Genomic DNA, 141,672 nt, shown 5'->3' on the forward strand with positions numbered 1-141,672 from the left:
ACACAAAACCTGAAATTACAAAATCTCCGGTTCCAGCAGCTGTTGAGAGGGTGTATAAGTCTACAGTCCCTTTTCCAAAGCCACGAATGTCCAAGCAGGAGCTTGAGGAAGCTAAATGTAAGGCTATGATTGACAAGGTGATAATTGAGATGCCTTTGATTGATGCAGTCAAGTTTTCTCCTGGGATTAAGCGGTATGTGAAGAAGATGTTCACTAATGGTTTCAGTCCTGAGGAAGGAGCTTTGCTAACCAAGGATGTCAGCTCAATTCTGTTGAATCAGCCTCCACAAAGAAGGAAAGAGAGGAAAGAGAAAGTGGTTGTCTTTGATCCAGAGTAGGATTGCAAAGAAGTTACCAGATCCTGGAAGTTTTGTGTTAGATTGTTCTATCTCCAGAGGAAGGTTTGCTCACTCACTTTGTGATCTTGGATCTAGCATCAAATTGATGCCACATTCTGTTGCTCTAAGACTTGGGATGAGAGATTTTAAGCCAACTCAGATATCTATTATATTAGCTGATCGATCCCAAAGAATTCCTGAAGGTGTTTTAGAGGATATTCTAATTAAGGTTGGAAACTTCATGATTCTCACTGACTTTGTGGTGTTAAAGTATGAAAAAGAGCCTAGTGATCCTCTCATCTTAGGACGATCTTTCTTGGCAACAGCTGGTGCCATCAAAGATGTGAAGAAGGGACACATAACACGGAATGTGGAAGGTTTAAGTATGAAATTTGAGATGGATAAGCTGAGGAGAGCTCCTACTATTGATGGACAAACTTTTTCTGTTGAGGAAGTTCCTACGACACGGTTATCACTATTCGATTTCCCCATCAAGTTTATCAAGAAAATTTTCATGTGTCTACACAACAGAAAGCTGAAGAAGAAAGGATGCTGAACCTGATAAGTCAGTTAGAAGATCTTCAAGATGAGACTATGAGGATGCTACATGAGAAGCTAGACAAAGCCCAATTTGACATTTCGGGAAAAATGGATGACATTGCTGTTAAAGTTAGAAGCATAGAGGAGAAAAGATCTAAAGATGCTGAAGCCATGTAGAAGAAGCTCCACTGTCTTGGAGAAGAAGAAAATCAGCATTCAAAGGAGATAAGAGAAAACGCTAAGGAGATTAGCGATTGCAACATGAAGATTAACACTTTGGAGAGCCATTGCTATGATAATTCCAAAGCCATTCTTAACAAGACCCTAGACCTATGCAACCATACGGAGAAGTATGAATAAAGAGTCAAGAAAACCGAAATCAAAGTGGAAAAAATTGGTAACCGATTTGATACCTTGGGAGACACTCTACCCAAAGAGTTCACTAGTCTTCTTGTCCCATAAACTTTAGTCTAATATTGGAGCTAAGCAAGTTATTATTGGAAAGAGAATCAAGTCTCTTAAAGAGAATCTAGAGAGCTCAGTCTCATGTGTTGCCGGACACACCAAAAAAGAAAATCCGATCGATGGAGAAGAAGAAGAAAGAAAACAAGAAATCCTTGTCGAAAAAGGAAAACATTTGTGTCTCTTTTTTTGAAAAAGGAAACTTGGGCCTTATAAAAATACGAGAGAAATCTACTCCTCCTCCAAAACATCTTGACGTGAAGGAAGCTCCCCTAGAAGCTGAAGAACCTAAAAAATATTTTTTGAGAGAAAAGCTACGAGTTTCGATGGAGACCAATGCAAGAGATCTCTAGAGAAGAAGAAGTTCCGATCCTTAACATGGATTATTTTGCTGTAACAACCCTTGAAGCCTCACCACCACGGGACCTAGAGTGTCTAAAAGAAGGAGAAATTACTGAGGAATAAGAGGAGTATGAAATCGATTATGAAGAGGAGCCCGTTGGAGATGATGGAGCCGATTTTTCTAGCCCTCGACAAGAAGAACTAGAAGCAGAGCCGATCGTAGGAGAAGGAGGGGAGCACCAAACCGCCGAGTTTGTAGAGATTCAAACAGTCTCGAGATATGAGCCCCCAAGACTATTGTTTGGGTGTCATTAAATATTACAGGGTATATAATTATTATTAAAAAATTGGGTCGGGTTGTTTCAGTTTGGTAGCAGAGCCCTTATTGTTCTAGGGCGGGTTAATGGATGATTTAGAGCGGTTTATGGAATTTAATTGGTTGAATGATTTTTCCTGGTGCTTGGTGCATGATGTTATGAGACTGTTGGTTGTGTGTTGAAAACTGATTATGAGTAGTGAGTCATTTCCTAGTATCATCCACTTCGAACTTTAAATGAGATTCAACAATAAGTTCTTTATTGCGTTGTGTTGTTGTTAAGAGTTCTTAGTTTCTGTTCGGGGAAGTGCAGGTGACTAATGGAAAGTTGTTAGAAAGTAGTGAATCACGCTGGTATCAGAAAATACTGTTAACGGTGATTTATGGAATTGGATGTTTTAGAGTGTGGCTTAGGAATGGCCAGACGGTGGTGATATTCCGGAAGATAATATGGTGGTTGGTATGACATTGCAATATTGTACATGGATCACAGGAGGTGATCTTATTTGAGCAAATGCTTATACACATTATGAACGTTTGTTGTAAAGGCAGGGAGTCCTGAACAAATCATGAGGAGATTGGGGTTATACTGAGGGGACGGGGGGTTCCATAGATACCGATAACTTGAGGGGTTGCGCCCCCGAGAGTGGCAGAGGACATGGGGGTTCTCCTTGTACCAAGATCTCGAGGGTAATGACCCAAGGATAAGACGGTATGGCTCAAAGACGAGAGTCTAAGAGTGAGATCAGTATGGCTCGAAGACAGCGGGTGTAAGAGAGATCGGTATGGCTTGAAGGTTGCAACCTAAGAGTAGATGAGTTGGGGACAAAAGTGTCAAGGACGTGGGGATAATCATAGTAATCAGATGCGGGTTTTGGAGATTGATGGGGGTTCAATCTTTGATTTCATCTTTGGTCTTGACCGGGTGGGTCAGGATTGTGATGGTTGGGAGCCAAAGGTGGGCTGACAAGTAGGGTCAGGTTGTGGTGCGTTCTGTTGTGACGGTGGTTTGAGGCGTTTGGCCGATATATTGCGGTGGTTTTAGATTCAAGGACAAATCTATTATTATAGGTAGAGAATTGTAACGCCCTCTCTCGAAAATATGAAATATTGGAGTTTATATCGGGAAATAGAGTGAATTCTTTCTAATTTCTGATTGGTTTACTAAGCTAATTGATATCCTCAAATTAAACCCTAGAGCTACTCTCTCAATTTAAGAGGTCACTGTAATACTTAGGGGTTGAATTCCACAAGGATTCAAGACTACACAATAAATTATAGAGTTTTATGATTACACTAAACAGAATATTTTGAATTAAAATAAATAATGCAAAATATTAAATAAAAACTGTGTAAATTCAGATGATCAAAAAGCTAGGTCCAGGGAATTTCTCAGGAAATTATGAAATATTAAATCAATAAATTAATTAGGATTCAAGCAAATAAGATCAGATCTAGAACTCTAAACACTTTTGTAAAATAAATCAGTGCTCACTGCAAATATTATCTAAATTTAAAACCAGAAAATCCAAATCTCTTTGTAAAATTCTAGGTTAAAATCAGCTTTAAAAACATGTTTAGATAAGTTCACAAAATTACTAAATCAAATCTCTTTGCAAGAAGTAATTTTGCTCATCAAAAAGTTTTATCAAGAAAATCAATTAATTTCTTATATCAATTTATTTGTCTAGAGTATTAATTCTAGATGACCAATCAAGGATTAATATGAAGAAAAACCTATGATGAAGATCTAAAAAGATAATAAATCCTAAATAAACAGATCTAATAATTCATAAAAACCCTGTGAATAATTCATAAAAACCCTGTGAAAAACCCTAAACCTAACAAGCAAACTACTCATACATGTTTGATGAAGAACAAATCATATTCTGAATAAATTGCATTAAGAGATTAAAAGAAGAAGAAAAGGAGTTCTGAATCTTCTCTGAAGAAGTCTTGATTCTTCTCTCCAAAAGCTCTCTAAAAATCTCTCAAAAAGCTGTTAGAAAATAACTTAAGGGTTTTCTAAAGCCCAAAAACTATACATATATGTTCTAAAACACGTTCAGGGACTAATGATGCAAATATGGAAAACTTCGGGCAACTTTGTAAAACTTCCAAATTTGAAGACTTGTCTTGACTTGCATGGGTGTCGACCGATGCTCATGTGGTGTCGATCGACGCTCTTCATATAATCAGACTCCAAATTGATTTCCTCCGGTAAAATTCTCCAAAACGATCCAAATTGCTCCATTTCGCCCCATCCGTGCCAAAATCATAGCAAACCTGTCAAGACTCAAAAACATCCTAGAAAACAAATCATAAGACTCAAAAATCACACTTATATCATGGTTAAAAACTGTAAAAACTCATTTTCTCTTTAAGGTAATGCCAACATCATTCAAACCATAAACCATATGCTTAGCAGACAAATCTAAATCAAACCACCATGTACTTCTCCGTTGACATTCGTAGCATCCCAAATTCAAACCAAATTCCACCACTTTCTCCATTAAGCCTTCATCGGTGGATCTCATCAATTAGATCAATGTCAAGAACCTTTAAGACTCATTCCCGTACTATACCATAACAAGCAAGATATAATTTTACATCATATGGTATTCTTCCCCTCCCCCAAACTTATTATATTCTAACCCTCCTTTGAGCTTTAATTTGCTGTTTTTTTTATTACTTCTCTTTTTTTTAAAAAAATCAAAGGTGTAGGCGAATAATGGGGTCATCAGTAATTTATCTACCCCTTGCTTCCAAGCTTTGTGTGATTATTTGACTCAAGAGTAGAATAATGAGGTCATCGGTAATTTACCTCTCTCTCTAAACTGATCAAAATCATCTCATCTTTTATTCTCTTTTTTTAAAATAAAGCTCTCAGGATTAATATTTTCAACTTAAATAAGGGAGAGGAGTACCATTTTCTTTTGAAAATCTTACTTGTCAAGTATGAACAAGGAGTCAAGCTCTGTGAACATCAATCTCCTTGATGAGGTAAAAAGAAAAGTGCAGAAGTTACCTCAGACTTTTATGAATTATGTTGGAAATTTGGATGTCTCTGGTTTACTGGTCAGCCATTGGATTTTTCATTAGTCGGATTAGTGGATTCAATGTGCAGCATTAATCAACCAAGGCAATACACCTAAAAATAAAAATCATAGTCCCCAACACAATTTTGAAAAATTTGACTCAATAAAAACAAAAATCGGTTTTGACACACTAAAAACAAAAACTATGTTAGTGATTAGTACTAACCTCCCCTAGACTTAAACGACACTGTCCCCAGTGTTTTCAAGTAAGAGGAAAGCAAAAATAAACAAAAACGTATTGAAAATTGTAATGAAAAGATGAACTGTTTGCGGGTTACCAACTGGTGTCGACCGATACCATTTCAGTGTCGATCGACACTCATCACAAATGGTGGTTTGTTGGCCCAAACTCCTTGTTAGTTGCAGTTAGTTGTGTTGATGGATCAATCCTTGGATGATGATTCTCTTAAGAAAAACTCAAACACAAGTTAAAAGCAACATGATAGATAGATAGTTCATAATTTCAACCAAATTTCAAACAAAAACTGACTCAATGCAAAAAAAAAATGACTCAAAAGGAGAAGAAAAACCTAGAAGTGGGTTGCCTCCCACTAAGCGCTTGTTTTCAGTCATTAGCTTGACTGTGTTGAAGCTCAAACATCGGGTGGAGCAGAGCATGGCGATGCATGCTTCCGAGAGAATGTCCTCTTCATCCAAGGTGGTGTATAAGCTTTAGGTGCATGAGGTCTGCCAAGGATGTGAGGAACAAGATCTGGGTGGGATTTTGGGATGGGTTTGCTTCTTTTTTGTCCTGCAAAATCATCAACAGAAGAAACAAGCGCTCTACGATAATCTCGTGGCTTGGTTAACTGCGAAACAGTTTTTGTATCTTTAAAAGTCTTGTTGATGATAGGACAGGGTTTGGGGGAAGAAGATGCATACCTTTGCCTTACCTGAGGAGTCTGGAGTGTGGAGTTGGGAGGTTTCAGTTTGGGAACAGCTTTCTGACTCGGAGCATATAGAACATTCTGCAAGCCATCAGTTTTGGACAAGGTTGGACTCAGTCGTGGAGGAGTGTCGATCGATGCTGCAGCGGTGTCGATCGACACTGAGCTTGATGCTCGAAAATCAGAAACTTCCTCAACAGAAAAAGTCTGTCCATCAATAGTAGGAGCTCTCCTCAGCTTATCCAACTTAAATTTCATACTTAAACCTTCCACATTCAGTGTTATGTGTCCCTTCTTCACATCTATGATGGCACCAGCTGTTGCCAAGAAAGATCGTCCTAAGATGAGAGGATCACTAGGCTCTTTGTCATACTTTAACACCACAAAGTCAGTGAGAATCATGAAGTTTCCAACCTTAATTGGAATATCCTCTAAAACACCTTCATGAATTCTTCGAGATCAATCAGCTAATATAAGAGATATCTGAGTTGGCTTAAAATCTCTCATCTCAAGTCTTAGAGCAACAGAATGTGGCATCAAGTTGATGCTAGATCCAAGATCACAAAGTGAGTGAGCAAACCTTCCTCTGGAGATAGAACAATCTAACACAAAACTTCCAGGATCTGGTAACTTCTTTGCAATCCTACTTTGGATCATTGCACTCACTTTCTCAGAGACAACTACCTCTTGCTTCTTCTCTTTCTTCCTATGTGGAGGCTGGTTCAAAAGAAGCGCACTGACATCCTTGGTAAGCAGTGCTCCTTCTTCAGGGCTCAAACCATTGGACACCATTCTCTTCACATACCGCTTAAGTGGTGGTGACAGCTTTACGACATCAATCAAAGGCATCTTAATCATTACCTTATCCATCATTGCCTTGCATCTAGCTTCCTCAAGCTCCTGCTTGGACCTTCTTGGCTTAGGAAAAGGAATCTTCGGTTAGTACACCCTTTCAGCAGCTGGAACCTGAGATTTTGCAGTTTCAGGTTCTGTCTGAGTTGAGTGTCGACCGACACCCAGGTTGTGTCAATCAACACCATCATCTGGAGTTGAAATCTCTGTTGATTTTTCTCCTTGTTCTGCAGAAACAATTTCTCTATCATCTTCATCTCTCACTGATATGGCATTACAAGAATGTTTGGGATTTGACTCAGTTCTCCCAGGGAGAAATCCCTCTTGCCTTTTGACGGATCCAGCTGTTTGTGCAACCTGACTTTCCAGCTTCTTGACATGAATGTTAAATGCTTCAAACTTCCCATTAAGCTCAACATAGACATTGACAAGCTTTTCATTGAAAGTTACTATCATTTGTTCCTAACCCTGCAAAAGCTGCTCAAGCATAGCTTCCATTCTACTCTCAGAAGAAGTCTTAGGAGGAGGAGATTGATAAGATGGGTTCCCATAAGTTCTTGTATAATGTTATGAACCAACTATTTACTTGAGAATTAAGAAACGATTGAAAGCTTAGCTCCCTCTTAACCCTGATTCTCTATTAGAGATTAAGGTTAATTCTTGGGGCTTCCCCTCTCATTAATCAATAAAGACCATTATATAGGCCTTGATACAACTTAGTTAAAACCCTAGTAGAATATAGTAAATACTTTAACGTAGAATGGAAATTATGAAAACCAAATTCATAAACTAAAGCACCAAAACTATTTAAATAAAATATCCTAAACGGTGGCTTAATCAACCTAACCATAGTCTTGTATCATTACTCCCCTCCTCCACTCGGAGCTTGTCCTCAAGCTCCAACTGCGAGTACACGATTCTAGAAGCTTTGTGACTGCTTCCTTGCCTATGAGCTGACTCAACATCAGCTATAATTAAGAACGTGTGCTTAAAAGAAATCCTCATGTAATTACCCGTAGCGTCCACTTGCTGCATTTTCTTCACAGGTAAAGACTCTTCATCCTCAATCTTCACTACAAGAGGTGAATCATACATTACCTCCTCCATCAAGAGGTTTTGTTCCTCTGGCTTCAGCACACACATCGGAGCTCCTAACGTCGCTGCGGCCGGTTTTGCCATCATAGTTGTTGTCACGGCAGGTGGTTTTGAAGCTACTGTTGGTTCTTTCAAAGTCACCGTCTCCAGCACACCTCCCCTCACGTGGTTTGGTTCCACCGAAACCACAACCAACACCGGATCTGGTTTTGATGTCACCGTCTCCAACACCGCCTGCTGTTTTTTCTTCATCTCCTCTTGTTTCAACCTCGCTTGGAGCTTTTTCAACATCTCACGCAGCTCAGCAAAATCTGTCCTCAAGGAATCGCATATAGACTTAGCTCTCTCCATAGGATCAGACGGTTCAGCTCCCTTCATAGGATCTTTCCTGATGTGACCCTGGACTACGGACGTGGTTCACGGACATACGGACGGAGGATACAGCGGAGCGGATCGGAGAAGCGGTTCGGTTAGGGACGAGAATGGACGCGAGTGGACGCAGAACAACGGACGTACGGACAGATGGTCGGACGCAGCGGACGCTGCCGATAGACGGACGTACGGTCGCGTCGGATGGACGAATGAGCGGGTTGAACGCGGATGGACTAGACAGTCACAAGGAGATACTCGACTCGTTCGGCTCTAGTTAGGAAGCGGATGGAAACGGACGCTGCGTACGGACGTACAGATCGAGTCGACGACACACGAGCTGCACCTTCTAGGGTTTCTCTAGAGCCAAGTCCCGGACTTGAGCGGCAGAGAGGAGTGAGACCAGAAACAAAGATCCAATCTTTGGGAAAATAATTTCTATATTCAAGTCTACCTGTACAATGAGGGTTTAGGCCTTTATATAGGCAAGGCTTACATAAGGGGACACTTAACCGTAGAAAACGTGGCCAGGATCTGATCCATACACTTGGCCATAACGTGAAAAGCAAAAGCAAAAGGGAACAAAGACCATCCAACGGTCATAAGAGAGTTCAAAGAAAATAAAGGAAAGGAAGGAAGGAGATAGGGTTGCCACGTCATTGGTGGGACGTGGCTGATAGGATCTTCACTTCCTTGGCCCATTATCTTGTCAATGAAAGTTTCCAAGTCATGAGCCAAGCGGGAACAAAGTGGAGATGCACTAGAGCTTGCTGCCTCGTTAAAACCCCTTCGGTAAACCCATTGGGACAAACCCGAAGTAGGAAAAAGAGTACAGCTCCTTCTAATGACTTAGGGGTGTCTTCACGCTAGCGTGATGGTGAAGACACACAAATCAAGCTTCCCAAAGCTGGTCGCACCCATGGCTCTTCATTGGTGATGCTAGCCATGAGCCATTGGTGTAAGGTTGGAGGTTGGCTTTTCGAATAGATGTCCTTGGTACGCGTACTATATGATCTTGCCTTGCTCCCCTTGATGGTCCTTGGGCCTCGTTGGTACCACATTGATGTTCCGGACCAAGTTCCATGCTCCTACGCGATCTGCTAGACGTTGGTACCAGTGTACCGGTTCTCACCGCGGTACGGCCAGGACCCGAGTCCATCATTCCCTCCCTCTTGAAAAGGTTTTGACCTCAAAACTCTGCCCAAAACCTTGTTCAAAGAGGAAACCAAATCAGCAGCATCAAAAGTTCAACCAAGGTCTAATTTTACCGGGATCAAAAGGAAAAAGTAAGGCCTTAAGAGAAAAGGATAAGACTTCCCCGGTAAGGCCAGCAGCATTGGTCGCTCCTATCCAATCATGAACCTTGGTCGCTTGTGGGGACTCTCCTGGATGCCACACAAAGGTTTAGTCCGCACCGTATTTGCAAAAATTCGTCGCCATAGGACCTTGTGCGGTAGTGGCCTTGGCGCTAAAAGTGGAGAGAGGTGGCAAGGTATTGACAACTTCCAGCTGGAGCATACTACTTGAAGTAGTCAAGAATAATACCGAGTGAGAGGACCCCTCAATGGCCATCTTCGGTTGCTCACCTTGCTTGAAACTCCTCATTACCGAGTGAGCACCGGATAAGGAACTGATCATACGGTCAGAATCTTCTTTGGCGTCGCCTAGTGGTTTGGTACACGTCGGGGGTGAAGATTCACGTACCATGTCCTGCTTCGAGCAAGGCAGTCGAGTGTCGGCTTGGTCTCGATCAGGAGTGGTATGGAGTTGACCGTTGTTCGCTTGGTTGCCTGGGCTTGTACCACCAAGTATATGTGCTTGGTGATCCGGTGGCTCGGCTGGCTTCTCTATAATTCCTCCTGGGCGGATGACTCCTTCAGGAATGATTTGTTGATCATGTTCCGGTCCTAAGCGCAACACACGGTCAGCTTGCTCCGTTAGAGCGTCATCCTCAATCAAGTCGGTATTCGGCCTGTTCCGCATCAAGTCAACTTGTTCCGGCCGGTGTTGCACTCGCGGATCCGGCGTTGGTGGAGACAAGAGGGCCGAGTGTTGGTTCCGTGATGATTCTCCATGGGTGTAAGTTGTCTCTACTTGGCCCAACATTTCTCCAAGGTGTTGGAGTTGAGATTGGATAGAGATCAACTCGTCCATGAAACTTGTTGCTCCGGGAGAATACACCAGCGTCCTTGGGGCTTGTTCCCTTGACTTAGTCCGAGATCCCACAATGTTCGCCTTGGCTTTATCCCGGCCGCGGCTGGACTTGTTGGCCGGTGATGCGCATGGCAACCAGCTCGGACCTCTTAGGGCGCGTCCTGGGATCTTCTCCTTAGGCTCTCAGTAATATGCGGTTGGTGTATAGTAAGAACCCAATTCATCACTGTCGGAATCATTGTTGCGATTCATAATGGATTGGCTAGGGCGCGTAGCTTGTGAAGTAGACGCCCAATAGTAGCCCGGTGATCCATGCTCAACGTCCTCTTGATCCAACCCTTCTTCATAGTACTCTTCGTACCATGATGCATCCTGGGTAGCCTCTTGTTTGGACTCAGTACCGTGGTTTTCGTCGTACCATGGTTCGTCCTCAGTAGCCCCTAGTTCCGGTTCGCTACCATGGTGTTCTTCGTACCATGGTTCATCATCGGAATATGGATCTTCATGCTCCATTCTTGATCAAAGATGAATCAAGCATTGGCTAACGATCACGGTCTAGGAATTAGGTACGGTCGACGGTACGGACGGCCAATGGTGGTCGGCTTCGGTATGGACGACCGTGTACGGATGACTGGTATGGACAGCGGTAGCGGTACGGACGGTAATCGCGGTATGGACGGCGGCCGCGGTACGGACAGCGGCCGCAGTACGGACGGCGGCCGCGGTACGGACGGCGGCCGCGGTACGGACGGCGGCTGCAGTACGGACAGTGATCGCGGTATGGACGGCGGTTGCGGTACGGCTGGCGGTTGCGGTACGGACGGCGGTCGCGGTAAGGATGGCGGTCGTAGTACGGTCGACTAGTGCGAGAAACGGTACAGACGGCCAACGGCTATCCTAGGACTGACATGCGTCTAAGGACCACAACTAACAAGGAAGGCAAAATAAAGCAAAGAACTTTAACAATCTACACCCTAAAAACATCGAAACCAAAAGCAAGTCACCCTAGAAAGATCTAGCACAATCAACTCAAGAACATAAACAAGAACAACAAGAATATAAAAGCAACGAGAACGAGCAAGAACAAACTAGAAACGAGATGGAATCTATCAACCTAGAACACAAAACGAAACTAACAACCTATAGCACACAAGATTCAAATTTTAAACAAAATGAGACGAGTTTCTGGGTTAGAAAGACACAACCTTTGAGGAACTTCGGCTCTGATACCAAACTGATGTGACCCCAGACTACGGACGTGGTTCACAGACGTACAGACGGAGGATACAGCGGAGCGGATCGGAGAAGCGGTTTGGTTAGGGATGAGAATGGACGCGAGTGGACGCAGAACAGTAGACTTACGGACAGATGGTCGGACGCGGCGGACGCTGCCGATAGACGGACGTACGGTCGCGTCAGATGGACGAATGAGCGGGTTGAATGCGGATGGACTAGAGAGTCACAAGGAGATACTCGACTCGTTTGGCTCTAGTTAGGAAGCGGATGGAAACGGACGCTGCGTACGGACGTACAGACGGACGCAGCGGATGAACGGACGGTGGATCGAGTCGACGACACACGGGAGATGGCTCGGCCCATGATACGGTCGGACTAGAAGGTCCTGAACCCGGTTCTTGAACCTTCTAGGGTTTCTCTAGAGCTAAGTTCCGGACTTGAGCGGCAGAGAGGAGTGAGACCAGAAACAAAGATCCAATCTTTGGGAAAATAATTTCTATATTCAAGTCTACCTTTACAATGAGGGTTTAGGCCTTTATATAGGCAAAGCTTACATAAGGGGACACTTAACCATAGAAAACGTGGCCAGGATCTGATCCATACACTTGGCCATAACGTGAAAAGCAAAAGCAAAAGGGAACAAAGACCATCCAACGATCATAAGAGAGTTCAAAGAAAATAAAGGAAAGGAAGGAAGGAGATAGGATTGCCACGTCATTGGTGGGACGTGGCTGATAGGATCTTCACTTCCTTGGCCCATTATCTTGTCAATGAAAGTTTCCAAGTCATGAGCCAAGCGGGAACGAAGTGGAGATGCACTAAAGGTTGCTGCCTCGTTAAAACCCCTTCAGTAAACCCATTGGGACAAACCCGAAGTAGGAAAAAGAGTACAGCTCCTTCTAATGACTTAGGGGTGTCTTCACGCTAGCGTGATGGTGAAGACACACAAATCAAGCTTCCCAAAGCTGGTCGCACCCAAGGCTCCTCATTGGTGATGCTAGCCAGGAGCCATTGGTGTAAGGTTGGAGCTTGGCTTTTCGAATAGATGTCCTTGGGACGCGTACTATATGATCTTGCCTTGCTCCCCTTGATGGTCCTTGGGCCATGTTGGTACCACATTGATGTTCCGGACCAAGTTCCATGCTCCTACGCGATCTGGTAGACGTTGGTACCAGTGTACCGGTTCTCACCGCGGTACGGCCAGGACCCGGGTTCCATCAGTTCCGCTCTGATACCAAATTATTATGAACCAACTATTTGCTTGAGAACTAAGAAACGATTGAAAGCTTAGCTCCCTCTTAACCCTAATTCTCTCTTAGAGATTAAGGTTAATTCTTGGGGCTTCCCCTCTCATTAATCAATAAAGACCATTATATAGGCCTTGATACAACTTAGTTAAAACCCTAGTAGAATATAGTAAATACTTTAACGTAGAATGGAAATTATGAAAACCAAATTCATAAACTAAAGCACCAAAACTATTTACATAAAATATCCTAAACGGTGGCCTAATCAACCTAACCATAGTCTTGTATCATATAACTGTTATTCTGTTGTTGCGGCTGATAATCTGGCTTGGGAGTGTTGGCTGAAGAGTTCCCACTGTAAGGTTTGTTGCCTTGCTGATTACCAAATCTATGTCCCTGATACCCAGCTCCATACACATAGTTGACATTCTCCTCTGTATTATCTGGCTCTGGCTTAAATGTCTCAACCTCGGCAGCAAATTGGACTGACTTTTTACCCACAAGAAGATTATGCACTGAATCTAGCTTAGCATTGACTGAAGCTAGTTGGTTTGAATCAAATCCTCCATGCAATCTCTTCCTTTCAGCATCATCTCTCTTAGTACTATTGCTGGAGGCCAAATTCTCAATCAAAGCTTCAGCATCTTCTAGAAATCTTGTTTTGAAGTTTCCATGGCTAGCAGCATCTAAAGCCAACTGATACTCCCAGTCACATCCTCTGAAAAAGATACTTAGCAATTGAACCCTGGAGAAGCCATGGTGTGGGAAATCCCTCTGATAAGCTTTAAATCTCACCCAAGCTGCTTTGAAAGCTTCATCTGGTCTTTGCTTGGAGGAGGACAGCTTGACTCTCAGCTCATCCGACATTGCATCATCATAAAAGTAATTGAGGAAAGCCACCTTTACTTGTTGCCAAGAGGTCAAAGATCTGGCTGGCAACTGTTTCAACCATTGGGATGCTTCTCCTGCAAGTGAATATGGGAAAATCTTGCAGTAGATGTATTCTTCAGTTACGCCATTAGCATTTATACTAGTCACCAAGTTTTCAAAGTGCTCAATGTGGTCCAAAGACTTCTCATTGGGAAGGTTAGAGAAAGGTCTCTGTCCAACCAGTTGAAAATAAGCAGGCTTCAACTCAAAATCATTCCTCTAGAATGGGGGTGGAACAATAGCATATCGGTTCTCATACACAAGATCAGCCCGGTTGTGCTCCTGTCTTCGAACCGGGTTATTAACGTGGTTTGCAGCTCCACATCCGTCTTCAGGAAGGGGGTGTCGACCGACACCCTGTTGGTGTCGATCAACACCATTGGTCTGTTCGTCGACAACAACAACTTCAGCAATAACATTCCCTTCTGCATCAAGCCTTTGGACATGCTTGTTGCGCAAGTGGCCCTTTTGATCTCTCAAAACATTAGCCTCATCAACTCTTACAATGATTGTGTTAACCATCTTCAAAGATTTGGCTGCTTTCGTGTTTTCACGCTCTAGTTATCCCAACTCCTGGTTCGTAAGCTTCACTACTGGACCAGTAGGTTTGCACCTGGTGTGAGGTCTAGGAGGCATGCACCTGAAACACACAAGAGAAGAGAAACAAAAGTGTGTTAGTAGAAAATAAAAACAAAAATTTAGACAAAATCAAAAACTCAAATCTAATGGTAGATCTAAAAGTCCTCGGCAACGGCGCCAAAATTTGATATGCTCAAATTAAACCCTAGAGCTACTCTCTCAAATTAAGAGGCCACTGTAATACTTAGAGGTCAAATTCCGCAAGGACTCAAGACTACAAAATAAATTATAGAGTTTATGATTACGCTAAACAAAATAATTTGAATTAAAATAAACAATGCAAAATATTAAATAAAAGCTGTGTAAATTCAGATGATCAAAAAGCTATGTCCAGGGAATTTCTCAGGAAATTATGAAATATTAAATCAATAAATTAATTAGGATTCAAGCAATTAAGATCAGATCTAGAACTCTAAATACTTTTGTAAAATAAATCAGTTCTCACTGCAAATATTATCTAAATTTAAAACCAGAAAATCTAATTCTCTTTGTAAAATTCTAGGTTAAAATCAGCTTTAAATACATGTTTAGATAAGTTCACAAAATTACTAAATCAAATCTCTTTGCAAGAAGTAATTTTGTTCATCAAAAGGTTTTATCAGGAAAATCAATTATATTCTCATATCAACCTATGATGAAGATCCTAAATAAACAGATCTAATAATTCATAAAACCCTGTGAAAAAACCCTGTGAAAAACCCTAAACCTAACAAGCAAACTACTCAGACATGTTTGATGAAGAACAAATCATATTCTGAATAAATTGCATTAATAGATTAAAAGAAGAAGAAAATGAGTTCTGAATCTTCTCAGAAGGAGTCTTGATTATTCTCTTCAAAAGCTCTCTAAAAATCTCTCAAAAAACTGCTAGTAAATAACTTAAGGGTTTTCTAAAACCCAAAAACTATATATATATATATATATATATATGTCCTAAAACACGTCGAGGGACTAATGATGCAAATATGGAAAACTTCAGGCAACTTTGTAAAACTTCCAAATTTGAAGACTTGTCTCGACTTGCATGGGTGTCGACCGATGCTCATGTGGTGTCGATCGACGCTCTTAATATAATCCGACTCCAAATTGATTTTCTCCGGTTAAATGCTCCAAAACGGTCCAAATTGCTCCATTTCGCCCCATCCGTGCCAAAATCCTAGAAAACCTGTCAAGACTCAAAAACATCATAGAAAACAAATCATAAGACTCAAAAAACACAGTTATATCATGGTTAAAAACCGTAAAAACCATTATATATCACTAATCGAGTTATTAATTAAACCAAATGATGATTTAATAAATTTAGGTTTAGATAAATCTGGTTTAATATAATTAAACCAAAAAACTCTATTTTTTCTTTATGAGGATGAGGCCTCCTACTCTCTCTCTCTCTTTTTTTTTTTATTGTTGGTATGTGAGAAAGCGAGACCTCTTGGTCATTGAGGATGGAAGAGAGGAAGAAGGAGAGTTAGCTTGGCCTTAGAGTGAAGGCAAAAGAAACAGAATTGTCAGGTTTCATGGAAAAGGATTCAACTTCTCAAATCATAACCAAAGCTAATTATTTTTGGTAGAGTGGTAAATAAGCCTTGTATCTAGATTCTTCTTTTTTATATATTTAGATTTGAGTTAACAATCGAGGAGATATATGCAGTTTCCTTAGGTGCTTCGTCTCAGACGCACTGAGATTAGCGTGGATTGTAAGTTCGATTGTGGTCTCATCTGTTATCCGATCAGGACGAGATTTGGGAGGAAGAGCCAAGACTTTTAGGGGTATATTTTCACCAGAGGGATTTGAAGTTAACGGTTGGTTTTAGTTTTACGGTTTCATCCTTTGAGAGTGAAGGTTTCTGTTATTTTTGTCATTTTTGCTTTAAAGTCGTTTTGGTTGTGTGGATTCTTGTAGGGTGTTTCTGGGCTGTTGCAGACGTGAAGAGAGTCTCTACTGGTTGTATTTGGATGTTGGAATCACTTTGTTAAGGTGAGTACGTGACCATGAGATCTGAGCGATTAGATGTGATGAAGTGTAGGAGTAGAGAATGTGTTATTGTGTGTTCCGTTTAATGTCTGGATTGTTATGTTTTATTCTTGGTTGTACTCTTGATTTGTTTGTGTGTATAACTTGTAGATGGACGATCTCCTCGCTGGGTATTTATGGTAATACATCATTTATCTCATTGTGTTTGTGGCGAAGGTAATGTATAGCGTGGAATCATGGCGATGAAGAAGAGCATGATCTAGAGTCTCAGTTGTTGTATTGTGGTTATATTATTATTGTTGGAACCTGGTTAGAAACATGCTAGGTTGATGGTTATGTTAGTTAGGTTTATATGTTTATGTTGTGCATATTGATGGCTGGTTTATGTTAATTGGAGTTGGAGATGTTTGCTTATTGTTTAGGTTGTAACTCAATATTATACAGTATTTAATTATTATTAAAAAAACAGGTCGGATTGTTTCAGTTTGGTAGTAGAGCCCTTACGGTTCTAGGGCGGGTTAATGGATGGTTTAAAGCGGTTTAGGGAATTTAATTGGTTGAATTACTTTTACTGGTTCTTTTAATGCCACGACCGTCACTTTACTTAGCGGGTCCCATGTCCACTTCCGGCCCATGGGCCCACCTCACTTTGTGGTCACTACGTTCTTTCACTAGACCATATCCGACGCTTGGTTTGCTACGTCAAAGAGATTTTAAAGACTAGTTTACCGTTTCCACAAATCACCACATGATATTTCTTTCTGTTTTGTCCTCTCTCGCACAACTGGCTCAGACTTCACCAACCTAATGTAAATTTGTGCCTCAAAAGAGATTACAACCCAACAAATCAAGCAAAAATATTTCTATCTCCAATATATCCCAAGTCTCTTGGAACCATACTCTAAACAAAAGTTAGATGTTTGTCTTAAATACATAGCTCCACATTGGTCGAAATTTTTTGCGAGACTAGTTGGCTCCAAAAAGACAGATAAGTAAATAGAGACTTTAATGGAGATCGAAATGATACAGTTGGGATATATATTATGGAAGATTTATACCATCACATGGCCTCCAGTGAGGGGTTGCAAATCAGTGTGTATTGAAACCATGACTTTGGAGGATTTTATGGGATTTAGGCAATTTGGAATGTACATTATATTTGATATTAATATTTATATTTAATTGAAAAGAAATAAAAAAATAAAAAAGAGAAATAAATCTATTTAAATAAATATGTAAAGGAGATATTCTTTTAAAGCACCAGGTAATAGAAGAAACTACTTTAACTAGAATAATAATATGATAAGATAATATCTAATAATAATTTTATGTAAAATTAAGTTTATTAAAATATAGAAATACATTTTAGTATATATGGCATATTTGATAAAAAAAGACAATATAAATATTGGATACTTTCTATTTTGAAGCTATTTTTAGCTTAAGATAATTTGCTTTTAAAAAAATATGTTTCTTAGATATAATAACATACTTCAACCAAATGAAATAGATAATAATGTATGAAAAGTTCTTTTTAGAAAACACATGTCAAAAAGATGTAAAGTAAAACCTCTATAAATTAATACTCTGTAAATTAATAAACACTATAAATTAATAAATTTTGCTTGTCCCAAGTTGGAAAAGTGTAAAAAATAATAAAATTTGATAAGATAATAAGATAATAATTTTTTTGAAATCCCCATGTAAAATATGGTCCCAATAATATCTTAAACCTCATATCTATAATACAATTGTTATGTTGTATCTTCAAAATATAATGATATAAAATTCTCTATATTTCATAAAACAACTAAAACTTTTTAAATTTTTAAATTTCTAAATATGCATCATTTACATTTTGATAGTTTGATAGACTATTAACATACGATAATTGATATTCTTATTCCTAAATTTGAATATGTATGTCATGTGAATAAGTGAATTTGTCTATAATATTTGTAATTCATTGTTAATAATATTTTTTTAATTATTTCAAATTCATTTCCAAAACCATAAAATTTACAACATCCAAAATTCTAATCTTATTTTAGAAAAATTGTCTCAATTCATAATTTTTGATAAATTAAACAATTAAAAATATACCTATAAATGAATAATTATTAATTTACACTATAAAATAATAATTATTAATTTATATATGAATTAATATCACTATAAATTAATAAAATATCTTGGTCCCAACATTATTAATTTATAGAGGTTTTACTGTATATATCATCTTTTAATTATTAAGAGTTGGTTATCAACAAATTTAAGATATTATGGAAGATAATTAGTCCTTGTTGCCTACATATATATATATATTGTGCCACCAACAACACTTCTTCTTCCTACACAAAAATTAATTATTTCCAACGATCTCTCTAGAATATTCATACTCTCTCTCCCTCCAAAGATGAAGCTCTCTAAACGTATTCTTTCAGCCCTTCTCATGATCTCTTTTATCCTTATTGCTGCTACTACAGGTTCAATACTCATGTCATGTTATAGTATCTAGATTATCGTACATACAAATATGTGAATTTAATTGTTATATAATAAGTATACATGTTTCTTAAAGATATTAGTTACTAAATACTAACACACATATGGTCAAATGTATTTTTATGTTTACAGAGATGGGTTTGTCGAAGAGAATATGCAAGGCACAGAGCGACAGTTTCTCAGGTGTGTGCTTTACCAATAACAATTGTGCCATCATCTGTCAACTAGCCGAGCAATTTGAAGATGGTCAATGCGAATTCGATGTACCCTTCCCTCGATGTGTATGCACCAAAGCCTGTTAAAGAACCATTTGTATTTCAGACTTCTCTCTTTAATAATTGCTATGTGGTTGTTGGAGAATATTTATATATAACTATATATATAAAGATATTGAATTACAGACACCCTTTGTTAAAAATTTTGTTCTTTATCTTCTACTTTCGGATTTATTTGTTCTCGAAAATAAATAAAAATAATATAACTTAATATAAATTAATTAAATTGTTATTTAAATATTAAAATAAACCTTTCCTTTAATTTTAATCAATGTTAGATTCAAATAAAAGCTTATATAGATGTTTTGTTAGACTAATTAACTCGTTGTGTTTAAATTATTACAAAGTAAAACCTGAGGATCGATCTACCTTCCATGACAAACATATAGAAAATTTGGTGATACATCATTTTACAACATCTTTTGCAATTCGTCAAAATCTAATTCAATGACACATCATATTCCGATAATCAAGTAATGCTTCCACATAATATATATATTTCATTTTTTGGTCATCAACATATTACATAGCTAAAAGCATAGATAAGTGTAACACATTTGCATGACAAAATATATTTGAGGCTAAAAACGCTCTCTTCTCTCTCCGTGTAACACCTGCAAACTAAAAATTAGAGTTTTGGTGGGTAGTTGGGTGTTCGGTTCGATTTCAGAATTCTTGGTTCAAGTTGGTTCAGTTTGGGGGTCGTATATAAGGTCTGGAATCGACATATTTGGTTTTAGGAAACCTATTTGTTGCCTTCTTTGTGTGTAAAAGACAGATAACGATTTTCAAAAGTTCCTTTGAGTTTCCTGAAGGTTCCTTGAAGCTTTTGTCATTGTTCTCGTGAGATTTTGTCTTGGAGGTTGGAAATCAAGGCTGAGAACGTGGGAGAAGCTTGTGGTGGTGTGTTTTTCGTCATTGTTGGTGAGATCTCTCTTTTTGGCTAAGGTGAATACATGAATATGGCTTATCTAAGCTAAGATCTATGTTTATGTGATTTTGTATGTGTTATATGTTTGTTTCCTTTGAGTTCTATGCATTTTCATGACTCATGAGGCTTAGATTCATTCATGAGATCGTGTGGGATGAATAGGAGAAGTGTGGAGGCGATTTTCGGAGTTTCTGATTGTGAAGAAGCGATTCTAGACAAAAGGCGTGTGTTCGTCGACACAAATACGAGGACGGCGCGATAAACCTACAAGCATCGATCGATGCCATGTGGAGGTGTCAGTCGGGTGCAATTAAGGATTTTGTGAAATATCGAGCATGCGTTGATCGACATAAGGTGTGTGTCGGTCGACGCAAGGTGGTCTGTATCAATCGACACACACATGTGTGTCGGTCGAAACAGTCTTCACCAGGTGTTAGTGTCGATCGACACTAGGCGGGTGTCGGTCGACACCAACCTTCAGCAGCGGCTGATGATGTGTTTACTCTATGTTGCCTGGTTTGTTTTATTGTTTGTTGATTGTCGCATGAGAAATCTTATTGCTTCTGTGTATTGCTCAGTAGATGGAAGTATTGCCTCACTAAGAATTTAAGGTAATACTTAGGCTTTTCTTTTTTGTTGTGGTGCAGGTAAAAGCAAAGTGTAATCGTGGAATCAAAGCTGTGAAGGGGAGGATGTTCTAGAGGATTGGTTGATTGCTCTGTATCTTTGATAGGATGTTAGAGTGGAACTTAGTTGTCTAGAAGATGTTAGGTTTATGGTTCTATATATAACTTTGTTTTATGATTTGGATTGTTGTTGGGTTAGGTTGCTAGTGAGTATGGGATCACTAAAGAAAAACAGCAGGGGTTGTTTCACTCCTCAAGTAAGTACGCCCTAGCCGTCATTACCGAGTCAGCAAAGGAAAAGTTATCCTCCGGCGTTGGTGTTGCCATGGCTCATCGGCGTCAAACTTTGTCCGATCTTTGCTGTTCCGCGTTTCCCCCGTCTCATCCAATCTCGTCTCAGTGTAAGTGTTTATTACAACCGTATTTCTGATTTCTATCCTGGCGTTACTTCAGCTGTGGCTGGTCTTCTCCCTTTGCTGCTGCCGTTCTACTTTTACGGAGAACCCTTCTCTCCCTTTTGGCCCCTAGCCTCCTTTTGGAGATGTATTTGGGCGGTTTTGCTTCCACTCGCCCGATTCTGGATCTTAGATCTCCTTGGTGAGAATCCGGAGAACTTTCGTATCAAGTGAACCGTTGTCCTCCTTCTTCTAAATCAAGTGAACCGGATAGTGTCAATTGGTGGGTTTTTTGTCGATCCTTCCAGTATTAGCCATCTTGATGAACTTCCTTGCGGCTTCTTCTGCTTTGTCTTCCAACAGAGCATCAGATACTTCTCCTGCTCTCTCTTGCCTGCATCAGATACTTCTTCGACAGGCCCTTACTTCTCTCAGTCTAGAACCACAACTGTTGGTTCATACCCTGCCCAGATGTAGCGGTTTTTTCTTACCAGATGTTCCTCCATCTCTGTTGGTTGCCTTCAGCCTAGAGTCCTTGGTGATGGCTTGCAATTTGGTCTGGCTGTTCTACTTCAGCCACCTTTCCCTTCTGTATTGTCTTGGTTGTTGGCTCATTGCATTGGGGTTACTCTTTTAATCCTCTTATGTGAAGGATGTTCCACTGAGGCTTTGCCTTATATTTTCGTGAATGGTTCAGTATATTGGGGATGTGTCTCCATTGCGTTTACAACCGCTCCCAAGATGGCTTTTCCTGCCCAAGAGGTAGTTTCAAGTTTGAACTCTAAAGCACTTTTGTTGCTCATTGTTCCTGAAGAACCCTTTTCACTTATTTTTTTTACTGTTGCCAAGGTTTGCCTCCTTGTTAATGTTGTTTCCAGGAGTGCTAGGATTATTCTTGTCTATCCCTTTATCTATCGCTTTGGCTCCTTTTTTTGGAGTTTGTAGCAATTTGGTCATTTGCTACCTTGTTTGCAATTCGGGCTTGTCCGAGTGTGTAACACATCTGAATTAATCAAAATTAGAAACACAATTAGACTAAACACTTCCATGCCAAGTTAACTGGCTCAGACTTCACCAAGCTGACGTTAATATGTGCCTCAAAAGAGATTCCAACCTGAGAAATCAAGCAAAAATTTGTCTATCTCCACTATAATCTGAACAGAAGTTGAATGTCTCTCTTAAATAATGAGCTCCACATTGGTCGAACTTTTTTGCCGGACTAGTTGGGTGCAAAATGACAGATAAGTAACTGAGGACATTAATGGAGATCAATATGATACAGTTGGGATATACATTACAGAAGATATGTACCATTACATGGCCTATACTCGGGGTGGCAAGCAAGCCCTAACTCAGATTTTTTTTTTCGTCAACCCCTAACTCAGAATTTACAATCTTAATTTTTATATATACATCATATTTGATGTTAATTTTGTATTTAAATGAAAAGAAAGAAAAAATAAAAAAGATAAATATATCTGGTTAAATAAATTTGTAAAGGAAACACTATTTCAAATCACAAGGTTGTAATAGAAGAATCTACTTTAATTAGAATAATATCATACGATAATATCTACTAATAGTTTCATGTGAATTATGTTTATTAAAATACAGAAATACATTTTGGGAAAATATGGCATATGTGATAAGAAGACAAAATAAATATTAGAATGCTTTCTATCTTACAACTATTTTTAGCTTAAGATAATTTGCTTATTAAAGATATGTATCTTAGATATAATAATATACTTCAATCAAATGAAATAGATAATGATGTATTAAAAGTTCATCTTAGAAAACACATCTCAAAAAGAGGTATATATATCATAAGTTTATTTTTAAGAGTTACTTATAAACAAATTTAAAATATTATGGAAGATAATTAGTCCTTGTTACCGTATACATATATATAGTGCCACCAACAACACTTCTCTCTAAAATATTCAAACTTTCTCTATCTCCAAAATGAAGCTCTTTAACTGTGTTCTTTCAACCCTTATCCTAATCTCTTTTATCATTCTTGCTACCATTACAGGTTTAATACTCATGTCATGTTATAGGATCTAAATTATCATACATACAAATATGTGAATTTAGCTGTTATATAGTAATGAATATACATTTTTCATATAGACATTAATTACTAAATACTAACAAATATATGCTCAAATGTGTTTATATATATTGAGATGGGTTTGGTGGATAAAATATGCAAGATACGGAGCGACCGTTTCTCAGGTGTATGCTTTAGCAATAACAGTTGTGCTATCATCTGCCAACTATTCGAGAAATTTGAAGGCGGTCAATGCGAATTTGACGGAGTCTTCAGTCGTTGTTTATGCACCAAAGCCTGTTAAAGACCATCGTATTATTATCAAGATCCAATTGTATTTCCGACTTATCTCTTCAATAATTGCTATGTGGTTGTTGGAGAAATATATATATATATATATATATATATATTGAATTACAGACACTATTTGTTAAATTTGTGTTCTTTATCTTTCACTTTCGGATTTATTTGTTCTTAAAAATAACTAATAATAATATAAAATTACTATAAATTAATTAAAATAATCATTTAAACATTAAAATAAACTTTTCCTTTAATTTGAATCAATGTTATATTCAAAATCAAAGCTTATATAGATGCTTTCTTAGACTAACTCGTCATGTTTAAATTATTACAAAGTAAAAACTGAGAATCATCTACCTTCCATGATTAACATATAGAAAATTTGGTGATACATCATTTTATAACATCTTTTTTCAATTCCTCAAAATCTAATTCAATGACACATCATATTCTAATAATCATATATTGGTTCCGGGTAATATATATTTCACTTTTTGGTCATCAACATATTACATAGCTAAAATCATAGATAAGTTAACACATCTCCATTAATCAAAATTAGAAACACAATTATGCTAAGCACTTCCATGCCAAGTTAAGTGGCTCAGATTTCCCCAAGCTGACGTAAATATGTGCCTCAAAAGAGATTCTAACCCAAGAAATCAAGCAAAAATTTTGTCTATCTCCACTCTATCCCGAGTCTCTTGGAAACATATTCTTAACAGAAGTTGGATGTCTCTCCTCAATAATGAGCTCCACATTCATCGAAAAATTTCAATTGTTGATGGTTCGATTGGTTCGATTTTAATCGTCCGGTTTGCGTGGTTGGTTTAGAGGAAGTCCTTAACTCGAGTTTAAAAAGGGAACTCGACTTATTTTGTCCTTTTAGCCATTTTTGGACAGAGAAGCAGAGAGAAGAAGGAGAAAACGTTTTTGAGAGAGATTTGTTAGATCCTTTTCTGTTTTAGAGAGATCTATTGCTGTAGAGTGAAGATCTTGTTCTAGGAACAAAGGAGAAGGCTTCTAAGTGTTGGATTTGTTGTTGTCGAGTGAGAATCTTCCTGCAAAAGAGGTGAGTGCTTGACTATGGCTGATCTAAGCCTGAGATCTCTGTTGTTTTGGTTGTTTCTTTGTGTTTGTGGTGTTTTGCTTGTGTGAGTTTGTTGTTTTCATGTTCCCATAGGTTCCTGAGAAGTTTGGAAGAGTTTGGGAAGGTTTGGAAGCGGTTTGGAACGGAGGTTCGTCGTTCGGCTTCGTGCAAATCGTGTCTGCGAAGGTGGTGTTGATCAACACCAGTTAGTGTCGGTCGACACCATGTTGGTTGAGTGTTGGTCGACACCGACTTAGTGTCGGTCGACACCAGTGACGTGTTAGCGTCGGTCGACACCGACTTAGTGTCAGTCGACACCAGACTTAACCGAGTCTTGTTTTCCTGGTTTGTTGTGTTGTTTGTGTTTTGGTTGTTGGCTTTAATAATAGAATCTCATTTGCTTGTGTGTATAGCCCAGTAGATGGGAGGATGACCTCACTGAGTGTTTATTAAATACTCATGCATCTCAATTTGTGTTTGCGGTGCAGGTAAAGGCAAAGTGTGAACGTGGAATCAAGGCGATGAGAAGGAGGATGATCTAGGGTCTCATTTGTGTGTTGTTGGTTATTTATGGTTATGTGTTGGAACCTTGGTTAGAGTTATGTTAGGTTGTTGGATATATTGGTTTGGAATGTTATTGTATTAATGATATGTTGGTTTGGTATTGTTTGTACGTCTCCGCTGTGTAAGATCGTTATGGCTGGTTTAGATGATGTTTTTGTGGTTTGGGTTGATTTAATTAAGTAGTATGGATGCTTAATTATATATTGTATTTAAAAAAAAAGGGGTCGGGTCGTTTCAATTTGGTATCAGAGCGTACACGGTTCTAGGATGGTTATGTGGATGTTGTAGAGCGGTTTAGGGATTTAATTGGTTGAATTAATCTCTATGTTGATTGATACTTTATGTTGGGTGATGAAATTGATTATGAGTAGTTAGTCAATTTGGTTGTTGTATGGAGTCCTAGCATCATCCTCTTCGAGCCTTCAATGAGATTCCATGGTAAGATGTGTGTGTGCTCTGTGTGTGATTTTCAATAGTGTGCTTAGCCTTCTGTTCTGTTAGTGCAGAGATGGTTAGAGAGTGTGCTGTTGCTGGTCGTGGTCGAGGGCGCGAACGTGGTCCTGGACGCGGACGTGGTCGTGGTAGGGACAGAGTCCCAGTTGTTAGCGAGACTGTGGACCAGAGTGTGACAGCTGAGGGTGTTGACGAGTCGCATGGTTTCTAGGAGGGGTCCATGAGTGTGGCCGGTGAGGGTACCGATGGGACCATAGGCGCTGAGGGGGTCGGTGTGGGCGGTGTCAGTGCCAGAGTGGCCGGTGATGCTAGGGTTCCAGGTGTGGGACTCCCAGCATGTGGAGCCCCTGGGGGAGGCGTTGATCTTGCAGGCTTGTTGACACAACTGTTAGTGCGGATACCAGATGTGGTACCAGCACATGCACAGGCAGTACCGCCAGTGGCTGCGGGGGTGCAGCAGCCCGTGGCTACGGATGCGGGAGTTCATTCTCATTATTTCAGTATGATGAGGGAGATGAATAACATCAATACTGAGCGGGTTTCGGGTGGTACTGATCCTACTGTTGCAGATGCATGGAGGACGAGAGCGGAACGTAACTTCCAGTCTCTCAGATGTCCTGAGGATTTTTGGGTGGACATAGGGGTCCACCACTTGATTGGCGATGCTCAGTTGTGGTGGAGATCAGTGGCTGCTAGGAGAGTGCAGAGGGAGATGTCTTGGGTTGACTTCGTCGAGGAGTTCAACCGCAAGAATTTTCCTAGAGAGGCATTAGACCGGTTGGAGGTGCAGTTTCTAAAGTTATCTCAGGGGAATCGATCGGTACGGGAGCTGGACTTGGAGTTTAGTCGGCTTCTGATGAATGGTGGTCGGGCGATGGAGTCTGAGGTGGCTTAGATTAGGAGGTTCATGAGGGCGCTTCGTGAGGACTTGAGGGTCCACTGCAGAGGGATGAGTTATGCTACAAGGGCAGAGCTAGTGGAGACTGCAGCTTTAATAGATGATGACTTGAGGGGGAAGATTGTGGTGGTTAGCCCTACCGTTCTGACAGAGGAGACATTGGAGCCGAGCGTTCCGAGCAAGGGTAACAAGTCAGAACAAAGAAATAAGATTAAGTGGGAGGAGACGTCGGTGATAAACCAATGCGGTCAAAGATGCTACGGGTGCGGGAGCATGGATCACAGGTTGGCAAGCTGCCCCAAGAGAAGTGGGACGCAAGAGAACATTCGAGTGTGCTTTTATTGCAAGGAGGTCGGACATATCAGGCCACATTGTCCAAGGTTACAGCAGTTGACAATGAGAGGTATGCAGCTGAGGGAGGGGCCGGGCGCCAATCCCGGAGTTTAGTTCCTTTATGTTTTCATTGGTTCTGTTAAGCTTTTGCGTTTTGGAATTGTAGACGTTTGTTGCATTTGAGAATTTAATAAGATGATTAGTTCTTATGAAATTTTGATGCGTAATGGATGAATGTTTATGTGATTTGTAAAATGGAGAGAAATTCTTGATATAGAAGTTTCTATAAGTGGAAAGTTTCCAAAAGATGAAATTTCTAAAAATGGAAAGTTTTAGGGGAGATAGAAGTTCCCATTTTTAGCGTTTGCGAGCCTTGGAGGGGCTTGTGTGGCCTTTTTGGCGGGCTGTTTAGCCAATTGTGTGGCCGCTGTGCTTACTGGTGTTGTTGAAGAGGATTCATTAAGATGATTGATTAGTTCCTATGGAATCCTGAGGTATATTGGGTATATAAATGGAAAGTTTCCATGAATAGAAATTTTCTAAAAATGTGAAGTTCTATGAATAGTTAGGACTTGTCTATTTTGGAAAGGGTATGTGAAACACCGGAGTTGCGGCTTGCAAAGCATTTGATGCGGTGAATCAGAATATGCGAACGTATGGTACTTGTTTGTTTTATTACGCTCGTATTGATGATTTGCTGTGGATAATTGCCAAGCAGAAAAAGCTAGTTATGGAGATTGCGGTTGCAAACAAATAGAACGTTTTATGAATAGTTAGAACTTGTCTATTTTTGAAAAGGGCGTGTGTAAACACACGAATGGTTAAGATGTGTTAGAGTTGGTCTGATTAGTGGTCATGATGGTGTTGATATTCCAGTGAGGGAATATGGTGGTTGGTAGGACATTGTGATGTTATACGCAAACCACGGGAGGTGGTTCCGGTCAGGAGATGCTTATAGACATTAGGACTTGTTTGCTCATGAGGAGATGATTAGTTCTCCTGGGGGGATGATTAGTTCTCCGGATGAGATGATTAGTTCTCCTGAGGGGATGATTAGTTTCCCTAGTGCACTGCAGGCTTGACGGGTTGCTACCCTGAGAGCGGCAAAGGAGATGATTAGTTCTCCTAGGGGATGATTAGTTCCCCGGAGGGGATGAGTAGTTCCCCTGGTACCGAGATCTCGAGGGTGATGATCCGAGAGTGAGACGGTATGCTCGAGGACGACAGTCTGAGAGTGCAGGCGGTGTAGTTCGACGGTTGCAACCTGAGAACGTATGAGTGAGAGAGCAAACAATGTATAGGATGTGGGTATGAGCATAGTGGTTGGATGAGACCTCAGAGGTCGGGTTAAATCTCATGTTGTTGTATTGTGCTGACTAGTGAGGTCAGGGTCGAGTGGACTGTTGGGTCACGTGAATGTGCAGGCTGTTGCGACAGTTGCACGGAAGGCCTTGGCTGATGATGTTCAGTCCGGTCGGAGATTGTGTGGGCGTGGTGACGATTTCACGGGGTTCCTTGGTGGAGGGACGATGTTGCGGGATTCGAGGACAAATCCTTATTGGTGGGGGAGAATTGTAACGCTCGCGAACCAATTTCTAGAATTTTGGTTAGGGTGTCGATCGACACCACTTGTGGTGTTGGTCGACACCGTTTTTTGACGGTTCGATTGGTTCGATTTTAATCGTCCGGTTTGCGTGGTTGGTTTAGGAGAAGCCCTTAACTCGAGTTTAAAAGGGGAACTCGACTTATTTCGTCCTTTTAGGGTTTTTGGAAGAGAAGCAGAGAGAAGAAGGAGAAAACATTTTTGAGAGAGATTTGTGAGATCCTGTGCTGTTCTAGAGAGATCTATTGCTGTGGAGTGAAGATCTTGTGCTAGGAACAAAGGAGAATGTTTCTAAGTGTTGGATTCGTCGTTGTCGAGTGAGAATCTTCCTGCAAAAGAGGTGAGTGCTTGACCATGGCTGATTTAAGCCTGATATCTCTGTTGTTTTGGCTGTTTCTTTGTGTTTGTGGTGTTTTTCTTGTGTGGGTTGGTTGTTTTCATGTTCCCATAGGTTCCTGAGAAGTTTGGAAGAGTTTGGGAAGGTTTGGAAGCAGTTTGGAACGGAGGTTCGTCGTTCGGCTTCGTGCAGATCGTGTCTACGGAGGTGGTGTCGATCAACACCAGTTAGTGTCAGTCGACACCATGTTGGTTGAGTGTTGGTCGACACCGAATTAGTGTCGGTCGACACCAACTTAGTGTCGAGCGACACCAGACTTAACCGAGTCTTTCCTGGTTTGTTGTGTTGTTTGTGTTTTGGTTGTTGGATTTAATAATAGAATCTCAGTTGCTTGTGTGTATAGCCCAATAGATGGGAGGATGGCCTCACTGAGTGTTTATTAAATACTCACGCATCTCAATTTGTGTTTGCGGTGCAGGTAAAGGCAAAGTGTGAACGTGGAATCAAGGCGATGAGGAGGAGGATGATCTAGGGTCTCATTTGTGTGTTGTTGGTTATTTATGGTTATGTGTTGGAACCTTGGTTAGAGTTATGTTAGGTTGTTGGATAGATTAGTTAGGAATTTTATTGTATTAATGATATGTTGGTTTGGTATTGTTTGTACGTCTCCGCTGTGTAAGATGGTTATGGCTGGTTTAGATGATGTTTTTGTGGTTTGGGTTGATTTAATTAAGTAGTATGGATGCTTAATTATATATTGTATTTTTATTTAAAAAAAACGGGTCGGGTCGTTTCAGTTTGGCGCACCAATAACCTACTGGTGAATTTAGATGATTAGTTTCATTTCCACGGTGAGGGTTTAGGATTAATGCCTTGCAGGGCCAGCTTGGGGTAAGTTGGGGTGGCTAGCGGGGGCTAGTGGGGTCCATGGGAAGGATTGTCACATAAATGATATTGTTGGGATATACATTATGGAAGATTTGTACCATTACATGGCCTCTAGTCAAAGGTTGCAAGTAAGCACTAGCTCATAATATTTTTTTTTTGTCAACTCCTAACTCAGAATTTATTATATTTATTTTTATATGTACATCATTTTTATGTTAATTTTTTATTTAAATGAAAAGAAAGAAAACAAATAAAAAAGATAAATATATATATGTGAAGGAAACACTATTTCAAAGCACAAGATAATAGAAGAATCTACTTTAATTAGAATAATATCATAAGATAATATCTACTAATAATTTCATGTTAATTATGTTTATTAAAATACAGAAATACATTTTGGGAATATATGGTATATGTGATAAGAAGACAAAATAAATATTGGAATGCTTTCTATATTACAACTATTTTTAGCTTAAGATAATTTGCTTTTTAAAAAATATGTTTCTTAATTACAATAATATACTTCAATCAAATGACATAGATAATGATGTATTAAAAGTTTTTATTAGAAAACACATGTCAAAAAAGATAGATTAGTAAATAAGGATCTTAAGGGATATCGAAATGATACAGTTGGAATATATATTATGGAAGATTTATACTGTTACATAGCCTCAAATGTGGGGTTGAAAACAAGCCCTAGCTCAGATTTATAATCTAAATATTTAAATGTACATCATATTTGATGTTAATTTTGTATTTAAATGAAAAGAAAGAAAAAACTAAAAAAGAAAATGTAATTAAATAAATATGTAAAAGAAATATTATTTTAAAGCACCAGGTAATAGAAAAAAACTACTTTAACTAGAATAATAATATGATAAGATAATATCTATAATAATTTTATGTGAATTAAGTTTATTAAAATCAGAAATACATTTTAGTATATATGGCATATGTGATAAAAAGACAATATAAATATTGGATACTTTCTATGTTGCAGCTATTTTTAGCTTAAGACAATTTGCTTTTAAAAAATATGTTTCTTAGATATAATAACATACTTCAATCAAATGACATAGATAATGATGTATTAAAATTTCGTTTTACAAAACACATGTCAAAAAGAGGTATATATATCATAGGTTAATTTTTAAGAGTTGTTTATCAACAAATTTTAAATATTATATATAGTGCCACCAACAACACTTTTTCTTCCAACAAAACAATTAACTATTTTCAACGATCTCTTTAAAATATTCATACTTTCTCTCTCCAAAAATGAAGCTCTCTAACCGTGTTTTTTCAGCCCTTCTCCTTATCTCTTTTATCATTCTTGCTACCACTACAGGTACAATACTCATGTCATGTTAGAGTATCAAAATTATCATACATACAAGTATGTGAATTTAGTTGTTATATCGTAATGAATATACATTTTTCTTATAGACATTAATTATTAAGTACTAACACATATATGCTCAAATGTTTTTATATATATAGAGATGGGTTTGGCGGATAAAATATGCAAGACACGGAGCGACCGTTTCTCAAGTGTGTGCTTTAGCAGTAACAGTTGTGCCATCATATGCCAACAATTCGAGAAATTTGAAGGCGGTCAATGCGAATTCGATGGAGTCTTCCGTCGTTGTTTATGCACCAAAGCCTGTTAAAGACTATCATAATATTATCAAGATTCACTTGTATTTCAAACTTCTTCCTTCAATAATTGCTATGTGGTTGTTGGAGAATATATCTATATATCTTGAATTACAGACATTCCTTGTTAAATTTGGGTTTTTAATATTTTATTTTCGGATTTCTTTGTTCTTCAAAATAACTAAAAATAATATAAAATATATAAATTAATTAAAAAATATATTTAAGCATTAAAATAAAAAGTTTCCTTTTATTTTAATCAATGTTATATTCAAAAAAAAAGCTTATATAGATACTTTCTTAGACTAACTCGTCGTGTTTAAATGATTGCAAAGTAAAAACTGAGGATCGATATACCTCCCATGATAAACGTATATATCGAAAATTTGGTGATACCACATTTTACAACATCGTTTGCAATTCTTCAAAATCTAATTCAATGGCACATCATATTCTTATAATCATGTATTGATTCCGCAGAATACATATTTCATTTTTTGGTCATAAACATATTACATAGCCAAAAGCATATATTAGTGTAACACATCTGAATTAATCAAAATTAGGAATACAATTAGGCTAACCACTTCCATGTCAAGTGAACTGGCTCAGACTTCCCCAACCTAACATAAATTTGTGCCGCAAAAGAAATTCCAACCCGAGAAATCAAGCAAAAAAATGTCTATCTCCACCATATCCTGAGTCTCTTAGAACCATACTCTGAACAGAAGGTTGATGTCTCTCATAAAAATTGAGCTCCATATTGGTCGAAATTTTTTGCCAGACTAGTTGGCTGCGAAAAGTCAAATAAGTAAATGAGGACTTTAATGGAGATCGAAATGAGAGTTGGGATATATATTATGGAATATTTGTACTATTACATAGTGTGAAAAATATTGATTTGACCACCTATATAGTATATAGAACTTATCGTTTCTGTCAAGGATATTGAGAGAACTCCAGAGTTATGCATGCTTGAGATAAAGTAGTTTCAGGATGGGTGACATTCCGAGAAGTGATTGTCGAACTGTACGAGTAAGGACAAAACACAGGGAAAAATTATGTGGTGATTTGTAGGGAAGGTAAAAAAATCTTTAAAGTCTCCTGGACGTAGCAAACCGACCGTCAGATATCGGAAATTGAAGTAGATTTGGTTTCATCATTGTTGGTTTATTAACCTGATCGATTTATTGATTAACCAAAATGATGGTTTAATTAATTATTGGTTTAGCTATTTTCTTGTTTAATTTAATTAAACCAAAGAGGCCTTAATTCTTGTATACAAGGTTCGACGCTTCTCTTCTTTTTAGTTGTAGAGGTTTGTCGTTGTTGGTTCCTCAGAGAAAGAGAGAGGGAGCTCTTGGTCGATTGTGAAGGAGAAGGAGAAAGAGATCAACAAAGCTTTTTATTAGAGAGAAGGAGAAGGAGAAAGAGATCAACAAAGCTTTGTATTAGAGAGAAGGAGAAGGAGCTGAATCGTTAGGCTTTGGGAGAAAACAGTTGCGACATAGCAGATCAAAACTCAAAGGTAACGAATTTGGTAGAGTTATTACCAAGACTTTCATAGTCATTCTCCTTTTTACAAAAGTATATTTGGATTTAAATTCGATGAGTTATTGGCAGTTTCGTGAGACACGTTTTCTCAGACACCAATTGGGACTATCGGGTATTGGAACTGATATTGTGGTTTCGTATGGTTTCTGATCGGCACGAAATTTGGTAGGAAGCTTTGTGACGTCTAGGGGTAGGTTTTCACCAGAGGAATTTGATATTTAACGCTTTGTTTTAATATTAGGGTTTCGCCTTTAAGACTGTTTTTTTTTTATGTTTCTGTCCAGTTTGCTTCAAGGTTGCTTTTTGTTTTGTGATTTGTTGTATGACGTTTCTGGACTGGTTCAGACGCGAGGAGAGTTTTTTTTCTGGTTGTACTTGTTGTTATAATTAAGGTGAGTGTGTGACCATGAGCTTATCTGAGCGATTGAGTTGTATGACTTGTTTTGTGTGGTGATGTATAGATGTGGTGAAATGTTATCAGATGTTCTGTTCAATGGCTGGTTTGTTATGTTTTATTTGTGGTTGTACTCTTGATTAGCTTGTGTGTATAGCTCGTAGATGGGAGGATGATCTAGAGTCTCGGTTATTGTGTTAGGGTTATGTTATTGATGTTGGAACCTTGGTTAGAGTTATGTTAGGTTGTTGGATAGAATGGTTATGAATGTTATTGTATTGATGATATGTTGGTTTTGTATTGTTTTTATGTTTCCGCTAAGATTATTGGTTGTTGCTGGTTAATGATGAATTGTGGTTTGATTGGTTTAATTAAGTAGTATCAGATGCTTAAATATATATCGTTATTATTATAAAAAAACGGGTCGGGTTGTTTGAGGATCGATCTACTTCCCATGATAAACATATAGATAATTTGGTGATGCCACATTTTACAACATCTTTTGTAATTGGTCAAAATCTAATTCAATGACAAAACTTATTTCAATAGTCATGTACTGATTCTGCAGAATATATATATATTTTATTTCTGTTAATAACATATTACATAACCAAAAGCATATATAAGGGTAACACATCTGCATTAATCAAAATTAGGAACACAATTAGGCTAACCACTTCTGTGCCAAGTGAACTAGCTCAGACTTCACCAACCTGAAGTAAATATGCGCCTCAAAAGAGATTCCAACCCAAGAAATCAAGCAAAAAATTGTTCTTCTCCACTATATCCTGAGTCTCTTAGAATCACACTCTGAACAGAAGTTGGATGTTTCTCTTAAATACTAAGCTCCACATTGGTTGAAAATTTTTGTCGGACTAGTTGGCTGCAAAAAGACAGATAAGTAATTGAGGATCTTACTGGAGATCGAAATGATACAGTTGGGATATGTATTATGGAAGATTTGTACTATTACATAGCCTCCAGTGAGGGATTGCAAGCAAGCCCTGACTTAAAATTTATAATCTAAATCTTTATATGTACATCATATTAATTTGATGTTAATTTTGTATTTATATGAAAAGAAAGAAAAACAATAAAAAGAGAAATTAATATGGTGAATTAAATATGTAGAGGAAACACTATTTTCAAAGCACAAGGTAACAAAAGAATATACTTTAATTAGAATAATATCATAAGATAATATGTAATAATAATTTTATGTGAATTATGTTTACTAAAATACATAAATACATTTTAGGAATATATGGCATATGTGATAAAAAGTCAAAATAAATTTTTGAATGCTTTCTATCTTACAACTATTTTTAGGTTAAGATAATTTGGTTTAGAAAAATATATCTGTTTCTTAGACAATAACATACTTCAATCAAATTAAATAGATAATAATGTATTAAATTTTCTTTTTAGAAAACACATGTCAAGTGAGCCTGTCGCCTATATATATATCGCCACTCACTTCTTCCCTTCTTTTTCCTATACAACAATTAATTATTTCCAACTATCGCTATATAATATTTATATACTCTCTTTCTCTCCAAAAATGAAGCTCTCTCAATATTAAATGAATTCTTTCTAGTCAATATTGAATGAACTTTTTTAAAATTAAATTATTTAAATTTTCCACAAAACAATTTGCATCTATCCATGATAAAAATAACCACAAAAGAACCAGAACATAAAATAGCTACAAAATTATAGGTATAAGTTTTTCCAAAATACGTGTGGTAAAATCCGTTGCTAGTTTTCCATGAATAGCCACAAGAAGAAATTCTCAAGTTGCGTCGAAGGTCACTTTCAGTTTGACAGGAGATTTCTCCAAAACCCTGAGGTAAAAGGAGCCATTGCCAAAGCTTGGAAACATGGAAACAGGAATACTGGTTTCAGAGTTTCTGAAAGAATAAGGGACTGTAGGAAAGCTCTCAGTGTATGGAAAAAAAGATTAGTGCAAATTCTCTTGATAAGATACACCAGTTAGTGTAAGTTCTAGAGAAAGTTCAGTCTGAAGGGTGAATTAGCAAAAGCTTATAGAGCGGAGGAAGATTTATGGCGTCAAAAAAGCCGACAAAAGTGGCTTAGGTCATGTAATCGTCATTCCAGATTTTTTCCATGATTCTGTGAGAGGAAACAGATCAAGGGTAAGGATTGAAATGCTGCTGGATAGTAATGGTACTGCTCAAAGATCTAAAGCCGCAAAAGGTGAAGTTGCCTCTGCTTATTTTAACATCCTTTTCAACCCATCCAATCCATCTTCCTTTCTCAAATGGTTTCATGACTTTAAACCCAAGGTTACCCAAAGTATGAATGAGGAACTGATTGAAGAAGTCACAGCGGAAGAAATTAAAAATGCGGTTTTTCCATTAAAGCTTCAAGTGCTCCAGGTCCTGATGGGATGCCAGCAAGCTTCTTCCAACAATACTGGGATACCGTGGGGGCTCAAGTAATCAAGGAGGTTCAAAAATTCTTTGAAAGTGGAGTGTTCCCCATTGACTGGAATTACACTCACATTTTCCTCCTCCCAAAAACTCAACATCCGACAGAGATGACAGACCTAAGACAAATAAGTCATTTGCACAATTTTGTACAAGATCATTTCAAATATCTTGGTTAAACGATTGAAGCCCCTACTCCAGAACATTGTCTTATTAAATCAACCGGCCTTTGTCCCCGAAAGACTGATCTCGGATAACATAACGGTAGCACACGAAGCAGTGCATAGCCTCAGTGGTAAGAAATTGATGTCTGATAATTTCATTGCAGTGAAAACCGACATGTCGAAGGTTTATGATAGAGTCGAGTGGAGTTATCTCATATCTGTGTTAGCAGCTTTAGGCTTTCACCAAGTATGGATTAAATGAGACCAATGGGTAATGAAATGTGTCTTGTTTGTCAATTATTCTGTACTAATTAATGATCAACCGTTTGGACTCATCACTCCCCAAAGAGGTTTAAGACAACGTGATCCTCTATCTCCCTTTCTTTTTGACCTATATACTGAAGGACTCACTCACCTGCTCAACAAAGCACAACTCGAAGGAAGATAAGAAGGTATCAAGTTCGATGACCAAGGCCCAAAGATTCATCACCTACCCTTTGTTGATGACAGTTTGTTCATGTGCAAAGCGGCTTTGGAGCTAAGTCATGTCCTCCAGGCTATTTTGAAGAGGTATGAAAAAATCATGGGTCAAGGTATCAACCTTCGGAAATACTCAATCACGTTTGGGGTAAATGTGAGCAGGGATCTTAAAAGAGGTATCCAAACCAAGCTGGGTATCCACAAGGAAGGGGCAAGTACTTACTTAGAAATGCATGAGTGTTTCTATGGTTCAAAAGTGCAGCTTCTCGGTTGTATCAAAGAAGGGTTAAATCTAAGTTGTCTGGATGGTATGTTAAATCTCTATCCCAAGGAGGTAAAGAAGTCTTACTAAAATCGGTTGATTTGGCGATGCCTGTTTTTGTCATGACTTACTTCAGATTACCTAAAACTACATGTGCAAACCTTGCGAGTGTGATGGCAAATTTCTGGTGGAACAATGTGGAACATGCAAATAAAATCCATTAGCAAAGTTGGGAGAGGCTGTGTTTACCAAAAGACCAAGGAGGAATGAGCTTTAGAGTCATCGAAACCTTTAACCAAGCTCTGCTCTATAAACAAGCCTGGAAGATCGTCAATACCCTGATTGCCTCTTTTCTAAGGTGATGAAGAGTAAGTACTTCCCAACCTCTGAATTCTTACAGGCTAGAATTGGGAGAAGGCCATCCTTTGCTTGGAGAAGTATATTACATGGGAGGGATCTTCTAATCAAATGTTTAACCAAAAACATAGGTAATGGTAAAACCATTAGGGTGTGGATGGATAACTTGATTGAGGATGGAGAGCTGACACCGCCTTGGAGAAAGAATAACTTTTTTAACCCCAATCTTAGAGTGTGTGATTTGATTGATAGAAGAAGACGAACTTGGGATCTCCAAAAACTCGAAGATCTTTTTTTACCGGCTGACATTCAGAGAATCATCAAAATAAAACCGGTCCTGGATCAGGAGAATTTCTTTTCTTGGTGTTTCAATAAGAGTGGTGAAATTACAGTCAAATCGGCTTATTGGCTAGTCTCCCAATCAAACAATACAGTCATCATAATCCAAGCAAATCAACTTCCATCCATAAATGTCCTGAAATCCCAAATCTGGAAGGTACACACTGATCCTAAACTTCATGTTTTTCAAAGGAAGATCTTGTCTGGAGCTTTACCTGTGGCCTTGGCTCTAAATTCTCGGGGTCTACATATCGATGAGAGATGTCAGATATGTGGGTGTGAAGGTGAATCTATAAACCACATATTATTTGTGTGTCCCATAGCGAGACAAACCTGGGCTGTTGCAGGAGTGCCTTCGCCGGAATTTGGATTCCACAATGGGTCGATATTTTCCAATTTCCATTATCTTCTTACAAACCAGGAAAACAAATCTTGGCCAGAGGAGGTAAGGAAATTTTTTCCATGGGTCATGTGGAGATTATGGAGGAACAAGAATCAGGTCTCTTTTGAAGGGGAATGCTTCTCAGCTATTAATTCGGCAGGAAAAGCAAAAGATGATTGGTTTGAGTGGGTAGAAGCTCAAAGAGTCGAAGAAGAAACCATATTGTCGGAAGGCAACAAGCAAGTAACTGGAGGTGTCAATCTCAGGGGTGAGGTCAGTCAAACCGGAAAGTTGTGGTTGCACCCACCTAAGGATTGGCTAAAGTGTAACATAGGCACTTCTTGGTCAAGAAGAAATGAACTGGCTGATGCTGCTTGGGTCTTGAGAGATCATGAGGGTGTTGTTCTACTCCATAGTAGAAGGGCCTTCACAAAGTAGCTGACCAAAAAGAATCTCAGTTCATGTCTCTCATCTGGGCTATAAAGAGCATGAGAAGTCACAAAGTTGATAAAATGATTTTTGCTCTACAAGATAAGCTCCTGGTGGATGTCATTAGTAGACCTAAAGCGTGACCATCTTTTAGATATCAAGCGATGGAGGCCATTTTTTCTTTGCAAGCGTTCAAGTTTTGGAGAATTATTTTGGAAAATTCAATCTCAAACAAGGGAGCCATTCTAATAGCATAGAGGGTTACAGATGACTGCAGGATGCAATAGCCTTAAACCATTTGATTTTGACTTTTTTGGTAAAATTTTTTTTGTATAAGCCTGTCTTTACTCGGAGCATAAGAGTAGCGGTAAGTATGTGTAAGTTTCAAAAACAGCTTTGTTCTCCAATGGGTTGTGAAACCCATACTCTTTCGATATCAACATAATTCCAGTTGATCAATAAAAAAAAGCCACATGAAGAAACAGCTACAATGCTATAGCCCAACATTTTTGTTGTGGATTTCCGCTGCTACAAAAGTAGCCACCAAATATGCTTCAAAGGTACAAAATATTTTGTGGTTTTAGATATATTTTCTTGTAGTATATATAGTGTTACCAGCTTATTCTTCCTAAACAACACTTAATTATTTCCAACGATCTCTCTAACATATTCATAATTTTTTTTCTCTAATAATGCAGCTCTCTCAACATGCTCTCTCAGCCCTTCTCCTGATCTCTTTCATCTTTCTTATTGCTGCTGCAGGTTCAATACCCATATCATGTTATATCTAGTATCCAAATTTTCATACATACATAGATGTAAATTTGGTTGTTTATATCGTAGTATAAGTTTTTGTTATATATATATATATACACTACTAACACACATAATCAAATATGTTTTTTATATAGAGATGGATATGGCGGATAAAATATGCAAGACACATAGCAATTGTTTCTCATAGACAGGCTATTTTTTTGTAGTGTGTGCCTTCATCTGCCACTATATCGAGTGCATTGAAGGTGGTCATGTTTATGTACGAGAAGGTGTTAGACCATCATGATGATCAAATATTTTCAAGAACCAATAATATTTTATACATTAGTTCTTGGAGAATATATACCTTGAATTACGGGAACATTTTGGAGAACATATACCTTGAATAATTGCTATGTTGGAGAATATATACCTTGAATATATTACAAAATTCTTCCAATGTCTCTTTTCCCGGCAGGTATGGGAGGAACTAGTTAAAGGACTCCTACACAAGTTCGTAATGAATTGGATCAAACACAACGCTTTCTCTTGGGATATACTCTTCAGAACACTATTCACTCTATTTGGAGAGAGAGAAACGATAGAAGACATGGTGAACAACCGTCAACAACTGGGAAATTGGTGAAGCTCATTGACAAGAATGTGCGTAACCGCTTGAGCACATTAACAAACGGAGGAGATGAACGCATCCAACGCTGGTTTGCGGCCAGACTCAACATAAACTGATTTAAGTTTAAATTTTTCCTAGTTTTCAAAACAGTTCTGCATTAACAATGTAACAAAGTTTATTTTCTTTTGAATATAATTTAACATTAGATTCAAAAAGAATATATTACAAAAAACATTTTGTTGATTTGTGTTATGTTATCTTCTATTATCGGATTTATTTGTTCTCAAAAATAACTAAAAATAATATAAAATGAATAGAAAACAATTAAGACAAAAAAATCTATAATTTTATTTTTAGTCAATGTTATACAGTACAACCTCTATAAATTAATAATATTGGGACAAGAGAAATCTATTAATTTATAGAGGTTTTAATTTCTCGATAAATTAATAATTATTAATTTATAGAGAGACTTTCCTAATTTGGTAAAAAAAAAATTAAAAATAAGATTTAATGGTTATAAATAATATTTTTATAAAATCAATTACAATGAAAATAAAAATTATCATGTTTTGACGATAGCACTCAAAGGTTTTTATACAGAATAAAAATTAATATGTAGATATATACATATATTTAGATAATTTCATATAGTTATTAATTTATATTATTGATGGGACCATATATTTAAAAAGGATTTTCAAAAAAATATTATTTTATTATATTATCGAATAGTGTCCAAAATTACACTAGTAGAGAAATTTATTAATTTATAAAGGTTATTAATTTACCGAGTATTAATTTATAGAGGTTCTACTTCTATCTAAAGAGAAAATGCATATTTTATTTCATTTCATAGACTCGTTCATGCAATCGTTTTTAAATTATTACAAGTTACAACACCTTTTGCATTTCATTTTGTAATACATTTTTTTTTTGGGGCTCATATCACATCTTTTGACAAGAATTTCATGCAATGATCAGATATCAGCTAGGCAGAATATATAGGCATGTTACGTACATATTACATAGCCAAAACCATATAAACGGTAACACATCTGCATTAATCAGAATTAGGAACACAATTAGGTTAGCTACTTCTGTGCCAAGTAAACTTGCTCAGACTTCACCAACCGGAGAATTGAGCAAAGATCTGTCTCTCTTGACTATATCCCGAGTCTCTTGGAACCACACTCTGAGCAGAACTTGGATGTCTCTCTCAAGTACTGTGCTCCACATTGGTCGCAGAATTTTGCCGGACAAGTTGGCTGTGGAAAGACAGATGAACATATATATGCGGAATGGAGATCGAAATGATACAATCGGGATATATATTATGGAAGATTTGTACCATTACATGGCCTCCAGTGAGGGGTTGCAAGCAAGCCATGTGCTGTGAAATTGATGGTGACTGGTGGGTGAGAGATAGTTCAGGGTCACATTGATGGTTCTGACCGGGAAAATGTGTGGCTGCGTGTTGACTTTGGTAAATAGATTGATGATGGTGGTGGCTCTGGTGCATAGATTGGTGAAATTGATGAGACAAAGACGACATATGATGTTTGGAAGGAGAAGGAGGAGTGTGATGTTCCTGCAATTATGATTAATTTTGGATGAGCTCAAGATCATTAACATTAGAATTTGCCATAGTATGTAGATTCGGAAAGAGTATGCGCATACTTCATTCTCGGAGCGAAACCCTTGTGTATTGGCTAACGTTGAAGAGTCTATACCTGGAAATGTCTGCAAAACAAAACACAAACACACTGTCGCTTGTTCTTCCAACTCAAAGCTATAAACAGAGAGTTGATTGGTCTTACAGGCAAGCCATGGATGCTGGAGACAGAATTTTGACCACGCCTATGCTTGGGTCGAGGGCAATAGAATTTATAATCTCTCGCAGAGACAGCCACTTCATTACGGCCTGTTAACCGCTTAAACCTAGAGTGACAACATCCAATTATATGCTGAAGTAGATAACTCAGAATAGTAAACGTCTTGATGATGATTGCTCACCATTCAGCATCTTCAATAGGCAAATCATCTGGCTTTTCAACAATATCCAAACCATTGACCACCACGAAACGAACTCGTTTCTCGTCATGTACTACCAATTCTGGAAATCTTGTCCTTGTTTCAACAGAAGTCGCCAGTTCTCTTCTCTTGTACATGCAACTACCTGTAAAATATACCATAGAAGAGACAAATCAAACTAATGCTCCTCAAAACATAATCACACATTTGCAAAAAACATCAGAACAGATACAAAAATTGTACCTCTCTTAGGAAACTTCTTAGTTAATTTCCGATACAAGCCACCAGCTGCTTCAACAGAAACCCCAATAGTCTTTTCTCTTATCCCATTCAACGAAGCAAGCCTCACATTTGCTTCACCAGCTAAAGTCTCATACAAATTCGCAACATACATCAACGGTAACGCAAAACGCGGATCGCCTTCATATTGTATATCATCAGACTTCCTCTTGAGTTTGTAATTATTATCATCATCCCGTCCATCTAAAACCACATCAAGAACAAGCTTGTCCTCACAAACCTCAATCACATGTTGAGTAATAAAATAGTCCACGATGATTTGTAGAAATCTCGCTCTTGCTGATTCAATCGGTGAAATATCTAAAAACAAAAACATAACAAAATCAATGATAAACGAAATCCAAATACTGAGATTGATCCTTCCTTAGTAATAATACCTTCAATGCTTAACATGTTCTCCATGTTAGATCCACCTTCTTCAACAACTTCATTGTGGATTTGCATAGAGCTTCTATATGATTCATGCATACAGTCCTGAAAAAAACAAAACCCCAAATTTCAATTACACATAAACCCTAAAAAATAAAAGAATTGAGACCCAAAATTGAGAAATGTTTTACACACCGCGGAAGAGGAATCGCCGTCGTTATTCAAACTATCGTCGTCGATATCTCTCGCCGAACCATCAACGGAGTTAAGATCGTGGAGAGAAGTACCGATGTAGGAATCAGCTGATCCCAAATTGTAATGCTGAACTCGAACCCTAGCTCCCATCTCTCTTTTACCACAAAACAATACAAAAAATACAAAAACACAAATTCAGAAACGATTCAACCATTTTCGATTACAAATTCGAGTTGAGAAGATGCAGAATCATCTGGAGATTGCATCTTTCAAAGCTTTTTGAGTTTAACTCGACTGATCGTGAGAGCGAGAGCGAGATTAAACGGCTATACAAACCGGGTTCGAGACGAAGAGAGAATCCGAAGCTGAATCCGTACCTGGAGATTATCTTACGGTGACAGAGATCTCCGAACCTCGCTCTAAATCTCCCACACCTGTTTCCGAGCCAGCCTACACTCAGTATTGGAAACTCTCACAACTAATATAAGCAACTCTATTAAATATTACTGTAGTATACATTTTTATTTTTGTTTGGGCAACATAATATAAACTGAAAAAATATTACTGTAATAACCTTTTTTTTTTTTCGGTAGAAGATTAAGTTTTATACCAATTTTCATTTGTGAGAGAAGGTTATAGAGAATTACAGGGAGCAGAAAAAGACCAAAAAACTACAATGCAAAAAACAGAACAACAAGCAAGCACACATGCGTCCAAATTAAGAGAGGTGGGCGCGTGAATTCTACTCGCGGCTCTCTCCTCTTTCCTCCTTTCTCTTCTTCTGATCACAACTCTGTGCATCGAGTGAAGGTTCCTCCGGCGATTCCGGCGTTGAAGAGGAACTACTGTTTCATGGCGCTTTATCCGTAGTCCATTGCACCTACCGATGAGGTCACCAGATCGAAATCAAGGGAGTCTGTGGCGAGGAGAAGCTTCCGCAGGACAATTCCGGTAAGAGCTCTACCGGCGGCGTGGCTTTGCAGTTAGAAGAAGGTAGTTCTCGGCGAGGAATGAGAAAGATACAGCGGTTAGATCTGAACGGCTGGAGACGCAGGAGGTTTTGTCACAGCCGGTGGTTTGACGGGGGAGGTCTACCGCCGGAAAGGCAAGGCTAAGCCACCGTCGATGGCTGTTTAGATCTACTCCCTACTGCTCTATCTCTATCAGACTGAACCATGGCTTCCGGATTGTTAGATCGGTTTCTTCTTCCTTTTCTTCACAACTCTACGGTGGCGGGATGGTGATGGTCTTGTGTCACCTTCTCTGTTTGACTCCCGTCTTCCTGGCTCGCCGGTGGTCCTGGGCCGACGAGTATCCGCAACTTCGTGGGAAGGCGGCTGCACTAGGGTTCTCCTTTGCAGATTAGGGTTTCTGACTCATACCGGTTAGCTACCGGTTTAGTTTGATATACCCGGGTTAATTTTGGTCTTTGTTATCTGGTTTGGTTTGTTGTAATCGGACTGGGCCCTAAGGGGATAATTGTATGGGCCTATTCCGGAAATAGCCCATTGCGCATATATGTTTATAAATTGAAAGCCTTTTAACAAAAAAAAAAATAAGCAAGCACACAACAAAGCAGGGTAAGATGAGACGAGAGAAACCACCATAAAGAAAGACAAATGCAGAGCGCAACATGAACTCGAAATTGTCGCGAGCGTACGCAATCAAGGCAGTTTTCAAACCTAGTACCTACAACTTTCTCGATCATGAAAACACTCGAAAACTGTGGTTAAAAAACCACAGACCGGAACCACTATTGATCAAGCAAGTGACAACACTAGCGACTTGGGAAATGCTCATCATAATCCAATGTTGCTGATAGCACGAGAGATGAATAAGCCGACTCCACCTTACTCACAACATCAGACTCCCCTAAACACTTCCCCCAGGGGAGACAAAAGCTAAAACCAAAGTGGCCGAGCAATCGTCTTTCACGGTTTCAATCACCATGTCTCATTAACTCCTCCCACTTCGCCAAAGTCGCAGCCTGAACAAAAACACAACAGACAACAAACAACTACATACAAGGCAACAAAAACTGGGCCACCAACAGAGCCACATCAAAGCCTCAAATGGATCCGCTTTGAAACCTCCACAACACCACCGCCGCAGCCGCTCTGAACAGCTACTAAGTGATTCCCCACCATGAAGCTCCGCACCAGAAAGTTGCCACCACAAAGAGCTGCAGGAGATCGATTTATCCAGACCGAAATCGCGCCGGGAAAACCCAAGCCGAAGGCTAAAAGAAGAAAATTTGGTGCCGTCTTCAAGCTCCGTCACGTTCTCTTTTCATGCCGACGATAACGGAAAAACAAATCTGAGATCTCTCCGCCTCTAACTCAGCACTTTGCCGTGAAAGTAGAAGAAGCAAAAGAAAAAAGAGAAACAGGGGAAGAAAGAAGAAGAGAGACCGGCGTAGGTGCTGTGGAAACCACCTGACGCCGGTCACCGGCGGGTTCAATATTTTTGGGGGCGGCTAGGGCGAACAGAATTGTAGAGAGAAGAGAGAGAGTTACAAGCTTCTATAAATTACTGTAATAACCTTCTCTATGACTAATTTTGCTTAATTTATATAATTCATCTTCTTAATGAAAAAATAGATAATTTGTTCAAACCTAAACTAAATTATTCATCATCAATAAGTGAAAATTACATTTTGGGTGAAAAAAAATGTACACAGACCAAAACTGGGGATTTTTTATTGGTTCCTCATTGCAACAATACAAAAAGAACAAACAATGAAGAACCCTTAAAACCCATCTTCAAGCAAATTGATTCATAATCTTCAGTTCACTACTTTCTCATCCTTTTCATTTAGCTTCAGAGACTTGAAGTCTGCAACAAAAAGACTTAATCTACCTTATCACATAGACTCATCTCAGATTTTAGTAACAAAGCACCCAATATTGGATCAGTTTGGTACCTCTGGTCTTTTCGATGAACAATATATTCGTCGATAAGCTTTCTCTTCGGATTAGTCCTGAACCATACAAGGAAACTGCAGCCGCCAAGATTGTTTTATGATAAATCTTTTTCAGGAGAAGCTTCGGCTGTAGACTCCGTAGTCTGGTTTCTTGTTCTTTAGAAGAAACAAGATTTGGATCCGAATATCAGAATCAGTCTGATAAGAGCAAAAAGGTTGCATCTTTCGAGTTCAAATGTGCGGGAGTGCATCATCATCGTCACTGGTCAAGAGCTGATGCTTCATCAGATAACTCTGCAACTCTACAGCTTCGAGTGTACATCCAAGCTCATAGTGTTTCTTTAAGACACTAATACACAAAACCTCATTAGGGAGAATCCCTTCCCCAATCATTTCCTTGAGGAAGGATCTCGCTTTCTGCAACTGATTGCAATGTGATAGTCCCCAGACTAATGAAGTGTAAGCAAGCAAATCAAGCTTCATACCAATCTCAGCCATTTTGTCTCGTATAGCCAAAGCCTCTACCACATTCCCTTGCTTAAATTTCCCATCCATTAACGATGTGTAAGCCGTTCTGTCCGGAACCAGACCCTTCTGAACCATATGTTCAAACAGAGTTGTCGCAGCTTCGACTTGATTATTTTTACAGAGACCATCAATCATCGCAGTGTATATCGCTGCATTAGCTTGTAGACCAAAATCATTACTTATCCTCTCGAAATAATCAATAGCTTTAGAAACTAACTTGTTTTTGCACAATCCATCAATCAAAACGCAGAATGTAACAACTGTGACCTCGATATCAAGTTCTAACATCTCGTCCAGTAGACGCAATCCCTCAGTGGGGTTTCCCGACTTAAAGTAAGCATCCATTGACGTGGTGTAGATCAGTGGATTCGCTTTGATTCCACATTCCTTCATTTCATTCATCACTACCTTAGCTCCCTCTATCTTCTCTAAACCACACAAACCCCAAATGAAAGTTCCATAGAGCAGCAAATCCGGTTTAATACCTCTCCCCTTCAATTCTTTCAGAAGCTCTAAAGCTTTGTCCATGTTTTTTGCCTTTACAAATCCATGAATGAGAGCATTGTAACTTGCAAGATTTGGAATCACACCGGCTGCATCCATTTTCTCAAAAAGTTCTTCAGCTTCTTTCATTCTCTCCGCATCACAAAGGCCATCGATCAGTGTAGTGTAAGTGACCACATTCCATCCCACACCCACCTGCGACATCTCATTAGCCAGCCTAAAGGCATCTGAGAGATTACTGATTTTACAATTGGCATCAATGAGAGATGTATAGGTATATTCATTAGGCACAAGACCAACCCTTCTCATGTCAACATAAAACTTGATGGCTTGTTGCATCATACCCTCCTTGCATAAAGCATCAACCAAAGTACTGTAACTCACAACATTTGGTTTCAACCCATTTCGCTTCATCTCCCTATAAAACTCCAAACCTTGAGGTAATTTCCCAAATTTACAGAAACAATTGATCAGAGCGTTGTATGTTATCACATCAGGCACACAGCTCATATCCTTCATTTCCTCGAAAAAGCAAAGCGTATCATCTAATCGACCAACCTTCCCAAAACCATCAATCATAGAATTATATGTGACAGTGTCTGGAATCAAACCTCTAAACTTCATTTCATTAAACAAACCTCTAGCAGCTTCTACATCTCCTTCTTTACACATACAATCTATCATTATGTTGTAAGTAAACACAGTCGGTCTCGCACCAGCACCAATCATGTCTTTAAAAAACCTCTTCACCCCATCAGTCTTCCCTAATTTGGCAAACCTGTGCAATAAACCATTGCAAGACCTGGTTTTTGGGAAAACCTTAAATCTCTTCATCTTAGAGAAACACAGGATAGCTTCCTCAAGCATTCCTAAATCAATCAAAACACTAAACAAAGCATCAAACACTCCAAAACCAGGCACACACACATTCCTCGTAGACCACAGAAGATCAAAAACATCGCAGTCATCAGCCTTCCTAGACAAAACCATCTCTCTAAGGATACTATTAGCATCGTAATACATTCTAGCACAAAACAGAATGTGAGCTACTATACAGTACGATTCTAAGGTGTGGTTAAACCCATCACGGTTCATCGACCATTTGAAGAATTTGAAAGCTAATTTCGGGTCTTCTTTCAATTCAACGAGAACCCTCGGAACACAAATCGGAGCTGATTTCAAATCAAGAAGCTTTTCGATTCCGGGATCATCCTAGAGATCATTCTGAACAACTTTACGGATCCAATCTCTATCGAAATCGTCGGAATAATAAGTAGAAGCACCACCACCGCTTTTGCTAACGAAAGGGTATCGGATGATACAGAGAAAGCTAGTGAACCAAACGAAAGGGCAAGAGATGAAGGAAGATTGAGAGGGAGAAGATAGAGGGAAACAGAGAGGGGATTGGATTTGAGAGAGAGAAGAGGAGCAAGGGTTTACATGGAATCTACGATTAATGTGAATAAAGTTGCGAAGGGAATAGAACATTTTCACGAAAAGGTTTTAAAAAAAGAAAGAATAAGAAGAAGAAACTAGGGTTTATGAACTATTTTTCCGTGACTATTTTTTTTGTTTGTAAAATATTAATTTAGTGGGCCTTTTGCTGCATAGGCCCAAAATTAATGTTTTCACTCAACAGTTCATATCTGTTTATTTATTTTATTTTCGACATGTTTTTAACTTAGGATTGATTATTAGATAGATAATCAAAAGTTTTGTGACTTATAAGAGTGTGAAATTTTTTTCTTAAATTAATTCGTAAATACGTAAAGTTGATTGGTGGAATAGACAGTTACTCAATTATGCAAAGTGCGAACAACAATAATGCTAAAGTGGGATTACAATATTCATTTTTTCAAAGTGTAAAAACAATAACAGAAAGGAGGAAAAAGACATATATCATCAAAAACAGATTAGAAAACAAAAAAAATCAGAAATATTATGTTGTACTTAGTTTGTACCATAAGTTTAGTTACAACATCATATAATTTAGTTACCATATTTGGTTGCAAATCAGTACTTATATTTGTGACTATATATTTGGTAACAAATGAGACCTAATTTGTGATCAAAGTTTGTTACATTTAGTTTAGTCACAATATTATGACTTAATGGTAACATAATTATGACCAATTAAATTCCTCACAATTTTGTATGTAAATCGTCACAAAAATTGAGAGAGAGAAGAGGAGCAAAGACTTACATGGCGAGGGAATCTTCGATTAATGTGAATAAAGTTGCAAAGAAAACAAAACATTTTCACGAAAAGGTTCAGAAATAAAAGAACGAGTCTCATGGTTCAGCTCAGAGACATGGTTAGTGTTCCTCAAAACTATATGACGATAGGCTGAGGAAGAAAAAAAAGAAAGAAAGTAGGGTTTATGAACTCTGTCTGGGGTTTGTTACTTTTTTCCTTCGGTAACTATTTTTCTGTTTGGTAAATATTAATTTAGTGGGTCTTTAACTTACGGTTGATTATTAGATAGATAATCAAAAGTTTTGTGGCTTAAATGAGTGTGAAATTTTTTTCTTATATCAATTCGTAAATACGTAAACTTGATTAGTGGAATACACAATTACTCATTTATGCAAAAGTGGGAACAACAATAATGCTAAAGTGGGATTTTAATATTCATTTTTTCAAAGTGTAAAAACAATAATAAAAGGAGTTAAAAGCTGTTCCCATAAATTTCCTATTAATTTGAGGAAAAAGACAAATATCATCAAAACAGATTAGAAAACCAAAAAAAAATCAGAAATATTATGTTGTACTTAGCTTGTACCATAACTAAATAGTCCTAGATCATACAATTAATGATTATACATGCAAGTTTTCATATTTAGTCTTAGTGATCATATGGTACAAAGAAACGTGATTCAACAATGGGAGTTTAATGCAAGATTAAATAACAAATTTAGGTATCTAGCGGCCAAGAGCGAGGAGGATCATTACGCGAGGGAGATTAAACGAGAACAAGAAGAGATCGTGGCAGTTCCTGAGACTAGTAAGACCAAATTTGACTCAATCTAATTAATTAAACCTTCCTTAAAGAGAAAATTAAAAGGTGTAACACAGTTTACTATCGATATAAACAGAAGCAGCAAAAGTGGCAGAGATACTAGCACAATATGGAATAGAGCCACATGAATATTCACCTGTGGTTAATTCTCTTCGTAAGAATCCTCAAGCATAGCTTGATTTTATGATGAAGTCAGTATATAACTTCCCACTAATTTCATTACTATTTTTATCTACTATATCTCTTAGTTAGGGATAAAATCGAGGGATACTTTTAGTTTTCTGCAAAAAGCTGAGCTTTATACTTTCCAGGTGTAGACAAGATTCTACATGGTCCGACTTCCAAAATTTTACGTGATTGAGTTGGTCAAATTAAATATTTAATTACCATGCATATGCATACATATGTTCCTACTCCTACTATATGCATGTTGCATGTACAATAGGTTAGATTATAATTATTTGTTAAATTTGATTATAATTCCCACAGGTTTGAGCTGGGATTGGAGAAGCCTGATCCAAAAAGAGCGTTACAAAGCGCGTTCACGATTGCAATCACATATGTTCTTAGCGGTTTTATACCGCTACTTCCCTACAAATTCATACCGCATGCCATGTATGCGGTAGTGGCATCTGTGGTTATAACTTTGTTCGCTCTCTTCGTATTTGGTTATGCACAAGGGCACTTCACCGGCAGCAAACCCCTAAGAAGTGCGTTTGAAACCGTCTTTATAGGACCCATTGTATGACAACCCGCCCCGCGGACTCCACTAGCCCACTGCTAGCTGCTCCAACGGATCGTTCGTGGACCCTGCTAGTCCCCCGCTAGCCGTCCCAACGGATCCCAAGCTGGTCCTGCAGGGCATCGATCCTAAGCCATCACTGTGGATATCCCAATCCACTAGTAGGTTATTGGTGCGCCAGGCGTTCCTCGAACCCTGGTCCTCACCCTTTAACAACCTTCCTACAGGACAAGTTGCCACCAATTGACCTGCAAAGTGGTGTAAAGTGGTGTAACAAACTTCTCAGCGGCTGCTTTTGGTTTGGCTAAAGTGGTGTAACATTAGCAGCAGTGTAGAAACTAGGTTTCCACAATGAATTTGTTTAGTGAGGAAAACAAATTCAAGGAAGTAATCTCTTTAAGAAGTCGATCTAAGCTTGAAATCGGAAAGGGCTTTAGGTCTCTTAGGACTCAAGCTAGGGTTTTGCTAAGAATAATGATGAACTGAATTATTGTATTAGATCTTGGATCCTTTACAATGGAGAAGTCTCCCCTTATTTATACATTTCTCTAGATTACAGAATATATTAACTTTCCTTAAAGCTCGAACTAAGATAAGGAAAGTTGCTTCTTTCTTCGAGTCGGCCAGCGGGCGAATTGGGAAGTCGGCTCTCTATCTTCATTGATGGGCCTCCTTCTTCCGAACATTGCCTTAAATAAACATTTAATTAAGTTCTTAACCGAATTCTCAGTTAAGTAATCGAATTATCTTTCTAGTTTCGTTTGGTATGTTGGGGGTACTAAATCCCGCACCAACAAGCAGGAACAAAACTAATTATGTTGTGTTTAATGGTTTCTTTTTTAGTTTGGAACTTCTTTGTTGCATGCCTTGTGGTTATTATCACGCACAAACTTATGCCAACTGAAATAATAATAAAAAAAAGTATTGCAACAAAAGTCTACGTTTGGAAAAAAAGTGTTGGCGGTTTACTTTCATGTAATTTATTTGTTTGTTGGCTCCTAAGTCCTAATGATCAGTAATCAGTAATCAGTGATATGATTCACTATTGATCATGTGATTAACTATGTTAAACTTTAATATTATTATTTTACTGTTTCTAAGATCTCGAATGGACAACATGTCAACACATCATTACGTTTTTTTCTACGATATACTTTTCACAAATGTCAGCCTGACCAGATCTTCTAATCTAAATATATATTTTTTTTCTGATCAGGAGCTAACAATATACAAGTTCTAGCTTAGCAAAAAAAATAAAAATATACAAGTTCTTATTCTAACCGAAATTATAATATAATGAAATTAATTATATATGTAGTTTATTACAGGATTTGTATTCCTTAGCTTTTACATATGTGTGTATATATATAGAAGTGCGAGAATTTATAAGACTTTAGAGTTTTATTCCTAAGCAAGCTTTTTAAGCCAGACAATTTTAGTGATATTCCAAAAGTTGGTTTGGTTTTAAAAGGCTAAAAGATTCATGGTTACGGTCTTCTTTTACTTTGGTAACAACCTTCTTACTCGTTTAAAACTTGACAACGTTTTTACTTTTTTCAGTCGGCTATCTAATAAAATTGGACAAATAGTTGATGTGAGTGTGTTTTTGCTTTGTGGTCATATGTTTATGGTTTGGAAATACGTGAAAAAAAAAATCCACTTTATGGTGTCATGCAAAATAAAAGGGTGTGTCATGCAAACTCTTTTAATCAAAGGATGTATCATGCAAAATGAAGATCAAACTTAGTTTGTTGCCTTGGTGGGTTTTATATTATGTTAAGTAATATTCAAAAATAAATAGATCAAAGTACAATAGTTTTAAAGAGATACTAACACACAAGGTGGATAAAAACTGTCTCCTTGCTCCATAAAAAACTAAACATTATTCCATAAATTTTTTTTATAATAATTCTTTTTATCTATAAATTGAATATATTTTTGGAATATTGATATGTCTATATTTTACATCTCTTTAACCTGTATTTGTCATACATTTAGCTAGGATAACTAGTCGTTTTGCATCATTTTAGAACCTCTTTCGTACACTTTGCATGTTTAGGAAGTTTCTGCATCATTGATATGTCTATATTTTGTCTCTGCTAAGCATGTATTTGCCATGTATTTAGTTAGGATAACTAGTTGTTTTGCATAAATTTCTAGTCTCTTTTGTACACTTTGCATATTTAGGTAGTTCTTGCATCATTCTTGCATACATTGTGCATTTCGAGTATTTCAGGTATCTAGGAGACGGCGGGAACACATCGTTCGAGTCGCTGTTCGATGTCGTTCGAGTCACCCACTCGAGCAACACCTTGACCGTCGATCGAGTCACCCACTCGAGCAACACCTTGACCGTCGATCGAGTCGCCGTTCGAGTCGTCCTTCGAGCCACCGGTCGGGGGATTCAGCTTTCGATGTCTTCACAAAAGTTGTATAGAATTGAGTCATCTTTCCAATGCCGTTTATTTCAAGCCAATCGGAGGTGTGGTTCAAAAGTTATCATCGTTTTAGTGGAAGCGTATACATCCAGCTCGAGTCGCCACCCGTCCACTCGACCCTCCAGCTCGAGTCGCCACCCGTCAACTCGACCCTCCAGCTCGAGCCGCTGCCCGTCGACTCGACCCTCCTCCACTCGAGCCAACACCATCACCCACTCGAGCCACTACTCGTTCGCACATGTCAGGAAGACGTTCCGTCTTACACGCTTCAGGAGATTCCCAAACCGACTCTTCATCTTGTCGTTTTAAGTTTTAGGGATTTACATGTTTTTACTATAAATACGTTTTGTTAAGTCTGGGCAGACATCATCTTATTTTTTATCTCATTTTGTTCTGAAGGTTTTACCTAGCCTCCAAAACCGTTCTCAGACTTTGTATCCAGATATCTTTTAATACATTGAGTATTTGCATCTGATTTCTTCTACAAGCTTGTTCATCTCATTTTTACCTATCTAAGAATGCTTGTTTCAATGTTTTCTGAGTTTGTATCTTTGGTGATGATTTCCGGATCTGAGTAGTGTGTTAGTTCTTGAGGATGGGATAGATTAGGTGGAGGATCTTAGGATGTAGAGTGTTTAAGCTTTGGTTGTATGATTCCCTTCTGGACTAGAGTTAGAAATACTAGTTTTTTTCTGATCAATTGGGACTAGGTTCGAGACATTTCCACACCCAAAAGGTGTTTGATGAAATGTCTAACCAACTAGTGCCAGAGACTTACGTTCCTAGCCTAAGAGATTAGTTGTCTAGGATGTTTGTTGACGTGAATGAACTTGTTTGTCATGCCTGCTCGACCATGTTTCTCTAACGAGAGCTAGGTATGGAAGTGGTTGAGTCTGAGTAACTTTTGTCAAGAGATTGGATTAGCTAAGTTGTAATGTTCATTGTTTAGGGATAGTTTGCATGTGGTATGTTAAACACTCTGTAGACTAGGATACTCCACCGACATCAATTACTCCCATCCTTAGGAATTTTATCTTTTTGATTGATATTACATTCCCGAGACTGTTTCATTTGTTCATGCTTAGAATCGTTTTCGGTTTCACTTATTCTTGCTTGCTTCTTGTCATACATTTTCGTTTCTGTTTCTGTAACCCATTTTCGTTTTGTATTTTGACCATTCTAGGATTGTTAGGAAAACACTTTTTGAATTGGCTTAACTTGTGACTTCTTGATTGCATCTTGAGTGACTAGCATCATCCCATTTGGATTGACACCTTAAGTACTACACCTACATAAGGTTAATTGAACCTACTAGGATAGACACACAAAAATCTTAGTATCAATTTGGCGCCGTTGCCATTTGGGAATCGTTTTGCTACATTTAAGATTTCAAGTTTTGCAAGATTAAGTTCTGTTACACTTCTCATTCTGAGTACTGACTTGTTTTGGTTGTTTGTCTTGCACCTCAGGTACCTGTTGATTGCAACCTTGCATGCACACTAGATCAAGAGGGCATCAGAATCTCCTTCCTGTTATCGACGAAATCAATCGGTTGCAACTACCACGACAAGATCGTCAACCCACTGATCATCCCGCACAAGTCACTATGGAACAACAGAATGAACCACATCAGGGACCGCAAAACATTGGTGCTAGGGATGCACCGAAAACTCATACTCAGCGTGCTGGAATCATTCCTCCCGCCGTGCAGAACAACAACTTCGAGATCAAAAGTGGTATGATCACCATGATCCAAGGAAACAAGTTTCACGGGTTGCCTATGGAGGATCCACTCGAACACTTGGACGAGTTCGACTGTCTTTGCAGTCTCACCAAGATCAACGGCGTGAGTGAGGATGGTTACAAGTTGCGCCTCTTCCCTTTCTCCCTCGGAGACAAGGCTCATCAATGGGAGAAAAACCTTCCCAAGGGATCAATCACCACCTGGGATGGTTGCAAGAAAGCATTCTTGGCCAAGTTTTTCTCCAACTCCAGAACAAGACGTCTCAGGAATGAGATTTCCAGCTTCACTCAGAAGAGCTCAGAATCATTCTGTGAAGCATGGGAGCGTTTCAAGGGTTACCATAGCCAGTGTCCACACCATGGTTTCAGCAACGAGTCACTTCTGAGCACTCTATACTGTGGTGTACTTCCAAAAATCCGCATGCTGCTAACAGTAATTTCCTAAACAAAGACGTTGATGAAGGATGGCAATTGGTTGAGAATCTCGCCCAGTCAGACGGCAACTACAATGAGGACTATGACCGCACAGTTCGCGGCGACGCTGGGTCTGAGGAGAAGTATAAGAAAGACCTCAAGAATGTCAATGAGAAGCTTGACCGTATCTTGCTAAGCCAGCAGAGGAGCGTCCACTTTGTATCTGAGGATGACCCTTTCCAAGTTCCAGATGGGGAGGGCGAGCAGACTGAGGAGATCAGCTATGTTCAGAATCAGGGTGGATACAACAAAGGTTACAACCCCTACAAGACGAACCCCAATTTGTCTTACCGGAGCACCAATGTTGCAAATCCACAAGATCAGGTGTACCCTCCTCAGCAGCAACAACAAGGTCCGCAAAAACCTTTTGTTCATTACAATCAAGGATTCGTGCCTAAGCAACAGGATTTTCACCTCAACAAGTTCAACCTACTCAAGCTCCAGATCAAGAAATGAAGCACATGCTACAACAACTTCTTCAAGGTCAAGCTAGTGGTTCTCTGGATACTGCTAAGAAGTTTGCTGAACTCAGTCAGCGGATGGAATGTTCTTACAATGATCTGAATGTAAAGTTTGAAGCTCTTAACTCCAAGATGAAGTATATGGAAGGCAAGACTGTTTCTACTTCTACCCCAACAACTGGCCAACTACCTGGAAAAGCAGTTCAAAACCCCAAGGACTATGCTACTATGCATGCCATCACCACCCAAGTTGTAGATGTACGGTTCACTGAGGACACTGAGAGTTTAGATGGGAAGGAATTTCTTCAATATGAAGTTCAGATAAAGGATCCTGTCGAGGTGCTCAAGGATCCAATTAAGTTAGCCAAACAATCTGATCCTGAAGCTACTAAAGAACCCACTGCTCCCAAAGATAAACCTGTGAGATTCATTCCTCCACCATACAAGCCAACCCCACCATTTCCAGTGAGGTTTAAGAAGCAGCTTATTGAGAAGTATAAAGCTCTGTTCGAAAACCAAGTCAAGGAGATTGAACTTAGGATGCCTTTGCTCGATGCATTTGCACTTGTGCCTCAATATCAAAAGTTCTTAACTGATTTGGTAACAGAAAGGACGAAAGAGAAGGAGGAAATAGCTAAAAGAGCTCAAGCTAAAGTTTTGGAAGATGAGAGGGTAGTGCATGACATATGTGGGGTTATTCATGAATGCAAATCTGTTATTCAGAAGATGATTATCCCAAAGAAGCTAGAGGACCCTGGTTCTTTCACCTTGCCTTGTTCTCTAGGTCCATTGACCTTCAAAAAGTGCCTATGTTACCTTGGTGCTTCAGTAAGCCTCATGCCACTCTTTGTAGCTCAGAGGCTAGGATTCAACGAATACAAGCCATGCAACCTCCGCTTAATATTAGCTGATAGGACTACTAGATTGCCTCATGGTCTACTAGAGAACTTGCCCATCAAAATTGGACAAGCTGAGATTCCTACTGATTTTGTGGCGATGGGAATGGATGAAGAACCTAAAGATCCACTAATCCTAGGAAGACCTTTCTTAGCTACAGCTGGCGCAGTCATTGATGTCAAGAAAGGGATGATTGATCTCAATCTGGGTAAAAACTTCAAGATGAAGTTTGACATCAAGGATTCTAAGAAGAAATCAACTATTGATGGGCAGACCTTCGTGATTGAAGAGAAATATCATAAAGCTGGGTTTGACATCTTTGAGAGTGTGAATGAGGCAGAAACTGAGGTTTTGGTAACCAAAGAGAAAACTCAAAGTGTCACTCGACCATTCTCCAACTCGAGTGCAGTCGTTACCCTCCCTAAGCGTCAAGACCTGCTTCTAAAACCTCACCAACCGCAAGAGTCAAGTCCTCCCGCGCTTGACAGTTTGTATGAACTCCAAAATACTCAGATTCTAAGGGATTCAGTGAAAGAGTTAACAGCTATGGTGAAGGAGATGAGTGGGCAAATCAAGAAGCTCCAAGGTACAATGAGAAGTTCTCCTCCAAGGAAATTAAGGAAGAGGTTTGGGATAATGAAGAAGAGGTGTTGCAGAGTTCAACCACCACCGTGCGTTCTCAACCATCGTCGACTCGAGCAAAGTTCAACCGACAGCGTGGAATCAGACTCAACCCATCCTGAGAGGTTCATCACTCTGCACTCGTTCGAGCCACACCTCCGCTGTCACACTCGAGCCAATCTCACTCTGCACACGCTCTAACTACCATGCTCGAGCCACTCAAGCCAACACCCGATCGAGCCCCTCTCTCGAGCCACACACGAAGTCTCCATCGAGCCAACTCGTTAGAGAACACTCTCTCTGGTTCCCTCCCTAGCACGTCAATCTTCATATGTGTCATGGGAGCGCAAGCCTTCACCAGCTCCTTCACGCAACTCGTCAGATGAGTCCAGGGAGAGAAGGAGACTCGGTTCGCGAGGTTCCAGAGCCTTCTCTAGTCGGCGATCAGCGCGTCGTTCTGCAGCTCAAGATGAGCACGAGGTTGAGATTGAGGTTGAGCAGCGAGTTGAACATCAGGGTGATTATCAGCCTACCGAGGTTGTTGTGTTGGTATCGGACCATGGCGAGTCCAGAGTCGATGACATGCAGTGTGACGAGCAGCCGAACATGTACCAGAACATGCAAGCGGTAGAGCAGCAAGTCGACCAACCAGCTGAGGTCACCCCCGTGGATCCCGAACAAGGCAAAGGACAGAGTCAGTTTCACGCTCCTCCTTGGGTGAGCACGAACTCCTTCTTCTACTACTGAGGTACTCCGACCTTTCCTTTGTACATACCATTTCACTCCTGCATTGTTTCTGTTGTGATTCTTAAATCCTCCTGCAAATTTTTCTTACACAGGAGACTGTGTAATTTAAGTTTGGGGGAGAGTTTGAGATGATGTATCTGATGTTGTGTTCTGTGATTCTTATTTTAAATGTTTGCATCATATCATGATTGAGTCTGCATCCATCTATTTGCATAGAAAAACCATAAAACTTTGAAAAAATTTCGAAAATTTCCACAAAAACAGAGTGTTCATGTAGTTTGCACTTGCATATTAGGATTGAGTCTAGGTTTATTCATATAGGGTGGTTTCATTTAGCATAGGGGTTGATGATGATTGTAACCTTGTTAGCATGCTGGATCCAATAGGATAGGACAAGGCCCTTGTTATTAGTTCTTTGATGCTTGTTGATTGAACTTGAAAATGTAAGATTGAAGCATATTTTGAATTGATATCATTCCCTATCTACCTGACCCTAATCCTGACTTGCAATTATCATGTGATGCATTGAAGTTGAACTCATGGATACCATACACATACTTGGATTGTCTTTCACATTTTTACCACCCTTGTCAATCCAAGTAGCTGATTCCCATCTTTGGAACAGTTCCCCGCACCCTTAACCAACCGTTCTTTCAAGCCAATTGTATTCTTGAGTGTCAGGCTTTTTCCGAGTTGAGCTTGTTAGAAAGTGTTAGGTTCTAACCGACAAGAGTAGGATCCTGTGTAGTTCTAGTTCGCGTTATCCATACTAGTAAGACTAGGTGAGAACTCGATTTTGGGTATTGGGTATGGATTTGTGCAGAAAAGTAAAGAGGTAGAAAGTCTTTAGGAGGGGGATGTGTTTACATAGTTTACAAGTCTAGTAAAGGATTTGGGTTGAGCAAAGTAAAAAGAATTATTGGTTTTGGGCATAAAATAAAAATATTAGACAAAGAAAAGAAAAAAATGCTTAAGATGTCTAGAGTCCCCAGAAGAAAAGAAAACGAACCATAGTGATAATAAAGATTTCCCAATCCGCTAGAATGAAAAGAAGTGAACTCCTCCTAAGACTAAGTGTAAAAAGTTTGAGATGAAGTTTCTGATGAAGGGTAGAGATAAGACCAACTTCGGTTTGGAGTGTTCTTTGGGTAGACAGGGCGCTGCTCTTGTATGTATCAGTTGGTTTCAACCTTTAGCCTTCTCTTAAGCTCAACTCCTTTTCGTGAGAGAACCTTGTTCTGTATTGATAAAACCACTTGATGTGGAGACCATCTATGTCTCTAACCTTTACCCTAGCCAAATGAGTTCAATGACATTGCTTAGCTTGATTCACGGTTCTCTGTTAATGAATATTAAAGGGGATGATTGATAGGATTGCATGTGTAGATTTGAAATAAAGTTCCTTCACCATGCATCATAGAACTAAAAACAAGGACCTTGATTCTAACTACTCTATTCAGCATGTTTTAGGTTCTGAGACCCCATCTTCACACCTCTCTTCCATACTTTGTTCTTGATAGTTTGCTTGAGGGCAAGCAAAGAATAAGTTTGGGGGAGTTGATATGTCTATATTTTGCATCTCCTTAGCCTGTATTTGTCATGCATTTAGCTAGGACAACTAGTCGTTTTGTATCATTTTAGAACCTCTTTCGTACACTTTGCATGTTTAGGAAGTTTTTGCATCATCCTTGCATACATTGTGCATTTTAGAGTATTTCAGGTGTGTAGGAGACGTTGGAAGCGCAGAGGATCGAGCCACGCTCAACCTCCGCAATCGAGCCATGCTCAACCTCCGCAATCGAGCCATGCTCAACCTCCGCAATCGAGCCACTCTCATCTGCACCAATCGAGCCACTCCCAGCTGCATCAATCGAGCCATCCTCAACCTCATCAATCGAGTCATCCTCAACTTCCACTATCGAGCCATCCTCAACCGCCTCAATCGAGCCATAATTCGAGATACTGTTCTAGGGATTCAGCTTTTGACGTCTTCATCAAAGTTGTATAGAATTGAATCATCTTTCCAATGCCGTTTATTTCAAGCCAATCGGAGGTGTGGTTCAAGAGTTATCATCGTTTTAGTGGATGCGTATACACCCAGCTCGAGCCACTTTCACCGACCATGCTCGAGCCATTTTCACTCACACCACTCGATCCACTCCTACTCACACCACTCGAGCCACTCATACTCACACCAATCGAGCTACTGGACGCACACGGACAAAATCGCGTATGTCAGGAAGATGTGAGAATTAATCACGAGTGAGAATGAAGAGAGTGAGTGAGAATTCGAGAATGAGAAGATGAGAGATTGAGAGTATAGGGAGAGAATAGAGAGATGGCTAGATAAGAATAGGAGAAAGAGTGTTTCTCATTCCTTAACGAATATTAACCTAGGTTACATTATATTTATATGCATACAAGAGGATCAAATAAAGAAAGTCCTAATACTATACAAAACAATATAAACGACATATACTAAGGGTTGGTCGTATGTGTTCATCTCAATACTCCCCCTCAAGCTTAACCGTGTGAGAGACAGTTGAGCTTGGAACTATGAACACCCACCTCATTAAAAACCTTAGTGTATAAAACCCATTTGGGACAAAAACACACTTAAGGGAAAAAGAGTATGGGGTCAGTAGTTTAGGGTCTTCACTTGTGGCTTCGTTAGGTCCATGAGCCCGAGTTTGGAGTGTATGTACTCACAAACCTTTGAACTTGCTGCTTTGGTGAAGATGTCTGCCAATTGTTCAGAACTCTCGGTGTGGCATGGTAGAATCACTCCAAGTTGAACTTGTTCCCTGACTTTGTGACAATCCACTTCTATGTGTTTGGTCCTTTCATGAAATACTGAGTTGGTTGCAATGTGAATGGCAGCTTCATTATCGCAGTGCATTGTGATCGGTCTTGGAATGTTGATGCCGAGGTCCTTCAAGAGAGCTTTGAGCCACATTAGTTCGGTTGTGAGCTTCCTCATTGCCTTGTATTCTGATTCAGCACTTGAGAGAGAGACCACCTTTTGCTTTTTACTCTTCCAAGTAACAAGGTTTCCTCCCACAAATGTACAGTAACCGGTTGTTGAGCGTCTATCTCCACGATCTCCAGCATAGTCTGCATCACAGTATCCTACAAGCTCCGTATTCTTGTTACATCCCATCCAAATGCCTTGACCAGGAGCTCCTTTGAGATACTTGAGTATGCGGCTCACCATCTCCCAATGATGTACTGTTGGCTTTTGCATATGTTGGCTTACCTGGTTCACAGCAAAACATATATCAGGTCGAGTTATGGTGAGATAAATGAGCTTACCTACCAACCGTCGATACTGTTTTACATCTTCGAACAGAGCTTCATTGGACTCCCCCTTACGGTTTGACTTGTAGTTTTCTTCGAGTGGTGTTTCAACAGGTCTTGCTCCAAGCTTCCCTACAGCTTTCAAAAGATCAAGTGTGTACTTTCTTTGTGATAAGAAGAGTCTTTCTTCCGAACGACATACTTCTATCCCAAGAAAGTACTTTAGTTCTCCAAGATCTTTAATATCAAATACAGATTTAAGGTACTGTTTTGTATCTTGAATGCCTACCTTGTCATTCCCAGAGATGATAATATCATCAACATATATGAGAATGACAATAATACCTCTTTGGCTTGGATATGTGAACAATGTGTGATCAGCTTCTGATCTTCTAAATCCTTTATTAAGGAGTGTTGAGCTTAGTTTGTGATACCTAGCCCCTGGTGATTGTTTTAGACCGTAGATAGCTTTCCTGAGCTTGAGCACCTTTCCAGGTCTGATAGTTTCTTCAAGGCCCGGTGGTGGTCTCATGTACACCTCATCCGTGAGTTCTCCTTGTAGAAATGCATTCTTCACATCCATCTGCCACAAATCCCAAGAGAGATTAACAGCTAGTGAAAGAACTACTCTTACCGTGTGGAGTTTGGCAATTGGTGCAAATGTCTCAAGGTAGTCTTCTCCATAGGTTTGGGTGAATCTTCTAGCTACAAGCCTGGCTTTATATCTTTCTATCCCCCCCCCCCATCACTCTTGTACTTGATAGTAAATATCCACCGAGATGTCACGGCTTTCTTCCCCTTCGGCAATTCAGCTTCATCCCATGTATGATTCTTTACCATAGCATTAGTTTCATCTCCTACAACATCCTTCCAAACTTTGTGTTCTTTAGCTTCCTCATAACTCTGTGGGATCCAATGTTGGTCTATTTGAGTAAGAAATACTTGATGTTCGATAGGAAGGTGTGCAAGAGTGCAGACTGCTTGTATAGGGTGAGCCACAGCCTGACTATTATAGTAGACGCGAGTAGTTTTCTTGAGATGCTCACTTCTACGGAGGGGTATAATATTAGTCTCCACAACCTGATGTTGATCCTCTTCTATTTCAGCTTCTTCTCCTTCAGAGGTAAGATCATCAGCTGATGTAGAGTCCTGACTCTTGTCAGTACCAAGAGAGTTGAGAGTTTCCTCATGATTATCAATATCATCCTCAGCTTGATGTTGTTGAACAGGTTCTACTGGTGTAATGTGCACATATTCATTTGTCGAGTTCGGATGCTGCAGCTCAATCGGTTCCTTGTTAGATCCAATTGGTGGTGTGTTGACCGAAGGTGATAGTGAAGGTTGATTATTTGTAACTTCAAGCCTCTCTAGCAGAATTCGAAGATTGTTGGCTTTGTCAGATTGAGAGCAGGAGAGATCTTTCAAGTCTTCCCAATTCTTTTCATCATAGAACCCCTTGGATTCTAAGAATTTTACATCCCTTGACACCAAGACTCTTCTAGCTTTTGGTTCATAGCATTTATATCCCTTCTGTGTGGTTGAATATCCAATGAACATGCTCTTGACACTCTTAGCATCGAGTTTATCACGTTGTTCACCTGGTTTTAAAACATAACATATGCAGCCAAACACACGTAAGTGATTAATAGATGGTTTAATTTTGTTAAATACTTCAAATGGAGAGATATCACCCAGTATTTTTGTTGGAGTTCGATTGATTAGATAGCAAGCTGTAACAACTGCATCTCCCCAGAACTTCTTTGGTACATTTGAGTGGAACATCATGGACCGGGAAACCTCCATAAGATGTCTATTCTTCCTTTCAGCTACACCATTTTGTTGTGATGTGTAAGGACAACTTGTTTGGTGTACAATCCCATGTTTGGCTAGATGTTGTTTAAACATATGACTTGTGTACTCCCCACCATTATCTGATCTCAAAATCTTTATCTTGGCAATAAATTGGTTAGTCACATAATTCTGAAAGTTTAGAAAAGCCTCAAGAACTCTATCCTTAGATGGAAGCAAGGTTAACCAAGTATATTTCGATTTTTCATCAATGAAAGTAACAAAATATTTCTGATTTTCACGAGACAAGCATGGAGATGTCCACACATCAGAATGAATTAAATCAAAACAATGCTCATACATAGTAGAAGAGTTGGGAAAAACCGTTTTGCAATGTTTACCAAGAATGCAAGCTTCACATTCATTACTTTTAAAAGAAAAACTAGGTAGAGCTAGTTTCAATGCACGAAAATGTGAATGACCAAGTCTAGCATGCCAAATTGAACCATTTGTCTCATCGATTATTGACTTAAAACAAGAAGATAAAGCAATAGTGAGATTTGAATCCTCAAGCACATAAAGATCATCTTTAGTGCTTCCTTTGCCAAGAACTCTACTTGTGTCAATATCCTGAAAATACACATCATTAGGACCAAAGATTGCATAACAGTTAAGATCATTAGTCACCTTCTTAACAGATAACAAATTTGATGTGAAACTAGGCATATAAAACGCTTTAGTTGTTCTATCAAACAGGTTTAAATTCCAACACCCTTAATTGGTATCTTATCTCCATTTGCTATAATCACATTCCCTAAAGTTGGTTTGATATCACTAATTAATTTAGAGTCACTAATCATATGGTGAGAAGCTCCAGAATCTACAATAAGAGGTTTTATAGCATTAAGGGTGAGATAAGCGTTACCAGAAGACTCTTTTAAAGCCTTTATGAGAGCATCAAGGTCGGACCTCCTCACTAGCTCCGAGGCGGCTAGTGCTGCTCCATTACCTTCAGTGGTGTGAGTCGTCACCTGAGCTTGACCTTCACCATACACACACGCTTGGTTTGCTTTCGGATTGACACTTCTTGGCCGGAGGTGAGGATTAAGGTTCCAGCATTTATCCTTGTAATGACCCAGCTTCTTACAATGGTCGCATATGACACGATTCTTCCCATCAATTTTGTAATACCCCTTGTTTGCTACAGCGACCTCCCCTTTGTTAGCAGTAATAAGGTCTCCTTTAGCTCCAAATAGACCAATTGAGCCATGCTCCTTTTGAATTTGGTTGCACACATCATCGAGACTTGGTAGTTTATCTGACCGGAGGATATGCTTGATGAGATCATTGTATGATGAGTTTAATGTCAAGAGAAGACCAAACACTTTATCTTGCTCACGACGTTTGTTTAGGACTGTTGGATCCACCGAGTTAGGCCTTAACATCTCTAACTCTGCCCAAAGAGATCTGAACTTCCCAAAATGTTTGGTGAACTCCATCTCTTCTTGATTAAGATTGTTGATGGCTCTCTTTACCTCAAACACACGGCTGAGATTTGAGACATTTCCAAATACATTTTTCAATGTATCCCAAAGATCCTTAGCCGTCTTGCAGTAAGAGTATGACTCAAGGATTGGAGCATCCAAGGAGTTTTGGATGAAAGCCAAGACACTTTGATTCTTTTGGAACCATTTATCACCATCACAAGCAACGATCTCCTTTCCTCTTCTGTGGTTGTGATCTCCTTTGTAGCTTCATTCTTCTCAACGTGCTTCCAAAGCCCACGACCACACAACGCTGTCTTTGTAGTCCTTGCCCAAAGCAGGTAGTTTCCACCCTTGAGTGTGACCGGAATGATTAGGGTTTTGTTGAGATCCATGAGAGAGTTTCGAACTGACTTTGTTTGCAGAATAAACAGACTGAGATTTTGAAGAATAAGAACGTTACTGCTCTGATACCATGTGAGAATTAATCACGAGTGAGAATGAAGAGAGTGAGTGAGAATTCGAGAATGAGAAGATGAGAGATTGAGAGTATAGGGAGAGAATAGAGAGACGGCTAGATGAGAATAGGAGAAGGAGTGTTTCTCATTCTTTAACGAATATTAACCTAGGTTACATTCTATTTATATGCATACAAGAGGATCAAATAAGGAAAGTCCTAATACTATACAAAACAATATAAACGACATATACTAAGGGTTGGTCGTATGTGTTCATCTCAATAGAAGACGCTCCGTCTGACATGCTTCAATAGATTCCCAAACTGACGCTCTATCTTGTCGTTTTAAGTTTTAGGGATTCACGCATTTTTACTATATATACATTTTCTTTTTTTGGATTTCTTAGTTTTTATCTCGTTTTCTTTTGTAAGGTTTCCCCAGCCACCAAATACGACTCTGACTTTGTATCCCGATATCTTTGAACTTATTCAGTATTTTAATTTGATTTCTTCTACAAAGTTGTTCTTCACATTTTAATCTATCTAAGAATGCTTGTTTCAATGTTTTCTGGGTTTGCATCCTTGACTATGATTTTCGGATCTGAGTAGTGTGTTAGTTCTTGAGGATGTGATAGATTAGGTGGAGGATCTTACGATGTAGAGTGTTTAAGCTTTGGTTGTATGATTCCCTTCTGGACTAGAGTTAGAAATACTAGTTTCTCTCTGATCAATTGGGACTAGGTTTGAGACATTTCCACACCCAAAAGGTGTTTGATGAAATGTCTGACCAACTAGTGCCAGAGACTTACGTTCCTAGCCTAAGAGATTAGTTGTCTAGGATGTTTGTTGATGTGAATGAACATGTTTGTCATGCCTGCTCGACCATGTTTCTCTAGCGAGAGCTAGGTATGGAAGTGGTTGAGTCTGAGTAGCTTTTGTCAAGAGATTGGATTAGCTAAGCTGTATCATTGTTTAGGGATAGTTTGCTTGTGGTATGTTAAACACTCTGTAGACTAGGATACTCCACCGACATCAATTACTCCCATCCTTAGGACTTTTATCTTTTTGATTGATATTACATTCCCGAGACTGTTTCATTTGTTCATGCTTAGAATCGTTTTCGGTTTCCCTTATTCTTGCTAGCTTCTTGTCATACATTTTCGTTTCTGTTTCTGTAACTCATTTCCGTTTTGTATTTTGACCATTCTAGGATTGTTAGAAAAACACTCTTTTTGAATTGGCTTAACTTGTGACTTCTTGGTTGCATCTTGAATGACTAGCATCATCCCATTTGGATTGACACCTTAAGTACTACAACGCATAAGATTAATTGAACCTACTAGGACACACAAAAATCCTAGTATCAAATATTTTCTTATTAACCATTTTGAAATCAATAGAAAAGAACATATTCCGTTTATAGATATTTTTCATTGGTTATTGTCATCTTGTTTGTAATTATTATTTTAATCCATAAAAATAGTTTTAGATTTTTTGAACAAATTTTTAAAATAGCTGTTGTAAGTTAAAGAGGGCTATTAAGTAACATTATTTATTTCTATTTTTGATAATCCAATATTTGTTTTATTTTATTAACCACGTTATTTATGTTAACAAATTAATTTGGACTAATTCTTACCCAATTAAATAGTTATCATTATATTAAAATTAAATAGTTGTTTTCAGAAATATCTCAAAATATATATGTAATTTCGAATTTAAGAGTCCGACTTTTATGGCAACAAATTTAATTAATTTCCGTAAATATCAAGTAATTACTATTATTTTTAATTCAATTTCTATAAACATTAGAGAATTATTATCCTGTTGATTGGGCTATTATAGTATATTAATTTCAATTTCCATAAACATTAGAAAATTGCACCCGATTTTTTATAGTGTTGTATATTTTAATTTTGGTTCTGTTTGACTCATGTTAAATATCAATCTGTTTGGGTACATGATTTATAAATATTCTTATTCTGTTTCTAGTGACATTTCATGTAATAATCTCATAATTTATGTCTACTTATTAAAAATGCTTCCCTTTTAATAGTATAACTAGATTCGGACCCGCACATACGTGCGGGATTGATTTAAAAAAACTAAGTTTACTAACATATTTATAATTTAGTATGTACATGTGGGTTATGTATGTAAACGTATTTATTAAGAATTTTATTAACATTCATAATCTAAACTCGTAACTAAATTAGTATTTGATTTGTTTTTAATTTGGTTTAGATAAAAAGAATGATCAAATTTGTTTTTGTTATCAGTAAAGACAATTATTTTTTTAAAAATAGTAAGAGAAAGATAGTATGTCTATTTAGGACAGAAAATCCATCATATCCCGCATATGTCATATTTTTCCATCTCAAAACTATAATTTTAATAATAATTTTCCAATTAAAATTGTATATTTTAGTCTAACAAATAAACTATTCATGAACCGAATGACCAATATATAGTTGTCAAAGAGGTCAAACCCGTCCGCTATACCTGCTCTGCAATGAATAAAAGCATTATGACTAACGGAAAATCTGTTCCACGTAATCCACATGAGTAAATATTATGTCTGATCCGTATATATTCTGCTTAAATTCATATTACCCATTCTCGTCCTGTGTTTTATCAGGAATAGTTTAGCTAATATTTGTATTTTCCAGATTATGTGTTCCTTGCCGGTACCCATTCTTTTGAGTTTCGATAGTTGAAACAAATAGGAAAACTAAAACTGATTATTTATTTTTTTTGAACAAACTGAAACTGAATTTAGATATTTAACTCGTACATGTTATTTGATATTTGAAAGTATTTTATGAATTTAACAATCTAAAATTCATAAATTACATGTAACCTTCTTGTACCCGTTTTTTCCTATAAGATTAGTTTTTTTGTAATTAACACCATGAATAATCAAAAAAAAATCAAAAAACACCTAAAAGTTTCAAATTATCGTCCCAACGTATAGACTTACACATCCAAAAATTAAACCTTACTTTAATTAGTAAGATTTTGAGAATTAAATATAAATGGTTATTATTTAACTGGTTATAAAACCTGATTAAAACCTGTTAGAAACAAATAAAAATATTTAGGAGTGAGCATAATTCATGTTTTGTTCTTTTGTGTTCCATTTTATCTTATACCCATTTGTAATGGCCCGTTGCAATGTGATACATCTCCGATATGCGAAAAAATTTATATTCCTAAAATAGAAACGGGACGGAACGAAAACATAAATTCTTGAAGTCTCGTTTGGGACAAACACAAATATAATTCATAATATATTTATATATCATATCATATAATTAAAATATTAGAAAATTAGTTGACCTATTTATTCTTATTATTTGATATATGGTCCATTTATATTGGATTACATTTCTTTGTTTTTATTTTTATTTTTAACTATTATAGAACATGGTTTAATGTTTTTTTTATATTGAACATTTTATGTTAGATAAACTGAAAAATATGTTACATAATATATGGGAAGCATTAATTCATTTTAATTCTAACATGACCCTGAACTTTATTTTTTGAAAAAAATATATTCTCATCTTGTTCGTCTCCTTTCATCCCGTTTCCATCCCATTATTCTCTTATCATTTCCTCAAAATCATGTTCCCAAAATTTAGAACACAATCACGTAATTGTTTGATTCGAAACAAAATGAAACAAAATTTAGCACACAATCACGTAATTGTTTGATTCAAAACAAAATGAAACAAAATTTAGCACACAATCGCATTCAGTTAACTGGATTTGGTACATGCTTCCGCAAGATAAGCTGAAGGAAAACAACATATTAAAAATATTGTTGTTTTATTTTAGTTATACATGTTCTTGGACCCGCACATTTATGCATGTATATATTATAAGTAAGTAGTAACATACGTTTGAAACAAACGTATGTATATCTTAATTAAGTTATCATATATACAAATGATTGAGGTTGAAAGATTGCAATCATCCCAATTATTTTAAAAAATATTAAACACATGCGATGTTCTATTCTCTTCTATCTCTTTTATCCTTATATTGAAAATTTGTATGAAAATTAGTCCAACATGTTTATACGGTTTTTATGAAAATATCGTTAATATTTTTATATACACCAACCAAAAAGAAAAACTAAAAAAAACTTAAAGAAGAAAATATGTATAAAAGAGTCAGAAATTCTATAACATTGAAGTTCTGAAAGTCAATTTAGTTATCCAAATTTTATGATCTTTAATCAAATAATTTGACTAAACTAAATAACAATAGAATTGTTGAGTGTGCTAAATTAAATTTGGAAGTATAAAAAATTACAAAAACTCTAATTGGATATATGAAGATTTAGTCGAATAACTCCAAAATCACACATAAAATAGAACCAAACACAATGTAATTTGAGGTATTAATGATGCCCATTAAGATACAAAGAAGAAAGCTTGATCGGGGAGGGGGGAAGTCATTTTCAACACTGCGAACATCATCGAGACATGCAAATCCATGTTAGCTCTGAAAAATATATTTGTTTCGCCTCTTCCAGTTCTATGTAATTTTTGCCACATAGATAAATAACAACCGAGTAGTTCACAGTAAAATTCATTATGATTTGAGAAAATATAAAGAAGAAATCAATCACACTAATATGATTTAATACCAATAGGCTACGTGTAACAATATAATCATAGATTGTTTTTAAAAAACAAAATACAAAAAATCATGCAGCAAAAGTACACTATTATAATTAATGTATATATAAGTACTAACATATAAAACTATAACTATTCAAAAGAATCGTAAGAGAAAATCAATTATAACTACTTGATTGTTTCACAACATCCATATTTTAGAAGTTGTACGTACATTTTTTATTTTTATGTTTCACATGTTCTTGAAGAGTTTCAAATATGAAACACTATAAGAAAATGAAAAATAAAAGTCAGAAAATTTAAAACTTAAAATATTGATGCTGAGAAAAGTTTTTGTGAATGAAAGAATTAAAGACTTCGACTTCGACACATCTTATATAGCGATGAAGATTAATATATCTTTCCTAACACAATATATTTTATGATACTAACAAAAACGATTTTGGTAGTTACTTTAGATTTGTTCATTTAGTTTTGGAATATAGATTTTAGAAAAAGGAAAATCATAAATATTGTTTACGAAAATATCTCCAAATATATAACCAAATTAAATTTTTATACATATATACAAATTTGAATTTAATTGCTCGATTTTTATAGAAACATTTTTAAATTATTTCTATAAACAAAATTAGATGATTTTGTATATTAGGTAACATTAAAATCAGAAATTATTGTTTCCGTATATATCTCAAAATATATAATCAAATTAAACATGTTTACATATATAAAATTTTGAATTTAATTGCCCAAATCAAATAGTTTACATAAATATCGGAATTATTGTTTCCTTAAAATGATTAAACGAAAAACTTATTTTTTTGAATTTTACTTGTTTCGATTCTGTTTGGATACGGGAGTATGAAAAACAGTTTCGAACACTTAATACATGATCCGAACAGAATCAATCCGGCTCACAATAGGATCCCCACGTTTTTACCATGAAATTTACTTTAGTATCTCTCTCCTATTGTATGCTTTAAAATATATTTAGGGTCATTTTATGTCATATATTCTTAAGTTTTATTTTGCCCTGTAAATAATGCTTCCCTTTTTTAATAGTATAGATAATAAATATATAGGGGACTGATTGGTAGTAGTGGTAACCCAATTGTGAAATATATAATTGAAACCTAGTTAGTCGAATCCAGATCGAATTTGTGTTTGCAAGTAGCTATCATCTGACATCAGTAATTTAATTAATTAGGTTTGAATCTGCAGTACACCGCGGGTCAAATATTTTATAATTTTTAAGTATTGATCTTTTATGTTTATTACTAAGGGTGTGAATGGTTGCAGCGGTCAGGGCGGATAAATCTGTCTGCGGACTTGACCGTTTTTATTTACCATTCATCAAATGCAGTCCGCAGTGGTGCGATCTAAATAAAGCAGAAACAAGACCGTTGCGGACCAACTGCGAACCGCTTTTACATACAAATAGACTTGGTCTGCAGTGGTCTGTTGTCCGCCCTATTTTTGGGGCGGACTAAACCGCTAACGGATTTAGCCGCCCTGACCGCAGTCACCATTCATACCCTAAGTAAATTTTAGTTTGCAATTATTTAATATCTATTAGGTTTGAACCGCGGTATCGCGGGACTATTTTTCTTATATTGTGGGTTTGCTGTATATTCGATTGTTAGTTAGTTAGAGTAAGAGTTATTGTATTATTCATCGAATTTATGTGTAAGTTTTAGTGTTTTACTATTTATCAAAGTGAATTAGTAGGTTTTTTTTTTTTTGGGGTCATATATTGATATTGTTGTAGTATTGTTATTGACCATCTTTTAATAGAAATGGTCAATTACATATTATATTTTTTTTATTGTTTGATATTTTACAAATTTCCCAGTAAAGATTGTTTTAGCAGAATATTATTAACTAACGTTCTATATATATATATATATATATATATATATATATATATATATATATATATATATATATATGTGTGTGTTATTTTTAACTTAGTTTTACTATTTTCTTGTTTACGTTTTAATAGTCCAAATATTTATTTATATGTTTAATTTGTAAAATAAATTTGCATTTTACAGGAATGGGTTACGTTTGTTTTTTGTAAAATGAAATTCATTTGTTAAAATACAATACAAATGATTAAGAAGAAGAAAAAAAAAAAAAAAGGAATGCGAACGACACTTTTCAGCTTCTTTCTCACCGTCGAATCCATCTTCGGATCTTCCAAAATCTTCTCTGTTAATCACTTAATCTAGTTTTCCCAAATTTAGTTCTCTGTTTTGTTCAAATTCCTCCGAATCTCTATATAGCTATGTTAGATCAAACAATTGAAGTTGAAGATGTCCAGTAGTTGTTGACGCTCATAGTGCTGCTTTCGTCTTTTTATGAGGGGCAATCTACTTCTAATTAATCAATTTCAGGAACGTGTTCTTGAAATTGGTTACTTCCGTCTTGCAATCAATCATGTGGGTAAGTTAATTTGAAGTCCTTTTGAATCATGTGTTCACCGTTTTTACATTTTTTACCAATCGACTTTTAAAAATCAAAAGTTGTATAGATTTGCTGAAGTTAGTTTATTAGTAGGATTTTAAAACATAGAGTTGTGTATTAGGTCCGCGGTTTTGATCGTATTTTGTGACTGATTTAATTTCTGATTGTGTTGTACATTTCATGTATTGGACACAACAACGTCGTTCAAGTCGAAGGATACGACAATCATAGTAAAGGTAAATATTTTCATTTTGTAATGACCATTTAGAAATCAAATAAGCAATTTGTGGTTTGCACTGACTTACTGTGGTTTGCACTGACTTAGTATAGTGTTTCAAATGCAGGAAAATCAATGACTGGTAAATAGATAAAGCAAAAACAGATAAGTACTACTACTTAGTACGTTGATAAAAGTATATTAAGCGAATGAAATTACTAATGTGTATAGAAATGCTAAAAGCCTACTATTATATTATTGTAGGTGACTATATTAACCATCACGCAAGTACATAATACAAATACTGGCGACGTTCGCTTCTCATTCTTCAGAAAGTTATATCAAACTCAGACTAATAAGGTTTGTTTTCTAAAATCCTATCTCATAGGATCTAATATTTGATTATCGCTTTCGAAAATAGGTTTCTTTTTATTGAATGCTTTCATAATCAGGTTAAAGCTTAAAGAACTTTATTATTGATGATTTTTATCAAGACGGATAATTAAACAAAAAACATTATAAAGTGAAAACAATTTAAAGATTTTTCCTCGTATCATTCTTCATGTAAACCTCTAGCCAAACCAAACATGTTTCCTTGTATGAATCGTAGAAGACACCGTTTTAAGTCCTTAAATTTTCATCACTTGTTGGTCCCTTGATATCTATAAAGGAGTTTCAAAAATACATCGCCATTAATGTTACTTGAAAGATATGTTGTCCTTCGATTCCTGATTGTTCTTTGCCTCCTTGTAAAGGTTTTCCGCTGTTGAATTCCAAGTGAAAACTGAGGAATCTCTTCCAAAAGTTAGACGTCTAGCATCTTTACAATGAACATTAAGATCAAACCAAGCCCGAATAAGTGGATCTTGATTATTTTTCCTTTTTTCGTCAATAGACATTTTTGTAGTTTGGTTTCATGCTGTTGACAATGGTTTGAGTCATGAAACTCATTTTGTATCGATGATGTGTTGGTTTGAACTGACCACTCTCCATTCTGCAGGGGTGATCTTCTTTTTGAACCGCTTCATCAGTTCCTTCTTCACGGAGACATGAATAAGGTTAGGTTAGGTTTATGAAAATAAATGTGTATGTATTTAATAATAAAAGGGCGTTTTATTCAGTACTCACTTGGACATCAGCGAGTCAAAGGTCAAAGGTCTCTCACCAAACATTGTTGTATACGTCTTCCAGGTATCAAGAACCTTGACTTCCAATTTATTTCCATGAAGTCTTGTAAGGCTTCACATCTCGGAGAAAAGGCGTAGGATGCAGCCTTTGCTATGTAAGTGTTTATCGACGTGTATTTGAGAAATGGTAAGTGAAGGATGGTTTTGTGATTGCGTTTATCCAAATCTTATTATATAAAGTTGGGTTTTGAAAGTTAGCCATTAACAAGATTTTGACATGTGTCAAGTTATCAATCTTAGATTTTGACATCTGTAAAAGTTGATATTTAATAAGAGGAATTTGATTACAACAAAAATAAAATATTTTGTTTTTTAAAATATTAATAATGTAAAAAGATAATTATCAAAAACTACAGAATTTATAAAAAATACAAAGTTTTTTTAAAATAATTATAAGGAGATTAAATATATATATATATATATATATATTTCATAAAATTCGAAATTATAATATTATTTACTTATTTTTAATTTTAAGTTATTAATTCTACAAAAAAAAATATAGAAAAAGGGATTAAGGAAAATATACAGTTAATTATTAATTCTAAATTTTGTAAATACTCACTTCTATATAAACATAGATCATCTTCTATTTAAATAATTTATTCAAAAACACTGCTTTCAACTTTGTTTAATTGGGAACTTTTTTTAATGGGAAAGTAAATTTTTCTTATTTTCTTAAACCAAAATTTTCTCCTACTTTCTCCTTTTTCAGTTGGGAATAAGTAAGATTAATATGTTGACCTACAAAAAAGATTAATAATTTAATGTATGCGTCTTCTTTTCCTAATACTGTATTTTAAAATTTATCGTAATATTTTTAGATTATTTTATTTAATTTATATTTTTATCTTTGAATTATTAGGGATTCATATATTACCATGCTTATAACTTTCTATTGTTTCTTTAATTATGCCAAATTATTTTTCTTCTAATTTTCAAACTTTTTTTTTTGCAAACATAATTGTTACCATTGTTCATTCAATCCCAAAGGGAGATAACAAGTAGAAGCTCATCAACCTAATGGATGGATAAAATAGGCTAATCAAACATAAGCTTACAACAAACATAGATAGATAGGTTGGAAAAACATAAATCGTTGTTGATAGATTCATAGGAGCTCAAAGACTCTGACACCCTGGTTTGTGGAAATGTTTAAAAGAATTGATTTGACCACATATGTCACCAAAATACACTTACTTTTTCGGTCAAGGATCCTGAGAAAACTTCATGATGGTTGACCTTCCTGGAAGTGATTGTCGGAACTTTGCGAGTGAAGACAAAACATAGGAAAAAATCATTTGTTGATTTGTAGGGTCGGTAAACAAGTTTTTAAAGCCTCCCATACGTAACAAACTGGTCATCGAATATAGGTAGGTCCACAGAGAATAGATGTAGGATCCACTTAGGAAGGTGGGTCCATGGACTGAGAATGAACATGGGCTCACTAAGAAAGGTGGCGGTTGAGGCGTTACAGAGACAAACGCTACATCATGGTGTGTCAAAGGCAATTCCACGAATATATTGAGAAATTTAACATTAGTTACTATCAAAAGATTTTGTGACGTTAGAAAAAGATTTTTACTTTCATTGATTCTCGGAGCAAACCATTTTGAGAAAGCAAAAAGACGTGAACATTTTCTCTCCACACAGGACGAGGGCAGAGCCGAGGTTCTCTCTATGGTGAAGAAGGTTGGACATAAGGTTAGCTTTCCAAGGGAGGAAGGCGGAGCCAAGGTTCTCTCCATGGTGGAGAATGTTGGACACAAGGTTATCTCCCCAAAGGAGGAAGGTGGAGGAGGTTGGACACAAGGTTATCTCCCCAAGGGAAGAAGGCGGAACAAAGGTTCTCTCCATGGTGGAGGAGGTTGGATGCAAGGTTCTCTCCATAAGAGATGAGGGCGAAGCCGATGTTTTCTCCATGGTGGTCATACATTATTGTGATGATACATCATTGTTTAGAATATTATGTAATATATTTTTTGTTCAAAATATTTTTTGAGCCAACACTTTTAGTAATTAAAAAACTTTGCAGAAGTGAAAGTAAAAGAGTTGGCTTAATATGTTCATATAGACATTTTCTAGGTGGTGATAAATAACATATTTGTAACATAGAGTATATTTAGGGACATTCTCCCACTCTAGAATGTTCAAACCAGGAACATTCTCCCACTCTAGAATCCGCTTTGGTACAGCTTCTGAAACAATAAGAGAAAGTCTTATAAGCACAACTCAATATGGAGTTTATATAAATAGTGGTTAGGAGGATCATCATACTGTCAATTCCAAGTTGGTTTACAGCATTGACGAATTGTTGATGCAAATCAATAGACCAAACAACCGCGTGACTTTTTAGAGTTTCCAGGATCAAGATCATCATCTTCGTTATCTTCTCTATCAACACTTCTCTTCTTCTTCTTCCTAGGTTTTCATCAAACTCCCCTCTGAGCATTCACTAGCCGAGAAAAAAGTCTCGACGCTGCCACTGTTCGTGTTGTTATCCTCTAAAGCTAGGGAACATCGAAGCTCTTTTGTTCATTGTACATTTCCTTCGAACAACATGCTGCCATATGTTCTTAAGCTCTTCAGGACGAATTGGTTTGATTAGATAATCAGAAGCTCCATGGTTGATTCCAGTCATGACTGTAGTTGTTCTTCCATCAACAGACATCACTAGAAAACAGAGTGTAGGAAACATTAATTGATACAAAAGCACAAAAAGATTCAATATTTGGAAACAGACAACGAAGAACAGAGTCTTACTAATAACAGGAAGATCCATTTCGAGACCAACTTGTTGGAGATGTTTGTAACCATTCATACGAGGCATATGAACATCACTTAGAACCAAATCGAACAGTCTTTCCTCTCTCTTAGAATGGTTCACGCAACATCAGCTTGTGAGCAAATGGTAACTGCAACAAGAAGCAAAAATGAGAACTTAGATAAACAAAAATGTGAGCTTAAAATCAAAGAAAAGGTGGGAACTTTGAATAGACCTTGGTACATGAGACGGAGAAGCATTTTCTCGTGAATGAACAAGCAGGAAGCATCGTCATCCACAACGAGAATTCTTAACCCATTAAGAAACTGATCATTGATCGCCATTTGCAGATCAATGATTTAGCTAGCTTTCGTGTGAGTAATTGAAAACCCTAGAGAACTGAGAAACGGATTTGTGGTAAGAAGAAGAAATATACAAAAAATGTGAAGAAGAAATATACAAAAAATGTGAAGAAGAAATATACAAAAAATGTGGAGAAGAGATGATTGAAGATGGTACAGTGTTGAGTAAGCCACTGGTTTGAAGAGAGAGGCATCCGAAAGCGACTGCAAAGTGGTAATAGCTGTAGTGAGTGGCACTCTGACGTAATTAAACTCATCAATACTACCCTTATTTGTAAAATACTACATGAGTCCTTTGAAAAAAAAATTTGGGGTCACGCTCCTCATGCACTACTATATCACAATGCTTATCACGCCGGCGAATCAATGCGGTGGCATAGCCGGATTATTCGTTTTCGGACAGAAAGCTCATTTGACTGAGATACCCTCGTTCACAAACTTGAATACCCTTTTCACCGTGCCTCCGGTGGTGGCGTTGGCGGCAGAGAGAAGAGCTTCGAAGGCCTTCCGGTGTTGTGCTCGGAGAAGGGTGAGAGATGACGTCGTAGGAGGTGAAGATGAAGAGTACGGGAACAATGAGGAGATGGCGATGCTGGAGGTATATATAGCCAGTCGTGAAGAGAAGAAGCGCTTATTGTGACGGCCATTGTTAATGACGAAGAAGTGGAAGTCATCATCTTTAAAGGAGTGCCGTCGTGCCTGAGCGGAGAAACGGCGGTGGATCCGGCGAGGAGTGTATTGCCGGAGAGAGCAGTTATTACAAAGATTGATAGAGTGAGAGGTCCTTTTGATCCAATACAGATTCATCACATTCAAAAGGGACTCTCTTTTCAAGCCTTCAAGGAGACCAGACTCAACTCATGAATCACAGTATCCATATACATACAGTAATTTATATTGTAATGGTCCATGGATGTTGTTGATGAAACTTTCAATACCTCACCTCTGTTTCTGAACTAATTTCAGGATTTGCAACAGTCACACTAAGCAAAAGCCAGAATAAGATATATAAAAAATAACACATACTAGGCTCAAAAGGGTAACTAAAACACAAGCCTAACTCTTTATCTATATATATAAGAAAACCAATAAACATCACCAGCGTAAAAATTAGCCATAAATTTGAAATCAGTGTTTCTCTCCCTTGTTTTTTTTTTTTTTTACCTTGAAATCTTACTATGTTAACCACTGATTGAGATTCATATTTTGGATTTCCCAAACCTTCCCATATTGGATTTCTACATTTGTATGCTTTTATCATTCCTTCAATCTATTAACCACTGATTGAGATTCATATTTTGCTCGTGGAGTCGACTTCTTTGATCACTGCGTGCTCCTCGTCATCCCCATTCGTCCTGAACCTCTGCTAAAACACGGATTATGCAAACAAAATATTCAACTTACTATAAAGTTAAAAGAGGAAACTAACTTATAATCATTATATTGGAGCTATATAATCCGGCTATGCATAGCTGGATAATCCGGCTATCTGATCGTTTGTTATCCACACGCATAGCTGAAACCTCTTTCTCCATTGCAGCTACTTCTCTCCTCATCTTTGCTTCCACTTCCATCGCCTTTGTTAGTGAATCAACCTTCTTCGCCAACATCTAAAGCAAACACAAGACCGAGTATTTCAATCAGAGAATATTAAAAAAATAGAACCAAATGTTTCCGGGAAAGGTGTAAAACTAATGACTGACCTCAACAGCTTCTTCTTTATCTCTAATGCTTTGATATTTCTTTATCGTGAGAAGCTTTCCTTAAAGGTATCACCTCCTTTTGAAGCAAATCATGTAATACTCCTGGGACACTATCATTATTTGTCGCTGCTGCTTTGTCCGATTCTCCTTGTTTCGCTGAATGAGGTGACTCGTCTCCACTTTTTCCTTCAGAAGACTGGTTCACTGGAAACTTCGATCTGGGTTCGTTTGTTAGTAGTTTTACTCCCATCTAAAGATCTGCTGCCTCCGTCAAATGATCTGGATGTTCCTTTAGCATGCTTCAATATTGTACTTGTACTAGCATTCCAACGATCTAAACTGAGAACTCGGTGTTCTCTTGGAGAAAAATCCATTCGATGTCAGTTTTGGAATAATATCAGCTCCGCCAATGGATTGTCTTCGGGACGGCCCGTTGCTAATACTTCTTCCCTCAGGTGTCGACCGTGTTTCCACTGCTTGGAGGCCCTCTTAAACTCTAAGCCGCAGTTGAAATTTCTCCTGAAAACAACAAAAGCAGCAATTCTAGTTAACGCCTTGGACATAAAGACAACTAAAGATATGGATCCTAAGTCCTATATAAGGTTCTTACCTTTAGCTGAGCTTAATATATTGCAGCTCGATCAGCTATGGCAAGTTTGTCACGTAGTTGTTGCATTTCTCCCTGTCGAAAAAGAAACAGGAGAACGGTCAAAGAATGCACTTACTCAAGTTATGGGGTTCGGTGACTCAAAGCAGAAACACAAGCCCAAAAAGAAAATATAAAAAAATACCTGCAAAAATCTTCGTTCTTCGAGCCATTGCTTAACAGGCATCACTTTGTCGCTACCATCTTTCCACTCATTTGCCACTACAGTTGCAACCCTGCTTGCACTTACTTTGGCACGAGCCAGTTCCCGATCAAAGACTCTCCTCTCTTCCTAAGCACAGGATTAATGGCCATTGCTATGATTAGCACATGAACTGAATTTTTAAGTACAAGGGTAGCAATAGAACTATACGTGTAAGTTAATTATTACATTCATTTCTTGGAATTTCCTCTGGTAATCCCTCACAGAATTTGCAGCTGCACCACCAGCAAGAACAGCTTCTTCAACTTTTGCCACCTTTTGTCTGTGCAATCTGTCCAAAATTCTGTTCTCTTCCTAATTTAAACAATTGATAAACAAGGCATGCTCACGATAACGAAGGAGAGAGATCCAGGAATTTAGAGTACTGCTGCGTAAAGGAGGTAAAAGTAATACCTGACAAATTTCTATCTGTTTCATTAACTCTTGGTTTTTATTCTGGAGGTCATCAACCATTGAAGCCTTCGCAAGAGCAGACTGAACGGTTCTTTCAGCATCAAGCAAAGCTGCTTCCTTCGATTTACTTAGGCGGTCCAATGCTCTGTTGTCGTCTTGAAGTTTAACGATCTACTGTTAAAAACAATGCAAACCGGATACGCAGTTTTGTAAACGGTTCCAAGACTCAATAACCCAAGATAGACGATATATTTTGTTGAATAGAAGAGCATATTTCATGTCCCGCCAACTTGAGTTCAGCCTCTAAAGGGGCGAGAATGGCATCAATAGGAGGGAATATCATCATCCTTTTGAGCAGCATGAACCCTTCAAAGAGTGGCTTCTGCAGCAAATTGAGCTGCCATGGAAGCCCCTTTTTCTTCGTTAATTTTCTTGATTTCAAGGTTCTGTGACAACATGTAATATCAGCAAATACAGAATCCAAAAAGACAAGAAATTGAAAAATAAAAAGAAACTGAGGAAACATAGCAAACATACTTTACTGTCAAGAAGGTTTTCAGTTAGTTTGAGCTTCTCCGACATCTTTCCCAACTCTTAGGTAAGCTTAAGCAATTAAATTAAAAGAGAAGAGTGTCAGCTTATACAAAGATGATTTCTGTGACATAATGCACAAACACAATTCTTTTTTCTCACAAGACATTTTAGAATTTAGATAAAACATTAGCTAGAGCCAAAAACCATAACACATCTTTTAAAGACAAGGATTCAAGAATAAGTATATGCTTCATAGAGCGGCTGCTCAGTGCTCACAGGCCAAACGAGAGTTAACCCAGGGTCACAAAGGAGAGGAACGATAACAGCAAACTGAACGATAACGGAAAGTACTACGGCCACAGATAAAACTTATCAAAAAACATCCCAAGATTTCTTCAGTTCAACAACCTGAACTGCACAATAAAGAAAGAACTCCAATGCAACTTAAGCAGAAACTACTAAACGAAGGATAACAGTTTAAAAGAATCTAGGAATTCGAATTTTGTTTCACGAACCTAACCATTAGTCAAGCTATATTTTCAAATACATGTTCTTGTGAAAGATACAGTTGCATCAAGTCTAACACAGGACATGGTGAAAACTGAAAAGTATAAGGGAATGACAAATTAATTGCAGAAACTAATAGCCGAATGTAACAGATTTAATGACGGGAATCTAGAAACTCAAATTGTGTTCCACAGATTTGTCAAGATAATAATTCCTAATCATTACTATGACCCAAACAAAAAAAAAAAACCCAAATATGTCAAGATATAATCACAATGTCATGTAAATGTGGGAAAACAAAGTCGTTTAGGGAATAGAACTCCAATTCAATGAATGGCGATGCTACATTGTATGATTTGCTTCATCTTCTCAATCCATATATATTATCAACACTAGTAAATACACTGCAAATTAATTAAGACAATCTTAAGAAGGAAGGAAGTAAACTAACCTCTTCAACAGCCTTCTCTCTCTCTCTCTACCGTTCAGACAACCTCAATGCTTTGATCTCAGCTTGGGATTCAGACAATTCCCGATCTTTATCTGCACCCCACAAAAGTCAAAGTTTCAAAGCCAGCAAGTGACACTCATGCACGTAATGACCAGTTTTAAAAACCCCAAATTTTATCAAATTACAAAAATCAAGACATGTCAACGGAAACTTGAAACCAACCAATTGAAGGAGGAAAAAAAAAGCACAGATCGAGTGTGATAGAGTACCTCTGACATCGTTCTCAAGCCTATTAAGCTCAATTTTAACCGGATCTGAGCCATGGAGTAAAGTAATGAACTCATTATCCGCGTCAAAACTCGGCTTCATTGACCAAACTCAGTCGCCGTTGGTCGTCCATTGTTAACCTCAAACGCCGCATATCCACCTTCCTCCCTTTTTTTTTTTAATCCCGATCTGTAAACCAACTCTACACAACTAATGAGTCCCAAAATCCACCAGAGATGTCAAACAACAACACAAACACAAAATGAAACGCACATACCTAAATCAGCACATTCTTAAATCGAAAAGCAAAATGTAGGAACAAAAACGCGCTATATGTAATGAAGTCACGGCCAGCGAAGAGAGAGAGAAAGAGAGAGATAATTCATTACAGTAAATTGTTTGACGTTACAGGTGTTATCCAGAAATTGGCCCTAAAGTTAGTTGGTCAGTTTAGTTCCTGGCACTTGGAGTAACCAAAAATTCTGTTACCAATAAAGATTAAAGATTAGGAGCTTTGGTTACTTGATTCAACATACGACAACCATGTTATCTCCGTGAAAGATTTCCCCATTTTTCATGATGCCCAATATCTATGAGAAGATATTAAGTATCATTCTTGGTGCGGGAATTGGCACCCCCAACATACCGATCTAAACCCGATTAAGTAAACCGATTATCTAAACCGAGAATTTAGCCTTAAAGTGGATTTTGTCTTCGAATTAAGGCCCAATAAGCGTTAGGAAGCCCAGCTCAGAAACAGGAAGCCGACTTCCCAGTTCGCCCGGCGACCGACCTAACAAAAAACAAGAAACTTTCCTAATCACGGTCGATCTGATTAGGAAAGTGGATATATATTGTAATCTAAGATCAAGTATAAATAGAGGGGCATCCCCTCCTTGTAAAGCATCCAGCAATTAATACAAAAAATCCTAATTCTCCATTGTTCTTGAGCAAAACCCTAACTTGTTTTCTAAAAGATTTCAATCCCCTTTCGCTTATTAGTTTTGATCCGATTTCTTAGAGAGAAAGTGTTATTGAATTTGTTTCCCCCTTTAAACAAATTCATTGTGTGAAACTCAGTTTCTACAATTGGCGCCGTCAGAAATTGAGTACAAAGTCAGTTCGGCATCTCGCCAAATAAAAGTACAACAATGCTGAAAATTTTTAAAAGCTCGGTTTTGGTGACTTGAGGACAGATCGGTCTCGACAAGACGAAATCACTAGCCTTCTAATCTCAGGGAGCTTATCCGAAGTGGGATCTCCCTCTTGTGATCACAACCTCCTTGGCGGGTCACATGCGCAGAGCTCGAGAGGTCAAACTCCAGTGGCTCATCGACGGTCAGACCTTCGAGGTAGGATAACCAGCTTTGACGTTCCCGCCTTAGTTCCTCTAGCCGGACTGTCGGCACTTCTGCACCTCTGGCTGCCATCTCTTCGAGGAACGCGCATGGACCTTCTACGGTGTTGCTTTCCCCGAAGTGGTGGTCCGTACATTCCAGATGGAGGATGTACCGTCTCAGCCTTTCTATGCGACTCCTATAGATGGGGATCTCCGTAATGTGCAGATGCTCCGATTCACTATTCATAGTGAGAAGGGGGGAGATAAATGTTGCGTCCCCCAAATCTTGCACCAATCAGATCGTAAGGGGGATACGCGCTACGTCTCGAGATTTCCCCACCAATCAGATTGCATTGTGAAACCGCGTATGCATTTAATGCTCCTGGCCAGATGATCGACTCACAATAACTCTCCAATGTGAGATAAGCCGAACCCAGAGAATTTTTTTTTGAATTGTTTCGATAACTCTTCGACGAGAGATAAGCCAAACCCAGAGAATACTTTTTGAATTGTTTCGCAAGTTCCAGTTCAGATGGATATGTAAGCCAAACCCAGAGTTTTAAATTTTGCCGTCCGACTTCCGAACTGGAGCAAAGTAGGTAAGCTAAAGTCCTGTACTTCGCCCTCAGCCAAAGCGCATGGACGCTCAGGTTAAATTACCCTAATAAGGATTACTCGGCGTAAGCCGGGAGACGTTCCGCCTCCTGTAAAATTCCGAATAGATTGAAAACTTTATCTATTATAAACGCAATTTGTCCAAACGCGACAACTTTATTAAAAATAATGTAAAAAAAAACAGGGGCAAATCGCCAGTTAGAAATACATCAGTTATCCGGAGCTCAGGGCGAGCCTAGGCCATAATAGCTGAAGTACTCTCTTCTCCCACTCAACAGGACGGGATTCTAGAGCCCTGATCTTCTATTCGGCCTCATCAAGACGGCTTATAATTCTTTTTCTCTTCATCTTCAGAGTGGCGACCTTGACTTCTAATACAACTAAACAATCGTCAATCTCATTCTTCTTCATACGATGGTAGTAAAGTTTGTGGCATTGCTCTCGGTGCACGGATTCCATCTAAACATCAGAACCTTCTGTTAGCATTTAATCGAAATTGTGAAAGTAAAGTTCTAAAGTTTTACCTGGCAAATAAAGGCGTTAGCTACAGCAGCCTCTACATTGTTGGCATGTTTGTTCATGTAGAACGGTTTCACTTTGGAAGGAACGAATTCACCACTCAGGGAGAAACTCGGCTCACTCGGCGTGGAGTTCGCCAAGCAGTAGCACTTGTTACAATATCTGCCACCCTGCCTAATCCATTATCAATCCAAAATCTTGGATGGGATTCAAGCAACTTAAGTTTAAATAACAATTCGTTCTGTGACTGTTCTGCCACGGCGAGCCAATTGCGATATTCGGTGTGGCGTTCTTCAATGCGGGAGAAGAAAGTTTCTAGGTCCGACCCGCTTCTGGCTTAACACAAAACATCAGCATCCACGGAACTCAGATATTCGGATAGAAAGTCATCCCTCTTTCAATGGCTTCTGATTTCGAGAACGTCGGCACGTCGTTTCCAACTTCAACCTCGGGATCAACACTGCCTACAGAGCTTGTCATTTTGGAGATGCTTTGTCCGATGGAAATTATGATTAACCAAGGAACAAGGCTAATATATTTATACTGATCCTAGAGGAATACTTTCCAATTCTGAAATTGGAAAACTACCATTTTCACCTTGGGGCATAAGGGAAATATTCTACGCAAGCATTTTCCAAAAAGATAAAAGTACTGAGAAACCGGCCACAAAACGGGCAATATCATCACAAGGTTTTAAACAAAGGAGGCGAATTCAAAAAGTTCATTAAAATCGCAAAGAGGAAACAGCGATTAAATTCCTGAGGGGTCGGACAGATCGGCTTAGAAGATCTCGACATTAGAGCCGTGCTGGTGTCGAACAGAGTCCGGAGCTATGGTCCCGGGATGAAGAAGTCTGAAGCCAAGTTGATCTGGAAACATGGTGAGATCGCCCTCTTCCAGCTCTATGATGTCTAGCGTTTCGACCTCGCCAAATGCTTTCTCTCGTCTCTCCTTGATCTCAGCAATCAAGTTGTCAGGAATAGACGCACCATTCTCTAAGAGGTATCCCACAGTCTCTTCGACCTTGTGTGCCTGATTGAGGATGTCTTCTTTTGGACGAGCTACTTTCTCTTATTCGACTAGATAAGCTTTTACCTTGTCTAGACGACGTTGAGCCTTCTTCGCGGTTCCTTCGACCTTTGCTAGTCGATCTTGGCGAAGTCGAGTAGTCTCCGATTCGAACTTCATTTTCAATTCCTCAACTCTCTATTCAGCTCGGACCTCTCCAGTTCCCTGATCCTGTCTTCCTTCGATTTGTACGCCTCTCGGAGTTTTCCTAGGAATTCCTTCATATTGTCAAAATCGGACTCCGAGGATACCATTGATTTAACTCGCCTATCGTAACATGGGCGAGCGAACTGGCATAAGCAGCGATCTGCATGTTTGACAAAGTAAGCTGGAGGGAAGCAGGCAAAAATGAAGGGTGGATTGGGCGACCTTGAGGAATTGCTCCGGATATTCCAATTCTTCAGCAGGTGGCAGGATAACTGAAGATATTTTCAGGTTCCTGCAGAGTTCTCTGGCAGCTGCCTGGTTGCAGACAAGGGGACCTTCCCCGAAATAGTCAAAGATGAATTGCTCGGATCGATTGTTCGCTCGTCTGACTCGAAAGCGGTCATAGGATTCGAATATGGCATCAAATGTGGAGCATTTACGGTTTTCTTCCTGGTCGGAGTCTTTGCCTTTGCCTTTGTCCTTGTTATCCTTCTTGGATTTCTTTTTCTTTGCACCACTGCTTAGTTCAAGAGCAGGTTCCTCGGGAATAACAGATTCATCTTGTAGGGGCTGTAGTGAGTCATTGAGAGCTGGATTCTCATGTCCTGGGTCATGGGCAAGCTGACTATCGTCGAAGTTTTCAATATCGGCAAACTCAGTTCCTGTTTGCTCGAGCTCGATATCAATGACAGGCTCGCTGGACGGATTTATGGATTGAAGCATATCAGCCTTAACAATTGTGGTCGCCGGAGCCTTGGACGATTGACCCAGCTCCTTCGCAAAACTAGAAAACTTGGTTTTGGTCTTGCCCATAGCTTCTTTGACGCGGCGTCGGGAAATGCGTTCCCACCTACGATCAACTCCTGCGAAAAGTGCGTCCCTCACTAGTTAGAACTCAGGAGCTAATTTCTGAGAAGAAGTGGGACGAGCTGCAAAAACAAGAAAAATTAAAATCAGGTCAGAAAATGAGTGTCCGGTCTGATAAAACTAAGAACTAGACGGTACCGGACAAATTGTTCCACACTCTTCGACGACCGCATCTCAGATTCTCGAAAGAACGATCATCAACTCGGACGAAGAAGTAGCGAGTTGCCGATTTCTTGAAATTACTAACTTTTTCCCCAGGAAGAAAGTTATGAGCTGGCTTTGTGTTAACCATCCACGAAGGGTTCCCTTGAGAATTCTTGAAATTCGTCAACTGTTCAAAACATTCAACTCCGAGATATATTCCGGCATCGGCTGCGAAAGTGAGAGCGGCGACGAAGTTGTAGATACTGTCGGGAGAAAGTTGGCATACTGGGATTTGACGCCGGTGAGTATACCGAGTAAGCAAGCTCGGAAGAGGAAACCATAACCGGCATTTAGAGAAGAAACCTTCATATAAACAAATGAACCCTTTGGGCGGGCTCCATGGACGCTGATGTTCTCCGGGGATGATGATGTAGACGCCGTAATCTTTTAGACCGCATGAATTCAGCATTGTACGAACGGTATCAACACTGCTTTGCGTCTTCTCGCCCCCAATCCAACCTCGATGATCGAGACGAGGAAGGATGTCTTCAATCATGACCCTGCCTAGCACGAGTTGCGATTCCTCTTCGCTCAGATCGTCCGAGGGTATATCGGAAACTGGCGCAGTGTTACCATGATTCCTACTGTTCTCTTCGTCAATCAAGGTTGGAATCCTTAAAATAGGGGCTTCGTCCAATCTGAGCCCTGATGAATATTCAGCATTTTCTTCTGACCTGCTGAGCAACTCGCCTTGGGCCGATCTTGTGGACTCAGGGAGGTTTTGTTTGGAATTTTTGCGGATTAATGGATCGCTTTTCGTACTGGACGAGGAGGCCATGGCCGAGGTGTTGGTCATTGTAGATCGCCTAAGAGTGCGGAAGGGAATTCACAAAAAATAATAATAAAATAAAGAAAGAGGAGAGAGAACAGAGCAAATACCTTCGATGGTTTGGCGAAAAGTGAAAATGAAGAATGGAGTTGGGTATTTATAGAAGCGAGTGGGCGGCAACCCTACGCGGAGTCATAATGACCTACTAACCTACGCGACGTTTCAGCTTCCGAGATGACAGAAGCGACGCGTCCAACACATGTCACCTTATTGATGGATGACAAAGCGGCGCGACGATCCGGGTTATTAGATTCTGTTTTCCTAACGGATTAGATCGAATATTCTATTCCTATAGTTCGAACATTCGAATTAACTTCTGAATGAACCGAACTGAGGGGGGGACTAATTGTTGGTGCGGGAATTGGCACCCCCAACATACCGATCTAAACCCGATTAAGAAAACTGGTTATCTAAACCGGAGTTTGGCCTTAAGGTGGATTTTGTCTTCGAATTAAGGGCCAATAAGCGTTAGGAAGCCCATGTCAGAAACAGAAAGCCGACCTCCCATTTCGCCCGGCGACCGACCTAGCAAGAAACAAGAAACTTTCCTAATCACGGTCGATCTGATTAGGAAAGTAGATATATTTTGTAATCTAAGATCAAGCATAAATAGAAGGGCATCCCCTCCTTGTAAAGCATCCAACAATTAATACAAAAAACCTAATTCTCCATTGTTTTTGAGCAAAACTCTAACTTGTTTTCTAAGAGATTTCAATCCCCTTTCGCTTATTAGTTTTGATCCGATTTCTTAGAGAGAAAGTGTTATTGAATTTGTTTCCCCCTTTAAACAAATTTATTATGTGAAACTCAGTTTCTACAATCATCATTAATATTAGACGACTGTGAAGTTTCTTCTGATAGTCAAGAACGACGATCTCATAACTTTGGATTGATTCGGTTTCCAAAGCATCGTAAAAATTCACTTCTCTATCGTTCTTCTTTATATTTATTGGTTATGTATTTGTGGATGTGTATTTTGATTTATTGAGTGTTGATGTATCTCTAAATCAATCAATGAATGAGGTGTTAAAAAAAAAAAAAAAAATCCGATTTCGTTAGCCCACACCTATAGAGGCTTTCATTTAGGCCCATTAGTTTGGTGTATATATAAATATACATCAAACCTAAAAACGGATCACGAGGAAAGGCGTTTGTGATTTGCTTAAGGTTTTAGACTTGAGAGGATGTGGAACTACCCAGCCAAGCCTGAATACGCGACAGCTAAAATAGCGGTGTGGTGGGACATGGTGGACTGTCCGATTCCCGAGGGTTATGAAGCTCATCGGGTGCGTCCGAGTATAGAAGGGGCGTTCAAGAAACTAGGCTACTATGGTCCTGTCTCCATCACTGCCTATGGCGACCAAACACAAACCCCTGATTATCTCCTGCGAGGGCTCTCTTCCACTGGAGTCTCTGTTGCACATGCCAGTACCGGTAAGTCCAATTTCTTATCGATTCTGTGGGTTTAAATTTCAAAAAAGTGAAATGGTTTCCTTTTTAAAAATTTGACTGAAACAGAAAGCACGTGCGCTCTCATGTATTCGGATATGGTGGAATGGCGAGGTTATAATCCTCCTCCGGCGACAATGATGTTCATATCCAATCAGGTGGACCATGTCTTCTCATTGGATCTGGTCCGGCTACAACAAGAGACGCTATACAACCTCTTTCTGGCTTACTCGGTTAGTTCTAAAGCCATACCAGCCCTTGAAACTTCTGCAGAGTGGCGCTGGAACAAGTTACTAGAGTCGAAGACGAAGAAGACCAGAGTGGTTAAAAAATATGAAGAAGAAGAAGAAATTGACCCTGCCATGTTTTATTGTAAATCGTGCGATATCGATTTCCAAAGCCTGAGGAAACTCAGGAAGCATCTCTCGAGTAGATATCATGCAATAGAAGTAAGCCTAATCCTGTCTCTACGTTGATTAATTGTTTCATTTGTTTAAATTTGAGCAACTAACCTTTGTTTTGTTTTATCGCAGGCAGTTATATGCCCTACTCCTCGAGAAATTTCCCCTGTAACGACTAAGTGGGGAAGGAACTACCCAGCCAAGCCTGAATACGCGACAGCTAAAATACTGGTGTTGTGGGACATGGTGGACTGTCCGATTTTCGAGGGTTATGAAGCTCATCGGGTCCGTCCTAGTATAGAAGGGGCGTTCAAGGAACTAGGCTACTCTGGTCCTGTCTCCATCACCGCCTATGGCGACCAATCACAAACCCCTGATCATCTCCTGCGAGGGCTCTCTTCCACTGGAGTCGCTGTTGCACATGCCATTACCGGTTAGTCCAATTTGTTATTGATCTCTGGAATTTCAACTGCATGTAAATATATATATAGTGAAATGCTTTCCTTTTTATTGAAACAGAAGTCAGATACAGAAGAATGATGTCCGATTTCAGTGAATGGCAAGAGCTTAATCCTCCTCCAGCTACAATGATGCTCATATCCGATCAGATGGAGAATTTCTTCTCAACTTTTGTTGCCCAGCATCAACAAGAGAGTAAATACAACATGTTCCTGGCTTATTCATTTAGGCCTGACAAAATGTTAGCCGTGGTCACCTCTGCAGAGTGGCTCTGGGAAAGCTTACTGGGAGGTGTTTATTTGTCCTCCTCTCATCATCAACTACGTAGTACTGTTGAAATCTAATTACGCTGTTTCTGAGCTGTATAGTTTGTTCCACAGTTTCAGAGACAAGAAGACACGTTCTTCAGAGGTGCAGTAGTCAAAGGGGTGAACGTGAATCTACCGGAATGTTTGATTGCGAAACGTGCGAGTGTGATTTCAAGAGCCTTGATGATTTCACGAAGCATCTCTCAACTAATGAACATGCATGGGAAGTAAGCATTCTCTCTCAATACATTGTTTCATTTTTTTTGAGCAAATAATATGTTAAAACTTTTTCTACTCCTTTGTCAAGCAGGAGTCTTGTATTCATGAGAATCTTCGATCACTGGAGGACGAGCGAATCATGCGCGGCCTACGGGAGGCAAGTTTTTCTTAATAATAATTTATACATTTTCTTTTTTCTTTTTTATGCTTAGAATCCTTTCTAAATGGTTTCACTTTCTATAGTCCTTTCAGTCCTTGTTTCCACAGTTTTATGTTTTCGCGTTTCCAAATACTCTTGTTTCTTATATACATCTTGTAGGTAGAAGAATATTTTCCAAAGAGCAAACGTTTCCGGAAAGCATTCCGGACGGGTTTTCGTCCTTTCCATAATCATCATTTACATCTTACTAATCGTGGAGCTAAAAAATCTCAATAAATTGGTTGTTTCATACCCGCATCTGGCTGGAACGAGTGTCTTCTTCCCAACGGCAAAATGATCAGCCGGCAGCATCGAGAGGGAGATAATAAAATCGGTTGTGTTTTCCTTGTCCTCGAAGCTTTTAATTTATTTTTCGTTTCTGCCTTTGTTTCAAGATACTTGTTTGGACTTTTTATTTTTCGTTTTGTTTGTTAAAACAATGGTTATTTATCTATTTTCCTAATGTTATCTTTATATCTTTACTAGATTAAAGAACCTTATGATGTGTGCGTTTTAAAGTTTTTCAATATAATTACATTTGAAAAGAATATTTTCAGAAGATACAGAAATAACAACTATTTTATAAATAAAGAAACACCAAATGGCTTTAACTACAAGAAAATGTTATATGTCGAAGACCTCAACGATTGTCAACAGTTGGTCAAGGACAACAGGCGTCAATCATCTCGCTGTAAACAAAATTCGAGCCACAGAAGATACTTTTGAGAGCACATATCTTTCGGATGAATTAGCATGCTGCATGACATAGCCAAGACAGAAGCTGCAGAAAAGATTTAGCCATCAACACATAATGTTTGCAAATGACTTTTGACCCTGATTTAATTTTTGTATTTACAAAAAATGCCATTTAGAATTACTTTTGAGAGAAAACAAAAAGTACAGTATCTGTTTATTTATTTTGTTTTCAACATGTTTTTAACTTCGGGTTGATTTATTAGATAGATAATCAAAAGTTTTGGGACTTAAACGAGTGTAAAATTTGTTTCTTATATCAATTCGTAAATACGTAAAGTTGATTGGTGGAATACACATAATTTTACTCATGCTTTGCAAAGTGCAAAAAACAATAATGCTAAAGTGGGATTACAAAATTCATTTTTTTTCAAAGTGTAACTAAAACCAATAACAGAAAGGAATTAAAAAAAAAGCAATTCTCGTGTTTCAGACAGAGCTTTTTAGGTTAACCTAAACGAACGATTCTGGTTATCCTTAACAAACCGGTTTGATTGCATTCGGTTCATTAGTCTATTTAAGACTAATATTACAAAGAAAGAAGATTTTTTGGTCCTTTTCTTTTTTCTGGTCGTCCCATGTTATTAATAAAAACCAAAAGACTAACGACATATGCAAAAGTAGACCAAAATCACAATCTATTTTCTTATTTAATTAGAAAATCACATGTTTGTATTATAGTCACGAAAGTGGTAATAATTATGTCACAATCTACGACTAAACGCAAAAATAACTAAAAAAGGTGATAAATTGTAAACTAAATCGTTACAAAAAATTTGTAACTAAAAGTGACATAAGTTTAGTTACAAAATCGTATAATTTAGTTACCATATTTGGTTGCAAATCCGTACTTGTTACCATATTTGAAAATCCGATTAATCCATATATGTTGACTTTAACCAAACGAATCGAAGCACAAAAATCAAGAAGTAACAGCTAAAAGCAATCCAAATAAGCTACGAAAATTGCTTTTTTCTTCAAACCTAAACGCAAATCACTAAATAGTTTTCATAAAACCGGTTGCTCAAAGAAACGAGCCGGAGAAGAGAAGTGATAATCGCCTATAACCTATCAACGACTCAGATCATATGAGATTATTGAATTAGAAAAAATGAAACATGAAATTAGACGTGAAGGAAACAAGTAAAGCCGGACGGCACCGGAGAAACCAAAATCTAGCCAGTTTGCTGCTATACAAGCCAACCAACCAAACACTGCTTTATAAGCCAGTCTTTATCAGAAGAAAAGCCGACCGATCTCGCTATTAAAGCCGATATCGCCGGAGACAAAGCCAACCATATGTGCTATGGAAGCCACCTATGCCGGAGACAAAGCCGACCACAGATGGTATGGAAGCCACCTATGCCGGATACAAAGCCGATCACAGATGCCACGGTGGCCATCTATGTTAGAATCAAAGCTAGCCGATGTTGATAAGGAACCATACGTCGCCAGAAGCAAGCCGACCAACCACCGCTATCTTAGCCAGAGGATGTCGGATGGGAAGTGGTCTCTCTCTCAAAAAGATTTTTAGAGAGATAAGAGAGAGAGCCTAACAATTTTAATCAATTATAGAGACCAAAATTAAAATCAATTTTAGAGACCCTCTCAAAAAGGGTTTAAGTTAAGCCTTCTCCGTTGGATTTTAGATTTTTATTGTTATCAATCTTTTATATATTTATATATATAAATATACATCAAATCAAAAACGGATCGCGAGGGAAGGCGTTTGTGATTTGCTTAGGTTTTAGACTTGAGAGGATGTGGAACTATGCGGCGAAGTCTAAATACGCGACAGCTGAAATAGCGGTGTGGTGGGACATGGTGGACTGTCCGATTACGAAGCTCATCGGGTGCGTCCGAGTATAGAAGGGGCGTTCAAGAAACTAGGCTACTATGGTCCTGTCTCCATCACTGCCTATGGCGACCAAACACAAACCCCTGATCATCTCCTGCGAGGGCTCTCTTCCACTGGAGTCGCTGTTGCACATGCCATTACGAAATGCATGTATATAGTGAAATGCTTTCCTTTTTATTGAAACAGAAGTCAGATACAGAAGAATGTTTCCCGATTTGGTTGAATGGCGATACCTTAATCCTCCTCCAGCTACAATGATGCTCATATCCGATCATATAGAGGATTACTTCTCAACTTTTGTTGCCCAGCTTCAACAAATGAGTAAATACAACATGTTCCTGGCTTATTCATTTAGGCCTGACAAAATGTTAGCCTTGGTCACCTCTGCAGAGTGGCTCTGGGAAAGCTTACTGGCAGGTGTTTATTTGTCCTCCTCTCGTCATCTACTACGTACTGTTGAAATCTCATTACGTTGTTTCTGAGCTATATATATATAGTTTGTTCCATAGTTTCAGAGACAAGAAGACACGTTCTTCAGAGGTGCACTAGTCAAAGGGGTGAACGTGAATCTACTGGAATGTTTGATTGCGAAACGTGCCTTTTTGATTCCAAGAGCCTTGATGATTTCATGAAGCATCTCTCAACTATTGAACATGCATGGGAAGTAAGCATTCTCTCTCAATACATTGTTTCATTTTTTCTAACCATTTGAGCAAATAATATGTTTAAAGCTTTTTCCACTCCTTGTCAAGCAGGAGTCTTGTATTCATGAGAATCTTCGATCATTGGAGCTAGAGCGAAGCATGCGTGTAATGACCCTCACCAAGGGTAAAAATCCTAAAATAAAAATTCAAGGAAATGACCCGGGAAAGACTCAAAAAGAAAGAAGATATAAAACAAAGAAGAACGACCAGAAGAAGTCCGAGAAAATATTCGTGAGTCGAGTAATGGCCAAGCCAAGACTGGAGTGACCGGAGGTGAGATCGAGGCCTTAAAATCGATCAAAATTATCGGTTTATGCGGAAACGGCATCCGCGGAAGAGTCGGGTAAATACCAAGGAAGAATACCGAGACGTCCAAGAGATGTTCGGGTAATGTCCGGGAAGAGATCAAGATGACCGAAGAAAATCGAGAAGCCTGGGGATGGTCGAGAAAAATTGTCCGAGGAGTCGAGAATAGTTGTCGAAGAAATACCGAGAGACGGGTGTTGTCGAGAAACGTCGACCGAGAGACGGGTTGTACCGAGAAACGTCGGACGAGAGACGAGGAATGCCGAGGAACGTCGACCGAGAGACGAGTTTGGCCGAGAAAAATAAAATTTTTATTTTCTCAAAATCTGACCAATCAGATTTCATGCATGCTCATGCACTAATAAAATGATTTACATGCACTAATAGAGTGGAGTTAGTGGGCTTAATGGCGATTAACGATTGGGGGGGTGTTAATCACGCTCAACATGCAAGTCATGAGCTAGCCACTTGTCAAAATGCACTAAGGGAGAAGAGGAAAAGTTCGAGCTTATAAATAGAGAGTGTGAGACTTCATTTGCTCACTTTGCTCATTTCTCTCATTTTGCTAAAACACAAAGTCTTGTTTCTCTCTCAAAGTCGAGAGAGACCAAGAGAGTTTACCGAGAGAAATTGTCGAAGGAGACCGAGGGAGAGATCGAGAAAGAGATCATAAACGTTTACGTCGAGAGAAGACCGAGGAGAGAAGGAGTTTGTGTCGAGAACGAGACGTCAAAGAAAAGGAGTCTTGTCGAAGGATTTATTGAGAAGAAGAAGGAGATCCTGTCGAGGAACCCATCGAGAAAGGACGGAGTTTTGTCGAAGAGATCGTCGAAAAGAACCGGAGATAGTGTCGAGAAAGAAAGACCGAGAGCAAGACGTATTTTGCGATCGAAGAAGGTCGAGAGCGAAACATGGTTTGCGGTAAAGTGAAGCCGAGAAACGAAGTTAGTTGCGGAACGAAGCAGACGAAGAAGCGGAAAGCTGTTGACGCGAAGATTTTCTGATCAAGTGGTGCGGTGAAGTCCGGTAAACATCGACGCGTGAAAAGGTGAGTTCTGCGGTAATGCATGTAGGATAGATGCATGTAAAAATTAGTTTAAATTGGATGCATGCGTAATATGGTAGGATTCATACTAGTGAAATGTTTAAATGCACATCTAACATGAATCACCATGCGAATGAATTTTGATGCATTTTAAGTAAGATGGAACACTTAAAATTTGGTTAAGAGGATTGCATGCATGTTTAACTTAGTAAAGTTCATTTGGAATATTATTGCATAAATTCGTGTGAGGTTACCTTAAATGCTTAAACGAATTTTAAAGGATTTAAATGGTTAACTCAAATGGACTTGCATGCTTAATTGGACTAAGATGATTTAAGAAGTTTAAATGAAATGGCCTTGCATGCGTAATTTGGATTTAAGGATTTAAACGGTTAAATCAAACGCTTGCATGCATACTAGGACTTGTTGCATTAATTTTGCTTAAGTTGCTTAATTTGGTTGTATGCGTGTAGGATAATCTTAAGTTGCATGATTTGTGTTTCTTGCTCCTTGTTGATTATTGCATGTTGTATTCTTGCTTGATTTCATGCTTGTTTGCTTGATCTATCATTGCTTGAATTATTGTGTGTTTTATTTTAGCTTAGTCTCTTGAATCTGTTTCTCGAGTCTTAGCTAGAATAGTAGAGTCGATCTCTGTTCCAAAAGCGGTTGTCACGCATGAGTTCCCGACGACCACTCACGCGGGACACTGTCACGGCTAACTAGCTACTAGCGTGACCGCTACATGACGATGTAGCTTAATTGCGGGCTCATTGCTGGTGACCTTTGTGGTCTCGGCATGGAGGACGGTATGGAACGGAACAGATTATCGAGGGCCCTTAGGTGAAAAGAGTCTAGGGTATTCCAAGCAATCCTTGTAGTATTCTAGATGTCTTTGTTCGGTTGATAGGCGAAGGAGTCTAGGGTATATCAAGTGTCCCTTGTTTTATTCTAGATTGTCCTTGCGAGTCATGTATGAGGTATGAGTCTAAAGTGTTCTTTAGTCGTCTTGTGATGAGTATAGCGAGTCTAGATCGTCGAGTCGAGTCGTATTGATCTAATCTCTCTCGCTTGTTTGTGGTTTAATTTGCTTCCGCTATTATTTTGTTGCGTAGCTTTGATAACTTGCTAAGTTTGTTTTACTTGCTTGTTTTTCGTTGCTTACCGGGGTAGTCGGGTTGGGGAAAGTAGAATCCTGTTTAGGAGAAAGGGGTATCCAGGCTCACTGAGTAATCTTAGATTACTCATGATATTAATTTGTCTTGCAGGGAAGCCTAAGTGAGTCTAGAGCTGGAGCAAACATTAGGGTACCGGATAGGGTTTTCCTTGTGTTCTTTGTAAAAGCCTATGTATTTTCTCAAACAATCACTATAATACTTTCCGACTATCTTTATATATTACTTTGATGATTTATTTACAATGTAATATTTTGTTAAAGTAATATATTCGGTTTTCGGGAAAACATGGCAAGTTGCAAATGATACTCGGCCTTGTCCGGGCTGACACAACGCACCAGGCCGCGAGGGTTGCAAAGCCTAAGTAACCTCGGTTGCGGGTGGAGTTGTGCCAGGGAGGACCGGTCGGGAAGTCTGCAGCTTCCATCCCTCGACCAGATCACCTCGGTACAAATCTGCAAGTGGCGTCCCGTGGCTGTCCGATGGCCTTCGTGGTCATAGAACAGTTTGGGGGCGTTACGATGCCCCTCCTAAAGGAGGCAAGTTTTTCTTAATAATAATTTATACATTTTCTTTTTCCTTTTTTTATGCGTTCTAAATGGTTTCACTTTCTATAGTCCTTTCAGTTCCTTGTTTCCACAGTTTTCTGTTTTCACGTTTCCAAATACTCTTGTTTCGTATATACATCTTGTAGCTAGAAGAAGATATTCCAAAGAGCAAACGTTTGAGGAAAGCATTCCGGACGGGTTTTCGTCCTTTCCATAATCATCATTTACATTTTACTAATCGTGGAACTCGACGTCTTACTGATTGTGGAGCTAAAAAATCTCAATAAATTGGTTGTTTCATATACCCGCATCTAGCTGAAACGAGTGTTGTCTTCCCAACGGCAACATGATCAGCCGGCAACATCGAGAGGGAGATAATAAAATCGGTTGTTTTTTCTTTGTCCTCGAAGCTTTTATTTTTCGTTTTTTTCAAGATGGACTTTTTATTTTTCGTTTTGTTTGTTAAAACAATGGTTATTTATCTATTTTTTAGATTACTTGATCATATTATATATATATATATATATAGTATTTCCTAATGTGTGGGTTTTAAATTTTTTCAATATAATTACATTTGAAAAGAATATTTTCATAAGATACAGAAATAACAACTATTTTATAAATAAAGAAACACCAAATGGCTTTAACTGCAAAAAATGTTATATGTCAAAGACCTCAACGATTCGCAACAGTTGGTCAAGGACAACAGGCATCAATCATCTCGCTGTAAACAAAATTCATATCATCTAAATAATATTTGTTTGTGTCTTTGGTTCATTCGTCCAAAAATTATATATGAATTTAATTATGTTCGTTTTGTAAATTGATATTCGCATCTCGATACAGTATATGTAAAAAGACCAAAAATCCATTTATTATGTGTTGAAGATGTTTTAGTGGTTACTTTTAGTTATATTTTTAGCTTATTTTCATATTTAAGTTATATAAAAAATCTAACAAATATTTTAAAAATGAAATTATATTTTTTGACGGAAAAACAAAATTTTTGGTTTTTGCATTTTTGGCGGGAAAATATAATTTTGTGATTTTTACGAGAAAACATAATTTTACGGATTGATGGGTGAAAAATTGAGAATATTAGAATTGAGGAGAAATATTTTGTAATTATGTAATTAAAATAGGGGTAACTCAGAGTTAAGGGATATTTATGAGGTCGGTTTAAAAAAGTAAAAGTCGGTCTAAGACTTCGTGAATTTCATCAAACAAATTCATCAACCGTCCGCTGGAAATTTCTACTTTTCAATACAAAGGCTCAAAATGGAGTTCAAATATTCTTAATGAAGATAGTATTCGAGGATTCCTAGAGTCATCGTCTTCTTAATGAAGTGTAATGTCCAATTCTTTGAAAAGACAACCCCAAAAAATTTGAGTAAGCACACCTGTTGGAATAAGCTTCAAGTAAGCTTGGAGATCAAGCTAACCAAATAGAAATGGAAATGTAAGATTATATTTAGGAGATATCTAAATGTAATAGAATAAGAAATTTTCCATTTAAGTTTAGGAAAATATACTTAGGAGTTTTATATATAAGGAGATGTAGCATAACCTAAGAGTTGTGAGCTTTTAGAGAAAGAAAGGTTTGTAAGAGAGAGCTTAAGTTTTTGAGTTATTTTTCTTAAGAAATAAGAGAGTTATTCTTATAATTTGTCTTTCAAATCTTTCTTAAATTCTATATTTGGTATCAGAGCCTCACATAAGATCTGTGAGACGTCATGGGAGAGATAACAGAGTCAACAACCACGACGCTGGCGAAATTACAAGAAGGAGGAGGAGGATCGTCTTCATCAATCAAGTGTTCGATCCTAACTACAACTAACTACACGGTGTGGGCTATGAAGATGAAAATTCTTCTTAAGGTACACAAGGTCTGGGAGATCATCGATGAAACATCAGACGATGCCGAGAAGAATGATATGGCCACAGCTCTGCTTTTCCAATCTATTCCGGAGGCGCTTGTGTTACAAGTAGGAGAACTTGATTCTGCAAAACAAGTTTGGGAGGCCATAAAAACAAGACATGTAGGTGCGGATAGAGTAAGGGAAGCGAGATTACAAACATTGATGGCTGAGTTCGATCGCTTGAAGATGAAGGATACAGAGACAATTGATGATTTCGCTGGGAAGTTATCAGAAATCTCGTCCAAATCAGCGGCTTTGGGGGCAGATATTGAAGAACCAAGAATTGTGAAGAAGTTCCTTAAGAGTCTTCCTCGAAAAAAGTTCATACATATTGTGGCTTCGCTTGAACAAGTGTTAGATCTTAAGAAGACAAGTTTTGAAGATATCATTGGGCGTTTAAAGGTCTATGAAGAACGTATTCATGAGAAAGAAGAATCCCAGGACGATCAGAGCAAGCTTATGTATGCAAACATGGAGTCAACAGTGAACCGTGAGTTCGCAGGAGGATACAGAGGACGTGGTGGTGCTTCTATGGCAGAGGAAGAGGTCGAGGAAGATTTAATGGTGGAAGAGACATCTCGAAGGTGACATGCTATCGGTGTGACAAAGTGGGTCACTTCGCCTCAAACTGTCCAGATCAGTTGTTGAAGTTACAAGAAGTGCAGGAGACCGATAATAAGAGTACAACAGAGGCAGATGAGCTTATGATACACGAAGTAGTGTATCTGAACGAAGAGAAAGTTGTTCCTAGTGTGTACGAAACAAATAGTGGAAGAGATGATGATTGGTATCTCGACAATGGAGCCAGTAATCACATGACCGGAGATCGACGGTACTTTTCCAAACTTGATAATACGATTATAGGGAAGGTGCGTTTTGGAGATAACTCTCGCATAGACATCAAAGGAAAAGGTTCGATTGAACTCATTGATCAAAACGGAGATCCAAGGATAATGAGTGATGTTTACTTTATTCATGGATTGAAAAGTAACATCGTTAGCCTTGGACAAGCTACAGAAGCAGACTGTGATGTTAGAATGAGGGGAGACAACCTAACGATGCACGATCAAGATGGAAAGTTGCTCGTCAAAGCGATTAGATCAAAGAATCGACTTTATAAGGTGAATATGGGGATAAGAGACACAACATGTTTGTACTCAGCAACAACAAGCGACTCGAGCAGATGGCACGCGAGGTTGGGACACATCAATCATGAAAATATGAGATCCATGGTGCAGAGAGAACTGGTCATAGGAGTTCAGCTTACTAACTTTGAGAAGACATTTTGTGGATCATGTTTATTGGGGAAGCAGCAAGGCAAGTGTTCCCACAGTTCACTACCTATCGAGCAAAGAAAGTACTTGAATTGATACATGGTGATCTTTGTGGTCCCATAACACCAAACACAATGGCTGGAAACAAATATGTTTTTGTGCTCATCGATGATTACTCGAGGTACATGTGGACGACTTTGATGAAAGAGAAGAGTGAAGCCCTTAACAAGTTCATGAGATTCAAGAGTCTAGTGGAGCAAGAAGCAGGAGAAAGAATTCAAGTGTTCCGGACAGATAGAGGAGTTGAATTTGTTTCAAGGGAATTCAATGATTTCTGTGACAAGTCTGGGATAAAACGGCACCTCACAGCTCCATATACTCCACAACAGAATGGAGTTGTCGAAAGACGTAACAGAACCTTGATGGAGATGACCCGGAGCATTCTCAAGCACATGCGTGTTCCAAATTATTTGTGGGGTGAGGCAGTGAGGCACTCCACATATCTTTTAAACAGGGTTGCTACAAGGTCAATCAAGGACAAGACACCATATGAGATGTTTCGAAACAGGAAGCCGAATATTCATCATCTAAGGGTGTTCGGTTGTATCGGATATGCGAAGGTTGAAGCTCCACACTTGAAGAAACTGGACGATAGATCATGAGTATTGGTTCATCTTAGCACGGAGCCAGGATCCAAGGCATATCGTCTATATGATCCACACACTAAGAAGATAGTAGTAAGTCGGGATGTCGTTTTTGATGAGGCAACAGGTTGGAACTGGAGTCGAAGTAATGTGGAGCAAGGAGAAGCTGGAGAGTTTAAAATAAGCTTTGAAGTCTTTGGAAATCATGGTATTTATGACACTGAGCCTCTTACTGGGGAAGCGAGAACAGAGGAAGCAGCGAGAACAGAGGAAGCAGAGAGAACAGAGGAGATGGTTCCTCCCTTGCTTCCGATAACTGTAGACTAATCTGATAGTGAAACAGATGACAGTAGCGAGAGTGGGAATGACAACGTCGTAGAAGTGAACCAAGGACAGCAACTAGCACTTAGGAGGTCGACAAGAGCAACTACGAAGCTTAAGTATCTCAAAGATTATGTGTTATTGGCTGAAGCAGAAGGAGAACGCCTCTTAATGGCAATAAACGAAGAGCCAAAAGGGTTCTATGAGGCAAAATAATCGGAGAAATGGATGCAGGCTTGTGAGGATGAGATTCACTCTATTACAAAGAATTCTACTTGGGATCTTGTTGACCTTCCACCTGCAGCAAAGCCAATAGGACTAAAGTGGGTTTTTAAGCTTAAGAGGAACTCAGATGGTAGCATAAACAAATACGAGGCTAGACTTGTTGCTAAAGGATATGTGCAGAGATATGGGATTGACTTCGAAGATGTGTTTGCTCCGGTGGCTCGAATTGAAACAATACGTCTTCTTATCAGTCTTGCAGCGTCAAATGGGTGGGAGATACATCACCTAGACGTTAAAACAGCATTTCTTCATGGGGAATTAAAGGAGACAGTTTATGTGACACAACCGGAAGGTTTTATTGTCAAAGGGAGTGAAGATAAAGTCTACAAACTTAATAAAGCACTAAATGAAGTTCTCAAGGAGTTGAGTTTCAGAAAGTGCTCCAAAGAACCATCGGTTTATCGGAAGAGGGTGAACCATGATATTCTTCTTGTTGCAGTCTACGTCGATGATCTGTTCGTTTCAGGAACAAGTGTTAAGATCATAGAAGAGTTCAAGAAGGAGAGGGCACTAAAGTTTGAGATGAGTGATTTGGGAAAGTTAACGTATTACCTTGGAATTGAAGTGCATCAGCACAAGGATGGAATAACATTGAGCCAGGAACGGTATGTGTTAAAAATATTGGAAGAAGCTGGACTCTCGAAGTGTAATCTGGTTCACACGCCAATGGAGGCTGGTTTGAAGTTGTCAAAGGCGACTGAGGAGAAAGACATTGACGCCACAAGCTATAGGAAAAGCGTGGGATGTCTTCGTTACTTGCTTCACACGAGGCCTGATTTATCCTTTTGTGTTGGAGTTCTGAGCCGCTACATGCAAAATCCGAAAGAGTCTCATGGAGCAGCAATGAAGCAGTGTCTGAGGTACTTGCGAGGAACCACCACACTCGGTTTAACATTCACAAGGTCGACTACGGAGAGAACAAGTCTGATCGATTATAGTGACAGTAGTCACAATGTAGACCCGGATGATGGTAAGAGCACAACAGGGCATGTGTTTTATCTCGGTAACAGTCTGATCTCTTGGTGCTCTCAGAAGCAAGGAACGGTGGCCTTATCATCTTGTGAGGCGGAGTTTATGGCGGCAACTGAAGCTGCTAGGCAAGCGATATGGCTTCAGGAGTTACTTAGTGAAATCACCAGGACACAAAGTGAGAAGGTGGTAATTCGAATAGATAATCAATCGGCAATTGCTCTCACTGAAAACCCGGTGTTCCACGGTCGGAGTAAACACATACACACGAGATATCACTTCATACGTGAGTGTGTAGAGAACGGACAAGTTGAGGTTGAGCATGTTCCCGGAGAAGAACAAAAGGCGGACATCTTGACAAAAGCCCTTGGAAGGATCAAGTACAAGGAAATGAGGGAGCTCATTGGTGTTAAAGATATTGGAGAAGAAAACTTCAAGCTTAGGAGGGAGAATGTTGGAGTAAGCTTGAAGTAAGCTTGGAGATCAAGCTAACCAAAGAGAAATGGAAATATGAGATTATATTTAGGAGATATCTAAATGTAATAGAATAAGAAGTTTTCCATTTAAGTTTAGGAAAATATACTTAGGAGTTTTATATATAAGGAGATGCTAAGATGTAGCATAACCTAAGAGTTGTGAGCTTTGAGAGAAAGAGAGGTTTGTAAGAGAGAGCTTAAGTTTTTGAGTTATTTTTCTTAAGCAATAAGAGAGTTATTCTTATAATTTGTCTTTCAAATCTTTCTTAAATTCTATAACACCATCCGGCCGGATAGACAAAAAACCACTCTTTGATACTGTTGTTACCAACAGTATTCCTCCTACACCAAACTGGACAAAAAAGAAACAATGATTTTATCATTAAAAGGAAGATACTAAAAGAAAACCATGATACGTGATATTAAAAACATACCCTTCATGCTGCAGCAGTTAGGGTTATATTCTTTCCCCATACGCGATCTCTGTTGTTCAACATTTACAAAATGAATAAGCATGCATAATTTAACAACACAAATAAATATGTAACTATTATCATCATATCTTGCCATATTTATTACATATTCTTCATAATCACTTTCAACAAAAGGACGGTACCTAGCACTATTTGCTCTCAGCTGCAACAATAAACTGAGTCAATTTCTCTTAAAACTGAATTTAATAATAAATAGTATTTCTAAATCACTTGTCAAATGATTTTACGTGTTGGATAACCTCTTCCCTAATATACTTATAATAATGTTGATCATCATATCGTTGGTCAGATAATGCCCTAAATTAGCAATTGTCATCTCCTACTATGTTTTCCTCTTTCCTTTCTATGCTAGATACCCTAAAAAATAACAAATATAAGTTTAATCTCCATAAAAACTGCCAAGAATAAAAGGAAGATGAAGAAGGAACATACAACATAATCCGGCGTTGGTTGTATAAGGCATTTCTATCCTTCTCTTGCTTTTTTGTTGTTCACCTCTATCCTCGCTAAATGCTTCGCACCATTCCTCACACGCCTCAGATCAATTTCCTGAAGATTTTAAAAGCTCCTCCATCACTTTTGGATATCACACGTTTGCAAAGTGCACCCGAGGAAACTTTTCTCCCCTTAATTTCACGGTACAACAAATAGGTCTTATGTCATGCGTCTTCCAATTCCTTGACACTCTTATTGAAGCTGTTATCCCTGTTATTATCAATACATCTTGAGGTGTGTGGTTCTATGATTTTAGCTAATCCCTTATACACTACAAGAAAGTAGTGCTATTGCAACAATATTTTTGCTATAATTGTATTCGTTATGTAACAAATTCTGCTACATTTTGCAATGATTGAATGTATGTCACAATTTATCACAAATTTATTGCAAACTAATGACAAACCTGTTTGTTGCATTTTTCGTTACAAATTAGCAATATTATTACACCATACAAAAAGGTCCTGCAAAATTTGTAAAAAATATTTAACGATTATTAGTTGTCGCTATTTTGCAAGAAAATTATAATATGTGGCAGGATATGTGACACCTTTGTCACTATATATACAACAATTTATAACTCTTTTGCAACATTTTTTTCCATAAAAATTATGTTAATATATAACATTGAGGTTGACATTAGATTATTGGATTTGATATGTATTTTTTTATATTGATATATGAGTCTAAATTAGAACTGTTTTTCGGTTTAGTTGGGTTTTTTTGACAACATTACCAATTATACGCTTCTCATTGAGAGGGACCGGGTTCGAACCCAAATTTTGGTGAGAAGACAACATAGGTGAGTATCAGTGGTCCATTTGCTCCTTCTTTGGTTTAGTTGGTTTAGTCCAGTTTAGACAAAACTATTATTAAATTTATAAATATATACTATATCTAATATATTAATTTGATTGCAAAACATTAAGTTTGGTACATGTGATTAGTATATTATGTGCTCAATTCTTTATAAATTGGTTAGTAGTGGAGAAAAGGAATATTATTATAGTGATGTTCATCATTATCCAAGTAAATAATAATACATGAAAATACATGTAACAGAAGATTCAGTTGTAAGTTTGTAACTTGTAACATATGATGAATATTCCTTTTGTTCTACATAAATAGTTATAAACGAAACAGTAACTCCAACTTTGATTTTGGAGAGCTAGAAGTAGCAATTGTTCTGCAAGGTGTTACGTAAAAGTCACAAAAGTTATTCGCCTCAAACTATATAATATGTATATATAATTATATATAATTCACTATTGTCTAATACTCTAATATAATCATATATACATATATGATTACATATAATACTAAATCTATCAACATGTATAACAATAATCATATATAATATGTCTGAAAATTCATATATACACGAAAGCCATACGCCTTTTCCTTTAAGCCAACATTTTTTCTCGTCAGTCATTTGGATAATTATACAAATTCAACATTTACGTTCAAACTAGAAGATATCCCGTGAAGATATCCCGTGCTGTACAGTACAGATCAATACAGTACAGATCAATATCTTTTCTAATAATAAAAATATAATAATAATAATAAACTTATTATTATATTTCTTTTAAAAATTTATTTTGTTTAAGATAGTATTTATCTTTAATATTGTAATTGTTCGGTAAATCTATATATATCTTTTTGATTACTAATTATTTTAGAATATTATGGTTTTTAATTTGTTTGATGTATAATACAGTTTTATATTGCTTGTTTGTATTATTTGAATCATTATTTTGTAAAACATTTTGAAGTAGTAATTATAATATTGTAATTGTGAGTAAATAAAATTTATGAATTTATCAGCCACATAAATTTAGTTTTACCAATCCGCCAATGTAAAAATTAAAATACATATTTTTTCTTCATAGATTGAGTAATATAACTTTGATTTTAAAAATTTAAATCACAACATATGCAGAAATGTTTTTACATATTTATTAATCATAAGTATTATATGATAATTCAAAACAATTTTTAAATAAAATAAAAATAAAATATGATAGGAGAAACGTAATTTAAAATCTTGACAAAATCTTCCAAACATAATTTAAAAATAATCATATTATCTACTTGGATAGAAAATCTTAGTTTTAAAAATTCTTATTGGTTATATATTTTAAATAATAAATAATAATTTTCGTCCATAATTAATTAGAAAAAGAATTTTTTTTTTTGAAAATTAATAATTATTTAAAAGATTTTATTAGAAAATTCTGATATATTGTTTATATTTGGTCAAAGTATTTATAATCTTTATTAAATTAAGTAATTAATCTTTATTAAATATTTCTAATGGCATTTGAATGTAAATTTTTACACTTTTTAAGATTAGTTTCATATTTGTATTTCTCAATTAATATAGTAGGATAAACTAATCTTATTAGTTTGGAGTATATTATTTAACATATGTGGGAAAAGAAATTAAGATTCCCGCTTCTTTCCACTTGTTTTTTTTTTTTTTTTTTATAATATTTTGTAGATTTGGCTTAATCTACTAATTATTCAGTATCTTTGAAATTAATTTATTTTACTTTGCTTATAAATGGGTAATATCTTATTTTTTTGGTAGAAATAATTAGGTAATAATTTAGAATGTGCTTCTATCAATACAACACGTTAGTAAGCAATATTTTTCCTCCAAAGGTAAACAAAGTTCTCCATTACCCAGTTTTGCTATAAGATCTGATAAGCATTTAGCAATATGGTTTTTTGTCGTTAAGTGGTATAAGTTCTGTTTTAGTATTGACTTTATATATTTGATGAACCTTATGGAAAATACTTGAGAAGGAACTCCGACTATTTTAGGTGTGAAACGAGTGTCGTCTTCCCAACGGCAACATGATCAGCCGGCAGCATCAGGGAGATAATAAAATCGGTTGTGTTTTCCTTGTCTTCAAAACTTTTATTTTTCGTTTCTGCCTTTGTTTCAAGATACTAGTTTGGACTTTTTTTTTTCGTTTTGTTTGTTAAAACAATGGTTATTTATCTATTTTTAGATTACTTGATCCTAATGTTATCTTTATATCTTTACTGGGGAAATCACATTTTAAACCTTCAAATTGTCACTGAGTAGCATTTTAAACCTCGAGAGAATTTCACTAACACTATAAACCTTTAAAATAATTTTACTAACAATTTGAACTTTTAAAATGATTTTACTAACATTTTAAACTTTGAAACTGACTAAAAACGGAATAATAATATCCGTCAATGCAAAACAGTTCCTTCAAAATCATAGCACATGTCTTCACTCTGCTCATATGGATCAAAACGCTGATCACGGAATCTCAAAATCGTAGCACCTATCTTCCCTCTGCTCATATGGATCAAAATGCTGATCACGGAATCCTTTTTATGATTTTGTCTAAAAATAATAAATTTCCTAAATCCTATATATATTTCTACAATATACTCCCATCAAACAAAATTAAAGATAATAATAGAGAATCTTTACTACATCAAGAGAAATATATATATATACAAACACAATAAAATAACTCATCATAATTACGGAGAACAGAGAATGCACAAGTCGTGTCATTGATCATTAGTTAAACAGATATCAATTATAAGACCATCTCCATTGGTTGGTCATTAACAAAGTTGCTTAAGAATTCTTTTATTACAAATTTTGAAAAATGTTAAGTTAAAAAAATTATTAAGATACTTTGAAATTTAATGAGTCCAATAGTTGATCCTAAACTATTACAATTACATGTATGCAAGTATATGTTTCCTTATTCTCTTCTTCTTTGTAATATAAACAATTATAATAGTAGTGGTAGAATGTAGAATTTTAGTTAAATTTAAAAATTTCTATTTTTTGGATAAATACACATATTTAAAAGCTAGAGTAATCTTATGAGTTTGTAGCTTAAGAGAATCAAAATAAAAGAACAATATATAGAAATATAGTAGATATACATGTTTGTTATTCAAAAAAAAAAGTAGACTATACATATTTTAATGTAGGAAAATTATATATGTGAACATAACTTTTCTTTTGTCAAAACAGTTAAGATAAAATATAATATTTGATGTAATAATATGATGCTTATGGATAGAAATGAGTACAATTATGCTTATGGATAGAAATGATTACAATTATGAGATTCATTAATAGGAAGCAAAATTTACGTGTAGTACAACATTTTCAAAAAACTTCGCGACAAAGGTTAGGTATATTCTCTAAGATTTTTTAACGTCTACGTTAGTAAGTAATAACCACTTAACCGATAAAAAAATATTGAAAGATGAAAAAATAGTTATGAATTATGATATGTCTTCATAATCAATATATTATAAGTGAGATAATAGAATGTGAAAAAAAAGAACATATGCAAAAGATGATGAGTGTATACCGAAAAATAAATAAAGAATTAATTGTGAAAAATGTTAAAAAAAAATAGAAAAGTTATGTATCGCTTAATAAAATAAATTTAACAACTATGTAGATTTAGATTTTTTTAATATTCAATAATTCGTATTAATATTAAAAAAGTATAGTCTCATCTTCACGCGCCGGTTATAAATCTAGTATATATACATATATATTTATATGTAAGGGTAGTTAAAGTAGAAAAAAAAAATGACATTTTTAATTATTTTGCAGCTCCAAATTCTAGCCATCATGGGTTATTAATTCTTGTCAGTGGAGACATCAACTTGCCACGAAAAAAAAATCAAAGGTTTCAATTGCGATCAAACGCCGGTCCCAATAGATTACGTTCACATACGTAAGTAAGGACGCGAACAGTCGTGACGAAATCGTATAGTCGTATACGTTTTGGGCTAAAGTAGCAAAACTAATGATATTTAAAGACTTTATATTATGTTTCTTGTATGATGACATAAAAATTATATGTTGTATATATTCGTATCCCTTTAGGCTTTAGACAAAATACAAGTACTATTATGTTATAGTTACGTTAATAAAATACTAGGTTTAAGATTGAACGAGCATAAAGACGGTTGGTCTATATATGTTTAAGACAAAAAGGCCGTAAATATCTTCATTTCCTGCTAATAATCCATGTTCCCATTAGATACCAACCAAGAGATCAATCCCAGCTCAATTACGTGTTGTGTCATATTCAGGCAATCTCATCTTCTTGGACTAATTGGACACGACGGAAGAAAGCCAATTGCAAAAATTTCAACAAAATTGCTGTCCTTTTCTCGAAATCTCATTCACAGCTCATTTACCTCCTTTGATCCTAACTGTTTCCTTCTTTGGTTTTTGTTAAAGGGCTGCTTAGATCCTAACCGCTTTCCACACGTTTTTTTTCTTTTTCTTATTATTGGAACTTTGGAACTTTGGAACCCATAATTGGATTAAAAAAAACCTAAAGGATATTTCTGATTTAATATGAAGGTTAGTTAAAGATTTCGCTAGTCTCAAACTTTTAATAGCAAGAAAAACCGTGAAAACCATTAAGAACATGTTATTTAATGTTTGCGAGAAAAATAATTACATTAGTTTCGTCCTGTTATCCTGAATCGTCGCTTTTTCGAGGTGCCAAAAATATGATTCGCAGTTCTTCATTCAAATATATACAGTGTGGGCTGAAAAGCATTTTCATTGGACGATTTATTCAACAACGTTGCTGCCATCTTCTTATTCCTCTTTCCATAAAGTCTTCCTAATTGATTAACAAGTTCTTGGCCTTCCACCCAAAATCCCTGATTCAAGTTCTTGGTCTTCTTTTGATTTTTGCATTTTTTTTTGCAGTTAAAGCCATTTGATGTTTCTTTATTTATAAAATAGCTGTTCTTTCTGTATCTTTTGAAAATATTATTTTCAAATGTAATTATATTGAAAAATTTTAAAACCCACACATCATAAGGATCTTAATCTAGTAAAGATAGGGAAATCACATTTTAAACCTTCAAAGTGTCACTGAGTAGCACTTTAAACCTTGAGATTATTTCACTAACACTATAAACATTTAAATGATTTTATTAACACTTTAAACCTTAAAACTAACTTTCATGTTTGCACCGCCGTTAAAGATGACGAAACAATAAAATCCGTCAACATGAAATAGTTAAGCTATGCTAGTTTATTTAATTAAATTTTATTTAACTATATATTACGATTGATAAAAAAAAACAATATATATATATATATATATATATATATATATATATCAAAGCAAAAAAATGAAGAATTAGAGGTAAGGTTAAAACATTTGATAAATGTAAAACTGAAGACAACAACATATTTAGAAGATTCATTGTTTCCAATGAGAAGTCAATCGGTTTGAATCATAATTCAAAGGAGATACATTTATTAAAAGGATTAATAATGTGAAGAGTAACGTGTCTACAATAAATATGAATACAAATTTATATTTTTCTCTTTTTTTATTTATAAAAACTAAAACTAATTAAAATTTAAATTAAACCACCATAGTTTAACTATTTTGCATTGACAGATATTATTATTCCGTTATTTTTTATGGCAGTATAAACATGAAAGTCAGTTTCAAGGTTTAAAGTGTTAGTAAAATCATTTTAAAGGTTCAAAATGTTAGTAAAATTATTTTAAAGGTTTATAGTGTTAGTGAAATTCTCTCGAGGTTTAAAGTGCTACTCAGTGACACTTTGAAAGTTTAAAATGTGATTTTCCTCATAAAGATATAAAAATAACATTAGGATCAAGTAATCTAAAAATAAATAAATAACCATTGTTTTAACAAACAAAACGAAAAAAAAAAGTCCAAACGAGTATCTTGAAACAAAGGCAGAAACGAAAAATAAAAGCTTCGAAGACAAGGAAAACACAACCGATTTTATTATCTCCCTGATGTTGCCGGCTGATCATGTTGCCGTTGGGAAGACGACACTCGTTTCAGCCAAATGCGGGTATGAAACAACCAATTTATTGAGATTTTTTAGCTCCACGATTAGTAAGACGTCGAGCTCCACGATTAGTAAGGTATAAATGATTATTATGGAAAGGACGAAAACCCGTCTGGAATGCATTCCTCGAACGTTTGCTCTTTGGAAAATTTTCTCCTAGCTACAAGATGTATATAAGAAATAAGAGTATTTCGAAACGTGAAAACATAAAAACTGTGGAAACAAAGAACTGAAAGACCTCAACGATTTGCAACAGTTGGTCAAGGACAACAGGCATCAATCATCTCGCTGTAAACAAAATTCTAGCCACAGAAGATACTTTTGAGAGCACATATCTCTCGGATGAATTAGCATGCTGCATGACATAGCCAAGACAGAAGCTGCAGAAAAGATTTGGCCATCAACACATAATGTTTGCAAATGACTTTTGACCCTGATTTAATTTTTTGTATTTACAAAAAAATGCCATTTAGAATTAGTTTTGAGGGAAAAAAAAAAGGTACAGTATCTGTTTATTTATTTTATTTTCTGATATCAATTCGTAAATACGTAAAGTTGATTGGTGGAATACACAATTACTCATGTTTTGCAAAGTGCAAAAAACAATAATGCTAAAGTGGGATTACAAAATTCATTTTTTTCAAAGTGTAAAAACAATAACAGAAAGGAGTTAAAACTTAAAAGCTAACAGTCTTCGTCACAAGTTATTCCCTGGAATTTCCTCTTAATTTGAGGAAAAAATCATATATCATCAAAACAGATTAGAAAACAAAAAAAAAATCAGAAATATTATGTTGTACTTGTACCATAGTTTCTTTTCTTTCTTCTACAGTTACAATTTAAGAAATCATAATACGTAAAAAAAGGCGACTAAAAATCTCAGTGCCAAGCCAAAGAAGATAAAAGCTGACTTTTGCATATTATTTGCTCGACGACTTCTCTCCATTCTGCATTAAGCTAAGAGAGGAAAGGAGCAAACGCTTTTTTGTGTGTGTGTTATATCTCTTTCTTTTATGACAACATCTCAACGGTCTTCTCCTCAATGTCTTCTTCACCCTCAGCTTCACCTCCTTCTGTTGCCTCTTCTTCTCCTTCCTCAGCAGCGTAAACTACTTCTTCACCTTCTTCATAGGCGTATTCTCCTCCCTCTTCTTCATATCCTTCTTCGTAATAGTACTCTCCGTTTAGCTCATCGCCTTCATAAGCTTGCTCCTCTTCATTTCCTTCATACACTTCTTCCTCCCCAACGACTTCTTCTTCCTCCATCACCGTTCCTTCTTCTACTTCAGCTTCGTGGGGAGGGTTTGGTTCAGAGACAACCTCGATTTTCTCTTCTGTTATGAGTTTGGTCTCATCTCCAGCTTCCTCTTTCGATATGGTCTCGTCCTTGTAGCTCCTACCACCAGATGCAGCCGCTCTTTTTCTCTTGAGAATCTCACTGAAAGGCAACGGAGCTGCAAATGAGTCTCCTGATCGCTTATGACTATGATGATCCTCTTCCAAGCTTTTCCTCTTCCCAAGAGATTGCTCTGGCTTACTTTCCACTTTGCTGCTTCTAGTTTCTGCAATGCTTATTGGAGTTAATTTTCTTTCTTCTTCCAGTTCTCTTCTTCTAGCCCATGGAGCCCGGAGTCCTCTTTCCTGAATACCACTATGATTTTCCTCTAACCTACCCTTAATTCTATCTCGGAGTCTACCGTGAGATGATAGCTCACTTCTGTCCCTTCCTCTCTCACTTCTTCTGTCGAAGTGTCCTTCTTCGCCATTGCTTCTCTCACGAAGCTTAATTCTACCCTGAAGACGGCTACTGCTAATGGAGTTTTCCCTATGTGTGTCCCTACGAGAGTCTCTATATCCTCTATCCATAGAAGATTCAGGAGCAGCATAGTCATGGCTTCCTACTGATCTCATACCATTGCCTTTCCTCTGCTTAGCCAAACGATATCTCAGATCCGATTCCTGTATGTTCTCTGATCTCTCATCTTCTGCATAAACCCTTCTGTCCAAACGATCCCCTCTCTCAGATGAAACTCGACGGTGGCCCCATGCATACCTGTATTCCCTCTGATCACGGAATCCTTCTCTATCACCATCTGCAATTGCACTGAAATCAGGGTCATACTCTGGGTTTCCTCCCTCCTGACTTCTCCGTCCATATCGATCTTCAACATGATAATACTCAGTATCTCCAGCCACAAGAACATCAAACCCAGGAGATGACTCTCTTAAGTCATCTGCATCCTTACCATTGTGAAAATTACTATTATCATCAGACCCATATTTCTGAAGCAACTGAGTCGGACCTATTCTCTGCACAACAGGGTCATAGCCCGCATGTTTTGGAGCGTATCCCTCTACACTTCTATTATCCCTTAGTCCAGCAGAAGCGACTCTTGGTGCAGCTGATATGTCAGTACGTGCTTTAACCACCTTTGGGAAGTTAGCATCAGGAAATTTCTTCTCTCCAGTGTTATTTTCAGCTGGCTTTTTGGAAATCTGAGGATCAGTAGCAGGCTTAGCTTCTACGGGATGCTGTTTCTTATAAGCAGCAGGATTCGGCGTGTGCAAGAATGAACACATATCCCCTTTCACACACATGCCTTTTTGAAAGAAGACACATGGAACCGGCTGTTTTGCAACACCAGGATTCTGAGCGGTTGCATGTGATGGCTGCACAGAACCAGCATGAGCACCTCCTTGATTTCCCAACAATCCCTCCAAAGGCTGCAAGAAAACAAAAGCATAAACATAAGCAAACTTGATAATAGCAATGTCAAAGAAGAGACTTGTATTGAGGAAGAAAATAAACAAACTTACAGGATGCCTAAAGCCACATTTGGGATTCATACAATTTCCATTCAGCCAATAATAGCAATCCCTTGGGTTCATACGCGCATACTCACTGTGGCGATACTCACACTCAGGTCCCTGTTAGCAAACAAAAAGATAAAACCATAAGAATCCCTATAGCTGATCAGATCAGACTAGCTGCAGAAATTACAAAGATAAACTGAGGAGCCTTAGCACTGGATCTAGTTAACAAGAAGCCCTAAGAAACAAGCATACTTGGATTCACGAAGTTCGAAATCACCAGATCTAAGTTCGAAATCACGAAGTACGTATTAAGCTTCGAGGGACACAAAACTACGAAGGAACACGAAATCGAATTAATGAAACTTGAGATCTCAAATCCAAAACCCTAATCGAAGCAGAAACTGGATAAGATCTAAAAGACGAAAACACAATCAAGATCAATTATACCTTCTTGCAGGTTAAAGGAGAAGCAAGGAAGTAAACACAATCGGTGTTCCACTTCAAAGCTTCTTCCTCAGCAGATGAAACAGTCTCCGATTGCTTCCGCTTCTGCTGCTGCGGCTGTTGATGCTGTTGCGGTTGAGTCGCAGGCGCAAACATTATTATTATTACTTGGATAAATCTCTCTATCTAGTAGATCGCAAGGTTTCAGATCGAAACCCTCTAAAGCGTGAGATTCACCGATCAGAGAGAGTCTCCGTGGAAGAAGAAGAAGAAGACGAGCCGCCACAAAGAGCGAACCAGAGAGAACCTTGCGACTCTGTGTTTGTGCCCTTTAAAAATCTAAAAGCCTAAAAGTTTTTTTTTTTTTTTGTTCCTTTTGTGATGGGAAGTATTAGTATCATCAATCAATAGATGAAGTTCGGTTTAGTATATTGTGTATCAATCAAATACTGACACGTGGTAGTATCTTACTCGTTCGTTCGTTCGTTAGCCATATAAATGAACTAGAGAGATTATAAACTTTCTGGTTGATACAGCGACTTTGGAATGTTGTGATTTGTGAAACAGACAAAATGATAAGGTATCTAAACCGAACTTGGACCGAGTATGAAGTAATTGTAAACCCGGTTGGTAGATCAAAAATTGGTAATGAAAAGACTAGTTTGCTGAAATCGAACCAAAAATTCAATCCAAATTCCATACCAAAATCAAAGCCTTGCCAATCAATTTGGTAAGGACTTTATTGAACCGAATAATTCGATTTAAACCAAACCCTCTCTGCAAACCGAAATTTTTAATCGAATTACTCGGTTTCCACCATCATAACTCAAGTTGGTAAAACCGAATCATCACGATTTGTGAACAAACTTGGTAAAACTTGAGTTCACACGAAGCAACTAAAAAAGTTCACAAGAAAGTAGTTTTAAAAAGCTTTTATTATACAAATGATAGAAAGATAGTTCTTGAGAATTAACAAACACCACATTAAGGATTGGATTATATGTTATTAAGAACAAAAGCTAAAGCAAGAGAACAACAATGAAGGTACTTTGCCTGTTCTTCTGATTTGTTCAGCTTGTTTCTCTGTTTTAGCTGCCTGACGATCTTTCTTTGCTTCAGCTGCTGCTCGCTTCTCCTCTGCTTTGCGCTCGATTGCAGCTAGTTTCTTCATCAACCGGTCTTGCGCTTGTCCTTTAATCCTCTCAACTTCCACCTACAATATCAAGAATTCCACCAATCATAACTCAAGTTTTTACCAAGTTTGTTCACAATCATGACTTGAAACTTAAGTAGCTATGTTTAGTGTACTTTACCTCAGTTTTTTTCATCTCGGCTTCAGATTTTGCTTTTTGATGATTCTCCCATGCTTGAATCTTCATCTCTTCGCGTCTGAACCTGGAGATGACAAAAGTCATATCAAAGTTTTAATGAAACAAGAGAACTATAAAAAACAATGCAACTTTCGAGTACCTAGCCATGTGCTTAGCCTTTTCTGCTTCCTCCCACGCGGTAGCACGAGCTTCAGAGACACTTTTAGAAGTTTGTAGAGAAGCTTTGGTCTTCAGTGATGTTGAAGCGTCTTTGTCTTCATCCTCTTTGCTAGCCCAAGCAGCAATGTTTAATTTACCAAGTTGAGTACCCAACACCATTATCTCTCTCCTAGTGTTCATTTGAAGCTCTTTCTCTGACAGTTCCTGCTTAGTCATAGGAGAAGCTGATGCTTGCCTCCCTGGACTTGAAGGTTCAGAAGATATAGGACTTCTGATTGGCGTTGTTGCCCTGATCGGTGTCCCGTTTCTTGAAGGTTCTTGGCTAGCTATAGGAGTCATTTCAGTCCCCATGTCTCTCATCGATACAGATCTTACTGTTGAAGGCGGCTGAGCAAACGCAGTTGCAACTGACGAGTCATGTCGACTGAGATTAACTGCAAGCAAGTAAACTTCGGATTTAGAAGACAAACAAAACATACAAACTGAATAACTCAAAGAGACAGCTAACACCACCTTCAGTAGAGTTCTCAACCATAAGAACCGGTTTGACATATGAATCCGCAGCTGTGTATGAATCAACTTCCCAGCTAACAAACTTGTGTCCTGTCTCCTTTCTCATTTCGCTTACATCTATCCGTTTTGTGTCAGGTTCTTCAACCGTTCTTTGATCAGCAACTTCAACAATCTTCATAGAAGTCTGGCGACCAAAGCTAGGCCCTTTCCTCGAACCCGGAACATGAACCTGTCCTCCAGTCTTTGGTCGGTTAGCTGTAGGACTAGCAATCCATTTCTGAGCATCATCCCATTTAGATGGAGCCGGTTTAGAGAATGATCTAATAGGCAATCTTTGAGGAACCTTTTCCTTATCAGTCTTTTGAAACTCAAAGACAGATGATGCAGCAGGAACACTCTTAATCTCATTCACATTATCATAATCAAGACTCGGATACTCTTGAAGACCCAAACTAACAGCTCGAGCCATCCCTGAAGTAGAACAATCAGCAATCTCACTCACAACATCAACATCTTTACAATCATCTAAACCACCAGCAACTGCAACATTTTGAAGATAAACAAAAGCAAAGCTGAGTTAAGACTAAGAGAGAGAGAACACATACATCAAAAAGAAGCAAACTTTAGATTTACCCATTAAGCAAATAGAGTCAAAAAGCGTTATTAAAAAGGGTATTAAGAAATGATTAAGGGGCTCCACCATAAACCCTAGGGTCATCAATATGATTAGACCCAGATCTCATTGTAGGAGGATTAGAGTCTTCTTCTTCTTCTTCTTCTTTCTTCTTTCTATCAACACCTAGAAGAAGCATACTCCTTAACTTCCCCGGTGAAAACCCGCCGCCGCTACTAGTAGTAACCTATTAACAAAGCCCATCGGAGAGAAAATAAGAGTTTGTTATTTAAACTAAAAGCGGAGATTTTATTTTTCAAATCAAAGACAGAGTCACAGAGAAGAAGAAGTGATTTGAAAACGACAGAGATCAAAAGAGTTAGCTAACAAATCAAGGAAATGCCAAATCTGGCTTTTGATTTCCCTAAATATACGCAAAACCCAGTTTGGGAAAACGTGAAACCGAAGCAGGAAAAAAAAATCTCACCTGGGTCTTTCCGATTCGTTCGTAATCCATCGAGAGAGAGAGAGAGAAACTTAAGAATCGTAACTTTGCTTTTGGTTCACTGTCTAGTCTTAAAAACTCAAATCTCGAGACCAAAAAATCCTAAAAGGGAGTGATGAAAAAAGAAGATATTGGTAGATTGTGATTATATCAGAGAGCATTATTTTGAAAGAGTACAGTGATAAGAGAGAGAGCTTGGAAGCTTGTGAAAGTACATACAGAGACTGATACAGTGTGTTTTTTTTTTTTTTTTTTTTTTTTTTAGCTCAACATCTAACTAAGAGATTACAACCAAATCCAAGATATATTACATTCGCCTCTATAGAATTGGACCAAAAGCAAATGCAATGGTTGATCAAGTACAACCCTGGAACATTAGGCGGATCCAACGCTATCTAATCGATTACCATTGCATTTTTTAACCACAACGAGATAGATAACACACCACAATTCGATGTGAAATCATCTCTTAAACCACCTAAATAAACTCTATGACACGAAAACAACTACCAACACAGAAAAATCTAAATCCTATACTGAATAACATATCAAATCCAAGCTATTAGAACCTTATGATCTGCAAGTAGAGCTTGACCCAATAGCATCAACGCCCAAAAGCGCAATATCAGAAGAAGTTGGTTTCTCCGGCTTTCATTGTCTCGGTCCTAAGCCTAAAACGGACCGAACGTCCGACTAAACCGACCAAGAGAAGCAAAGCAAAACTAGCAGGAACACTGTGTCTTTCTTTACTCAAAGCTTCTCTCTTTTTAATTTTTAAGCTGACATCAATATAAGGGACATTCACAGTGATGGGGGAGCCTTTTAAGTTAAGCCACTATTGTGTTTGTACTCTCTCCCTATAGCCCAAAAAAAAACGTTTCTATTATTCTCACTATTAATAATTTTGTATCTCAAATCATAATTCTTCACATTCAAAATTAGTTGCTATTTGGATCGAATTGGTAAGATAGTCATTATTAAGCTAAGACTGTAAGTAAATTATTATACTGTATGTAGGTAATTTTGTTTCACTAAACATTATGTATTGATCAGAAGTATATATTTTAATTTGACCTCAAAGAATATATTATCATTACTAAAAATAAAAATGGTGGCCTCGCAACCGTAGGATGCTTGCTGTCTTTGAAGGCCCGCCCATACGCAAGGCCATACGGTCAAATGGCACAGTTGACTAAGATGATTCCTATTATATTATGACACAGCAATGGTCCTCGACCAATCCAACACAAGAATGCCAAGTCCGTAACTAATCACTAGGATCATGTATTGTATTTATTCGAATGGGAGAATGGAGATGCGCTTCAAGTGAATTCACTTCCAATTTCCAAGCAATTCATTCAACGTACTCACATGTGGAAATTTTGGAGAACATGTTAGTTAGATTATGAATAACTTTTTTTTTCTTTTTCTTTTTGAACTGAATGTAAATTTTTTTCAAACAAAAAATACAGTTTGGTTTTTCTAAGTTCTTTGATTTCATTTCACTTAGGTTGTTAGTTTTAAAACCAAACATTTGCATTGTCCTAGCTTAGTGTGCAAACTCTATTGTCTATTTCTTGTGGTTCGATCATAAGTGATATAATGATATGATCACTAGTGCGTTAGCATATTAATTGGTAAAATTCACTACAATCACTTCTAAGCTTAAAACTATTTTATATATAAAAATGATTTACAAAAATAGTAAAATAGTATGCGTTTATTCATGCATACTATTTATACTTCCGTAAATTTTGTGGGACAAAACAAATTTTGAATTCGGTACAATTTGAACCGCTTGGTCTAATTATATGAACTAGAAGTCTAGAATTGATGATAAATTTTAGAATTATTTCTTTAAAAAAAGATTTATTGGATATGTTCATCAAATAAATGGAAGCATATAATTTATAAAGGACTTTTATTTATATTTTCCACAAAAATCATAATATATATTCAACTAATATAACTATATTGCTATATATAGAACATACAATTTAAGTAAAATAATTAATATATTACCTTACGTTTTTGGTCAGCATACAATTATAGTCAACCAAATAATTATGTTGCTTCATCTTATCTATGTCACAACAATATATAAGAAAGGTTGGGTAAAGATTTTTAACACAAACAAAAAATGAAAATGATTTTCAACCTCTCTCTAATAAAAATAGTGGTTACTCTGCGTCCTCTTGCATTTGGTCTTGTCCAGGCTAGGTACCCAACTTCCTCAACTGAATTATTTCATTCTATACCAGACAGAAGTGCAAAAACATCAGTAAACCAATATCCCGGCGTGACACATCCATTTTTACCTCCAACACATCCACCACCACCACATAAAAACGTGAAGATGTCAACAAACCAATATCCAGGTGTGATACATCCATTTTGTCCTCCGTCACACGGAAAACATCCACCACCACCACATAAGAACGTGAAGATGTCAGCAAACCAATATCCAGGTGTAACACATCCATTTTACCCTCCATCACACGGAAAACATCCACCACCACCACATAAGAACGTGAAGATGTCAGCAAACCAATATACAGGTGTGACACATCCATTTTATCCTCCATCACACGGAAAACATCCACCACCACCACAGAAGAACGTGAAGATGTCGGCAAATCAATATCCAGGTGTGACACATCCATTTTTACCTCCAACACACGGAAAACATCCACCACCACCACATAAGTACGTGAAGATGTCAACAAACCAATATCCAGGTGTGACACATCCATTTTTACCTCCATCACATGGAAAACATCCACCACCACCATCTAAAACTAATAATATACATATAGTTTTGTCTTTCGGGTTATAAAAGTTACACCCCATAAACTCATATGTTTTCTAATTAAAATAAATGTAATACATGACAATGTAAAACTTGTTTGATATTATTGTCCATTTTCGATCATAAATCTACATTACCTATATATTAATTAATAATAGGGAAGCATTCTTAAAAATTATGATGAGGTGTCATCACGAGAGAGCTCGAAACACCATTTAGCTAATCACCCTCATTAGTTAATATTAATTACAATTCATGCCATTATATATATATCTCATTAAAAAAATTTGTTATTTTCTAAATTTAATAACATTCACCTATTTCCTAACATACTTTTATAAACATTTCAAAATTAACATATAAATATAATGTCTAACTCAGTTATTAAAAATAGTAGAACTTATCTTTACATTAAAATACCAAAAAAAAAATCTTTAAAATACAAAATGATTACATTTTATTAAAATGTTGAAACGACCCGACCCGTTTTTTTTTAAATAACAAATAATTAAAATATTAATATAATATGATAATAAACAACTAAGCTAGTGGTCTCATACCCACTAGCCACCTAACCACAATCACACCAAACAGCGGAAATAATAAAACCAATTAACCAATAACCAATATCAATTAGACCGTAATAATTTCGAAATTATAAGCTAAAGATCCAATCAATATAAACCATAGAACCAGAAATCCTAAACAACATTCTAGGACTCAACTCTAGCAACCTAACAAAAGCCAGACAACAACCAAACGAGCCACTAGAACATCCTCCTCTTCATTGCCATGATCCCACGGTCACTGTTTGCCTCTACCTGCACCACAAACACAATGAGATGCGTGAGTATTACCAGAAATACTCAGTGAGGCGATCCTCCCATCTACGAGCTATACACACAAGCAAATCAAGAGTACAACTACAAATAAAATATAACAAACCAACCATTTAAACAGAACAACCAATAACACTTTCACCACACCTACACATCATCACACAAAACAAGTCATACAACTCAATCGCTTAGATAAGCTCATGGTCACGCACTCACCTTAACAAGTGATTCACGAAAATAACTACAACAAAATGAGAGGTTCTCCAATATCCAAGAACAACCAAACTCGCTCCTACAATGAATCACAACAACAAACAAACAAACATTGAAAACAAACTGATAGAAAAATCAGAAAAGAACAACCTCACAAGTGAAACTACGAAATCAAAACGAACCGTTAACTTTCTAATCCCTCCGGTGAAACGCAAGGTCTATAGGTCCAGAAATTTCCCACAAAATTTCAGCACGATCAGATCTCAGATGAAACCGCAATTGATCCCGAAACACCCGCTGGTCTCAATCCGTGAATGCGAAAAAACGCCCCATGAAACTGTCAATATCTCCTAGAATATTAACCCAAATTCACTTCTGTAAAAAGGCGAATGTACGAAAAACATTTAGCTACAACCTTACCAAAAATCAGTACCTTTCAAAACGATTTGACCAGTCGAATCCTCCTTCTCCCAAACCCTGACAGTTCTGTTTCTCTCTTAACTCTAAAGAAAAAGCTTGATCTACTTCTCTTTCTCCTTTATACCAAATAACCAATACTTAACTCTCTTTATCTCCCTCTCTCTGATGACAATGTTGACCAAAGCACAAAAGAGGAGGAAGTGTCGACAAAAAGAAAGAGAAATAAGGGTTTTTGGTTTAATTAAATTAAACCAGAATTTAATTAAACCAAAATCAATTCCTTTAGTTTTCCCTACATCACAATTTTAGAAAGCGGATGTTACAAATGTCTTCCATACCAAATTATATTACATAATTTTTGAATATTAAATTAAAATACTAAGATATATTTATATATTGTTAAATACTTATAAATTTCATTTTGGCTTCTACTGTTAACCATTAGAGGAACAAAAAGAACAATGCGGAACGGAATAAACAATTTTTGAAGAATGAAAGGAAAATATGAAAGGAATAAACAAAATAATAAATGATGACCAAACAATAACATCTTAAAATATATATTAAATATTAATAAATGAAATTTCAATAAAAATTACTAATACTTCTTTTAATGTATATAAAATGATTTTTCATTTGATTTTAAAATATATTAAACTTTATATATGTCATGTTAAAAATTGATAGTTAATATTAACCTACAATAAAAATTTAAGAGTAACTAAAATATATTGACTATTCATACAATTTTCAAATAGAGCCTTAATATTAATTTAACAAGAGCCTTAAAATCTTATCCACCACATTCAAATATATGGAAAATATATATATATATATATATATATATATATATGGAAAAATGATTACCAGGTACATAAATGATTGCCAGCTATAATTTTCTGATACTTGTATTGATTGTATGTGTAGCCATGTGTTGGCGTATACTTCATATAGCTGGCAATCATTTTTCCCAAATATTTTACGGATGACATAATTTTACACAAAATAAATGTAAATAAAAAAAACAAAAAAAGTTAGTTCTATATTTTTTTTAAGCAAATGAATCTTAAATCCCAAATAATAATTTTACTCATAATAATTTTATTTGAATGAATTTATTCCGCACATATTGTGGGTTATTACCTAGTATTACTTTATATGTTTTATAATTATTATTACTTTAATATTTAATTTTGATTTCACAAATTATTTTATTATTTACAAATTAAATTTACTTTTAATTATTTTATTACTTGTATCTAGGTAGTAAAAAAATCCATAATGATTAGTTGTTTTGTGGTAAAATCAATTAAACATAAATTACCATAATTGTGTAACTTAATCATAGTATTTACTTTTGCTTTCTCACTTGATTAGGCAAAATCTTTCATCTTTTTTTTTTTTTGGGTCTGTGTCAAATTTATCATGCGAGCTTGTGTTTTCCTATATCACAAAAGATGATTTCCTTTAGTGTATTTAATGCATTTTCTTTTTCAAAGTCAAATATCAATTTAATGTTTTTACTTTTACAATACATAATTATTAAATGTATATATGCAATATTGGAATTAAATATCAGATCAAAGCTAAATTAATGTTTACCTTCAACTTTATGTCTCTATATAACACTCCATCGTGTATAAACATTTTTAATCACAAACAAAAATATGAAAATGATTATCAACCTCTCTCCAATAAAAATAGTGGTTACTCTGCTTCTTCTTGCATTTGGCCTTGTCCATGCTAGATACCCAACTTTCTCAACCGTACCAGACAGGAATGTAAAAATATCAGTGAACCAATTTCCAGGCTTTACACATCCATTTTATCCTCCAGAACATGGAAAACATCCACCACCACCACATAAGAATGTGAAGATATCAACAAATCAGTTTTCAACTGTGACATATCCAGTTTTACCTCCAAAACACCGAAAACAGCCAGCACCACCATATAAAAATGTGAAGATGTCAACAAACTAATATCGATACATATATTTTGTCTTTTGGGTCATAAAAATTACACCCAATAAAATCATATGTTTTCTAATTAAAATAAATGTAATAAATGACAATATAAAAATTGTTTTGGTATTATTATCTATTTTCTATAATAAATTTATCTCCTATATATTAATAGCGAAACATTTTTAAAAATTGTGATGAGGTGTTGTTGCTAGAGAACTAGACACACTAATTAGCTAATTATCCAAATAATAATTTTATTTGAATCAATTTATCTCATACATATTATGGGTTGTTACATGGTATTACTTTATATGTTTCATAATTATTGTTATTTTAATATTTAATTTTTATTTCATAAATTATTTTATTATTTACAAATTAAATTTCTTTTTTTATTATTTTATTACTTGTATCTAGCTAGTAAAAGAAAACCCATAATGATTAGTTGTTTTGTGGTAAGATCAATTAATCATAAATTACCATAACTGTGTAACTTAATTGTAGTATTTACTTTTGCTTCCTCACTTAATTAGGCAAAATATTTCATTGTCTGTGCAAATCTATAATACCAACTTGTATTTTCTTATAGGGAGATTCTCAAAAATAGCACAAAATTAAGTTTTTCTTCCAAACACAGCACCCACTCAACAATTTTCCAAAACTATAATTTAATATTAAATAAACTAAAATTATTAATAAAATATTTAATAAAAATTTTCATCTTTCTCGATTGTTATCTCTGAGATCTCAATTCACCGGCGGTTCCAAACGGAGAACGATGAAGCAGACAAAGAAACGATTCCCATGAGCAGCCAATCCAATCCTTATTTCCCCACAACCTTGAAGCATCCCAGATATCTCCATGAACAACAAATACTTTTTTATCTTCATCGAGATCTCTCCGTTTAGGTGCCTCTTAGTCCATATTTTTGATAGAGAAGTTACTCTTATGATTCCTGCGATCTTTCATGATTTTGATGCTATTATGCTTGCTTAATTGATAATCAAAAGTCTGTTGGTTTCAATCTCGCGCTGCTTAGTCTCCCATCTCTTCTTCCCTGCTAGCATTTCATGGTATGTGTCTCTTTCCTCTCCAGATTTTCCCATCTCCTTGTTCTTGTGTTTCGTTTGTGGCTTGATATCAAAAATCTTGTTTTGGGTTTGTGAGGGGTTTGTTTTGCAGGGGAAAAGAGTGTTATAGGCTGGTATGTGAATTAGCAGATTTGATTTGAAAGGTTTCGATTTCATTTGAAATGAACATCTCTCTGAAAATGTTAGATCTTAGCGTATTTGTATATTCTCATGGCTGTTCATCTTCACTGCAGTTCTATGGATTAGATAATTGGCTTTGATTGCTTATATGGTTTGATGATGAATATTAGTTGCATCAGATTCTTAACATAGAGTGATTAACCACATGTAAGCTCATGTTTTCATGTGCCTGGTAATGTGATATGATGTAGATGGTAAAGATTGATCTTTTTCTTTTTCATTACTTGCTTTTTGATCAGTGGGAAAATGTCAAAGGATGGTGTGAGAGATATAAAAAGTCATGTTTGTTGCGTGTGTGAAGTTGGTTTTTTGTTTGTATTTTCAAATCATGTTTTTTTATAGTGAATTACTGGGAATCTACTTAGTAAGTTGAAGTAATGAACGTCATATGAAGTATTGTCTTATTTTCTTTACGTTAGAGCATTATGTGAGAAAGCCAAGGAGATATTAATGGATGAAAGCAAGTTCAAGTTAGTTCTTGGTCTTGCTATATATGCTGAGCTCTGACTACTGTCTGGTTTCATATTTTTTTTGCATTTGTTGTCTCAGGAAATTGATAGTATACCCGGTCTGATGTCTCAGGAAGACCTTCCTAAACTCCATGGAAGCTTTGCTAAGTAGTTGTTCAACTCGTTCAAGTAGTTGTTCCCATGGAATCTGCTCAATCTTCTCTTATCTTGGCAATCTCATCCTCGTTCAGAGTTCGAAGTCGTACGTCTACTCTCTCTCTCTCTCTCTCTCTCTCTCTCTCTCTCTCAAATTTGATCATTGTCCACTATTTCCCTGAAATTCTTCTTCTTCCTCTGAATCTTGTTATTTTGTAGTTGTATTTTGAAAATTCAGGAAGCATTGTTGAGAATTCAGGAAGACTTTCCTCAAACATATTTCCAGATTTCAATTTTTATCCCAAAAAATAGGATTGAAGATTTCTCCAAGCTATGTGATGTATCTACATACGACACAAGATGCAAGTATTATTTGGATATAGTTAAAGAGTGTGTTGACATTTCATAGGTCTATATTCCTTTTATCCAGTTTTACTTTATCTGTTTTTAGACATGTATGATGTTTGTGAAACATTTTTGGATTGTTTTTGTACTTGTGTGATGTTTTTGTGCCATGACAATGTCATATGTTTCTGTGTTAGCATTTAGTTTTAACGGTGATTGAACTATATAAATGATTCTATGAAATTCAGGACTAATTCTATGAAATTCAGGAAGGAATCTATGAAATTCAAGAAGGCTTACTTGAACTTCCAGATGATCTTCATATTTTTTTTTGGATTTTCTAACATCAAGATGTGCATAAAAATAAAATCATTACCACTTACTAATTGAGTAATCTACTAATATTTGACACATTGAAGCAAAACAAAAAATAATAATTTAGAAACACATTTATTTAAAATTTAGGAAGGATACAATAATATTCAGGAATGATTCATTGCAATTCAGGATTGTTTTCATAAAAAAAAAATTGAAATATCATATGAGATTACATATTTAAAGATGGTTCCTGTATAAACCTCATAATGTTTGAAAATAATTTAATGCATAAAATTCATCATATTAGAATAATCTGTGATACATTAAGACACCACAAAAGAATAGAAGATTAAAAACTCATTTCTTTAAATTAGGAAGAATTTCATAATATTTAGGAAATCATACTTGAATTTTAGGAAGGATTTCCTGAATGTTCAGAAATCTCAGAAATGGTGACGAACTGTTTACTCTCACCAACTGTTTCTATAACTTATTTTTGTATAGATCTTTACACACACAAACTTATTTACTCTTACCAACTGTTTTGTTCACAATGATATTATATGGAACAATTGGTATGCAATAACTTTGGCAAGAAGAGAAGAGAAGCTTCTATTGTTTCTTCTGAGTAAATTTAGCTCCATAGCTTCGTCGGATAGACACACAAAAACCATTCACGCATGACTTTTAAACTAAACAATTTAAATATTTTTATCTTCTCAAAAGAGAAATGGGATTAAATACATGAAAAATCAGAGAAACAATAACCGTAGGAGACTCATGATCAACGTAAATTAGCATGCTTAAAATTGAGGATGAACATTAGTCTCTATAGAAAAATCAAATGCAAGTGCTTGTATTGCAGACGTCACAGAAACAAAATCAAAACAAAAATGATTAAGAGGTAATCTAGAATCAGACCGAACAGTTTGATTCACCTCACCTGGATCAATACATCGACCTCTGTGAATTTAATACCCATCAAATCATGAATAATCACCTAATTAATAATCATCAAATCAGGTTTGTTTTGCTCTTAATTTCGATAATTAGAGTGACAGATTTTGTCGACGAGATCTCAATCTGATCCTTCACGGTGGCGTCAACGTACGGGAAACAACACGCTCTCTCCATAAGAAAGCCACTATCATCATCTCCTCCTTCACCACCAGCTTTGGCTGTTAGAGCTCCTCCGGCGAGGAAACCGAGTCATGAATATCCCTTGGCAGCAGAACTAGTTTATCGGTCTGCTCTTTGTCATGCCTTTGGGATTCTTCTATCTCGTTCTCTTCTCTTACCTTAGCCTCGATCTGATTTCGATTACACGCTGGCCTCCGCCGCTGGGTCTGGTAAAGAAAGTGCTGAGCTGTGTTTCATTTCATTCAATACCTTTCAAAATCTGGATGACGATTGCTGGAGGAAGACGATCCTGGAGATGACGATTGTTGGAGGAAGACGATCTGGAGATGACGATTGTTGGAGCCACCTCATCTCGCCGGAAAAGACGTCGGAGCATGTTGACGAAGTTAATGGATTTGATATCACACAAAATCAATAATTTATTTTGTTATATAAAAATAAATAATAATTTGAATATATAAAAATGCTAGTTTTGGAAATTTGAGAGTGTATGCTAAAAACCTAAAAATAGTGCTATTTTAGGGTATTTCTTTTTCTTATATTACAAAAAATGATTTCCTTTAGTGTATTTAATGCATTTTTTTTTTCAAAGTGAAATAACAATTTAATGTTTTTATTTTTATAATACATAATTATTAAATGTATATATGCAATATTGGAATTAAATGATTAGATCAAAGCTAAATTAATGTTTACTTTTTACTTTATGTCTCTATATAATATTCTATCGTGTATAAACATTTTTAATTACAAACAAAAATATAAAAATAGTTATAAACCTCTCTCCAAATAAAAGTAGTGGCTACTCTGCTTCTTCTTGCATTTGACCTTGTCCATGCTAGATACCCAACTTTCTCAACCGTACCAGACATGAATGTAAAAATATCAATGAACAAATTTCCAGGCGTGACACATCCATTTTACCCTCCAAAACATGGAAAACATCCACCACCACCACCTAAAAATGTGAAGATATCAACAAATCAGTTTTCAAGTGTGACATATCCAGTTTTACCTCCAAAACACCGAATACAGCCACCACCACCACATCAAAATGTGAAAATATCAACAAACTAATATCGATACATATAGATTTGTCTTTTGGGTCATAAAAATTACACCCAATAAAATCATTTATTTTCTAATTAAAATAAATGTAATAAATGACAATATAAAAATTGTTTGGTATTATTATTTATTTTCTATAATAAATTTATTTCCTATATATTAATAGTGAAGCATTCTTAAAAATTGTGACGAGGTGTTATTGCTAGAGAACTCGATACACTATTTATCTAATTATCCAAATAATAATTTTATTTGAATCAATTTATTCCATACATATTATGAGTTGTTACCTGATATTACTTTATATATTTCATTATTGTTGTTATTTTAATATTTAATTTTTATTTCATAAATTATTTTATTACTTACAAATTAAATTTCTTTTTTTTATTATTTTATTACTAGTATCCAGCTAGTAAAAAAAATCTATAATGATTAGTCGTTTTGTACAATTCAAAGTAAGATTAGTTAACCATAAATTACCATAACTGTTTAATTTAATCATAGCATTTACTTAGGCAAAATCTTTCATCTTTTTAGTTTGTTTTTTTTTGGGTGTGTATCAGATTCAAATGTATCATGCCAGCTTGTGTTTTGCTCTTTATCCACATGTGCCACGTGTAGCAGCGTGTCAGTCAACATTCATCAACAACTTCAATCTCTCGACTGATTTTACCGGCTATCTCCGGTTCTCACTTTAATTTATTTTCTAGACATTTTTTTATTTATTTCGTCTCTCTCACTCGTCTCCGACGTCGGCCGTTTCTTTTCCATTTTTGTTGTTTTTCCAATTTTTAATTTCGGGACAAAAAAAAAAAAAAAAAAAAAAAAAAAAAGAGGTGATACGAATCGAGACTTGTCATATGTATGTGTTAATTCAAAAACAAGATCGAGAAGGAATCTGAATCGTTTTGTTAGATGAGAATCGGCGGTATTGCGTCGTCGGCGATGATGATGTCATCTTCTGATGTGGTGGAAGCGTTGAATCTCAAAGAAGCTTCGAATTGGTGGTCTGATGTTAACGAGTCTCCGATTTGGCAGGATCGTATCTTCCATGTCCTCGCTGTTCTTTACGGAATCGTTTCCGTCGTTGCTGTGGTACGCTTTTTTTTTTTCGTTTTTTGGATTATTTTTTGAAAATTATCGTCGCTTTTAGGGATTAGATTCTTCGACGGGATTGGTGTTTGTAACAAACTAATATATTGAGGTTTGGTTAAGATTCAACTTGTGAGGATACAATTGAGAGTTCCGGAATATGGATGGACGACGCAAAAGGTCTTCCACTTTCTTAATTTCGTTGTTAATGGAGGTTGGTGTTTCTGCGAATTGTGTGATTTAGTATTCAGTGTGTTCTTATTGATTGATTTGGTTTATCGTTTATTTTCTAGTTCGTGCTGTGGTGTTTGTCTTCAGGAGAAATGTGCAGTTCATGCATCCAGAGGTCAATAAATCTACATCTTGAACAAATTACATACAGAAATGTGCAGTTTAGGTCAATAAATCTAAATTTGCAAATGTTATCTTTGTAGATTCTGCAACATATCTTGCTTGATATTCCAAGTCTTGCTTTCTTCACCACCTATGCTCTTCTCGTTCTCTTCTGGGCTGAAATTTACTATCAGGTATGAATATCTTTGTATATAGCTATGTTTCTTTTATTTATGGTATCTTTGGTTTTGATATTTGGTCAACACTCTTTTATTGGACAGGCGCGTGCAGTATCTACTGATGGACTGAGGCCAAGCTTCTTCACAATTAATGCAGTTGTATATGTAGTTCAGGTATACATTTCCCACTCTTTTAAGAATTTTGTGCAACTCAAACTTTTTGAAGTTTATTTTGTTGTGGGATCTTGTGCTTACTATATTCTCCATGGATGTATTACTTCCAGATTTGTCTTTGGTTGGTTTTGTGGTGGAAGCCTGTTCGAATTATGATAATCCTATCTAAGATGTTCTTTGCAGGTAAATTACCTTCGATCCTATTTCAACCAAGCATAAATATACTTTATCCCTCTTGCTATATAATCCATAGTCCTTGTCTCCACCTCTTTTGCGAATTTATAATTGCAGGTGTTTCATTGTTCGCTGCCCTTGGATTCCTACTTTACGGTGGAAGGTAAATCTGTTGCCACTTGTATATTTGTATATGTACTACAATTTGACATTACCATAGTTTCTACATTACCACTAGAACTGTGTTGTTACAATTGAGGGTGAGATCACAAATTGTGCTTATGTTGCTTGTGCTAGCAGTCACAGTCACTTGCATTCTTTTCCTACTTTGATGCGTAGCTAGACTAGATTCCATTGGTGCTAAAGCGAGTACATTTGCATTATGCATACCATTGAAAATATCTTGAACTGTGATTGTGCTTGATATTTTTGTCCTTTTATCTTGATCTTATGGCAGGCTTTTCCTAATGTTGCAAAGGTTTCCAGTAGAATCTAAAGGGCGCAGCAAAAAGCTGCAAGAGGTGAACCATCATAAGTATAACCAGTCAACTCTTTATTAGTTGCTGCGTCTTGACTGTTTACGCCTTTTCTCTCTTATGTATGGTAGGTTGGCTACGTGACAACCATATGTTTCACTTGTTTCCTCATCAGATGTATCATGGTAAAGACGCACACAAACACATCGTTTTTGTTGATATCTATGAATCCTTATCTTCTTGGTTGGATTACCTTCTCTAATATAGACTATAGTCGGTCAATTTTAGAGTTAACATCTAACCAAAGCTTTTGTCATTTAATATGGTTTTAGATGTGCTTTGCTGCTTTCGATGAGGGGGCAAACCTTGATGTGTTAGAACATCCCATCCTCAACTTCATATATTACCTGGTAACCTTCTCTCTTAGCTGAATCATATAATCTCTGATCATGAACATCAACATAACTTTTCCGTTTGTAATCTGATCCTGGTACTTATTTACAGTTGGTGGAGATATTACCGTCTTCTCTGGTCCTCTTCATCTTGAGAAAGCTACCACCAAAACGAGGCATTACACAATACAGTCAGATTCGCTGAAAATGTAAAGACAGGACAACTAAATGATCAGATGAAGACCAAGACCGTGTATGTTTTATGCTTGTCTGTAATCAATAGAGGGAAAAGCATTAGATACGGAATGAAATAGATGTAATGCTGATTAAGTCGTTTGGTTGATGATGGGAATGAATTCGCTTAAATTTTTGAAAACTGGGTTTTGTTCCCTTTACATAAAGGTCATGCTGTAAAAAAAGTTATATTAAAAGAAGAAAAAAAATACATGGGAGGATTGGGCAGATTTGTGTTGAGACCTACTCTACTTAATTCACTGTGATAAAAAAAGAGTTTTCTATTGTTGTGTGTCTTGAGTCTAAGACGCATGAGAAGCAAAAAATGTTACCTACGGATGGAAGATGAAAGAGTTGAAATGTATCGGTTCCAACTCGATTCGTCCTAAAATGTATTATTTGTAGTACATTGAGTTTCATCACAATTTTAATGAATATATACACAATAGATCCAAACACATAATTCAGAAACGAATTAAAATTTTGAATAGATTCTTACTAAAGTGTTCTTTTACATTACGAAACCCATCTAATTTGTCGAGATATATTACCACAAGACAATTGAGGATAAAACGCTATTTTTCTTTGTTCTTGCGTTTGTTTTATTGGAAAATGCTAAACCGTCCAATTGAAGTATTTAATAAATCAACGGTCAATCCATGTATCTATACTAGTATTTTTGCAGCAGTTTTTGCTCAAAAATCTATATTAGAAAGTTTTTGCATTTAATGTCATTGAATACTTATATTCATATTCAAACAAATTTAGTTAATTTTCTCTACTATCCTTATAACCAAACAGAATTAAAATATTTTAAATATCCTATATATAATATTCTATAATTAGTATAGATATTTAGAATATTTATTTCATATTAAAAATTTATTCTCCTATCATATTTTTTTGATTTTAAAATTTAAATGTAGTGAATCATCATATAATACATAAAGTTAATAAAAATGTGTATTTTTCCTGCATATATAGTGATTTGAATTTTTTAAAACGAACATATATTACTCGATTAATAGAATAGTGTGTGTTCAACATACATATATAGTAAATTTACCGTATATAGTAAATTATAGAATTTTAAGAAAATTATAATTTATAACTGATATATCTAAACTTGATAAAAAGCTTAAAATTATGAATATTTAAACATGCTAAAATTTTAAAATAACACAGACGAGTTATATTATATGACGGGTTATATGACGTTACATGATTGAATTGATAATAGTAAAAAATAAAATATCATTAATATGATATTTCAATACAGGTTAAATCCTTATTTTACTATTTTAACAACACCATATAAAATATGTCGAGTCAAACTGATTTAATTAAGATTGTATTAAAAAAATTTATCGTGCGGTATACCACATAGCATAATCGAGTCATAATCTAAAATTGTTGTGCAGTATACCGCAAGTCATAATCTAAAATTAACAAAAGAGTACATTAGCAAAATTAGTATTAAAATAATACATTAATAAAATAAAAAAAACTTGTCATGTGGTGTACCGCGGGTCATAATCTAGTAATTATAGCCGTTAAAAAAACGTGTTATGATATACTAGGTTCAGACCCGCATGTACGTGCGAGGTTATGTTTATAAACCAATTTATTTTAGTATTTATAATCAAACTCATACTAATTGAGATTCTAGTTTGATTTTTGGTTTAGTTTATTAATGTTTGAAAATTTGAAATAATAATAGTTTCACCAAAATTATAAAATTCGGAACAACATAATGGTTGGACTGATAACAAACGAAATCAATTGGTTAGATTCTATTAAATCTGTGAACTATCAAATCAAATATATAACTGTTAACAATAATGAAAACCCGTTTGAGACAAATACAAATATACACCTGTTCTCAAATTTCTGTTGCATAAAAGAATACATTCCCAATATGGGACATTTTGAATATGAGACAAATTTGTATTTTTGATCGAAAACAGGACGGGACCGGACGAAAACACACATTCTCAAACTCCCGTATGGAATAAACATAAATATAATTCATAGTATATTTATATATCATGTGTTATAATAAAAATATTACAAAATTAATTGACTTCTTTATTCTTATTATTTTATATATGGTTCACCTATATTAGATTATGTTTTTTTGTTCAAATATTTTTAACTGTTATAGAACATATTTTATGTATTTTTTATTTTTATTTTATTTTGAACTTATGCTAGTTCAATTAGAAATAGTAAGATTTATTTGAGAAAATTAAATGTATTTTATCATGTAATAGAACATGTCAAGAATTAGAATTATTTATTTAGTATGTGTAAACATATTTATTTAGTATAACATTCGTAACCCAAATTTTTGTCATTTTAGTTTTTGGTTCAGTTTCATTTTGGTTTATGAATATTTGGGTTTTTGAGAGTTAATCAGTACTTTAAGACTTGGATCAGACCAGCGGTTGGCCTGGAAACAATTAAAAATAAGTAATAAATAAGAGAACATAGGCATATATATTTTGGACATATTGTATCCACCAAATGTAAATTTCTGTTATATAATAATTTTTAAAATTATTATTCGTTTGATAATATTTATATTAGTCTAGCGGATAAGAGATTGGGCAAATAATATTCGTATTTGGTTGTCAAAAATAAATAAATAGGGAAAGCTTCTAACAGGATATCCGTATTTTCGTTTGAGTATTTAATTTTTACAAAATTATTATAAAATTAATGGAAATTATCCAAACTTTCTTTATATATTTTTTAAAAAAAAATTATTTCTTTTTTTAATCCAAAAATAGCTGAATTCTACAAAATATATGTTCTTAAATTAACTCTGACCAAAATTATTAAGAATTTGAAAATTGAATGTTGTTATCTAAATTTTCTAATCTCATGTGGTATTTTGCAGAGTAATCTTTTTTTTTTTTTTTTAATTTATAGACTTTTTAAAGATCATGATGACTTAAGGTACTCATGTTATAAAGTTTTACTGTCATGTGTGTTGCTTGTTTTCTTTTCCATATACATCTCAAATTATAGTGCCATTTTAAAAAAGACTGTTCACATCATATATTTGAGAAAAATAAGAAAAATAATATAATTTAATACATACACTTGATTACAAATTTACAATAAGAAAAATAATATAATACATACTCTATTTATAGGCTGGAAAGAGTCAGGCTAAACATTTTTTACGTTTACGTTTAAAAAACAAAAATTTATATAAAATCTTTTAAAATTTTATTTATTTTTCAGTTAATGCATATACAATGTGTTTGAATCTATATGGATGATTTGATTTGGATAATGAATTAATTGTCTAGATTTTGCAATTCCTATTAAACCGATAAGAGTAAATATATAAGGTTAGTTTTAGAAATAATCCCTAAAATTCTGTTTAAATTAAAGTTAAGTTATTTTCATATATACTATTCGAATTTAATTAGATGCAGTTGTTATGGAATCTTAAATGATAAGTTTTATTAATTGCGAAAATCTCTTATTATTTTATAAAAAATTTAATTACTATATAAAATTCAAGGAATTGTTAAAATAAATAATTTCGTTTTTATTATAATATTTAAAATTTTCATTTTGTAATCTTATTGGCTGTATTTTTTTTATATAGTGAAGGTATGTCAAATATTTGAATTTATTATTTGTAATTAATATAGTTTCTTAAAATATAAGAATGTATCATTTATAGTTAATATAGTTTCCTAAAATACTGGAATATTTTGAATTATTAAAAAAGTTAATCATTTAGTTCTTTAATAATTGTTACCATTGTTTTAGGGAAGTTTATTTTTTTTTAATTATATAGACAAGTTAGTTTGTTTGGCTATACACATCATGTTTTTTGTTTTTTTTTTTTTATCTCTAAGTGTGTTCTCCATTTAATAATATAGATAGATACCACAAGACCATTGAGGATAAAACGCTAATTTTCTTTGTTCTTGCGTTTGTTTATTGGAAAATGCTAAACCATTCGATTGAGGTATTTAATGAATCAACGGTCAATCCATGTTAATTCTAGCCGTTAAGGAAACGTGTTATGATATATACAAAATCTCTCACACTTTTATTTTGTAAAACAAAATTTTCACATTGTTTCCTCCTCTCTCTCCTTCTGGTTCTTTCGAAAGAATCAATCCTTCAGACGACTGGTGAGGAGATTAATTTTACGATTAGATCTGTATTTCAATTTCAATTTCAATGTCTTTGTATCACGACTTATACAAGTGTTGTGTAATCGTTCTTATATATGTTTGTATTGATCTAGGGTTTTGATTTTGGTTTGATTCAGTCACGAAACTAGTACAATCGATTTGGGCATCTTCTTCCTCGTGGTGATTTGGTTAGGTTTCTTTCCTCTCTGATCATCCTCTTCGTGTTTTCTTGTTTAGGGTTCTGAATTTACTAATCGTTCTTGTGATGTACAGATCTAGGGTTTTTGTTCTGTTTGGTTTTAATTCGGCAAGAAACTATTTTAATCGGCAGCTTGGTTTCTTCTTCTTCTTCTTCTTTCTCCTCCTAGTCCTGGTTGTGATTGATTAAGTTTTTCTTCATCCTCTCTTCGTGTTTCTTCCTTTTGATTCTCCTCTGATACTAATTTGTTCTGTACTTATAACTTTTGTTGTAGGGATATTTGTTTTTGTTTTGTTGTATGTTTTCAAAGATATGAGGATTGAAATCGAATGGGTACAAACAATTGATCAGTTCGATCAGATTTAATGGTTTTATTTAATTTAAGCATTTGACTTCTTCTGTACCATTGTGATTTTGGAATCAAGATTTTTTTGTTTTTGTCTTGGTGTACTTGATCGAACACCAATAAAAATTTATTTAGTTTAATAAGAATCTAGATGTTGTAAAATATTTAGTGGACTCTATAGACTGGCCCGCTCACAGTCCATTAGGACATGGTCTTACGGCCCATGTACAGTCCGCGCATGTACGGCCTATCGGCCATTGCTTTACGGCCCATGGCCTATTATATATTCTAGTCGGTTTATGGGTTTTAGCCTTTGTACTCTACTATATATACTTGTAAACCTCGACATTCATGAATAAGACTAAGAGATTTCATCCTTCAACTCTCTAGTTTCATAACACGTTATCAGCATGATAGCCTCTAAGGCCAGCTGAGAAAACCCTAACCCTAAAACCCTAAAAGCAGCCGCCGCTTCCCAAACCCTAAAACCCTAAGGCAGCCGCTGATTCTCTTCTCTCTTCCAAAAACCCTAAACCGTTTTCTGTTCTTGCTTCCATCCGAGACTAAAAATCTTTCTGTTCGAAGATCTCCTTGTTCACGAGCATACCTTAAGCTCGTGATCAAGCTTCTATCGATAACTTGATCGAGGTTTGTGGTCCGTGTTCGGGGGTGAGTTCGTGTGTTCGCGGTACGTGATTCCGGACGAGAGAAGTACAAAGGAGCGGTTCGTGGTTCTGTTCGTGGTCCTGTTCGTGGCCGTGAGCGAGAGAGAGGTAAAACCGAGGTCTGTTAGCTCCCGGTCCATATCCAGTCAGATCCAAATCGGTGAAAGGTAAAGATATGGCCGAACCCTCTTAGAACCCTATTATCGAACATGAACATTAACAAACTATTAAACCCTAATACATCCAAGTACATAAACAAACAAACCTTAAAGTTCTATCCATGTAAATCTTAAAATCGGATTGCATAGGGCTGTTAGGTTGTTTGTAAATTGCACCAAACTTTGTCAAACTTGAAATCGAATTTGGTTGTTTGAATTGTTTGTTGCATAAGAGCCTAGAACTTGAATTTGTTAAAATCGAAAATTGTTAAATTGTTCTAGGATTTAAAACTTGGATCATTCATGCATCATAATTAAAATTGGATCATTGTATAGGATGTTAGAAAATCGGCTGCATGAATTCATCCTTAGGATTTCTTAAACTCGAAAATTTAGTCTTTTGTTCTAGGGTTGAAAATTTCGATTGAACTAAAACTTATATTAAGTTCCTACAAACATTAAAACATGAAATTGGAAATTAAAACCTTGGTTAGGATAAGTTCCTAATCAATTATAATAATTATCTAAAACCCTTGAAACAATATTTACTAAATCTTAAACTAAAAGGAAATTTAAAAAGTAAATCCTATCTAGAAATAAGGAAATAGTTGCATGCATACATATTTGCTTTTGTTGTCTTTGCATGCATGATTTTAAACCAACGAAATCTATAATAGGCAAGGCATGTTTCGGTCTCCAATACCGCATGGCCTAAGGCATGTTTTGGTCTCAAATACCGCATGACCTGAATAAATATTTGTTGCATGATTCGATCTCAAATATCGCATGCTAACTATCGGTTGTCTATCTTATATGCAGATGGCAAACCTCAAAAGCCTAGACTATCCCATCTTGCAAGCTTCTGGAAAGAACTACTTGGAATGGGTGAAAGACACCGAAATCCACCTAAGGTCAAACGGCCTAGCTGGTTGCATTGATGAGGAAGTTGAGAGCACTGACAAGAAAAAGAACAAGTGTCTCCAACATATGCACCATCATATTGCGGAGAGTCTCAAAAGCCAGTACCTCTTCATAGACAATCCACTCGCCCTTTGGATACAGCTTAAACGCCGTTACGGGCACCAAAAAACGGTGCTCCTTCCAAAGGCCGAGTTCGATTGGAAAAACCTAAGGATCCAGGATTACAAATCCGTGGAGGAGTATAACTCTGAGCTTTTTAGGATTTTCTCACTCCTTAGGTTATGTGGAAAAGAGGTGACTGAAAGAGAGCTGATAGAAAAGACCTTGTCTACTTTCAGCCCTAACAATAGAGTTCTTCAGCAACAGTATCGGCATCAAGGTTTTGCCGATTATGGGGCACTCATTGAATGTTTACTGCTAGCTGAGCAGAATGATGAGTTGTTGCTGATAAACAGTGCTATGAGACCTCCTGGTACGGCCCCATTACCGGAAGCAAATAAGGTTGATTTGGGAAAGAAAACTGCAATAGAGTCTAAGGAGCCAAAAGTGCCCCATGAGACCAACTACGTCCACAGAGAAAGACACTACGGCCAAGGCCGTGGTGGCAGAGGACGTGGTGGCCGTGGCGGACAGGCCGGCCGAGGAGGCCGCGGACGTGGTGGTAGGGGCCGTATGTCCTTTAAACCACACACCAAGGCCAAATCGGTCTGCCACAGATGTGGTATGTCAAACCGCTGGTCCAAGACTTGTAGAACTCCCAAACACCTCATTGATGCATACCAAGAAGTTCTAAAGAAAAATCCGGAAGCCAACTATGCGTACATCGATGATGAAGGAGACTTCGATCATGAGAATGACGACTTGCTAGAGACTTCCGATTGCCTTCATATGGATGATTGATTTTCGTTTTTATTTTGGTTTAATTTCAATGCTTTTATGCTTTATTTTCCTTTATTGTATTGGATGATTATTTTAAATGCAATGGTTTTTATTTTATAATTGTCTTATTAAAATACAAAATTTTGTCCTATTTATAGAAATGGCCAATGACATGAGTGAACTAGTGGTGGACAGTGGATCCAGCCACACTATACTAAGAGACAAAAGATATTTCATAAATCTTAAAATGAAAAGTGCAAATGTTAGTACAATTGCGGGTATAGCTAACTTAATAAGAAGGCTACGGCCAGGCTCACGTTTTGTTGCCTAACGGCACACACATTGAACTAAGTGATGCCCTATACTCACCCAGCTCTAAGAGAAACTTATTGAGCTTTAAAGATATAAGATTAAATGGTTATCATGTTGAAACCAAGGGTAAAGGAACTAAAGAATTCCTATACATTACAGAAAATGTAAATGGCCAAAAGAAGGTCCTAGAGACTATACCTGCACTAGCCACTGGTTTATACCATGCTAGGATAAACATGATAGAAGCTAACATGGCTAAGCACAAAATGTTCACTGAACAATTCACTCTATGGCATGACCGGTTAGGCCACCCGGGTTCGAACATGATGCGTAAAGTGATTAAGAGTTCGAATGGGCACAACCTTAAAGAGAAAAAGGTTTTCCCTAAAAATCTCACTTGTGTAGCATGTGCACAAGGGAAACTAATCACAAGACCGTCACCAGTAAAAGTCACAAAAGAGACTTTACATTTTCTGGAAAGGATACAAGGTGATATATGTGGACCAATACACCCACCATGTGGGTCGTTTAGATATTTCATGGTTATGATCGATGCATCAACCAGATGGTCTCACGTTTGCTTGTTATTCACAAGGAACCTAGCATTTGCTAGGCTGTTGGCTCAAATCATAAGATTAAGAGCACACTTTCCAGACTTTCCATTTAAGACTATACGTCTAGATAATGCTGGTGAATTTACATCCCAAGCGTTTAATGATTACTGTATGTCCATGGGGGTGAGTGTGGAACATCCTGTGGCACATGTCCATACACAAAACGGATTAGCTGAATCCTTCATTAAACGTATACAATTAATAGCTCGACCATTGTTAATGAGATCGAAGCTTCCTGTGTCGGCTTGGGGACACGCGGTCTTACATGCAGCAGAACTCATACGCATCAGGCCATCTAGTGAACACATATATTCACCATCCCAACTATTATCGGGTCAAGAGCCAGACTTATCCCACCTCAAAACATTTGGTTGTGCCGTTTATACACCGTTGCTCCACCACAGAGAACTAAGATGGGACCTCAAAGGAGGATGGGAATATATGTGGGATATGAGTCTCCCACCATTATAAAGTATCTTGAGCCATTGACAGGAGATCTATTTAAGGCCATATACGCGAAATGTCAATTCGTTGAGTCCGAATTCCCTATGTTAGGTGGTGAGACCGGCAAGCTGGTCAAGGAATTAACATGGAATCAAACATCCTTAAATTGGCAAGATCCTCGAACTCTAGCATGTGATGCAGAGGTTCAAAAGATTATACATTTACAACAACTAGCTAATCAATTGCCAGATTCCTTTGCTGACCCAAAGAGAGTAACAAAATCGTACATACCAGCTTGCAATGCACCAGTACGTATTGATGTTCAGAAGGAACACAATAAACAAGTTGCTACAAAGTCTAAACCACGTTTGAAACGAGGTAGACCGTTAGGTTCCAAAGATAAAAATCCTCGAAAGTCTAAAGGTACAAAACAGACCGAGGTTCAGGGAATTACAGAAAAACCAGACATGGCCGCGGAAATAATTAATGTACCAGGTGAAGTTCAGGACGCTGAACCTCAAGAACCTGAAGGAATTGATAACAATGAGGTATCAATCAATTACATAATGTCTGGAATAAAATGGAACCGGAAAAATGTCGACATTGATGAAATATTTATAAACAAGGTAGCACTTGAGATAAATGAGGATCTAGAACCCACATCTATATTAGAGTGCACTCAAAGTAAAGATTGGCTTAAGTGGAAAGAAGCCATTGATGTAGAGTTAAACTCTTTAAAGAAGAGAAGTGTGTTTGGTCCGATCTTAAGGACGACACCTACCATTAAACCAGTTGGACACAAGTGGGTCTTTGTAAGAAAGAGAAATGAGAAAAATGAGATAGTGAGATACAAAGCACGGCTTGTAGCACAAGGATTCTCTCAAAGACCCGGCATAGATTATGAGGAGACATACTCCCCTGTGATGGATGCAACGACTTTTAGATATCTAATAAGTCTGGCCATAAGAGAAAATTTGGATTTACGGTTAATGGATGTTGTAACCGCCTATTTATATGGTCCACTGGATAATGAGATTTATATGAGATTACCAGAGGGTATAGAACATAAAGGTAAAAGTGGTTCTCGAGACCAATACTGCATAAGGCTAGACAAATCGCTTTATGGACTGAAACAAAGTGGTCGAATGTGGTATAACCGACTAAGTGATTATTTAGCTAAGAAAGGCTATAAGAATGACCCAATCAATCCATGTATATTCATAAAGAAGTTTGCAAACAAAGGATTTGTGATAATAGCAGTCTACGTGGATGATTTAAACATCCTCGGTACCTCTGGGGAAATCGCCCAAACTGTAGAATACCTCAAGAAAGAATTTGAGATGAAAGACCTAGGCAAAACAAAATTCTATTTCGGATTGCAGCTTGAGTACAGAAATAATGGGATCCTTGTGCATCAAAAGGCATACACAGAAAAAGTACTCAAGAGATTTAATATGGAGCAAGCTCACCCATTGACTAGCCCAATGGTTGTTAGAAGCTTAGACTTGGATAAAGATCCATTTGCTCCTAAGAAGGCCAATGAAGAAGTTCTTGGTCCTGAAGTGCCTTACCTCAGTGCTATATGAGCGTTAATGTTCCTGGCTAGCCACACTAGACCGGACATATGCTTTGCCGTGAACCTCCTAACAAGATATAGTTCTTGTCCGAATATACGGCACTGGAATGGTATTAAACACGTCCTGCGGTACCTGCGAGGGACGGTTGATTTTGGTTTATTTTATACTAACCATAACAAAGAAGGTTTAGTTGGTTTTGCTGATGCAGGTTATCTATCCGATCCACACAACGGTAAGTCACAAACAGGTTATGTGTTTACGCACGGTGGTACAGCGATCTCTTGGCGTTCAATGAAGCAGACTCTTGTGGCCACATCGTCAAATCACGCAGAGATCCTAGCCATCCATGAGGCCAGTCGTGAGTGTGTTTGGTTGCGGTCTATGACTCAGCATATTCGGACAGATAGCGGCTTAGAAGACAACAAGGAAGCAACCGTCATCTTCGAGGACAATACGGCTTGCATTGCACAGCTCAAGGAAGGATACATCAAGGGAGATCGGACGAAGCACATACTGCCAAAGTTCTTCTTCACACATGAACTACAAAAGGCCGGAGAAGTTCAAGTGGTGCAAGTTCAGTCATGCGACAACTCAGCCGATCTCTTCACCAAAGCATTGCCGACATCAACGTTCAAGAAGCTCACGCACAAGATTGGAATGCGGAGGCTTAAGGACTTGGAGTGATGTTTGGATCAGGGGGAGCAATGTGTGCTGTACTCTTTTTCCTTCACCAAAGTTTTGTCCCATTGGGTTTTCCTGGTAAGGTTTTAATGAGGCAGCATCCCCTAAGCACATTGCAGCGATCCCATCCAACATAGGCACGGTCATCTCGTCCAAGGGAGAGTGTTGTAAAACACTTAGTGGACTCTATAGACCGGCCCGCTCACAGTCCATTAGGACATGGCCTTACGGCCCATGTACGGCCCATCGGCCATTGCTTTACGGCCCATGGCCTATTATATGTTCTAGTCGGTTTATGGGCTTTAGCCTTTGTACTCTACTATATATACTTGTAAACCTTGATATTCATGAATAAGACGAAGAGATTTCATCCTTCAACTCTCTAGTTTCATAACACTAGATCCGTTTTTGGTTTTGGTTAACTTGTTCTACGGATTCTTCTTATTTTGGAGCTTTTAGTTTTTGTTTTCTTTCAAAACCCAAAAAAGATCAAAGGCAGACTCTTATCTAATAGTG

At 36.8% G+C, this 141,672-nt stretch overlaps 11 protein-coding genes, 4 long non-coding RNA genes, 1 other non-coding gene and 4 pseudogenes across 31 annotated transcripts; 11 read left to right on the forward strand and 9 right to left on the reverse strand.

Moving 5' to 3' along the window:
• Positions 1-15,255: 15,255 nt before the first annotated feature.
• Positions 15,256-17,604, reverse strand: LOC147942105 (uncharacterized). Of its 2 annotated transcripts, none has more exons than XR_015558950.1 (2): positions 17,539-17,604; positions 15,256-15,670 (listed from the first exon to the last, which is right to left on the reverse strand). It is a non-coding gene; the product is annotated as an uncharacterized LOC147942105 (long non-coding RNA). The 2 variants fall into 2 exon arrangements; XR_015558949.1 differs by having other exon boundaries at positions 17,210-17,592.
• Positions 17,605-18,773: 1,169 nt separating this feature from the next.
• Positions 18,774-19,510, forward strand: LOC109133432 (defensin-like protein 8). The gene is made up of 2 exons (XM_019246542.2): positions 18,774-18,966; positions 19,118-19,510. Exons 1-2 carry the CDS (start codon positions 18,897-18,899, stop codon positions 19,285-19,287), a joined length of 240 nt encoding a protein of 79 aa, XP_019102087.1. The 5' UTR covers positions 18,774-18,896; the 3' UTR covers positions 19,288-19,510.
• Positions 19,511-23,177: 3,667 nt separating this feature from the next.
• On the forward strand, positions 23,178-23,602 carry LOC109133258 (defensin-like protein 8). 2 transcript variants are annotated; one of them, XM_087454049.1, is made up of 2 exons: positions 23,178-23,248; positions 23,398-23,602. In XM_087454049.1, the coding sequence occupies exons 1-2, from the start codon at positions 23,178-23,180 to the stop codon at positions 23,567-23,569; spliced, it is 243 nt and encodes an 80-aa protein (XP_087310175.1). In that variant the 3' UTR covers positions 23,570-23,602. The 2 variants fall into 2 exon arrangements, with proteins under 2 accessions (XP_087310175.1, XP_019101785.2); XM_019246240.2 differs by having other exon boundaries at positions 23,178-23,241; positions 23,394-23,602.
• A 7,315-nt stretch (positions 23,603-30,917) lies between these two features.
• Positions 30,918-31,558, forward strand: LOC104789986 (defensin-like protein 8). Its single transcript, XM_019246548.2, has 2 exons — positions 30,918-31,088; positions 31,241-31,558. Exons 1-2 carry the CDS (start codon positions 31,019-31,021, stop codon positions 31,408-31,410), a joined length of 240 nt encoding a protein of 79 aa, XP_019102093.1. The 5' UTR covers positions 30,918-31,018; the 3' UTR covers positions 31,411-31,558.
• An 8,860-nt stretch (positions 31,559-40,418) lies between these two features.
• On the reverse strand, positions 40,419-45,038 carry LOC104789988 (uncharacterized protein At2g02148-like). 2 transcript variants are annotated; one of them, XM_010515674.3, is made up of 9 exons: positions 42,870-45,038; positions 42,493-42,646; positions 42,306-42,402; positions 41,872-42,228; positions 41,611-41,773; positions 41,415-41,535; positions 41,275-41,337; positions 40,946-41,185; positions 40,419-40,862 (listed from the first exon to the last, which is right to left on the reverse strand). In XM_010515674.3, the coding sequence occupies exons 2-9, from the start codon at positions 42,640-42,642 to the stop codon at positions 40,761-40,763; spliced, it is 1,293 nt and encodes a 430-aa protein (XP_010513976.2). In that variant the 5' UTR covers positions 42,643-42,646; positions 42,870-45,038; the 3' UTR covers positions 40,419-40,760. The 2 variants fall into 2 exon arrangements, with proteins under 2 accessions (XP_010513976.2, XP_010513975.2); XM_010515673.3 differs by having other exon boundaries at positions 40,419-41,185; positions 42,870-45,031.
• A 58-nt stretch (positions 45,039-45,096) lies between these two features.
• On the reverse strand, positions 45,097-47,995 carry LOC104789989 (putative pentatricopeptide repeat-containing protein At2g02150 pseudogene; annotated as a pseudogene). The gene is made up of 2 exons (XR_015560232.1): positions 45,416-47,995; positions 45,097-45,327 (listed from the first exon to the last, which is right to left on the reverse strand). The product of XR_015560232.1 is annotated as a putative pentatricopeptide repeat-containing protein At2g02150 pseudogene (transcript).
• Positions 47,996-49,304: 1,309 nt separating this feature from the next.
• Positions 49,305-50,527, forward strand: LOC104793831 (vacuolar iron transporter 1-like; annotated as a pseudogene).
• A 4,122-nt stretch (positions 50,528-54,649) lies between these two features.
• LOC147942106 (small nucleolar RNA R71) lies at positions 54,650-54,756 on the reverse strand. The gene has a single exon (XR_015560511.1). It is a non-coding gene; the product is annotated as a small nucleolar RNA R71 (small nucleolar RNA).
• Positions 54,757-71,606: 16,850 nt separating this feature from the next.
• Positions 71,607-75,208, forward strand: LOC104789990 (uncharacterized). Of its 5 annotated transcripts, none has more exons than XR_015560230.1 (7): positions 71,607-71,710; positions 71,941-71,967; positions 72,062-72,090; positions 72,213-72,308; positions 72,949-73,006; positions 73,140-73,262; positions 74,789-75,208. It is a non-coding gene; the product is annotated as an uncharacterized LOC104789990 (long non-coding RNA). The 5 variants fall into 5 exon arrangements; XR_015560229.1 differs by having other exon boundaries at positions 71,613-71,710; positions 72,076-72,090; XR_002038503.2 differs by lacking the exon at positions 71,607-71,710 and having other exon boundaries at positions 71,830-71,967.
• LOC104793832 (two-component response regulator ARR14-like) lies at positions 75,146-76,524 on the reverse strand (annotated as a pseudogene). The gene is made up of 5 exons (XR_015560227.1): positions 76,384-76,524; positions 76,135-76,298; positions 75,899-76,050; positions 75,413-75,808; positions 75,146-75,333 (listed from the first exon to the last, which is right to left on the reverse strand). The product of XR_015560227.1 is annotated as a two-component response regulator ARR14-like (transcript).
• On the forward strand, positions 76,411-77,221 carry LOC104789992 (uncharacterized). Its single transcript, XM_010515675.3, is given in 2 exon segments — positions 76,411-76,862; positions 76,865-77,221. Coding segments are annotated over 2 exon segments (576 nt in total). The 5' UTR covers positions 76,411-76,547; the 3' UTR covers positions 77,126-77,221.
• Positions 77,222-77,639: 418 nt separating this feature from the next.
• Positions 77,640-81,224, reverse strand: LOC104789993 (microtubule-associated protein 70-3-like; annotated as a pseudogene). Its single transcript, XR_015560167.1, has 10 exons — positions 80,988-81,224; positions 80,719-80,810; positions 79,764-79,829; positions 79,503-79,672; positions 79,227-79,399; positions 79,002-79,127; positions 78,756-78,902; positions 78,575-78,646; positions 77,965-78,483; positions 77,640-77,871 (listed from the first exon to the last, which is right to left on the reverse strand). The product of XR_015560167.1 is annotated as a microtubule-associated protein 70-3-like (transcript).
• A 6,481-nt stretch (positions 81,225-87,705) lies between these two features.
• LOC104789994 (uncharacterized) lies at positions 87,706-90,093 on the forward strand. 2 transcript variants are annotated; one of them, XM_087455664.1, is made up of 7 exons: positions 87,706-88,007; positions 88,092-88,471; positions 88,556-88,856; positions 88,943-89,173; positions 89,263-89,417; positions 89,501-89,570; positions 89,733-90,093. In XM_087455664.1, the coding sequence occupies exons 1-7, from the start codon at positions 87,758-87,760 to the stop codon at positions 89,843-89,845; spliced, it is 1,500 nt and encodes a 499-aa protein (XP_087311790.1). In that variant the 5' UTR covers positions 87,706-87,757; the 3' UTR covers positions 89,846-90,093. The 2 variants fall into 2 exon arrangements, with proteins under 2 accessions (XP_087311790.1, XP_019101786.2); XM_019246241.2 differs by having other exon boundaries at positions 89,501-89,566; positions 89,729-90,093.
• Positions 90,094-97,730: 7,637 nt separating this feature from the next.
• On the forward strand, positions 97,731-98,504 carry LOC147942107 (uncharacterized). Its single transcript, XM_087455526.1, has one exon. The coding sequence runs from the start codon at positions 97,731-97,733 to the stop codon at positions 98,502-98,504; it is 774 nt and encodes a 257-aa protein (XP_087311652.1).
• An 11,965-nt stretch (positions 98,505-110,469) lies between these two features.
• On the reverse strand, positions 110,470-113,336 carry LOC104789999 (zinc finger CCCH domain-containing protein 17-like). Its single transcript, XM_010515684.3, has 3 exons — positions 113,024-113,336; positions 112,580-112,690; positions 110,470-112,486 (listed from the first exon to the last, which is right to left on the reverse strand). Exons 1-3 carry the CDS (start codon positions 113,174-113,176, stop codon positions 110,774-110,776), a joined length of 1,977 nt encoding a protein of 658 aa, XP_010513986.1. The 5' UTR covers positions 113,177-113,336; the 3' UTR covers positions 110,470-110,773.
• A 601-nt stretch (positions 113,337-113,937) lies between these two features.
• On the reverse strand, positions 113,938-116,420 carry LOC104789995 (uncharacterized). 2 transcript variants are annotated; one of them, XM_010515680.3, is made up of 6 exons: positions 116,124-116,420; positions 115,724-115,883; positions 115,024-115,563; positions 114,491-114,944; positions 114,334-114,415; positions 113,938-114,233 (listed from the first exon to the last, which is right to left on the reverse strand). In XM_010515680.3, the coding sequence occupies exons 1-6, from the start codon at positions 116,151-116,153 to the stop codon at positions 114,027-114,029; spliced, it is 1,473 nt and encodes a 490-aa protein (XP_010513982.1). In that variant the 5' UTR covers positions 116,154-116,420; the 3' UTR covers positions 113,938-114,026. The 2 variants fall into 2 exon arrangements, with proteins under 2 accessions (XP_010513982.1, XP_087311930.1); XM_087455804.1 differs by having other exon boundaries at positions 115,657-115,883; positions 116,124-116,412.
• A 2,911-nt stretch (positions 116,421-119,331) lies between these two features.
• Positions 119,332-120,714, reverse strand: LOC104790002 (uncharacterized). 2 transcript variants are annotated; one of them, XR_015560233.1, is made up of 4 exons: positions 120,436-120,714; positions 120,185-120,352; positions 120,006-120,081; positions 119,332-119,771 (listed from the first exon to the last, which is right to left on the reverse strand). It is a non-coding gene; the product is annotated as an uncharacterized LOC104790002 (long non-coding RNA). The 2 variants fall into 2 exon arrangements; XR_768593.2 differs by having other exon boundaries at positions 120,185-120,339; positions 120,436-120,609.
• Positions 120,715-123,083: 2,369 nt separating this feature from the next.
• On the forward strand, positions 123,084-124,854 carry LOC104790003 (uncharacterized). Of its 3 annotated transcripts, none has more exons than XR_015558862.1 (4): positions 123,084-123,298; positions 123,401-123,463; positions 124,211-124,372; positions 124,486-124,854. It is a non-coding gene; the product is annotated as an uncharacterized LOC104790003 (long non-coding RNA). The 3 variants fall into 3 exon arrangements; XR_015558863.1 differs by having other exon boundaries at positions 123,430-123,463; XR_768594.3 differs by lacking the exon at positions 123,084-123,298 and having other exon boundaries at positions 123,323-123,463.
• A 2,957-nt stretch (positions 124,855-127,811) lies between these two features.
• On the forward strand, positions 127,812-130,422 carry LOC104790004 (tobamovirus multiplication protein 3). Its single transcript, XM_010515688.3, has 11 exons — positions 127,812-128,235; positions 128,356-128,446; positions 128,526-128,578; positions 128,667-128,759; positions 128,847-128,918; positions 129,029-129,101; positions 129,210-129,255; positions 129,550-129,613; positions 129,700-129,753; positions 129,901-129,978; positions 130,073-130,422. The coding sequence occupies exons 1-11, from the start codon at positions 128,056-128,058 to the stop codon at positions 130,163-130,165; spliced, it is 897 nt and encodes a 298-aa protein (XP_010513990.1). The 5' UTR covers positions 127,812-128,055; the 3' UTR covers positions 130,166-130,422.
• Positions 130,423-136,547: 6,125 nt separating this feature from the next.
• LOC104790005 (uncharacterized) lies at positions 136,548-137,549 on the forward strand. The gene is made up of 3 exons (XM_087455528.1): positions 136,548-136,840; positions 136,928-137,121; positions 137,434-137,549. The coding sequence occupies exons 1-3, from the start codon at positions 136,548-136,550 to the stop codon at positions 137,547-137,549; spliced, it is 603 nt and encodes a 200-aa protein (XP_087311654.1).
• Positions 137,550-141,672: the final 4,123 nt, after the last annotated feature.

Source organism: Camelina sativa, chromosome 6 (genome assembly GCF_030686135.1).
Source record: "Camelina sativa cultivar CO46 ecotype springtype chromosome 6, ASM3068613v1".
NCBI classification, from domain to species: Eukaryota; Viridiplantae; Streptophyta; class Magnoliopsida; order Brassicales; family Brassicaceae; genus Camelina; species Camelina sativa.

Bases quoted from the DNA above. Each gene is read 5' to 3' on its own strand.
- LOC109133432 (XM_019246542.2), top strand. From the start codon at position 18,897: ATGAAGCTCTCTAAACGTATTCTTTCAGCCCTTCTCATGATCTCTTTT. The intron at 18,967-19,117 runs GTTCAATACTCA...TTATGTTTACAG, and splicing joins CCTTATTGCTGCTACTACAG to AGATGGGTTTGTCGAAGAGA.
- LOC109133258 (XM_087454049.1), top strand. From the start codon at position 23,178: ATGAAGCTCTTTAACTGTGTTCTTTCAACCCTTATCCTAATCTCTTTT. The intron at 23,249-23,397 runs TTTAATACTCAT...GTTTATATATAT, and splicing joins ATTCTTGCTACCATTACAGG to TGAGATGGGTTTGGTGGATA.
- LOC104789986 (XM_019246548.2), top strand. From the start codon at position 31,019: ATGAAGCTCTCTAACCGTGTTTTTTCAGCCCTTCTCCTTATCTCTTTT. The intron at 31,089-31,240 runs GTACAATACTCA...TTATATATATAG, and splicing joins CATTCTTGCTACCACTACAG to AGATGGGTTTGGCGGATAAA.
- LOC104789988 (XM_010515673.3), bottom strand. From the start codon at position 42,642: ATGGGAGCTAGGGTTCGAGTTCAGCATTACAATTTGGGATCAGCTGAT. The intron at 42,403-42,492 runs GTGTGTAAAACA...TGTTTTTTTCAG, and splicing joins ACGGCGATTCCTCTTCCGCG to GACTGTATGCATGAATCATA. The intron at 41,774-41,871 runs GTACAATTTTTG...TATATTTTACAG, and splicing joins TAAGAAGTTTCCTAAGAGAG to GTAGTTGCATGTACAAGAGA.
- LOC104789994 (XM_087455664.1), top strand. From the start codon at position 87,758: ATGTGGAACTACCCAGCCAAGCCTGAATACGCGACAGCTAAAATAGCG. The intron at 89,174-89,262 runs GTGTTTATTTGT...TTTGTTCCACAG, and splicing joins CTGGGAAAGCTTACTGGGAG to TTTCAGAGACAAGAAGACAC. The intron at 89,418-89,500 runs GTAAGCATTCTC...TTTGTCAAGCAG, and splicing joins CTAATGAACATGCATGGGAA to GAGTCTTGTATTCATGAGAA.
- LOC147942107 (XM_087455526.1), top strand. From the start codon at position 97,731: ATGGGAGAGATAACAGAGTCAACAACCACGACGCTGGCGAAATTACAA.
- LOC104789999 (XM_010515684.3), bottom strand. From the start codon at position 113,176: ATGTTTGCGCCTGCGACTCAACCGCAACAGCATCAACAGCCGCAGCAG. The intron at 112,691-113,023 runs GTATAATTGATC...GTTTGCTAACAG, and splicing joins CTCCTTTAACCTGCAAGAAG to GGACCTGAGTGTGAGTATCG. The intron at 112,487-112,579 runs GTAAGTTTGTTT...GTTTTCTTGCAG, and splicing joins AATGTGGCTTTAGGCATCCT to CCTTTGGAGGGATTGTTGGG.
- LOC104789995 (XM_010515680.3), bottom strand. From the start codon at position 116,153: ATGGATTACGAACGAATCGGAAAGACCCAG. The intron at 115,884-116,123 runs GTGAGATTTTTT...CTTTGTTAATAG, and splicing joins AACGAATCGGAAAGACCCAG to GTTACTACTAGTAGCGGCGG. The intron at 115,564-115,723 runs GTGGAGCCCCTT...AAAATGTTGCAG, and splicing joins TGATGACCCTAGGGTTTATG to TTGCTGGTGGTTTAGATGAT.
- LOC104790004 (XM_010515688.3), top strand. From the start codon at position 128,056: ATGAGAATCGGCGGTATTGCGTCGTCGGCGATGATGATGTCATCTTCT. The intron at 128,236-128,355 runs GTACGCTTTTTT...GGTTTGGTTAAG, and splicing joins TCGTTTCCGTCGTTGCTGTG to ATTCAACTTGTGAGGATACA. The intron at 129,754-129,900 runs GTAAAGACGCAC...ATATGGTTTTAG, and splicing joins TCCTCATCAGATGTATCATG to ATGTGCTTTGCTGCTTTCGA.
- LOC104790005 (XM_087455528.1), top strand. From the start codon at position 136,548: ATGGCAAACCTCAAAAGCCTAGACTATCCCATCTTGCAAGCTTCTGGA. The intron at 136,841-136,927 runs GTTCGATTGGAA...CTCACTCCTTAG, and splicing joins GTGCTCCTTCCAAAGGCCGA to GTTATGTGGAAAAGAGGTGA. The intron at 137,122-137,433 runs GTACGGCCCCAT...ATGCATACCAAG, and splicing joins CAGTGCTATGAGACCTCCTG to AAGTTCTAAAGAAAAATCCG.